The sequence below is a fragment of the Pan troglodytes genome, chromosome X (genome assembly GCF_028858775.2).
Source record: "Pan troglodytes isolate AG18354 chromosome X, NHGRI_mPanTro3-v2.0_pri, whole genome shotgun sequence".
NCBI classification, from domain to species: Eukaryota; Metazoa; Chordata; class Mammalia; order Primates; family Hominidae; genus Pan; species Pan troglodytes.
In genome coordinates, this window is record NC_072421.2 from 132,983,318 (window position 1) to 133,127,496 (window position 144,179).

Here is a 144,179-nt window from a genome sequence, read left to right on the forward strand (position 1 = left end):
TATAAAATATTATGTATGTATATGTCATCATCTCTCCTCAATGAAACTGCAAACTCATTGAAGTCCTGGATTCCACATTGTCAATAGTAATTGCCAGGAATACATAAGTCCAATTTTTAAAATTGTGTAATATGAAGTAGTCAATCAAGTGTGGTTGGCCACTTACTGAGTCTCTTCACAGAGCCAGACCTGAGAGTATCCGTCATTGTTACCCTAACCTCAGGGAGCTGCATTTTCCTCTACTGAAAATTGAATACAATGCCATCTGCCATAATTAATTCAAAGATTAAACAAGGCTACCGTGGGTGCCTGGCTCTTCATAGGCACTCAATAAATGTGAGTTGAGAGCCTGCCCCTGTGGTCCCAGCTACTTGAGAGGCTGAGATGGGAGGATCGCTTAAGCCCAGGAGCTGGACGCTGCAGGCAGCTATGATGGGGCCACTGCACTCCAGCCTGGGCGATCAAGCGAGATCCTCTTTATTTATTTATAAAAATAAATAAATAAATAAATAAGTGAGTTGAATCACAATCTAGGTTTGCAAACCTCCATGTGTAAAGGCTGCGCAGAGGGAACAGTGGTGGAATTATCACAGGCAGGCCAATGTTTCAAAGAGCTTAGTGAAACTGAAGAAGCTTGTGCATACAAAAGGCCAGTTTAGGTAACTGTAACTGTGTTTAAGCTTTAGTTTCCTTTCTAAGTAGATATATGTGGAATGCAAGGCCAGCAACCAACTCACAAATACTGATCAAGACGGGGGAGGGATCTAAAGGAATGTGAGTACGTCCTGCCAGGAAAGAAGTTTGCTGCTTCTGAAATATTTTCGTCTTCGCCACTGGCAGGATTGATCGATTGCAGTTAGCGAAGAATTTTCTGTGCAAACTGTCCAAGCATCTGCTTCTGTACTTCTGTACAACTGTTGCTCAAATTCACTCTTCTTTTCGAATCACCATCTTTGAAGAGCGACAGAAAAATCCATCTAAACCACCCGAACTAATCATTCGAACTGCTTCCAAGTCCTTTAAAGGAGAATCCTAGCAAGGGTCCGTAACACTTCCCCTTACCCTCTGCCTGGGTTCAAACTTCAACTCCCAGGGTTCGCCCAAGTCCCTCCCCTAGTCCTGTCATCTAATGAATATGCAAATACCACATAATTGGCAGCCAATGGCATGGGTTCTGGTCACATGGTGCCGATGGTAGGTGAGCAGACAGAAGTTGTCAGTGAACAGAGACGGCGCTCAGTCTGGGGCGAGCGCTCTAGTGAGCGCGGACGGATGCTTAGGCAGTAGTCCTGGCAGCGGCAGTAGTGGTGGCAGCAGAAGAGAGGAAGGGGGAGGGCCCCGAGGGCTACACACGCTCACACTTTCAAGTTCCCTTGGAGGGAGAGGAGGTGGGGCTGCAGAAAGAGGAGGCCAGGAGCGGTCCCATCCGTCCCGTCCCGTCTCCCCCTCTTCCTCTTGCTCCTTGCCCCCCGGCTCTGCGAGAGTTGAGGGTTCAGGTGGCCGTACGCGGCAGTGAGGGCAAGAGGGCCGGGAGAGTGGGGAGCGGAGGCAGGAGTGCGGGGGAAGATGCCCATCCTGCTGTTCCTCATAGACACGTCCGCCTCTATGAACCAGCGCACTGACCTGGGCACCTCCTATTTGGACATTGCCAAAGGCGCTGTGGAGTTATTCTTGAAGGTAAAGGGAGGGGAGGGGAGAGATGGGGAGAGCTCCCGAGGGATTTCAGGGTGTGGATTGAGGTGCTTCTGTAACGTTTGTATCGCCCTCCCCCCTCCTTTCCTACGCGACCCCCTCCGTCATCCCTTGCCCCGCAGCTGCGCGCCCGGGACCCGGCCAGCCGCGGAGACAGGTACATGCTGGTCACCTACGACGAACCCCCGTACTGCATCAAGGTAAAGGGGCTACGGGTGGGGGGACAGGCGGGAAGCGGGAGCAAGTCGGCGGGGGCTGCTTACCCCCCTGCCCCCGCCCGAGGCGGTCCTGCGTCGCCCGGCGGGGCGGGCGGCGGGGGGGGGGGCGCAGAGGGCGGGCGGAGTGGTGCCGTCGGCGGCTTCGGAGTAGCTGTCGCGCCTGGGGTCGGGGAGAGGGGACCGGGGAGGAGCAGCCCCGGGGAGAAACCGCAGGAGGGCCGAGCTCGTGGCGCGACAACCGCAGCCGCCTCGGAACATGGCGGACATTTTGCTTTTGTATGAGCCTGCGAGAGGGAGACTGAGGGCGCTGCTGAGATGGAAAGGAGGGAGGGGAGGGAGGAGCGGGGAAGGAGGGCCCGAAACCCGGAGGGAGGCTGCGAGGCGGGCCCGCCCCTTCGAGGCGCACCGCGCGAGGGTGCGGCTGCGGCCGGGGGGCCGGGCGGAGCCTGCGACTCCGCCCCGAGGTCCTGCCGGCCGGGCGCGCGGGCTTTCCCGGAGCCTGGGCTCCTCCTCTGGCCCCTCCTTCCTCCCCCGGTCTTCCTCCCCCTCCTTGGGCTCTTGGCTGCATCTCCTCCTTCTCCCCCTCTTCCTCCTGGTCCCCTCCCCTTCCTGCTGAGAGCGTGGCAGAGCCAGCCGCCGGCCTTCAAAGACCAGACAACCGCCTTTGCACTCGTTGGCCTCTCACCACCCCCGCCCAATCGGAAATCTGTCCGCGACGCCAGTCTCCCCACCCCCAGACCCGGAGAAAGTCTTTGCGTTTCTGCTCCGGAATTGGCCAGGTTCAGCCCCGCTCTCAGTTACCTTAGCTACTGTTACTGTTTCATTGGAAATTCCAGCGAAGCAACGACACGGAGGGGGACGTGCCAAGTGCGAACCCACAGGGGCAGAGCTTTTTAGGGATCCGCTCTACCTATTTACATCATAAATTAGGTTTGTGCTAGCCACGTAGGAATTAATCCAGGGACAAGAAAGAAAGGAAGGGGAGGACTCAAATGTGAGCATTTGTAATAGTCAAGTTCGATGATTTGATTCTGACCTACAGGAGAAAAGTAGGGAGGACGGTCTCTGTGGGGTAATTTATGTTCCTATGGTGAGGAGATAAAGAACTGCTGCTTTGCCTGCAGTGGCCAGATAAAATGGAATTTAAACTGTTAAATCAACCTGCATAAGAGTCCTGTTTGCATATTGAAATTTTAAAAATACTACCACAATCCTTGACGTCTTTTGTTAGGCTTTTTCTTTTTTCCTCAGAATAATCGTAATAGTGCTAGGGAGACGCAGTCTGGATGTGTTGTGATCCGTTTCTGTAGAGTGAGGTGTTTTAATGAATGGAACCTACCAAGCTGAATAGTTGGCCGAAGAGTGTTCCTTCAAGCATAAGGAAACCAAAGAGAAACTAATTTTGTAACTCGTAGCTTCGGTTAACTGTTTAATTAGTAGGTTCCCCTTAAAACTGTTCTTTTTTCGATACTTTGTTTTCAGTTTGTGATTCTATCCATTTAGAAAAGTGGAACAAGTAGACATCTTTCAAAATGCCGTAAGCTTTTTAAAAATGTCAGTTTTCCCAAAAGGATGTGATCATTTTTTTCCACATAGAAAAGGAGATGTTTATACATCCTAGGTCTGAATGTCTACACTCTTCGACTGCTAATACAGATAAGAACCGACCATTTGTAGTGTGGCCATTTGAAGACATGCTCCTTAATTCGAAGTAGTAAAAAAGATAAACCACAAAGCAGTGTGCCTTCTTTTCCTTAAAGTAACAACTTATTGGCCGGGTGCGGTGGCTCAGGCCTGTAATCCTAGCACTTTGGGAGGTCGAGATGGGCGGATTGCCTGAGCTCAGGAGTTTGAGACCAGCCTGGGCAACATGGTGAAACCCCGTCTTTACTAAAATACAAAACAAAACAAAACAAAACAAAAACGGCCGGATGTGGTGGCGGGCGCCTGTAATCCCAGCTACGCGGGAGGCTGAGGCGTGAGAATTGCTTGAACCCGGGAGTCGGAGGTTGCAGTGAGCCAAGACCATGCCACTGCACTCCAGCCTGGGCAAGAAAGTGAAACTCTGTCGTCAAAAAAAAAAAAAAAAAAGGAACAACCTATTTATCATTTTTCCATATGCCAAGAAGGATTGTTTAAAGATAGTTTTCCATCTGTAAAACTTATCAAAACAGTATTTACAGAAACTTGGGAAAGGAAATAAGCCTCATTCTTAACAACCATCATTACATCTTTTAACCTAGCATTGTGATTACAGTGCACATATTACTTTGTATTCTGCTTTTTCTACCGATTTTTATCCAATGAATTATTCCAGGTCGCCACATAGCCTTCATACTTAAAATTTTTAATGGCTGTGTAATTTATCCATGCTATTTTAAAGGCTCCAGATAGTTCTATAGAACGGACAGGAAAAGTTGGATTTTGTTTTTAGTGGAAATTTCATCAGATAGCTCTTTTTATCCTGCCATCTTATATACTACATTTTTTTCCTAAAGCAAAAAGCACGTTTCCAAGTTGAGTTTGATTTTTTTTCCTTATGTAGGTCAGATATATGGGAAGATACTTTTTGTAATATGTTTAATTATTAATCGTTGGTTATCTTCTTCTTAGCCTATCTTTCCAAAGTTTTTCATTTTACTCTTAAGTGATAACTACATGTTCTAGAAAAAGGTTAATGATCTTAATGATGTTCTTGTCATTTTGCTTTCTATACCTGAATTAATAATATGCCATATTTTGGTAGCATTTTCTTTTTCCGAGTCTCTCTTCAATCACTCTCCTGCCAGCCTGCCTCCAACCCTCCTCAGCATGTGGTAACTATTTGTTCTTTTGCTTTTAGGATCTAACCAGCTTGGAAGGTCTGAAATTTTAGAACATCTGGTGATTTTTTTTTTCTTAAAATTTAGTCTAGTCTTTCACTTGCTAATAGCTGGGAGCCATAAATGTCTGTTTTCTGTCACACTGATTATCAAATAGGGCTTTCTTTGATTGTCAGCGGGCACCTTAGTTCCTACTTAAAAACTTCACTCTCATTAGGAGTCTGAGGTCTTTTCAGCAAGTGATGTTGGCTAGGATTTTATTGGTAGCTTATATTTTTGCAGAATATGAGTGTTTTTTTTTTTTTATTTCTCTAAGGTTTGAGCGCCATTGTTTCTCTTTTTTCACAGTAACTGCTTATTTCTTAGGTCTTGGTTGTATCCAAGTCTAAACACTGTAAAATGAACTTTATTTTCTACTTGAAGGTTTGTTTCTATTGGTGTTATAACAGACATGAGTTGTGCATTTGGTTGGAAGATTTTTTTCTTAATAGGCATGCAACTCTTCCCAGTATATCCACTTACAAGATCCGACAATAAATCTTGTGAAAAGTTACTGTGACTGAAAATTTTCACTAATGTATACTGTTGAATATGTGAATATAGTATTTCACCAAAGACTTCGGAACGTTTTACTGCATACTCCTTACTATATAGCTGTGTGCTTTTTTAAAATTAGTCATACCTTTTACTTGCAGTCCCGGTTTGCATGGATAGAATTAAGTTTGACTTAAGTACCATATAAAAAGCGTACGAAATGTAAGCATCATGTGCTACATCTGTTATGTTGCTTTCTAGACAAGTTTTATGCATAGTGTTACAAGTGTTGACCCCACCTTTATACCGTGATATCTTCAGTGTACACAGCTAGTATGAAACCCTGTTTAACATTTAAAAATGTCTAATGTATCCTTATAAAACTAGTATGTGGTTTTTAAAAGTGTTAATGTTTTGGGATTTTTTGGTATAATTGTTGTTTTTAGTCTTGGCTGAGGTTCTGCTGTCTTGTATGTTTTGTTTTGCTATGAATCATAATTTCCTTTTATTTAGTGAATAGAAGAGGCAGGCTCGTCACTACTATTACTTTGAAAGAAAGTAAGCCATTAGAGTAGGGTATATATTAACAAAGGTATTCAAAATAGTTTTATGTTGGAAGCTACTTAAAATTATTTCTTTTTTGTTGAAGGAAATTATCTTTTTAAACATAAAATGGAGTTACTTTTCTAGAAATAGTTGAAACACATGTATAAAATACTGGCCAGAAGATTTTTATAAATAGGAAATGATAATGTTTCAAAGAAATATCCTAAGTCTGTAATTTGAAGACATACATTTGAAAAAGTAAAAATTTCCCTGAGTGTTGCCTTTTCCCATCCTGTAGCTAGCTTTGCTTACTGGTGTCTGCATGCCTTTGACAACATGTATCAGAAAATAGCAAAATTTTGGCTTACAGATTTAGGAAGTAATTTAAGCTTTTAAAATGATATGTGTTACAGGCGTTTTTTAGAATTTTAACTAAGACGTAACTTTTTCTTATGCCCATGAATATATTTTATAGATCTTATTTGCAAAAGGAGTGACTTTTATGGGAGCCTTTCATTGTGGTTAAGAAGCTATGGAAGAGCTTATCAGTGAAATAGTAGCAACATGGCCTGTGAGAGCAATCTTAGACAATGAAAGATGCTTTTAAAACTCAAAATGCCACACAGGCAGTGCATTGACTTTTACAACGAATTGCCTCTCCCATGATCTTGCTTTCTTATCCACCTTCCTTTACTGGCCATTTGTGGCATGCAGCAATAATTATTTTGAAATAAGAAAAGGGGAGAGTCAACAGTAGAAGACTAGACCTCTGGGCAATACAATCTTCAGACTAAGGACCAGCTGTAAGATGACTAGGGAAGATGCCTGACAAAACTGTGGAGGTCTGTCTGTTCTGTATCCCCAACCTCTCTCGTATCCATTCATTCTTATTTGCTCCTCGTTTCAACCTTCATCATTTCTCACTTGCAAGCAGCCACTCAGTTGTTCTCCCTACTTCCAGTCTTGCTCTCCACTGATTCCTTCCCATCATTGCCCTCAGATTGATCATTCTTTAAATAAAATAAAGTCATTCCCCTATGAAAAAAAAAATCCTTCAGTGGCACTCCATTACATTTCCCAATAAAAGTAAATTTCTTGGCCTGGCCTCCATGGCCGTTCATGATCTGGCCCTATCTTACCATGTCTCTGCGCCCTCTCTTCTCTTCTCATGGACCTCAGGCTTCACCCACAATGAAAAATTAGGTCCTCCTCTCCAAACACACTATGCCAGTTGCTTCTGTGCCATTGTAAATGTTATTCCCTCTGCCTGGGACACATTGGTTGGCCTGACATACCTCAGTTCTTTATTCTATGTTTTCAAAAGTCATTTTGTCCGTCGGCTTTTTCCCTACTCCAAGCAGTATAACAACTTCCTCTGTGATCCTTTAACATGTTGTCCACACCTTAACTATATAGCATTTAGCATGTTATATGGGGACTATTAGTGTTCATGTTGACTTCCCTAATGTGAGCTCTTGAAGGGCAAATATTTGAACTTCTAGGTATTTGTATCCCTAGTACCTAAGGGGGTGTTTAGATTTTAATATGTACTCAACAAATGGAAAAAAGGTTTCAAGCAATATGTTAAGTGTCAAAGCTACTCATTTCCCTCATGTCAAAGCTTACCTCATTCCCGGTACTCTTCCCCATAGAGTAATCACTATTAACAATTTGATATATTTAATGTTTATTACAGCTAGCATTTTCATATAGGTTCAAGTTTATAATATGGTAGAATCTTATTGTATTTTTTACAAGATAAGTGTATATATTTCTCTTTTTTCTTTTTTATCGAAGTATAATTCATATATAGAAAATACATGAATCCTAATGACTTGATGCATTTTTATATTTATACATTCATGTAACCACCATCCCAGGCCAAGATATATAACGTTTCCATCAACCAGGAAAATGCCTCTTGCATCTTTCTGCAATCCATCTCTCCCCTGCATGTAATTACCGTTCTGACTTTTATCACCATTGTAGTGACATGATCAAAATGGTGTTTCCAAAAGACAAGTGTAACAGTGGGTTGACACTACGGCAGTCTAGGCATTCATTTACCATATACTTCTTGAGCATCTCCTCTGCACCAGGCTCTGTTATAGGGGCCTAAGGTGAAACCAGAAAGATCTGGCCTAAGAAGGGACCAGAATAGTAAAAGACATGGTCCTAGTCATTAAAGGTCTTGAGGATAGTCACTGGCTTAGGATATGGGAAATGTAAAGAGCAGTGGACTCTTAACCAGAGAATTGGAGGTGAGGGAGGAGGATGCACAGGACTCTGAGAATCTGGTGTGTCTCAAGACTATAACTAGTTAAGACTGGACCACAGAAAGGCTTTGAAACTTGTAAGCTAGATTTTGTACATTTCTTCTGGGATGCAGAGCTCTTAGGTAGAATTGAAGAGAAATAGGACAAAGCTTGTTGTCTATATGCTTGTTTGGTTATAATTACCTTTTAAGTGAGCTAAAGGGAGGGGAGAATAAAAGGCTAGGGAGACCCATAAGTTGTAGTTGAAATTGCCTAGTTTTGTTGCTTGCTGCTTGAGAGCTTTTGGCCTTATGGTTGGGATTGGGGTGGGGGTAGGGAGATGGTGAAGGGCAGGGCACAGGTAAGGAAAGGGCAGATATTTTTTCTTTTCAGTTTGCCTTTGCTTTGGGAAGATAATTATAATTTAGAACACAGGGTTCTCAGTTTCACAGAGTGAAAAAATATGACAGTGGTTCCACATCTCAGGAAGAAATGTGTTTTCTAGAGAAGGGTTGGATTGAAGGACCCTCCTTATGGGAGTGAGAAGGGCAGTGAAGAAAGGAAACTACATGTTTCATTTAAGTTCTTAAATGAAAAAGTCTTTGTAAACATGGCCTCCTCCCGGTTGCCTTTTACCGAAAGAGTGTAAATGAGAGACCCAGGCAGTCCCTTTGTAACTGTGTATTGGGAGCTTGGAACACATTATCTCCTGGATACAATGTTGGAAGTGGTGATTATGTTCCCAGACCTTCCTCCCAGGAACCTTTTTAACCCTTCATGTCACTTAGCCATAGACCTATTGTGTTTATAATTGTTTCTAATGGGAAATGGGTTTAAGTTTCCAGCTTGATTTGTTAAAAACATATTCTTTCTCTCTTCTTCCTCACAACTGGGTGTGGACTTTGGTTCCATGAGGGGTGGGGACACTGTAAAGGCTCCAGCAGAGAGGGTGAGGGGCTGAGGTGGCAGTGGAGGTAGGCGTGGCTCTTCACATATGCCAGTTACTCCTATTCATAGATTGGCTACATTTACACGGTTCAGCATAGCGTCCACTTAGCCACGTATGGTTATTGAGCACTTGAAAGGTGGCTAGTCTGTCAGTGGGTGCTTCAACAAGACAGTGTAAAATATAATATTTTGGATATATTAAGTAAATTATTAATCTAACTTGTTTCTTTTTACTTTTTCAATGTGGTGAGTTGAAAATTTGAAATTCCATATGTGGAATTTGCACTATATTTCTATTAGCAGTGTTTGTCTATATTCTTTCTTAAGATATTTTATGATGTTCATATCCTAGGAATTGTTTCTGAAGGAGGATCCTTTCTCTGGAAGTTCCGTTTAAAATGAACACCCCCCCGCCCCACCGCAATAAAAGACTCATTTGTGCATGAAAGGTTATCATACAGTTCAGAGTTGATGGCTTGATAACCCTTGCCTGTGGGGCAAAATATGAAAGCATCCCATTCTTATTTGTATTGAAAGCCAGTTTGGTTGCTTAGTCTTTTGGATGCAGTTGGTGATCCAACTGGTTGGGTTAGAAGTCTTTTCCTGGGCTAAGTATAATGGAATATGTATGTGAATGAATGTAACTGCAGTAATTCAGAATTCTGTTTATAATATGTGCTCACCAGTAGTGCTAAATGTTTCATACTTTCAGTGTTATTAGAAATATGTAACATGTCCCTTGTTTGATTTACATAGCTACTTTGCCCAAGAATTCTCAGGAGCAGCATTCTTTAGGAAGTGTAGGATAAAGGAGAAATACTCTAGTTTGTCATAGTGTAAAACTTAACAAAGGGGAATTTGTATCACTGCTGTTTTTGAGAGCTTTCTTGATGTTCCCCAGCGGAGCCCTTGTCTTATATCATGGCAAGTCATCAGTGGCGTTAAAAGGAGGGAGAGGCCACATGACTGGAGGGCTCCTAGGATTCTTACTTCTGACAGTCGTTAACTTTCTCAAAACTTAATCCTCCTAGTGGAGGTTACAGGAGTGATTAATTGTTATTTTTTGGTAACTATAATGGCTCCCATTTAAGGAATAAGCACCAATGTCTAATTCTGAGGCTGGGTGGATTTATAGATATGCTGATGAATAGCATCTATAAGAGGTAGGACCACTTTATAGCCCTAATTTTGGATCCTCCTAAATCCCATCTTATAGTCGAAGGTGTTATCTAGCTTGTATAACTATCCCTGTATTTCAGATATGATTTGACTTATATTTGCTTCCTTGTAATAATGAACAATCACGAAATAGCCTTCAAATAATAGCAGCTGACATTTATTAAGTAATGCTTAGGTACAGGGCAATGTGCCAATGAATGTAAAATGTTTATTTAGTTTCTCTTCCTAGTCAGTCTGTGTACTGGATTACTAGGTACTATTATTATACTCTTTTTATAAATAAGGGAACCAGGGCCCAGAGAGGTTAAGTAACACAGCCAGTAGTAACCTAGGTCTGTCTCTATTCTAGTCTATTCAGTGATTAACCACTTCACTTCTCCTATCAATTGTGACAGAAAATTCCTTTTGATAACTTCTCACTGGTATTTTCTCATTATGATGCATGTCCTAGAGCCATCATTTTTTAAACATAATTATCATGCTGTTATTTATAGCTGCTTTTAATGTAATAGTGCTTGGTATTGTAGCAAGCACTCAATGAATGAAAATTATTACTGCTAGTGTTATTATTTCTAACATTTCTCTGACTGTTGCTGGGTGAATATTGTGGTGCATATGTTTGTAAAACACTTTTGCCTTTGATGTCCCACAGTTATGCCCCTACTGGTGACAGATATAGAGTTGTTGAGACTCTCAGTTGATGGAGTATGAGATAGTTGAGGACTGGAGGATGTGAACTGGTGGCCTAGGCTGAGGAGGCCCTATAGGAATAGTGGTAGGTTTGTAAAAGCAGCAGGGTAGTCCTTGGCTATTTATTAATAATAGCCACTAAAAACTGATATGCCGTCTTCACTTTACCAATCTCCTGATAAATGCTTTTCTTATGAGGAAAAGAAAGATATTCAGTGTACTCCACAGTAGCCATTTGTTTTTTCTAATCCACAGCCTCTGGAGGAGGTAGGCATGGTTTTTAAAAAGGTCTGGATTACCATCATGCCTTTGCAGAGTTTTGTGTATCAGCCTGAGCCTTATCTGCTGGTGTGGTCCTCATTTCAACTACTTCTCCCATTTTCCTCAAGCCACACACCTGTCATAGCCAGATCATTGGTTTTTTCCCCTCCTGTGTAGTTAGATGGCCTGGGGTAGAAGAGTGGATTTTATAGAAGAAGTAGAGATGTCAGTCAGTGGGGTCTTAACCAGAGAAACATTGCATGAAGACTTTTGGGTGATGTGCCAGATGTTTATAGAAAAAGTAGAATTCTATATCTGAAACCATTTTCCCCTGGTTATACTACTCATTAATGCCAGTTGCTCTTTTATTATCTATATCCTGCCCTGTAGCTCAAATAGTTCAGTGAACTTAGTACCAGGAGCCAAACACAGGATTTGAATGCGATTGAACAAAAGTCTTGAAACATTTTTGTTTGTGCAACTGAAAAATAGTACTGTTAAGAAAACTAAATATGATTTATTAAGGTCTTAAGATTTACTGTCGAGCTACTTGGGCAAAGTTACTAATATTCATCCTCTTTGTCCTTGACTACATTTGAAACTAACTACTTCTTCCTTCCAGAAACTTATCACTTCCTATATTCTGTTTCTCCACTCCTCTCTCTGATAATTCTTTCTCTATCTTCCAAAGTCTTTCCCTTGGGGAGTGTATCCTGCTTCATTCGTGGTTCCAAATATTCCGACACACACTGATGCTTCACCATCTTCAGCTTCTCACTCAGGCATCTCAGCTGAGTGCAGGACATCTCCACACATCTCCACTGACTGTCTGTCCTGCTGTCAGCTCACAGTCAGACCTCTTCTGTCATTATTCAGCTTTGTTTTTTCTTTTTGCCTTCCATCTTCTCTGGCTTATCTGCCATCCCTTTGAAATTTCTCTTACATGTGTTCCTTTGACTCAATTTCTGTTGCCATCACTTTAATCTAGGTCCTCATGTTTTTATGCTTTGACCACTGTACCAGCCTTCTAACTGGACTCCCAAGTGCCTCCAAAATTCCTGTCTCCACTTACATCAATTGCTAACTTTCGAAAAAAGTTGGTTTTATCATATCACCCTCCCCACCAGCCTGCCATTCTGAGCTCTCTAGTATCTCTTCCACGTGTCGGTAAAAACTTATTTCCCATCATTTCCCACAGAAGCCCTGCACTGTCTCTTCTACCCTCTGAGTGTATCTCCCCATTCCTGATGCCAGCCCTTAGAACATCAGTTAACCAAAGGAAGAAGAGATACAGAGCCAGGAGAGCTGAAGGCCTGGGGGAGGAGAGGAAGTAAACTGAAATCATTCCATTAAGGGTGTGACTTGAGGGTGAGGACATGACAGAACATGCTTTAAAATACTATTATAATGATGAGAAGTTGCAGAAGGAAGGAGGGTGGGAGCTGGAGTATGACCTTTAGTGTTTGATTAGTCTGAACTCTAGACCAAAATGGTTTCATTTAAATTGGCCTGAAGTTGCCTGGAGGCACTGCTGTTTAATCAGAAGGGCCAGTCCCTCTTTGAATTTTTGTCTCTGCCAAAGACAGCCCACATAACTAGACAGTGGACAATAGGATTCCAGGGAGAATATCTAGCCTTTAATATAGCCATGGCATTGGAAAGTGGAGACCCCCTCCTGCTTTATTTCTTGAAGGAGGATGTTGGCGATATGCAGAGCAAAGCTCTCCACTTTTCTTAATAGCTTACGTAGGTGCGTAAACATTGTAAACTCCCTTTCATAGTGATGCCTTTGAGTTGTGTGTTAGAAGTAGATTTAGGCTATAGCTAGGTACTTTTATAAAATCAGATTTTAAAAAGTGGACATAGTATATCCAGTCTAGTAGATCATACCATCTACTGTCATGTAATATGGCAAACTGTATCATTGTCACTTCAGTAGCTCTGTCAAAAGTGCTGGACTGGAAGGCAAGAGATCCATGTTCTTAACCTGAGTCTGTTACTAATTACACACATGACCCCAGGCAAGTCACTTAACCTTTTATGGTGTCAGTTTCCTCATCTGTTAAATGAAGGGATTAGACTAGATTATTTCCAGGACTCCTTCCGAAAAAGTACAGGAGAGAGTTGTATAACTGAAAGGCAGAAAGTGGAATAATTGAGGCTTGGAATTCAGGGTGACTTAAAAATTACTTTAGGCCGGACATGGTGGCTCACACCTGTAATCCCAGCACTTTGGGAGGCTGAGGTGGGAGGACCACTTGAGCCCAGGAGTTTGAGACAGCCTAGGAAACACGGCAAGACCTTGTCTCTACAAAAAATAATTTAAAAAAAATTAGCCTGGCATAGTGGCACATGCCTGCAGTCCCAGCTTCTCAGGATGCTGAGGTGAGAAGATCACTTGAGCCCAGGATTACAAGACTGAAGTTAGCTATGTTCACACCACTGCAGTCCAGCCTGTGCCACAAAGTGAGATCCTGTCTCAAAAACAAAAACAAAAACAAAAACAAAAAAAACAACTTTTAAATTTTAGAAAACAGGTCCTGGATGTGTTTAATGTGCTATATCACACACTTAGTGGTTACATTGGTAAATGCCACTCCATCTTATTGATGTCAATTCTGTTTGCTGTAAACAATTTAATAACGTTCATGACAGAGTCCTATCAATACTTTGGAAGAGTGAGAGTGAGGGTTTGGTGAACAGACAGACTAACTTTGTATTTTGTTGGGATTTTTAACAATGAATGCATGTTACTTTTACCATGTAAAAAGTAGCTCATAACAATTTTTTTTGAAATTATTTATTTTCATTAACTGTTATTTTAAGTTCTAGTGTACATGTGCAAAATGTGCAGGTTTGTTAACATGTGCCATGGTGGTTTGCTGCATAGATCATCCCATTACCTATGTGTTAAGCCCAGCATCCATTAGCTATTCTTCCTGATGCTCTCCCTTCCCCCACCCCCATTCACAGGCCCCACCCAGTGTGTGTGGTTCCCCCCATGTGCCCATGTGTTCTCATGGAAGAATTTTTCCTAAAAGAATTAGTCCTGGGGAAAGAGGTGCTGTGTAATCTTCAGAACGTAATAAATGGCCATTCTGCTATCTCATATGTTCAACACTTTCTGCAATGCTTAGGTGGCTTAGTCTCACTCCTGTCCATGTATGTTTTTTCCAAGGCCAAAAATTTTTATTATTTTGTGTATCTGTCCATAAATGAGCCAAAATGTAACCAACTGAATGTGTGATATGCACAATAGCAGTTTTTTTCCCTGATAATAGGTATTAGTTGATATCTGCAGTTGAAATAGTCTGAGACTGGGAAAGGAAACTTTTCACATTTAAGTATGACCAAGTTTAGTAAGTTCTAAGATGTTTCTGCTTCAGTAGCAGTGCAATTGACTTTTGGAGGGAGGAGAAAAGCTTCTAAAATTATTGGTTTCTACGTGTTACCGTCCACTGGTGAAGGTCAGATTTCTTTGGATATTATCATGTTTTCCAGTAAACTTTGAGAAGTGTACTGCTTCACGATTTTATCCTAATTCCCTGGGGTAATAATTGAAAACTTCATAAACATATTTTTAAAACTTTCTAGATCCTTATGATTGTTTATATGCTTAAAAAACTTCATACTAGATATTAATTTAAAGAGGTCAGTAAAACAAAATGGTGAACTATGTGTCAGTGGAATCAAACTGTGAATCATTTCTTTGCCCAGTTTCGTTAAAATATGTGATCATGTGAGTCTTTAACTGTCTGCTGAAGATCAGTGCAGCAGGCCACAGACTGTTAAATACATTTCTGCAATATATCGGGGGAGGTCAATTTCTTAATATCTTTGTTAAAAAGTAGAAGACGCAAGTAAACTAGATTTCATACATGTAGTCTTGGTTGGTAGTATCTCCTGAAGCATGTGGAGGAAAATTGGTAGATCGAAACAGAATGACAGCATTCAGAGTTCTCAGGGAGAGAACCGATTTAATCAAATAAAATGGGCTTTGCACATTTCGGCAAGTTCAAGACACTAAGAAAAGCCCTTGGGGAAGTAACTTTTATAAAACTGAATCCAAGAGAACTGGTTTTTCTTTTTAAAAAAAAAAAAAAAATAGAGTCTTGCTCTGACACCCAGGCTAGGGTGTAGTGGCGTTATCATAGCTCACTGTAGCCTTGAACTCCTGGGTTCAAGCGATTACCACTTGGGGCTACAAACACATGCCACTATGGTTGGCTAATTTGTATGTTAATTTTTTGTAGAGAGAGGAGTCTCGCTATGTTGCCCAGGCTGATCTTGAACTCCTGGGCTCCAGTGATCCTCTCTCCTCAGCCTCCCAAAGTGTTGGGATTACAGGTGTGAGCCACTGCACCCAGCCTGGCTATTCTTTAAAAAGTAATTTTAAAGCTACACTATACATTTAAAACACAGAGCTCTAAAATACCTCCTTTGAGCGTTGAAGTATATTAGTGCCTTGAGTAAAGTGAGAAAAGCACAAAAAAAGTGAAATCTGGCCAAATTTTTGGAGTATCAGGGAAAAAGTTGTGTCAGGGTCAGAAAATATAAGCAAGAAGGAAGTTTTTAGGGGAGGTACAAGAAGGAAGACAGTTCCATTCTTATAATGATATAATGTATTCTTAGTGTGTACTTTATAATTGTAACAACCTCCTTTATAGGTGTGCTAGCTGTAAAAATCATTTTACAAAGATATTTTAACAGTTTAAGGTGATTCAGCTGTCACAGTGTTCTGTTACCTAAGAGAGCAAGTAAACCTTGTCTTTGTTATCAGAATTTGAGTCCATTTTAATTGTGAGAAGAAAATTCCTGAAGTTGAGAAGTTTTAACTTGCCCAAATATTCAGGGCAAAGACCAAGAGAAAAGTCATTTGTCTCCTCGGGAGACAGAGATGATTGGAAAAGCAGGGCTTCTTATTTTTCATGTCATTCCATCTCACTGGTGAGTTTACCAATGCAGGAACAGTTTGTGGTGACAAAGATGACAGAATGCTAAGTTGAAGAAGAAAGTGAGTTGGTTGAAAAATACTGTTGGAATTGATTTATGCAAATTTTCTGGGTTGTTTCAGAGCAAGTTTTCCCCAAACTTATGGAGAGCAGATGGAAAAAGGAAAATAGTTTATCTTTCAACAAGAGAAATGATGGCCCTGCTAAATTTAGACTCTGGCTTTAACTTGTGACATCTGGGAAAATACTCAAATCTGTTAATCATTTAGTTTGTATAACCACCTAGAAGAGCCCAATGTCCAGGATAGACCTCTAACATGGGCTTACAAATGGCAGATATTACCAGGCTGATTTAATTTCCTTTAATAAAAGATAAAAAGTCTTGTCAAGGAGAGGAAAGCAACATGCATTGGCTTTCTGGATGTCAACAAGGTTTTCCTTCATTCATTGTGAAGAGCTTGCTAACAAGCTAGGAAGATTTGGACTGGACTGCACTGCTCCTCAGGGGAATGTCCAGATAGGCTGCAGGATATATGTGCCTAAAACAGGTCAGTGCGGTGGCTCAGCACCAAGTCAGGGGGACACAACAAGTGGAGCCTCCCAGCAAGAAGTTTTGTCACTGCTGTGTGAAGGAGCCTGGCTTGTGAAAATTCATAATGTACAAGGATTCTTTTTACTGTTTGGAAAGATTCATTGCCAGTCCCTTTAAATAGCTACCACCCTAGAGAATATTAATCATTCAACTATTTTTTTTATTTATAAATAGTCAATTCACATACAGTTTGTAAGGGTTACTTTTCTTGTGGAAAGTTAGGTACAGCTGCCCTAAATATCTTTATCGGTTACCTTGGCTGGGGAAATTAACAGCATGTTTATTAAACTTGTACATTATACTGTGTTATAACATTATACCATTTTCCAAATATTAGTAAGGTCGCTAACATTTTGGAAAAGGATTACAAGTGACCTTTAGAGATAGAACAGGAGTTTTTCAGAAAGGCCTCTAACACCACTCCCACATCCCCTTCAAGGACAGTTGATCTGCTTTTATCTCTTTTACTTGTTCTTAGTTCCTGGCAAGATTTCAATGGAGGAAAAGGCTTCTCTATTTAAAAAAAAATAAAAATCAATGAAAATTAATGAATCGGAGAAATGGCCTGGCTAAAATGGGATGAAGTTCAGGAAGGACAAGTATTAGGATACTGAGGGATACTGAAGTTTAGGGGAGCCACTAAATAACACTCCTTCATTTCCCTCCTCCACTTGAAATCTATTGAGAAGTAAGACACAGAAGCCAGCCAGAGTTCCAAATTACAGCTTTATTCCTGATCAAAGCTGGAGGAAAGGATATAGCCTACATGTGTGTTCTGAAAAGCTTCCAAGTAGTTCACATATTGACAGACCTACCCTATGGGTCTGTTGTAGGGGTAGAACCTACCCCTTTAGCACCACATGTCAGAGAACATACCAGAATATTCAAAAGAGCTTCAGCAACAGGCCCGCAGAGAGCATGCCAGTTTCCTGTTTGCAAACCAACCAGTCAGATGAGAAGGTGGAAATGTGGGTGCAGAGGGTAATAGAAAATATTGCTTTTAGGCTTTGCCCTTCTGAGGAGAAAAGTGCAAATTCTCTCCTTCCTGTGGTGATGTAAGTGGAGAATAAATAGCTAGTGGCTAGTCAGATCAAGCTGGGACAAGAACCCAGGTCACTGATAGAAAGGCCCATGTTTTTCTGTTGGTATGAAAAGACATTTTTAGTTGACTATGGAAACTTAAACCCGATCTGAATTAACATATTGAATTAACATTTATTGAGACAGGAGGTGTTCTCTTTCTGTAAGTCAGATTTACATGAAGGATTGTTACAGGGTGTGGAATTATAAGATACATAAGTCTGATTTATATTAAAGGAACGTATAGAATTATAGGATATAAAAACTGCAAGGGACCTTAGAGTTGGTTTTTCAGCCCTTTCATTCCTTGGGTGAGGAAACAGCCACAGTGGGATTAAGTGACTTACTCTAGACCACTTGCCAAGCGAGTTAGTGACAGCTAGGAATAGACTAGGCCCTTCTAATTCTTAATTCACTGTTCCCCACACCTAATTGTTCTGTACTTAGATGTCAGGGAAAGTAGGCTTAAATTAAAATGAAATTTGAAAAATTTATTAAACTTATAAACTAATCTAACAAGACATATTTGTGAAGTGAATATAGGCTTACCATGAAGATAGTGCAGGTTCAATTCCCAGACCACCACAATGAAGTGAGTCACAAGAATTTTTTGCTTTCCCAATTCATGGAAAAATTATGTTTACACTATACTGTAGTCTATTAAGTGTGCAATAGCATTATGTCTAAAAAACAATGTATACACCTTAATTTAAAATACTTTGTTGCTAAAAAAATGTTAATGATCAACTGAGCCTTCAGCCAGTCATAATCTTTTTGCTGGTGGAGAGTCTTGCCTTGATGTTGATGGCTGCTGAGTGATCAGGGCAGTTGTTGCTGAAGGATGGGGGTGGCTGTGGCAATTTCTTAAAATAAGACAACTATGAACTTTACCGCATTGGTGAACGCTTCCTTTCAGGAAAGTTTTCTCTGAAGCATGCAGTGCTTTTTGATAACATTTTACCCACAGTAGAACTTCTTTCTATTTTCTTTTATTGGAGTCCATCCTCAAACTCTGCCACTGATGTATAAACTCAGTTTATATAATATTGTAAATCCTTTGTTGTCATTTCAACAATGTTCACAACATCTTCACCATGAGTAGATTCCATCTCAGGAAACCACTTTATTTGGTTATTCATAAGAAACAACTCATTCATTAAAGTTTTATTATGAGATTGAAGCAATTCAGTCACATCCTTAGCTTCACTTCTAAATCTAGTTCTCATGCTCTTTCTACCACTTATGCAGTTACTTCCTCCACTGGAGTTTTGAACCCCTTAAAGTCATCCATGAAGGTTGGAATCACCTTCTTCCAAACTCCTGCTAATGTTGATATTTTGACCTCCTCCCATGAATCACGAATGTGAATGTTGAATCATTCCCAGAAGGTTTTCAACTTTTCCCAGACGCATCACAGGAATCACTATCTATGGCAGCTATAGCCCTACAAAATGTACTTCTTAATAGCCTTACAAAATGTATTTTTTAAATAATAAGACTTGAAAGTCAAAATGACTCCTTCACCCACGGGCTGCAGAATGGATGTTGTGTTAGCAGGCATGACAACAACATTGATCTCCTTGTACATCTACATCAGGGCTCTTGGGTGGCCAGGTGCATTGTCGATGATCAATAGTATTTTGAAAGGAATCTTTTTTCCTGAGCATTAGGTCTCAAAAGAGGGCTTAAAATATTCGGTAAACCATGCTGTAAACAGATGTGCTGTCATCCAGGTTTTGTTGTTCCATTGCTAAAGCACAGGCAGAGTAGATGTAGCATAATTCTTAAGGGCCCTTGGATTTTCAGGATGGCAAATGAATGTTGGCTTCAGCTTAAAGTCGCCAGCTGCATTAGCCTCTAACCAAAAGTCAGCCTGTCCTTTGAGGCTTTGAAGTCAGGCATTGACTTCTCCTTTCAAATTATGAAAGTCCTAGATTGCATCTTCTTCCTATAGAAGTCCGCTTCATCTACATTGAAAATCTGTTGTTTAGTGTAGCCAATCTCATCAGTGATCTTAGCTAGATCTTCTGGATAACTTGCTACAGCTTCTATATCAGCACCTGCTGCTTCACCTTGCACTTTTATGACATGGAAGTGGCTGCTTCTTCTAGCTTCAAAGTTTTCTTCTGCAGCTTCCTCACCTCTCTCAGCCTTCATAGAGTTGAAGATTCATTCCATCAACTCTAGGAAGAGTTAGGGCCTTGCTCTGGATTAGGCTTTGGTTTAAGGGAATGTTGTAGCTGATTTGATCTTCTATCCAGACCACTAAGTCTTTCTCCATCTCGGCAATGTGGCTGTTTTTCTTCTTACTCCTGTGTTTCCTGAAGTAGCATTTTAAATTTTCTTCAAGAGCTTCCTTTGTATTCACAACGTGGCTAACTGGTGCAAGAGGCCTAGCTATCTCAGCTTTCGACATGCCTTCCTCACTAAGTTTAATCATTTCTAGCGTTTGATTTAAAGCGAGAGAAGTGCAACTGTTCCTTTCACTTGAACGCTTAAGAGTCCATCGTAGGGTCACTAATTGGCCTGATTTCAATATCGTTGTGTCTCAAGGAATAGGGAGGCCTGAAGAGAGGGAGAGAGATAGGGAACAGCTGGTCGATGGAGCAGTTAGGACACATACAACATTTATCGATTAAGTTCACTGCCATCTCATGTGGGTATGGTTCATGGTGCCCCAAAATAATTACAATAGTAACATCAAAGCTCACTGATCATAGATCACCATAAAAGATATAATAATAATGAAAAAGTTAGAAATATTGCAAAAATTACCAAAATGTAACAGAGAAACACAAAGTGAGCACATGCTGTTGGAAAAATGGCACTGATAATACAGGGCTGCCACAAACATTCAATTTGTAAAAAATGCAATATCTGTGTGGTGCAATAAAGCAAAGCACCATAAAATGAGGAATGCCAATATACATAATGTGTGGAAGAGTGGTTTAAATTGGTGGGCTCTGAAGTTAGGCTATCTGGATTCAAATCTTGGCTGTGCCATTTCCTAGTTGTCTGGCCTGGACAAGTTACCTCGCTTTCCCAAGCCTCAGTATCCTCATGTATAAAGTGAAGATAATAACAGCACCTACCCAGAGGGTGGTTGTGAGGTTCATGTAAGAAGGATGTATATTACATGCTATGCTTAGTATAAGTGAGTTCCTAACATATAAGCACTGATAAATATTAGCTATCATTAGTCATCATCATGATTATTTTACCTTGGAGAGACTTAAAATTTGACCTGTGAAGATAATAAACCCTTAGCTTAGGATTCTACCCATCCTAAGTTACTCCTTTGTCCTAAACCTCCATTCTTTAGGCCTCTTGTAATCAACTTTTACTGTCTATCCTTTGGCCTCATGCTCTATCACCAAGTCTGTCCTATTTGTTTCACATGTTTCTCATTTAACTCTTTCATCTGCATTTCCATCCTAATTCAGGTCTTGATTCCCCAGGTGTGGCTTACTATTCAAGCCTCCTAGCTGCTCCTCCTCCTCCTCCTCCTCCTCTTCCTCCCCCTCCTCCTCCCACCCCCTTTTTTTGAGACAGGGCCTGGTTCTGTCACCCAGGCTGGAGTGCAGTGGCATGATGGAGTGCAGTGGCATGGCACACTGCGGCCTCCACCTCCTGGGCTCAAGTGATCTTCCCGCCTCAGCCTTCTGAGTAGCTGGGACCACAGGTGCACATCACCATACCCAGCTATTTTTGTGTGTGTGTATTTTTGGTAGAGACAGGGTCTTGCCATGTTGCCTAGGCTGGTCTCGAACTCCTGAGCTCAAGCAATGTGCCGGCCTTGGCCTCCCAAAGTGTTGGGATTACAGGTGTGAGCCATCGCGCCTGGCCTCAAACCTCCTAGCTTCTTCTGACTACAGCTTCACTTTCCTGCAGGCTGTCCTGTATGTCACTATCAGACTGATTTTCCTGTTTACCCCTGCCTTGGATTCTGTAGTGTGTCTGCTGTCTGCTGCTTTAAGGCCAGGCTCTTATACCTGACCTTCAGGTCTTTTAGGAACGTCAGTGTTCAATAGAAATATAATGTCAGTCATACACATAATTTAAAAATTTCTACTAGCCACATTAAAAAGTAAAAACAGGTAAAATTAATTTTACTAAAATATTTTATGTAACCAAAAATATCCAAGACATTATCATTTCAACATGTAATCAATACAAAAATAATGAGATTTTGGCATTTTTTGTTCTGCATCCTCAAAATGCCAAATGCATTCTATACTTACATCACATCTCGATCCAAACTAGCCACACATCAAGTGTTAAATAACCACATGTAGATAAAAGCCACTGTATCAGATAGTGCAGCTGTAGAATGTGACTTGCCACCACATAAACAAGACATAACTATGTTTCACTTCTTCCTTGTTTGTTAAAATAGGGATGTTAATGCCATGCCTATTTTATAGGGTTGTCCTAAGCCAATGTGAAGTGTGAAAGTGCTTTGTAAGCAGTAAAGTTCTGTAAGAATGTATGGAAGTTATTATCAGGAGTGAAGGTTTTTACTAACATAAGAATACAATATCTTTGGAGTAAAGTAATTTAAAAGAAAAACCCATATTAAGGAGGCAAATTAGCTGTCCTGAATTCATTTGTGAAAAAAATTAACTCTAAGCAATGAATGGAGAGTGTAAATGTATACTCACTATCTCTTTATAATTATCTTTTTGGTAGAAATTTATCACATTAATAAGATTCTCCAAATACTTCAATAAATCTGTGGGCCTTTTTTCCTTCAGCATGTTGAGCAATGGACATAGGGACATTTGGTTCTTCTCTTGATATAGGGAGCTGGACCCCTACCAAAGAGTTCATTGCTCTTGGTAGTAAATGTAGCCTACATACTTTGTAGTACTGAGGTAGGAGTGGCATTAAAAATTTCCCATATCATCCAATTCATTGCAAAGAATAGGAATTAACCTACAAACAATGTCAGAGATTTAGATACAGAAACTATTAATATTTGGGCCGGGCGCAGTGGCTCACACCTGTAATCACAGCACTTTAGGAGGCCAAGGCAGGCAGATCACCTGAGCTCAGGAGTTCAAGACTGCCCTGGGCAACATGGTGAAACCCTGAATATACTAAAATATAAAAAATTAGCCAGGCATGGTGGCACACGCTTGTAGTCCCAGCTACTCGGGAGGCTGAGGCACAAGAATCGCTTGAACCTGGGAGGTGGAGGTTGCAGTGAGCCGAGATCGTGCCACTGCACCCCAGCTTGGGCTACAGAGTGAGACTCCATCTCAAAAAAAAAGGAAAGAAAAAGAGAGAGAGAGAAGGAGAGAAGGGAGGGAGGGGAAGGAAGGAAGGAAGGAAACTATTAATATTTGTAAAATGCTTTCATTTCATATTCTGTATTCTGACAGATTGGTGAATAGCACCACTAACGATAAGGACACATTATTTTAAATAAAGATGAGTCATAAAGTGGTACCCAAATCTTATCCTAGCCCTTTACCAAACCAAATAATCCACTAATTTTTAAAAATTATACCTTGAACTACCACATGGCCCTTCAGGCGTTCAAATTTAATATATAACCTTTGTTACCAGTGTGGAAATAAGATTGCTAAACGAAGTAACTCCAAAAACAAGAATCAATTTTATATAATGGCTTCAGGGTAAAGGACCCCCGCCCACCATTTACAAGTTTGCCAAAGCCAGAAACTTCAACATAATGCATGACCTTTTCTTTCTCACCTGTCCCTCTAATTAGCTACTAAATCCTTGGGACTCCTCCTCTGAAATACTTCCTTAATCTGCAACCTCCTCTCCATCCCCACTGCCCTAACTCAGCCTTTCATCACTTTTCTCATAAGCTCTTTCAGCAGTCTCCAAACCAGTTTCCCTGCCTCAAGCTTCAGCCTCCCCTCCACCCCACAATTTATTCTCCAACTACCAGCAGAGATCTTAGTAAAATAAAGATCTGATCATACCACTCCCCGGATTTAAAACCTTGAGTTCTTCCCAGGGCCAGCAGATAAAATCCAAACTGCTGAGCATGGTGTACAAAGCACTTTATAGTCAGAGCCCAAATTATCTTAATCAGCCTTGCCTCCTGCCATGTGCCCAGAGCAATGATAATCAGATTACTGGTGGTTCTCAAGTAAGTCCTATCCTTTTATCTGTTCTCTTCCCTTGCACAGTCCCCTCCACCCCTCACATCAGTGAGTCTCATGATCTTCACTCCATCCCATCAGTATTTCTCAAATGTCCCACTTTCAGTGAGAAGCCTTCCCTCACTCTTGGTCACTTGTTCTTTCAGTCTCCATAAGTGCATTTCTTATTCCTTTGTGGCAGGAACCCCTCAAGAGCTAATTCCTCTCTATATCCCCAGCACGTAGCATTCTGCCAAGTATAGCATAGTTTGTCAGTAAAAAATCTGTTGAATAAATACATGAAAAAATTGATCCTCTCCTCCACCCAAATGTACACCTTTCTCTTCTACCCCAAAGAAGAAATCTAATTTCCTAATTCAGTGTGATTTATAATCAACTACTGATAGTTCCAGGTATTTGAAAAGATACTTTAAATCATAATGCTTCCTTTTCACTAAAGTTCAGTTTATCTAGTCCAATAAGATTTTCCTTGGGCCATAAAGAGTTATTCTCATTCCCTATATTTCCAGTACTAAAAGTCATATATACAATTTGGCCAAAGGAGCACCTGGAAAGTTTTAACCTTTAAATGCTTCGACCTATAGGATATATTAGGAACATTAAAATAAAAGACAACAAACTAAGCACATCTTTAATTTCACAAGAATTGCCAGCTTATTGGACCTGGAGTGAATCTTAACCAAGATCACCTTCACCTTGTAGGGTTATGCAGGTTGTGTTCTGTTTAACCCTAGGGGGCGCCACTCTCACAGATTATGATGTGAATGACTGCAAGATGGTATCATTTTCAGCCTTATACAGTGTCCCTGCTTATCAGATCATCCTCCTTTTCAGCTTAGGTCCTAAGAAGCCAACTGGTTTGCTCAAGGTCACACAGGTATTTCATAACAGGGTTCATAGCCAATAACCTGCCCCCTTTCTTACTTCTCAGTCATTCTACTAATCCAAATTGCTCTGGAAGACCATGAAACCAGAAAAGAGTGTTTGATGTAGTTGCATGGATAATGGACTATATGCCTTCAGCTAAATGTGAAATTCAAATGGTTTGGTTTATCTCAGTATCATTTGCTCTTGTTTTCCACCTCCAGCTGTACTGGCCTGGTTGGCATAACTTCAGCATTTAGCATATCACACTGCTGCTCTCAGACTCAAGTGGCTGTTCCACTCTGTTGCCACGCTGTGCTGTCTTCTCTCTTTCTTGCTGGCCCATTCCTCTGTGACTTCCTGTTAGCTGCCACCTTCTTCTTTTAGCTTCTCTTCTCAGCATTTTTTGCTGCTTTGTTTTTATACCCATCTCAGACCAGTCAGCACGATCCTTTCCTTCCTTCTATTCTACAAACCAATCAATCACAGCATGTTGGCTGTTGCCCTTGGATCTTTGGTTGTTTGCTGCTGTTCATAGCTGCTGGGCGTGGCTAGGGGATGCTGCTTCTTTGCCAAAACTTTTTGTTTCTTTTTCTTTCTCCCTTTATTCTAGATCTTGGGCTTTCTGAATGCTTGAAGATACCAGAAGGGTTATATCCAAATAAGTGTGGCTCTATTCCTATTACTCCCTCTTTACTCTTGCTTAAAAGTGAAAATATTGCTTCGGTGGAAGAATCTTGGTTAGAAGAATTAATGTAGCTCAGACAGTCAATATAGCTAATTGTCTCTACCAAGGACAATGCATTTAAAAAATAACTACTCCTTCCTCTGCCCCTTACTCCATGCTCACCATCAATGTGAAGCTAGGGTAACAGGTGTGTTGGCAGGTTTGGTTGAGCCTGAACAGAAAACTGGACCTCTTGAGCCACAGTCCTTCAGCCATAATGGACGAAGTATTTTTTGCTTCAGTTCTTTGCACTTGATCATTAGAGCTAGCAGGTCTTTCCGAAACTGCTTGCTTTAGTTCTACCTGATCAGTGAAGATATAGAATAGAATTAGGTTAAAGAGTGGTTAATTTCTTAGAGTTTTGATGCTTGCTGTTTAGTGATTGTTTGTACTTTATATATTGTTCATTGTATAATCAAGAAATTCTTTGTAAATGTTTGGTTTGCAGGCTGGTTGGAAGGAAAATCATGCAACATTCATGAGCGAACTAAAAAATCTTCAGGCTTCTGGACTGACTACTCTCGGTCAGGCTCTAAGATCCTCATTTGATTTGTTAAATCTCAATAGATTAATATCTGGAATAGACAATTATGGACAGGTAAAAATAATTTGAGTGAGTACGGCTAATTTATTTTGGTGGCTTGGGGTAAGAATTTAAAATTGGGCATGGTTACTAAGTTGTCTGCTACTTTTCATAACCTCCAAAAATGAGATTCTTATTACCTTTTAAATATATACTTTTTAAAAATCCCTCTTCTTTTGGTTCTTGTATATGGCTTGATAATAGAATAGCTAAAATTGTCTACCATGAGATAATCAGATGTTTGAGAATGATGTGAATAAACGGCTGAGAAATATCGGAACAAGACAATTGGAAAGAAACTTTCAGTGTCCTTAACTCCTCTGCCCCTCCCAATTTGATGAAAAAGCTCTAGGATAAGAAGGCAGAGTAGCATTTGCTGTTGCTCCCATTGTCCTTTCCTCCTCTAAAGTCTGTGCTCACAGTAACCAGAGTCACTCTCCAGGTTGCAGCACGCAAGTCACTAGTGTCCTATCTGTGCCAGGATTTTGACTTAAGTGAATGGATTCATGAGAGTGGATGATAATGCCAGTAATCTTGTAATATTATTTTGTGATTACTTGGAAAGCAGAGTGAGAGAGGTATTTGAATGTTAATGGTTTGGGGAGTTCCTGAATTATAAGAATTCCTCAGTTTATACTGAATGTTACCTCTTCAGGGGTTGTTATTTTTATTCCTACCCATTTCGTTCCCTGATCATTTCTTCCTTATTTATCCAGACAAATTTTATCATATTCTTGAGAGATCATTGGCAAGGCAAATATAAAAGTTTAAATATACTTTTATTACTTTACATGGCTCTAATGCTTTTTAAATGTATTTTAGGGGAGAAATCCATTTTTTTTAGAACCATCTATTTTAATTACCATCACAGATGGAAACAAGTTAACAAGTACTGCTGGTGTTCAAGAAGAGGTGAGATTTTTTTTTTAATTTTGTTTAAATGGCAGGGAACATGCAGCTATTTCTGTGGGAGGCATTTCCAGTTAACAGTAAGTTTGGTCAAATCATCCATCTTGGTAATCCTTGAAAGACTGCTTAATTTTATTGAGTTACATGAAAGAAAAAGTCAACCCTTTAATTCTTTCTTCATTTTTATATGGTTTGTTATGATGAACCTTTTCACATTTTTGCCTTATCAGCTCCATCTTCCTTTGAATTCCCCTCTGCCTGGAAGTGAACTAACCAAAGAACCTTTTCGTTGGGATCAAAGGTTATTTGCCCTGGTGTTGCGTTTGCCTGGAGTGGCTTCTACCGAACCAGAGCAACTAGGGAGCGTACCAACTGATGAATCTGCCATCACACAGATGTGTGAAGTCACAGGAGGTATTGGCAATATTTAATGTTTCTGAAGGAAAAATTCAGAGCATAGAGTATATTTTTCATTAAATGCCATATCCAGTCTTTACTTGTTTTCCTTCAAAGCCTTTTAACTCTGTTGCTTAAGGTCATCATTGGTATATTTGCTGCCAATGTAGTTATGATTATTTCAAGTTATATTTTAGGATTTTAAAATGCTTATATTATGAAATTATATTTGATCAAACTTGTGCTATTTATTTTTCCTTCTGGGATAGGTCGCTCCTACTGTGTGAGAACACAAAGAATGTTGAATCAATGTTTAGAATCTCTAGTTCAAAAAGTTCAGAGTGGTGTAGTTATTAATTTTGAAAAAACAGGACCAGATCCACTTCCTATTGGAGAAGGTATAGTAGATAACTTTTTTAACCCTAAAGTGTTATATAGGAGAATGAGAAGACATTAAATAAATTACTATAGACACAGTCTTCACTATGCACGTGCATTTGAGTGGTTACAAACATACATCCAAACAACTACCATACATTCACTGCCTATGTATATGTATCAGGTGGCCAAATTCTAACAACTTTAATTTCATGTTGAATGTTCCTAAGAACGTGTTTCCTTTTCCTGGTGCATTTTATATTCCCTGGTCCCAGTCTTTGGATGGCACTGACTCATTCACCTCTCTATTCACAAAATGTCTGGAGATTCACTATGGTGTACACTTAAATAATAATCTTGTTTTGGTTTTGTGAGTGCCAAATATGCTAAGCCATCTTTACGAAATATGTGTTAGTTTCTGCACCTCAGCAAGAAATTATGAATGTTTATCCAGGAACTGCTCATCTTCTCTAAGATCCTACACTAGTATTTTCCCGGTCACTTTTTCACTCTGAAGTTAAGAGTTGAGCAACCTTTTCTCCAAATGAGATTTCACAGAAAGTTCGACATTCAAAAATTGATGAAAGTAGGGTGACTTTTGCATAGGGGAAGTTAAATCATAGTGAATCTCTAGATGGTTTGTGAATGGATGTTTGTAATCACTTGAATGCAAATGAATTTCAAAGGGATCAGGGAACTAAACAAGCACCATGGCAACGCATTGCAAGACTTCCATGGTAATGCACTGCAAGAACAGAGCTCCTAGAAAGTCTATGTGTATATGTATGTAAATGTGTAAGTGTATATATATATATATATACACACACACACACACACTCCATTATTATTACCACAGTGCTTGTCTAGCCTGATTTATATGTTTTAATTGCCTTGACGAAGAACAAAGGGGTCAAATGCATAAGGGCAGAAAGCTACACATTTCTGTCTGAAGCAGTGGATCCTGTGGCTCCTGATCTTTTGTTGTTATTGTTGTTGTTTTGCTCTTTAGTTCCCCATCCTTTTGAGAAGCTGTTGGAAAAAATATAGACCCCTTTCCCTATAAATACAGACATAAGTGACACATTCACAATTTTGTATATAATCTCAGGGGTTTTTTGGACCTCCAAGTTAAGAACATCTGCCATAAAAGACTGAGGCCCCACAGCCTATTTTAAATTAACTGTGTAGGAAGGCCATGTTATACTGCTAGCAATCCAAAATTTCGTGCTCACTATCTTAGCATAAACTGGGAACTTACATATTGAAATCCTAGTGGGATTTGGTGTCATGTAAATGGCACAGATTTTTTTTCTAGCTCCAGTTCTCCTTTGTCCAGAGTTCTTAACCTTTCAGGTTCTGATGAAAGTTAAGAACCCTTTCCTCAGAAAAATACACATTGTCAGAACTGTGAGCTCAACTTTGGGGAGATCCTCCAAAGCCATTACACTTTTTTTCCCTAGTGCACAGTGGACCCATTAAATCTCCTAGTCTAAAGAAATTACTTGTTTAAAGTAATGCTTAAATAAGTTATTCAAATGACTGATAATTTAAGAAAAATGAGACTCAAATCATTAAAGCATATCTTTTACAAATATTATCATTAAAAGTTTATATAACTCTGCCTTGCCCTGATTTGAGGCGGGGGGAGAAGGAGGAAGGAAATGAAATATGCTAGTTTAAATCATTAAAATGCATTCAGGATACATTATTCAGGATTATACAACACCCATTGTCCATGGAATTTTGATGGTGGATGGAGAAACCATAGTGAATTAGTCCACGATAAACTTGATGTGTTTGCTTTGTGCTCCCCTCAACTATATACACATTGTCTGCATTTCTTCTATCTTTAAGTGAATTTGGCTAGTTTTTATTTTGCCTTTGTGGTCATTGGGTCCAATTGTTTGGCAAAGAACACTTTTTTCTTGTATTTGGAAATAGAAAGAATATATAAATGGAATTTATGATCTATTTTTGTCAGACTCCAGAAATGTAAAAACTATACCAGGGAGTGAACAATTTCATTTGCCTAATTTAGTAATTGAATTCTTGAAAAATAACTGTAGTGTTTTGATGTTTTTAATTTATGTGTACGAGTCTCAGAAAATTTAAAACTAGTTTTACCATAGTTTTCTGCATAACTGCATATTCTCTTACTAGGTTAAGAATGGTGGGGTGGGTGTTGGGTTAGAAGAGATGGATTAGACGAAAACAGTTGCTACAGAGAAGATTTAGAAATCCTAGTAGAGTCACTTTTTTTTCTTCTTCCATTTTTCATGAATCATTGTTCTTGTTTTATTTTGGACTTTGCTTTCAGCTGGAAAATTTGTACAAGAAGATCAGCAGCTGTAAAAAGAAACTCACGCCTTAGTTTGTCTTTTGTTTAACTTTTAGATGGACTTATGGATTCATCCAGGCCAAGCAATTCATTTGCTGCTCAGCCATGGCATAGTTGTCATAAACTCATTTATGTACGACCTAACTCTAAAACTGGTGTTCCTGTTGGACATTGGCCAATTCCAGAATCTTTTTGGCCAGATCAGAATTTACCTTCACTAGTAAGTGTCATAAAATAAAAAGGTAAACATCATTCTGGATTTTCAATTTTCTGATTACAGTGAACCTTTTAAAATAGCTTTGAGGCCTTTATGCCGTGCCACAGGCAAGTAAGTCTTCCCTCCTTTGCCTTCTATCTCTTACTGGAAGTCTAGCTTTGTGCCTAAAAGCAAAGGAGGACTTCCTTTATTTTCTGATACTTGTCATTCTTCAGTTGCCTTCGCCACTTGAGCTGCCCTTTTTGGATGTTAAAACATTGCTGTTTTTGATGCTGTTATAATCTGTTACTTGGTTTTCATTTCAGAGCAGCTGACTTGATTTACGTGGCAAACACAACGTCTAAAATGTACTGGCCTTGGTTTTCATGCACAGCCTCAGGAAGTTTGAACATAGTTTACACCTTGGATAGGTTCTGGGAACATATTAAAATCATATTCAAAATTCTACTTCTTCCTACTTTTCATCTTTTTGTAATCAATGGACTTTTGTAGCAATATACCTTTCAATGATGGGTAATTAAGCAATATTTAAAAAATAATCTCTAAGCAAGGACTTGTCTTTTTGGTCACTGCATTTGGTAGGAGAGGCTTTGCTATTACAGTTGCTCCCAGTGCCAGATCAATTGGCTTTTTTTTTTTTTTGGAGGGAGGGCAGTGTCTAGTAATAAAGGAGACCGTATGAAACCCACTCTCTTTTGTCTTCTTTCCCCTTCCCCAAATTGTAAGAGGGCCTGAGTAATCTCCCTTGTGTGGGCTCAGGAGGGGACACAAACAAATCACTACTTCTTCTATTTAACATCTTCCTAGTTCAGTTCATCTATATTCTGTCTCAGTTTTAGAAATTTCTGACAGTGAATTGCATTTTCTCCTGGATTACTGCTTTTAGGCTTCTGCCCTTTTTTCAGAAGTGGCCATGAAAGACCTGAATGTAAGACTGAAGAGCCCTTTTGGCCCCTGCTGTGGGTGAGGGTAAACGTCCCACTCCTCTCCTCACGGCTTCAAGGTGTTACACCTGTGAAACCTCAGCCCTTCCAAACTCGAGTACAGGCTTTATGGCAAATTTACTTCATTTTTGCTAGCAACAAGTCTTCATTCATGTCTTTATGACATTTTTACTTGTTCAAATCTAAGGAGTCAGAAACCTTTCACAAGTTAATTAAAACTAAGTTGGGAAAAAACAAAATAGAATAAGACACTCCAAGTAATTCACACATAGCTCATGTTACCATTCCTCCATCTTTAAAAGTTCATTTAAGAGCTATTTTTCTCAACCCCCAAACATCTTATAATTGTAAACTATAAAGGCAAATGAATATGTTTTCATTTTTTATAAAGGAAGCAGTGATATTTTATCATATTCATATTAGCTTTACAGGTTTCGCAACAAGAATAGGCTGACCCATTTCTTACTTTGTCTCTGGGACTTGTCCTGTGTCCCTCTCTCTCCATATTGCCCTTGCTGTTCGCCTTTCTCTCTCTGGTGCTCTCCAATCACACAAGCTAAACCTGTTACTTAAATGGCTTCTCCGTTAATCTGCTCCAGCACCCCAGATACACAGGCCTTCGAAGCCCAGCGCAAAGCATCCCCAGCTCCAGCTATTCAAGGCAAACACATTGGTGTTAGCAATGCTGCAAAAATCCATCTGGGCCCTGGCATTGTGACTAGCTTATTATCAGTCTCTATCTTGCCCTTTCCATCCCTCTACTATTTTTCATCTTGCTTGTTCATGGCTTTAGCCCTCTCATTACCTTATTAGAAAGTTGCATGGATTTCTTCATTCCCAGCATATCTGGACTATCTGTAACCTCATGGTACAAAGGAATGAAGGGCAGGCAATTCTTGGAGGTCATAAAATAGATCTGAAATTCAACATTCATCCTACAATCATAAGAACTTCTTAAACATATTCAGAACAGTTTTTTTTCAATTCACTGAAATTTTAGTTATGAGTGTTGTAATTTACCTTTCCTCTTCCTAATGTCAAGTAGATAGTAAAGAATCTGAGCCCTCTCTCCCATGGAAGCCATTGGTGGTTCCTAGAGATCTAGTAATCTTCTTTCTCAAAATGCTAGTCTGTATTTCAGTGAAAATGTAACAAAATATAAAAGGACTTGCAGAATTGTCAGAAATATAAGCTTGCTTTGAGACCTAACCATTTTTTCTGCTTTTTTAAAAAAATTTTTTTTAGCCTCCACGAACATCTCATCCTGTTGTGAGGTTCTCCTGTGTAGATTGTGAGCCAATGGTAATAGACAAACTTCCTTTTGACAAATATGAACTTGAACCTTCGCCCTTAACTCAGTATATCTTGGAACGAAAGTCTCCCCATACCTGCTGGCAGGTACTTATCCTTACCTATTAGCTAAATGTCTGTAACCACTCTAGGATCTGGGAATTGTTTTAAGAAGCTTCAAAGGTTATTCTCAAAATAATTGGACTGACTGTGCTAATGATGTTTCTCATGAATGCTGTCAAATAAGCAACAGGGCCAGGCAAATAATTTCAGACTAATATGAATCATTAGTCTACTGTACATTGCCATTTAAAGCAATAGAGTCTGATGAAACCTATATATTTGAAGATTTGGGGGACCCCTTGAAGTCTACCCATGCACCCCAGCTTAAGAATCCCTAATCTAAAGGTTGTACTTCACTTCAGGTATGGCGTCTGCAGCTGAAACAAGGTGTTTAGCCCTTACTTTGTACTTGACAGATTGGAAGTACAGGATAGTTTAGGCAGAGAACCGTAAGTCCTGAAACTAATTTCTGTATTAGTGTAATATAATAAAACTCTTCGTCCTGTGGTACAAATCACACTAAAAAATGTGTGTAATGTGGATTTTGCAACTTGGATGAGACAAATGCATAGAGATATCTATCATACACTGGCTCTTCCAAGTGTTACACTTAAGCCAGAAGGATTTGCTGATTGGTTAATAGAGTCACCTATGGAATTTAATTTGTAAAAATTCAGAGATGGCAGTCACAGCCTTTTTATGTGGATACAACAAAAATGTCCTACACTGTAAAGATGTATGTTCTATTTCTAAACTGTAGAGATGTATGTTCTACTTCTATTAATATATAGGACTCTATAGCAATCGGTAACTGTTAGGCTCTATTTATGCAAGGAACACTTTCAGACTGCCATCTGTTTTATCTTAAAATGTGAGATTATTGCTACAAGTTGTCTGTAAGCTACTTAAATTCTCCCAAGATGCTACAACTAGTTAGAAAAAAAGGAGCAGGATTAAAGCAAGAATGTAAAAGCACAAGAAACAGAATAATCTCACAAACATAATACTGAGCAAAGAAGCCAGACAGAAAAGATTACATATTGTGTGATTCTATGTTATATACTTTCAGAGAGAGGTAAAACTAACTTACTCTGTTAGAAGTCGGGATAGTGGTTTCTCTTGGGGGATGCAAGGTAGTGGACAGAAGAGGACACAAGGAGATGTCTGGTTTTGTTCTCTTTCTTTCTTTCATTCTTTTTGTTTTGTTTTGTTTTGTTTTGAGACAGCATCCAGCCTGTTGCCCAGGGTGGAGTGCAGTAACACAATCTCAGCTCACTGTAGCCTCGACCTCCTTGGCTCAAGCAAAGCGATCCTCCCACCTCAGCCCCCCACAGAGGAGCTAGGACTACAGGCACACACCACAATTCCTGGCTAATTTTTTAAATTTTTTTTTTTTTTTTTTTTTTTTTTAGAGAGACGGAGTCTCACCGTGTTGCCCAGGCTGGTCTCAAACTCCTGGGCTCAAGCAATCCTCCCACCTCGGCTTCCCAGAGTGCCGGGATGATGGCATCAACCATTGTGCCTGGCCATATTCTGTTTTTTGACTCGTGTGCTGTTTACACATGTACATTCACTTTGTGAGCATTCATTGAGCTCTATACTTATAGTTTACCCCAAAAGTGCTAGAAATGTAGAGATATGGATAATAGATTGCTAATTTAAAATAAAGATATGACCTTTGAATTTATGGGTTGAAAAACATTTTTATAATGAAAGCAAATAAAATTACAAATTATAGCTTTTCCCTAAAATAACCCCTCTTTTCTATATAGCACATTTCTTGGAAACCTTCTTCAGAGAAACTTAAGAAATGCTGTCCTTGCTCCTGCACTACCCCTTAAATATGTCATATGCCTCTTTCCTGTACTTTATGTTACTTTGTTTTAGAGTATTCTTAATGTGATGAATTAGTGTTAGTGAAAAAGAATAAAATGAACCAGTAGCCAGGAAATTTGGCAAAACCACAATGGAGACCGGAGCCTAACCCTAGCTCTGTCACCAACTATGTGGCCTTGCACGAGGGACTTACATTGTCTGAACTAGCTCTAAAGATCCTTTGGAACCCTAAAAATCTATGAATCTGTGGCTGATAAGGAATTTGGAAAAACTCAAGGGGCCAAGGAAGGTAGGAAAGAGAAAGAGAGAAAGAAACAAAATTCAGTGCTTTTCCTTTCATGGGAATCATAGATCTGATCCTTGACTGCCTTGTGCATGTGATTTTTTTTATCTTTCTTTGATGAATTTTTCCTCTCTTCTAATATACACACTTAGGAAATAAAATCCAGCATGGTTTATTGCAGTTATCTGTTTCTATTATCATTCAAATTATGACAGAAAATCTAGTAGACTCATGTTTTAGTACAACTCATGTTCTGTGGGGTCATAAATTACATAAATTACATTACATAATTATACCAACTTATTCTTAGTGATAATATTATAAGAAGGTAGTGAATTGGTAGGTGATATTGGTAGTACTGAGAACTAGCAAGGTAAATGGATTCTGTTAAATGTCAAGGTTCGACTTTGTTGTAAATGATTCTGCCAAAGGACTTTGGAAAAGTAAAGGACCAGGTCTCTAAAAGTATATATTGGTGGTTTGGACCAAAGACTCTGAACATGGAACAGAGAAAACATGGCAGCTAGGGGACCCCAGCACAACATATCAACTGTAAGGGGGCTGATGATACAGGAATCACATCAGGAAATCAATAAGGAGTAAGAAAATAGTCATATGGAATTAAGATCAATGTTTTAATCTTCACTGAATGTTTACTCTACCAGCATAACTTTTTTTTTTTTGAGACGGAGTCCTGCTCTGTTGCCCAGGCTGGAGTGCAGTGTCAGCTCACTGCAACCTCCACCTCCTGGGTTCAAGTGATTCTGCTGCCCAGCCTCTTGAGTAGCTGGGATTACAGGCGCACCACCATGCCCGGCTAATTTTTGTATTTTTTAGTAGAGATGGGGTTTCACCATGTTGGCCAGGCTGGTCTGGAACTCCTGACCTCAGGTGATCCGCCTGCCTCGGCCTCCCGAAGTGCTAGGATTATAGGCGTGAGCCACCGCACTCAGCCACTACCAGCATAATTTATAAGAGAAATGCCTTCCAGGTTGACCCAAAGTATCTCCTTGCTGCCTCAAAATAATTAGCACCAGTGCCTGGCTTATTATAACAGGTTACTCAGTAAATATTTATTGAAAAAAAACGGATAAATGGGTAGGGGAAGGAGGCAGCAAAGATGCATAGAGCAAAGACTTAATAATAGTACAATGAAGATGGTTTACATAATCCTTTAAGTAGGCTTTGTTTTTGTAATTTCATGCTTCAGGCATGGGACTGTGTTCTATTTTCTTCACAGTCTGCACTCTGATTACCACTTGTTCTTTTGAGAAGTTAATTTGTTTTAGTGGCTGGTTTCCTCTTAGCAGTATTTCAGCTTTATTTTTCATTTTGCTAAGTAAGTAAATATTTGGGTACTGTTGATGTGGCCTGTGGTCTCTGAATGGTTGTTGCATAGTATAGTTTCATTTCTTAATATAATTTATAGGAGAATTGCGATCTGAACATTCATATTTAGTAGGATTTTTTTTGAGACAGGGTCTCGCTCTGTCACCCAGGGTGGAGCGCAGTGGCACAGTCATGACTCACTGCAGCCTCAAGCTCCCAGGCTCAAGCCATCCTCCTGCTCAGCCTCCCAAGGATCTGGGACCATAGGCACGTGCCACCACACTTGGCTAATTTTTTAAATTTGTTGTAGAGATGAGATCTTCCTTTGTCTCCCAGGCTGGTCTCAAACTCCTGGCCTCAAGCAATCCTTCCACCTCAGTCTCCCAAAGTGTCAGGATTATAAGTGTGAGCCACCTGTAATCCTAGTACATGAGCCTGGCCTAGTATAATATATTTTGACATAACCATAGGCTAAAAACACTATTGCTATTTTAAAATTACAATCAAATTGTGCCATAGATGCTGCTATGGAATGTTACAATGGGTTTGGTTTGACATAAAATCCTTATTGTCATCACTGTGCATTACTTCATGTTATTCTCAGGTATTTGTTACTAGCAGTGGAAAGTACAATGAACTTGGATATCCATTTGGTTACTTAAAAGCCAGTACAACTTTAACTTGTGTAAACCTCTTTGTGATGCCTTACAACTACCCAGTTTTACTTCCTCTTTTAGGTAAGTAAAACATGTGCCACTGAATCATCTTTAAAATACAACAGAAATGAAAAATCGATAATAGACTAAGCATTTTAAATGTAGATGACGGTAAAAAACTGATTTGAAAGGATAGAATTTGCATACTGTTTTCTGTTTTGTTTGTTTTCTTTTTGTTGTTTTTACATCAAACAGAAGAGAAGCTTGACTTTCAGTGTGTGATTCTTATGCTTGTTCTTCAGGTTGCAACTTCCAATGCACACCCCACCCCCAATCCCCAGTTTGAAGTGCACTTGGCTTTTTTGTATAGTTTGGGCCAAAAAATACCAAAACAGAGCTACCATGGGGTGGGAGTAATGGCTTGTGCTTGTTTCCCCTCAGAAGATAAATGCTCTTGAGGCATCTGTTTTAGGCAGAGTAGTGAGTTAAGAAAATAGGTACCAGAGTAAATTCTGCAATGACTGTGGTTGTAGAAGCTGTGATTTCCATAGCAAGGTTCTAAAAGGAACAACTCAAGAAGCTGTTACTCAGATACTAATGAAAATGTGTGTGGAGATATTTTCCTCTTATTGGAAGAGCCACATCTGTTTAGAGTAATGTAGTACTTACTGCACAGTATCCTAGTTGTAAAGTTGTAAATGTTTTTATTTCGTGGAGTTTCTTAATTTTTGCAAAAAGGGTCGAATCTTTACTAAGTTTTCATATGATCATTAAAACTATGAGACTTTTAGTGCTATAAATACAACATACATTGAATATACTGAAATTGCAATACTTTTACATGTCGATTTAAGAAGTTTAAGAATGAGTCATCGTAAATGTATTAGCATGATTATTTTATATAACCTATCTACTTTATTTCTTAGTGCAACCTAAGAGGGATGTTCTCTTTCTAAGAGCTGATTATCATTAACATAAGATATAGGTTATATCTTTCAGATTAATAAGACAGTCAGTAAAAAAGTGTCTGTATTTTGCAGATTTATTTATCCCTTTTCTTAAATATGTCTTTATGACTTCAGTTTCCACAACTATAAAGTGAAGAGATTAGACTATGTAATCTTCACTAACACTGTTAATGATATTATTTTTCTATTTTTAAGTGCACTTTTTTTGATCTACTTTATTGAGTTATGCTTGACGTACAAAAAGCTGTACATATTTAATGTATACAACTTGATGAGTTTGGAGATAAGTATATACGCATTAAACCATCATCTCATTCTATGCCATAAACCTCTCAGTCACCTCCAGAAGTTTCCTCCTGCCCTGGTAAGATCTACCCTCTTACTGATCTTTTAAGTACACAATACAGTATTGTTAACTATAGGTACTATGCTAGAAAACATTATGCTGAGTGAAATAAGGCAGACACAGAAGAACAGATACCACATGATACCACTTACACAGTTTTTATTTTGAGATAATTGCAGATTCACATGTAGTTGTAAGAAATAATATAGAAAGAGATGACCTCAAAAGCACAGGCTGCAAAGACAAAACTAGACACATGGGACTATATCAACCTTAAAAGCTTGTGCATCAAGGGAGACGATTAACAGAGTGAAAAGGCAACCTATGGAATAGGAGAAAACATTTGCAAATCATATATCTTATAAGGGCTTAATTTCCAAAAAATATAAGGAAGTCTTACATTTCAATAGCAAAACAAAAACAAAACCCTAAATAGCCTGCTTAAAAAATGGGCAAAGGACTTGAATAGATATTTCTCCAAGGAAGAGGTACAAATGGTTAACAAGCATATCAAGAGATGCTCAACATCACTAATCATCACAGAAATGCAAATCAAAACTACAGTAAGGCATTACATTACACCCCTCAGGATGGTCACTATCACAAAAACAGAAAATGAGAAGTGTTGGTAAAGATGTGGAGAAATCGGAATTCTTGTGCACTCTTAGGAATGTAAAATGGTGTAACCAGTATGGAAAACAGATAGAAGTACCTCAAAAAATTAAAAATAAAATTAACCATATGATCCAGCAATCCCATTTCTGAGTATATATCCAAAAGAATCGAATCCAGAATCTTGAAGATATATTTGCACACCCATGTTCACTGCAGCATTATTCACAATAGCCAAAAAAAAAATCCATTGATGGATAAATGAATAAAGAAAATGTGGTAGATATACATGCAATGGAATATTATTTAGCCTTAAGAAGGAAATTTTGTGACATGCTACAATATGGATGAACCTAGTGGACTTATGCTAAGTGAAATAAGCCAAATGACAAATATTGTATGATTCCACTTACATGAGGTATTAAAAGTAGTCAAACTCATAGAAACAGGGGCTGGGTGAGGGGAAAATGGGAACTTGTTCTTCAGTGGGTAATAGAGTTTCAGTTTTGTAAGGTGAAAAGCCTCTAGATATCTGTGGCACAGCAATATGCATACAGTTAACACTACTGGACTGTACAGTTAAAAATGGTTAAGATGGTAAGTATTACGTGTTTTTAAACACAATTTCTTCTTTTCTTTTTTCTTTTTTTTTTTTTTTTGAGACAGAGTGTCTCTCTGTCACCCAAGCCAGAGTGTAATGGCATGATCTTGGCTCACCGCAACCTCCACCTCCCAGGTTCAGGTGACTCTCCTGCCTCAGCCTCCCAAGTAGCTTGGATTACAGGTGCACACCACCACGCCCAGCTTTTTGTATTTTTAGTAGAGATGAGGTTTCACCATATTTTCCAGGCTGGTCTCGAACTCCTGACCTCAAGTGATTGGCCCACCTTGGCCTCCTAAAGTGCTGGGATTGCAGGCATGAGCCACTGTGCCCAGCCTAAACACAATTTTTAATAACATTTTTTAAAAAGAAATAACACAGAAAGATCCTATGTACTCTTTATTCAGTTTTCCCAAATGGAAGTCTTGCAAAACTACAGTACAGTATCACAATTGTGATATTAACATTGATGCAGTGAAGATACAGAACATTTTCATCACCACAAAGATCCCTTATGAGGCCCTATTACAGCCACATCTACCTGCCTTCTGTACCCATCCCCTCCTTAACCACTGCCAACCACTAATCGGTTCTACATGTCTACAATTTTATTATACCAAGAATGTTATATAAATGGAACCATTCAGTATGTAACCTTTTGGAATTGGCTTTTTTCACTCAGTGTAATTCTCTAGAGATTCCTTCAGGTTGTTGCAAGTATCAATAGTTTGTTCCTCTTCACTGCTGAGTTTACAAACTATGACATTAATATACCACAGTTTCTCCACCTGTTCACTTGTTGAAGGACATCTGTGTTGTTTATGCTTTTTGGCTATTGTGAATAAAGCTACTGTAAACATTTGCATACAGGTTGTGAACATAAGTCTTCACTTCTATGAGATAAATGCCCAGGAGTGCAATTGCTGGATCCTATGGTAGTTGCATGTTTAGTTATTTAAGAAATAGCCTAAATGTTTTCCAGAGTAGCTATACTATTTTACATTCCCACCATTAGTGTATGAGTGAATCAGTTTCTCTGCATCTTCATCAGCCATTGGTGTTGTCAGTATTTTTAAAATTTTAGCCATTTTGATAGGTGTATGGTGATATAGCACTGTGGTTTTAATTTGTATTTCCCTAATGGCTAACAATATTGATCATCTTTCTATGTGCTGATGTGATGATGTGCCATTGTATATGTTCTTTGGTGAACTGACTTTTCCCTATATTTTAATTAGATTGTTTGCTTTTGTTACTGTTGAGTTTTGAAAGTTCTTTATATATCATAGATACTAGCCCTCTGACAGATAGGTGACTTGCAAATACTTATTTAGATCTTTTTTGATCTTTCATTGGTGTTACGCAGTTTTCCACTTACAAATACGGTGCATATTTTGTTATATTTACACTTACTTCATTTTTTGAGTGATTGCAAATGGTATTGTATTTTTGATGTTGGTATCTACATGTTCACTGCTAGTATATACAAATACAGTTGATTTTTATGTTAATATTGTATCCTGCAACTTTACTGAGCTCACTTATTAGTTGTAGGAGAGTTTTGTAGATTCCCTGGAATTTTCAACATAGACAATTATGTCATCTGCAAATAGAGACAGTTTTACCTTTTCTATTCTTATCTTTATGTTTTTTCTTTTATTTTCTTGCCTTAATGTACTGTAGAGAACTTCCAGCACTGTGTTTAATGGCAGTGGTAAGATGTATGTTCCATCGGTGCTTGACAACTATGCACTATTCATTCTTACATTAAGCATAATGCTTTTGTAGATTTTCTTCATCAAGTTGAAGAGTTCTGGCTGGGTGCGGTGGCTCACGCCTGTAATCTCAGCAATTTGGGAAGCCAAGGCGGGTGGATCACCTGAGGTCAGGAGTTTGAGACCAGCCTGACCAACATGGCAAAACCCTGTCTCTACTAAAAAATACAAAAATTAGCTGGGCGTGGTGGCACGCACCTGTAGTCCCAGCTACTTGGGAGGCTGAGGCGGGAGAATCGCTCAAACCCGGGAGGTGGAGGTTGCAATGAGCTGAGATTGTGCCACTGCACTCCAGCCTGGGAGACAGTGCAAAACTCCATCTCAAAAATAAAAAGTTGAAGAATTCCCCTTCTATTTGTATTTTTCTGAGTTTTAAAAAATCATAAATAGGTGTTAAAGCTTCTCAAATGCTCTTTTTTTTTTTCTTTTCTTTCTTTTTTTTTTTGAGATGGAATCTTGCTGTGTTGCCCAGGCTGGAGTGCAGTGGCACAATCTCAGCTCACTGCAACCTCCACCTCCTGGGTTCAAGCGATTCTCATGCCTCAGCCTCCCAAGTAGCTGGATTACAGGCATGTACCACCCTGCCTGGCTAATTTTCATATTTTTAGTTAGAGACGGGGTTTCACCATGTTGGGCAAGCTGATCTTGAACTCCTGACCTCAGGTGATCCATTCGCCTCGGCCTTCCAAAGTGCTGGGATTATAGGCACAAGCCACTGGGCCAGGCCTCAAATGTTCTTTCTGCATCATTTGATATGACCATATGATTTTTCTTCTTTAGTCTGTTAAGTATGATGGATTACACTGACTAATTTTCAAATATTGAACCAGCTTTCTATCCCTGAAATAAATCTCACTTGGTCATGGCATATAATTCTTTTCATATATATTACTGAGTTCTATGTGCTGATATTTTCTTGAGTAATTTTGTGTCTATATTAATGAAAGATATTGGCCTGTAGTTTTCTTTTTTGTTGTTGTCTTTGGTTTTAGTATCAAGGTAATACAAGCTCTTCATAAAATGAATTGGGAAGTGCTTCTCCTATTCTGTTTTCTGGAAAAGATTGTGTATAATTGGTATTAATTATTCTGTAAACATTTGATAGAATTCCTGAGTGAAACTATCTAGTTCTAAACATTCCTGTTGGGAGTTTTCAAATTATTAATTCAATTTCTTTCATAGTTATAGGGTTATTCAAATTATGTATTTCATTGAGTGAAATGTGGTTATATGTCCTTTTGAGGAATCAGTCCATTTGTCCATTTTATCTAAGTTGTGAAATGTATGTGTGTAGAGTCATTCTTAGCAATCCCTTATGGTCCTTTTGATGTGTACAGAGTCTTTAGTGATATCACCTATATTATTCCTGGTATTGATAATACGGGTCTTATGTCTTCTTTGTCTTTGTCAGCCTTGCTAGATGTTTGTCACTTTTATTAATCTCATCAAAGAACCAGCTGTTTCATTAATCTTATCAATTTTTTTTAAATTTCATTGATTTCTTTATTTCCTTTCTTCTTACTTTAAGTTTGTTTTGCTTTTCTTTTTTGATTCTTGGTATGGGATCTTAGATTATTGGTTTGATACTTTTCCTCTTTTCTATTGTAAGTAGTACTTAGTGCCTTAAATTTCTCTCAGCGCTAATTTAGCTGCTTTCCACAAATTTTACATGTTGTCCTTCATTTTCATTCACTTTACTTTGTCTTTTGATTTCTCCTGAGACTTATTTGACCCATAGATTATTTAGAAGTGTATTGTTTGATTTCCAAGTATTTTGAAATTTACCTATTATCTTTTTGTTACTAGTTTCTAGATTGAATTCCATCGTGGTCAGAGGACACATCTGTATTCGATATCTACTCTTATAAATATGTTGCCATTTGCTTTATGGCAAAGCATATTTTCTATCTTAATATATATTCCAGCAGTGCTTGAGAATAATGTATGGTCTCATGTTGTTTGGTAGGATATTCTACAAGTGTTAAATTGTTCCTGTTGGTTGATGGTGTTCTGCTATATCCTTGTTGATTTTCTGTCTATTTGCTCTATCAGTTTTTGAGAGAGGGTTGTTGAAGTCTCCAACTATAATTGTGGATTTGTCTGTTTCTTTTTCAGTTCCATCAATTTTTGCTTCAACTATTTTGCAGCTTTTACTTGGTTCATACACATTTAGAATCATGGTGTATTCTTCCTTGATTGATCATTATGTAATGTATCTTTGCTAATTTTCTTTGCTTTTAAGTCTGCTTTATCTGATACTAATGTATCCACTTCTGTTTTTCTTTGATGTTTGCATGATATATCTTTTCCCATCATTTTACTTTGAACTTGCCTATAACTGTTTTGTTTAAGTGAGTTTCTTATGGACAGCACATTTTTGGGTCATGTTTTTTAATCCACTCTGCCAATCTTTGTTTTCTAATTGATGTATTTAGATATCTGCATTTAATGTGATTATTGTTATGTTAGGGCTTAAGTATGCCATCTTATAGTATTGTTTTCTCTTTGTTCTATTTTTCTTTTCTCTGTTTTCATTTTACTGGCATCTTTTGGGTTATTTAAATGTTTTTTAGAATTCTATTTTCTTTTACTATAGTACTTTCAAGTATATCTGTTTGGATAGCTTTTTTAGTGATTGCTCCAGGTGTTATATATACACAAATTACCACAGTCTACTCGTTCTCATTATTTTACTAATTTGAGTGGAATATAGAAACTTTATCTCTCATTATATTCCCTTACCCTCCTCTATTTATAATAAAATTATCTGAACTATTTTATGTACAATTAGAAATACATGAGGCAGTGTTATAACTTTCGCTTCAACTGTCAAACATAATTCAGAAAACTCAGGATGAAAGTCCATTGTTTTAAACCATATTTTGGCATATCCTGTTCTTTCTTCCTGATAATTCAAGGTTTGTTCTTTTATGTTTAATTTCTGTTTAAAGAACATCCTTTAGCTGTTTTTTAAGGGTAGGTCTGCTAGTGACAAATTCTCTTAGTTTCTCTTCATCTGAGAATACCTTGATTTCCCCTTCATTCCTGAAATATATATATACATATATATATGTATATACATATGTATATATCCATATGTGTGTGTATGTGTGTGTGTGTGTATATATATATATATAGAGAGAGAGAGAGAGAGAGAGCTAGGTATAGAATTCTCGGTTGGCAGTACTTTTATTTTAGCACTAGAAAAATGCTGTGTAACTGCCTTCTGTTCTTTTGGTTTCTAATGAGAAATCTACTTTAATTCTAATTGTTCTTCCTCTGCAAGTGAGGTATTGTTTTTCTTTGCTTTCAAGATTTATTTCTGCCTGTAGTTTTCAGAAGTTTGATTATGATGTGTCTTGGCATGCACTTCTCTGAGATTATTCTGTTTGAGGTTCATTCAGCTTCTTGAATCTGTAGGTTTATTTCTCCTTCCAAATTTGGCCGGTTTTCAGCCATTTATTACCTTGAGTACTTTTTCAGCCCCACTTTCTTTCTCTTCTCCTTCCAGGATTCTGTTGACATGAATGTTAGATCTTTTCTTATAGTCTCTTAGGTTCCTTAGGCTCCGTTCATTTTTTTCATCCTATTTTCTCTGTTATTCAGATTGGGTAATTTACATTGTTCTATTTTCCAGTTCATTGATTATTTCCTCTGTCCCCTGCATTCTGTTGTTGAGCCTATCTACTGAGCTTTTTATTTTGGTTATTGTATTTTTTTAATTCTAAAATTTCCATTTAGTTATTCTTTATATCTTCTATTCTTATTTTCTGTTTCTTTGCATGTGTTTTCATTTGTTTCAAGCCTGCTCATATTATTTTTTGAAACATGTTTTATGATGGCCGCTTTAAATTGGATATTTTTAACATCTCTATTATCTTGGTGTTGGCATCCCTTAATTGTCTTTTTAAATTAATTTTGAGGCCAGGCATGGTGGCTCACACCTTAATCACAGCACTTTGGGAGGCCAAGGCAGGTGGATCACTTGAGGTTAAGAGTTCCAGACCAGACTAGCCTGGCCAACATGGTGAAACCCCGTCTCTACTAAAAATACAAAAATTAGCCGGGCATGGTGGTGCACGCCTGTAATTCCCACTACTCGGGAGGCTGAGGCACGACACTTACTTGAACTTGGGAGACAAAGGTTGTAGTGAGCCCAGATCACGCCACTGCACTCCAGCCTGGGTGTTGGAGTGATACACTGTCTCAAAAAAAAAAAAAAATTAATTTTGAGATCTTCCTGGTTCTTGGTATGATGAGTGATTTTTTTCCTGTACATTTTCAATATTTTGTTATGAGTCTCTGGATCTTACTTAAACCTTCTGTTTTAACTTACTTCCTCTCACACCCCTCTTGGAGAAACTGGGAGGTGCTGCCTCATTCATGCCAGGTAGAAGTCCAGGCTCGCCACTTGGCCTTCATTGACACCAAAAGGGAGGGATCTCCTTGTTATTGTTGTGTGTGGGTAGGAGTTCTGGATCCTCCCTAGAATGATACCTTCCTGGCTGTAAGAGATAGGAATGCTTCATTATCTTCCACACTTGACCTCCACTGACACCATATGGGTAGAGGTGACCTCATTACTACTGAGCAGTTGTGAAAGTCCTATACAACTATTATGGGCTAAGCTCTAGGGTCCCATCTTTGGTCTAAATCCAGCCTGCCTTCCAAATTATTCCCTGAAAATTCCTTTAACTAGAGTAGCTGGTCTTCCAGTAGCTATCAGGATGTAGAGCACTTTACAATAGCAAGACTCATCCTCTCATCTTTGCCTTTGCTCGTCTTTCAGGTAATGGAGGTCAGATGAAGGCATGACATAATGGTTAAGAGGAATGATTATAGTGTGATCAAGCATTCAGTTCTCTCTTTGCCTAAAACCTTCTGTGCTTAAGTTGCCATGTGGTGCCCTTCCCCAAACTCCTCAGCACTATGCCAAGTCAAATCCTGACACTGTCTTCCTGGTCACCTTTTAGTTTGCATCACTCTGTTCCTCAAATGTCAAGTGTTTCTTCTGTTTGAAGTGTCTTCTGTCACCAGTAAGACATGTGTGGCATCTGTGCCTGGTCCTCCTTAGCCTATAACACTAAGACTCCAACCCTGCCTAGAGCATGATGACCTAAATTATTTTGGTTGCCCAACAGCCTTCTGGATGTTTCAAGAGTGTCTTCAAGCCAAGCTGAACTCTTACCTTACCATGCTCTTCCTCCTCTCTGCACAGTTTAGTTAGTGGCATCACCATGTCTATGCAAACATCCCACACCAGAAACTCTGGAGGCATCTTTGACTCTTCCCCTGTTCCCTAATCCCATACATTCAGCTAGGGTCCATGCCAATCTTGACTCAGTTCCCATTCTGCCCCCTGGCTTCAAATATCCATCTCCAGGCCTTTCTGTAACCTGTGTTTTCTGAGGAGTATAGGGTTTTTAACACCCTTTGAGGCTGGAGGTCCTTGAGCTCCTGAAGTCCAAACTTGGGATTCCTTGTGAGTTTCTGAAATAAACAGAAACTCAACATTTCCATAATTACTTAATTCTCTGGGGAGTTTGACATTTATAGTGGTTAAGAGTTTGGGCTGGAGGGCATAGCTGCCCAGGTATGAATCTGGCTCTGCTACTTGCTAGTTTCATGACCTTGGGCAAGATACCTAATCTCTCTATGCCTCAGTTTCCTCATTAGTGAAATGGGGATAATGATAGTACTTACCTCAAAGGGATTTAGTTGGAATTAAATGAGTTAATATAGTTAAATTGTTTAGAACTTGCCTGGCAAATAGTAAGTGCTCAATAAATGCTGTTGTTATTATTATTGTCATTATTAATACCTACATTATCTTAGTAGCTCTCGAAGGCACTGCTATATTATACTAAGAAGGCTATTGTATAATTTTGCAGTTTTAGTGGACAGGGACAGTTAGTAAAAGGGCAAGTTAAGTTATACAGACTACATAAGTCCAGAACCATCACTATATTACTGCATAGTACAGTAATTGTTCATAACAGTGTCCCTTGTTTTCTTTTTATTAATACCAGATTTCAATCAAATTAAGGTCATGAAAGTTTAATTACTTATGCACTAAAACTTACCAGAAAATATAAAATATCTCATTTTCTGGAATAGATAAACGAAGCTTAATTGTATCAATGAGCTACCAGAATCATTTCATTAAGGAGGTCACCAGATTGTTGTAGTTAGCAAAGGACTCTCTCCCAATTAGGAAATTAGTTTTTCTATTGAGACCTAATAACTGCAGAAATTAGAGCATTTGTAACAACTTTTTTTTTCATTTTCTTAAATATATCACATTCAATCCACCTGTTCTTTTAAATTAAGAACTGAGGACTTGTGTAAAAAATAAACTTTAGTTCCATATTAAAACCAGTTATGATCAGGAGGAAGAAAGGGAGAGGTATGAGAATAGAGAATAGAAGCAGGATACTTTGATGTGTATCAGTCACTATGTATCTGGTGCTTAACAGCTTACACTGGTTTGTTTGTTTTTCATTTTGTACGGGGCTTTTACACATACATTATGTAGTTCCTTAGAATAGTCTTGTGGTAAGGCAATTATCATCTAACCCATTTTATAGATGAAATGGAGGCTTACGAAAGGCAATTTCTCCAAACTCACTGAGCTAAGGATGTGGCTGAGCTTGAACTCAAACCCAGGTCTTCCCTCTCTTTGAAGAAAGAAATGGGGAGAAAGGAACTGGAAGAGAAAATACCGGTCATTTTTGAGGTGTTGGCAGTATCATTTTACTTTCATTCTACACTCTCATCACCTCTTCTTTCAAATGTTGATCAGCTAATTGTTTATGTGACACCTTTACTGTACCATCCTAGAGAGTCCATGTGAATGGGTATTTAATGCCATGGAAATAATTTGCTGAGCTACAGAGGTAGTGACTAAGGCAGTGTCACCCCAGGAGCTCTCTACTCTTAATCTAGACTGCAGAAGATTTTCTTTCTTCTCCTGACTCCCATTTTAAAACTCTGGCAGAAAATAATTAGCCTAAATGAGCTCCTTGGTGGAATCATTGCACTTGGCATTGTTAGAAATGCAAAGAGTATTATTCACTTGATTATCTAATCTATTTATATCTAAAAGTTTCTCCAGTATTTACGTTTGTCCGTTAGTTTCCAAAATCTGCCTAATTCCCAACAGACTCCACATAAAGACATGGTATAACAGGATATATCCATGGTCTCTCATTCCTTTCTGTCAAGATATGAATGGTCTTTAAAGGCCCCACTTGCTGCAATGAACCAGAAATATCTTCAAATCTTTAACAAAAGACCTACATTTTATGACTTTGTAAATTCATTTAAATTTGTTTCAGCAGGAGTGAATAATTTATTATAGCTGTAAAAGGAAGGAAATATGTAGTCGCTTTTCTTAACTAAAGTAATTCAGATTTTCAAAGAATAGCCCTATTTGTAAAGAAATTATGCATGTGGGATAGGGATGGTTTTGTCTCTGTAAGTAAAGCATTTTTTTTTTTAAAATCAAAACTACTAAAACCTTAAGACACAAAATAAAGGATGAATTTATAGTGTCTTTGGTACCTATAGTATGTGTGGCAGATTCATGTTGATGTCTGGGGATTCCAATTTTTATATTTTTATTGTATTAGAAAAATGTTTTTTTCTTACACTTGAAAGGAAATAATGAGATGTGAAGGAAATTTTCATGCGTATATAAAATGTATTTAGATTATTAAAATAATTAAATTAAGTGTGAAAAGATAGGGAATGTCTACTTAGGTAAATATTTTTAGTTCAAATATTTTTAGTACATGGTATTCAAGAAACATGTTTAGTTGTTCTACAGAATTTTAAACTTCAACCTAACATCTGTACTTACTTCTACTAGTGCTTTTACTATCACCCAATGACTTTAGGTCAGTGAGTGACCTAAAGTTTGGCTCAAAATGTGTGATCATGGAAATAAAAAAAAAATGCAGAGGCAGGGAAATATGGCTAAACAAAGCATAGGCTGATTAAAATTTTTATTTTATTATTTTATTTTATTTTATTATGTTTTTTGAGACACGGTCTTGCTCTGTCACCCAGGCTGGAGTGCAGTGGTACAGTCACAGCTCACTGCAGCCTCAACCTCCCAGGCTCAAGCAATCCTCCTGCCTCAACCTCCCCAGCTACAGGCATATGCCATCATACCTGGCTAATTTTTGTTTATTTTTTTATAGAGACAGGGGTCTCATTATGTTGCCCAGGCTGGTCTCAAACTTCTGGGCTCAAGTGATTCATCCATCTGAGCCTCCCAAAGTGTTGGAATTACAGGTGTGAGCCACTGCGCCTGGCCCAAAATATAGTTTTAGAGCTTGCTCATCACTGCCTAGAAATTATAGGCTTAGCTTTTGTTTATATATACTTTGTAAAGTCTCTTACCTTGACCTTTCAGCAAAATGGATAACACCCTCTATGTTTAAATGAAATAAATGTTATTCCATCAACCAGTGACCATGGATTGCCCCTGAGGTGAAAATTACTAGTTACCAATATCTAAGAGGTTGGGAAAATATTTCAAGTGGATCAAAATCATTGTTTTAATATTGTATTTCATGTAGCATTGCAGATGAAAGAGGAATATGTAACTTAAGAATTTATTTCATTTTTTAGAAAAAATACTATATATAATTTTGGTAAATAGTACAACCACTAAAAAAGATAATCAAATAAACGCCAATGAAATTTTCATCTACATTAAAAGCTGAAGTTTCTAGATGTGGGTTGCTTGATTATATCTTAGAGCTCAGGACTAGAATGATGTAATATTTTATTTTTCTATTACAGATGACTTGTTTAAAGTTCACAAGCTTAAGCCAAATCTGAAGTGGCGACAGGCTTTTGACAGCTACTTAAAAACTCTGCCTCCATACTACCTATTAGTATGTATTTGTGTGTATATATGTATTAACTGTATCAATGATAATTCTTGTCACAAGAAATGTTAGTGATCAAAAGCTTTTACTGTTGCAATAAGAGAGATATCTTTTTATTTTACAGATATTTGTGTCGTCACTGTCTTCTCAAATCATGTGTAAGAGTTTGGAGATGTCATGGCGGCACAAAAGAGAGCTATTTTCTCTATTTTATTCCTTTAACTGCCATGGTTATTTTTATAAAACACATCTATGTTTCTCTTATTAAAAGTAACCTTATGAAATTATAACATTGGAATTTAAGAATAAATAGATCTGGATTCATATATTACATCAACTTCCCTTTTTAACTCTAGAAATTCTCAGTATGGGGTTTCCCTCTGGAAAAAGAAAATCTGAAGACATTACAGTTGCCTATTGCCTCTTAAATGTGTCCTAGACACCGCATGAAGTTGGGGCACTGGTGGTGAGAGGCGGAATCCAAAAAAATTCAGAAATGACTTGGCCTCATTTTGGATTTCATAATGTGAAGTATTCATGATTTTGAACTGGTAATATAATCTAAATCAAGATTACCAAAATAATTTCAGAGGTTGATGTGGTAACCTTTAAGCGAAGTTTCTAGAGGTGAAAAGGCAGAATCTTAAATGGTACCATTGGTGTCACTGGGAGGAGAAATTGGGGTGTGTTACTGTTTACCATGGCAGTAATGGGGCAAACAATAAAATGCAATGTGAAATGATTTGATGATTTGGGAAATAAGATTGAACGCAATTTACTTGTTTGAATTTGCTGTTACTTGCTCTTCTTATCCCACTCTCTTCTGATTTTTTTTACTTTCTGCTCCTTACTTCTCTGCTATTTTCATTGCCACTTTTTAATGTTCCATGTTTGGTTTTATGTGCAGCACCTTGACTTCTAAGAAATGAATCATGTCCCTTTGCCCCTTATAACTGAACTTTGAGTATTTTAAGATTTATTCTATTCTTACTGTTGTGTATTTTGTTTCCTTATAGCCATTAAAGAAAGCACTAAGGATGATGGGAGCTCCAAATCTGATATCAGATAATTTAGATTGTGGACTTAGTTACAGTGTTATCTCTTACCTTAAAAAACTCAGCCAACAGGTAGTATTGGTAAAAACAAACAAACAAAAATCCTTTGCCCTCAGAAGTGCATTTCCTTATTCTTTAGTGTAATTGTAATTTTTCAAATTAAATGTGTATATATCTCTACACTTTATGGATTAGTAATAATGTGATTCTCTATGGCTTCTAGCTTCACCATTAAGCTGCAGTTAAGGGTCTGTCAGTATCATTTGATGCTGTGCCATTTCTCCTTTTGCCTGCCAGTTTGTCCTACCCGCAAGCTGGTTGATATGGGGCAGAGGTTTAATAGACTTCTCTCATGGGTCACATTTTGTCTATCTTCAACCTAGTTCCTCCTCAGATCACTCTGGGCTACAGCATCCCTCCTGTTTAGATCAGCACACTGAGGCGTGGTGTGATTAAATGACTTGTCTGAGATTAGTTTTCAGGCATGTGAAGGACTTATACTCACATGCTAGCCCTTGGATAAAGAGCTATATGCTTTTCCCTGGAGAGTGGGGAGATGAGACCAGTGTTCCTCACACTGGAGGGTGATAGACCCCAAGGGGAACTGAAGAGTGGAGCTCAGTTTCCTCTCTTCTCACCCTCCACCTGTTCCTCATTTGCCATTATTCACCTTGTCCCTTGCCTGCCCCTCTCTATTAGTACCTCATCCTCCACTCACCGTTCCTTATCATACTTCTCACCTCTACTTAGCCCATTCTTGTAGGATGGAAATATTTGAGAACTACTGAGTTAGAACTTTACTATCATATGAATGTGTTATGTTATATGACAAATTAATGCAGCAGTTTTACTTACCTTATGCACAAAGGTATTCCCAGGTAGGGGACAATAGTAGCATTCGCAGTGGTGATAATGCTTCAAGGTGGATGTGTTTGGAAGTTTGGCCTTTAGGAAATGGAGAGTAGTGAGCAAAACATCAGATTTCACCAAAGAACCAAAGTGACTCCACAATTGGGATGCCGACACCCCTTGCTAGGAACTGACAACAACTTCAGTATGGTCTGGAGCTTACCAGCTCCTACCAGTCCAGTGTGCTTATAAGTGCAAAAGAAAGTAAAGGCAACCCCAGATTTCTAATCTACCAAGTGTCCCCCTAACCTCCTTTCCTCTCTGCTAATAGATTTTTTGTGGTTGTTGTAAATGTTTTGGTTTGGTTATTTATTTATTTATCTATCTATTGATCTATCGATTTTTTTAAATTTGATGTTTACCTAAGCCTTTAAGGCTGTGTCACCAAGGTATGGCCACAAGGAAGAATAGTGTACAGAGATTTTAATTAATGCAAGTTCTGGGACCTTTTGGGGCACATGTATCATTTTACAAATGAGCTTTCAAGACCATTTAAGGAAACAGATGCTTCATTTGCTCTTATCTCATATTTCATGACTTAAGAATTTTTTAGTGATAATAAATATAGACTTAATTCCAATAATTAGGGAAAATTAATAAATATCTGTCACCAAACCACAAGAAATCCAAAATCATTTTAGGTTTACCAAACATTGGTGGAATTCCATCTTTCTGAGAAAAAGGGAAGATCATAGCTAATTTATAATAGCTCAAATTACTAATTTAATAACTGGGTCACCAGTGTTTCTTGAGCCATTTCAGATGTATGTAAAACACAAAATATGCCAAATATATATTGCTATAATACACTCAAGCAATATTAATCAATATGGTATCACAATGCCTATTAAGAGGCTTTTTACAAATTACTTACTTAGTAATATCTGTTAAATTAAGCATTATCTTCTAAGACCTTTTTTGGATAGTCAAATATAAGAGATAAATAGTTTAATTTTTTCAGACCTTTTTTGGATAGTCCAATATTAGAGATAAATAGTTTAATTTTTTCAGATATAATGCCATTCGATGTGATCTGAATTTTAGTACTAGTTTACATGTATAAATACAGTCTTAAACCTTTATGTCTGAGTCTGAAATGAACCTGTTCACTTAGACTAGATTTTATAGTAACAAAATGTGCTTTTAAATGTCTATGAATGAAATTCTTTTCATGGTTTTTATTCTCTCCATGATTTTATTATAATTTTGACACTAGACAAGAAAAAAAATATTATTTGTCTTTCCTGCCCCCTATCTGTTTGCTGTGGTAGTGCAAAGAAGCACAGGAAAATGTTTAATTATCCATTTTTCTGTGATTTGTAATTGAAAATTGTTCTGTGGGGTTCTGAAAGTATTATCTTTCTTAAGTAGTAAAAATGACAGTGGTAATGTAGATGTTTTTATAACATACTATGTACTTTCATTTTAGACCAAACTAGAGTCAGAACGAATACTAGCATCAGTGGGGAAGAAACCTCCCCAGGAAATTGCAATTAAAGTGAAAAATCATTCTGGAGGTGGCATGTCCTTGACTCACAATAAAAATTTTAGAAAACTATTGAAAGAAATCACAGGGGAAACTGCACTTAGACTGACAGAATTGAACACCAAAGAATTTGCTGGCTTCCAAATTGGGCTCTTAAACAAGGTAAATTGTGACATAAATAGTTTGTATTTGTTTGAACTTGTCTGATACATTTATGTCTTTCATATTCCTTTAGTTTTGAAATAATGGACAATCCTATTTTGGAGTTAGTAGTTAATAATGGACCAGTTTAGGAATTGTCAGCAGATATCAATATGGAATTAAATGGACAAGATATGTTTTGTGGGTAACGCCCATGAAAGATAAAGGGGAGATGAAGCTGGAGTAGGCAGGCAGAGCTTCCAAGCTACAAAGCTGGCCCATCACCTGTGAGAGGAAGGAGGAATGAAGGAGAATTGGGTGTGAAGAAGCTCAGACACTGGTGTAGCTTGGAGAAAGTCTTGGCCAGCACAGTGGGGACCTCTAGCACCAAGATTTCCTACAGAGGAGGGCCACGCTGGGCAGAGCTGGCCAGGCCCTAACACCCTGCCATTGTCTGTTACTGGCTATGGGCAGCCTGGGAAGGGCATGGCCTCAGCTCAGTGCTGCAGCGGATCCCTATGGCACCACAGCAGCGGGAGGCTCTCTGCTAACTGCACTCCTTGCAGGATCAGCCATTGCTTTCCTGAAGGGAGATCCCAGCAGCTCACCTCCCCTCCATGGCTGCCAGAGGAATACATCTAGAGTACGAGCAGTGGTCCTGCAAGGCAGCCACAGGTATCAATCTCGGGATTTGGTGTTTTAAATGACATATTTGAAAAGGGATAGTCCCAGTGGCTTTAATACCCTGTAGGTGTATTACAATGCAGAACAAGGCTAGCAAGTGGAATTTTGCCACTGGGAAAATTCTACTGTAGTCAGTTGTATTGATATAACACTCTTCAGTAACATTTTAAGAGAGATAAGTATGACATTTCTATATTAAAAGCCTTAGGAGTAACTGAAATTATTTGTTTCATTTCAAATAGGATTTGAAACCTCAGACATACAGAAATGCTTATGATATTCCCCGTAGAGGTCTTTTAGACCAGCTGACCAGAATGAGATCCAATCTGCTGAAAACGCACAAGTTTATTGTTGGACAAGATGAAGGTAAAATAACTGTGAAATACTTTTTTTTTTTTTTTTTGTGAAAATGCCAGGCATGACTTACAGGAAGGTGTTTATTGCATAATGAGTAGGCTATTTTATAGTATTTTAATGTTTAAAATGCCTGTTTTCACTGAATCCCTATGTCTGTTTACCAGGCACATTTTTTTTTTCAAGTTTAAGGTCAAGTGTGCATTAATCAGCACGTACACTACACTTGCCATGCTTTAGCTATTGTAAGCTTCAAACAACCCCAGGAAATAGATACTGTTTTTATGTCCAATTCATGGACATGGAAACTGAGAGTGAGGATTTTTAGTAGTTTGCCCAAGTTTAGCCAGTTGGAAAGTGGCAGAACCTAGGTCTGTCAGATTTCCCAATTTGCACACCCAAACACTATAACACTCAGCCTACTGTGATAAATTCAGTAGAGAATACCTCATTTAAATGAAAGTAATCAACCTAATGGTATCCAGGATAATTGTGACTATTTACAAATTCCATTTACTCCATTTTGTTAATTTTAAAAAGGCTCACCTGTTCACTAAAATGAGCAAATCTTATTCTGGTCAATTCCCTGAAATTATACACAAAGTTTTTTGTGTAAGAGGGCTTTTCTAGGAAGAGAACCTACAGATTTAATCAAATTCTCAGTGATTAACACCTACTAACCAAGATTCTCTGGATGATAAGTGAATGCCGTAGAGACTAGACTCTTTGAAATGCAGAAGATATGTGGTGATTTGAGTTGGGATGGTGGTGTAGGGTCAGCCCATTCTCAAACCTGGTTTGAAGGCAAGGGAGTTGTTCTGATCCTAGCGATGTGAGCCTGTAGGCAGTAGTAACGGTAGACTAAGTTATGATTGGGATGAAGAGAGATGATTCTAGATCCTAGAATGCTAGATTCGAGACTTTAAATACCATTTGATGCCAAGACACACACTGCTAAACCAAACTATGATCATGTCTTCTCGAAAGGACCATACGCTTCAGCTATAAGCATCAATTTCTTTTCCTGTGATTTTGCAGATTCCCTTCATAGTGTTCCAGTTGCACAAATGGGTAACTATCAGGAATATCTGAAGACATTGGCTTCTCCACTGCGAGAGATTGATCCAGACCAACCCAAAAGACTGCATACTTTTGGCAATCCGTTTAAACAAGATAAGAAGGTAGGATACCTATGCCTATGTCTGCCTAAATTGGGATATTCTTGCTATATAATTATTTTCTTTTTGGCAAGATAAATACAAATCAGAGGTTCTCCATTTGTTTGTTTAAACAATAAAATATGACACTAAGGCTCTTAGTGGGAGCCTCCTGATGCAAGAGTGTGTTGGTTGAATAAAGTCAGAGCTGCCATGTATTGAGTACTAGTAGGAGCTGGTGTTTTTAATGATCTCACTTAATGCTCACAACTGTTCTGTAAGACAAATGTTACTGTTTGTCCTTTAAAAGGGAGAAATCAAAGGCCACAGTGGTCAAACGCCTTACCTGCGACATAGCACATAAGAGCAAGGATTTGAATCCACATCTTTCTCACTCCAGAATCTATATTCATTCCACCACACACTAATTTCTTTAATATCGAAATCACAGTTTATTTCCTGTTTCCATGATTCATATCTGTAGTGCTTGATCTAGAAAACGATGAATGTGTCCCTGAAATATGAAGTACTAAGTGATGTTGTTTTACTTGAATGGTCCTACTAAAAATCTAAATGTGGGGAGTGTGTGTGTGTGTGTGTGTATGTGTGTGTGTGTGTGTTATACTGACTTGCCCATTAAAGCATGAAAACAAATGGGATTATAGCTGCACTCATGGAGGAGACCATTGGTGTTAATTAAGGCTCAGACCACACAATAATCTCTTTTGTGACAAGACTGATTGAAAGGTATTCCACGTCACCTAAATCCTCAATTTATCTTTCTATGCTTCACTTTCCTCATTTTGTAGCACTGGGGATAATAATTACACCTAACTATGCTGGACGAGGTGGCTCACGCCTGTAATCCCAGCACATTGGGAGGCCGAGGCAGGCAAATCACTTGAGGTTGGGAGTTTGAGACCAGCCTGGCCAACATGGCAAAACCCTGTCTCTACTAAAAATACAAAAATTAGCCAGGCGTGGTGGTGGGTGCCTGTAATCCCAGCTACTCTGGAAGTCTTAGGCAGGAGAATCACTTGAACCTGGGAGGCGGAGATTGCAGTGAACCAAGATCGTACCACTGCGCTCCAGCCTGGGTGACAGAGTGAGACTCCATCTCAAAAAAAAAAAAAAAATTACACCTAATTAACTAATAGAACTCTGCATAATATTAAGTGAGTACATGTACGTTGTTTACAACATGAACAGGCATGTAGTAAATTCTCTGAAAATGTTTTCCCCTTTCTGTATTGTTTATGAGTAAAAAATCTTTTGGAAAAGTCATTTATTATTATTTTATTCAAATAATGAGGGCACATATTCTTGGATTATTCCTGGACAAGAACAGCTCTTGGCTAAATTTCTATACTGCTGCCTCTCATCTTTTATCTATCCCCCCAAGAGTGAAAAGCCTCCTCACTGCCTGCCCAGCACCAAAGTGGGCATATTTGAATCCCTGTGAGGCTGCAGATGGGGAAGTTACATTTTCCACCTGCCTGCCTTTCAACACATACATGTAGCATACTGTACAGTGATAATCAATGTTGTTTAATGATATGAGTTTGAAGCATAAAAAAGGAAATTATTTCCCTTATGAAGAGTTGATGCAAAATAGTTCGTACTTCTCTCCTTTTGGTTGAATAATGCTGCTTATTTGCAAACTTTCTGATTAATCATTATTGTAGTATGTTTTGCTTGGGACAACATCCTGTATGTTAGTTTCCTCCTTGTTCCATTTAAATTGGATTAAAATTGAGTTGCATATTTCTAAGAACAAAGTTGGGGTGGGGTAAGATAAATCTTCGGCCCATGATTAAGGTTTATATTAGTTAATCTGGCATGGGATTTAAAAAAATGAAAGAAAAAAAGACATATTCGTGATATAATGCAAGATTGATTATGTATGCATATTAAGAGTGCTTGCAGTTATATAATAGTGGAATTTTGGTCTTTAATGAAATACGTTCATTTATGTGTTTTTTAGGGAATGATGATTGATGAAGCAGATGAGTTTGTAGCAGGGCCACAAAACAAAGTGAAACGTCCAGGGGAACCCAACAGTCCTATGTCATCTAAGAGAAGGCGGAGTATGTCCCTGCTGTTGAGGAAACCACAAACACCACCTACTGTAACTAACCATGTGGGCGGAAAGGGACCACCCTCAGCCTCGTGGTTCCCATCTTATCCAAACCTCATAAAACCCACCCTTGTACATACAGGTATAGAGTAGTGGTTGTGATTTCCTTATGGCTCCTAGAGGACTAAGACGCTAAACAATTTTATTTCCCTTTTTGTGTTCCTTCCTTTGTGTTCAGTTTGTGTTCATTAAGTAAGCCATTACTAAATCATCTATTTGGTAGGTACAATAAACCCCACAGGGAGCAGAGACCCTGTTTCAAGGATCTCAATCTACATGAGGTGAAAAAAATTATAATTATATAGTAATTAACACACAGTAATTAACAGTAATGAATACATTGCTTAGCAAGTAAATGCCACAGTAATTAATGGAGAAATGGAAAGAGGTGAGCATGTCTGCTGCAACCTTTTGGAGTGGCTGCAAGGGTGAGGAGGATAAAGCAGGTTTCCCTGGCAGTAGGAGCAAGTGGACTCAGCAAGACTGGATCTGCACTTGCTCTTTGTGTTATCACCACCTATGCATGCTCTAATCCGGTGCAGTCTGGTATCTGCCTCCTCGACCCCACTGAAACATTCTCATCAAGGTCACTAGTGTGTGCAGCACATTGCCATTCCTTCTCCACAGCATTTGACACAGTTGTTCACTCCCTCCTCCATGTGTACGTTGGGTTCTCAGACACCATAAGCTTACAGCTTTCTTTTCCCTCTAATAGCAACTCCCTTTCATCCTCTTTTTCTGGTTTTGCCTTTTCTTTCCACCTCTAAATATCATAGGGCCTCAAAACTCAATCCTGGTACCTCTCCTGTCCTTCACTGCGTTCTCTTCCTAGGTGACCCCATGCAGTCTTGGGGCTCTAAATTTGACCTCTAGAATATAAATTGCTCCTCAATTTCAGACTCAGACTTACTTGTGGACATGCATCTCCACTTAGGTGTCTAATAGACAAATAAAACTCAGTAGGTTTCATGAGTTTCAACTGAACTCTCGAACTTGCCCCTCTCCAAAACAGCTCTACTTGTAGCCTTCCACATTGCAGATAATGACACCATCCAGATATGTGCCAGTAAAGCTTTAACATCTGTCAGGGTTGAGGAGGGTAGAGAAGCTCTAGATTGTAGTGTTTGCAGATTTCCTTCATGTAAATAATGCTAATATTTATCAAAGTTAAGCTGTCAACCTGAGATCATTGAACCAGAGTCGGGAAGAATGCTCTGGAGGGCAGTTGTGCCCTGGCTCCTGCCACACTTCAGCACTATTTACCCAGCGGTTCAGCTGACAAACCGTAGAGTCATCATGATTTTTCTCTTATTCTTCCCTCGCTTTGATACCTTTCACAAGTTCAGGAAACTTGATGTTCAACATAATCCCTAAATCCCACTATTTCTCTCTATCCCTCCAGTGCACACTGCTGTGGCCTCTCACCACGCTACTACAATACCTTCTTATCCCAGCTTCATGTTTCTAATCTAGCCCCCATCTATCACATACTCTCTAACCCTGTGGCCAGAAAATTATGTCTGCATGTATATCACATCATGCCATGTTGCTCCTGAAAACCCATCCTCAACTCTCCTGAGCACTCAGAAGGGACCCTGAACCAGCTTTAGTCTGCAAGACGGCACGGCTGGCCTCTGTCACCTTCTCCTAACACGGGAGCCCCTGGGGCTCCCTCTGCTGCTGTCTCCCAAAGGCCTGTAGATGACTTCCCCAACACCAGCCCAATACTGCTTGTTTCATTTGCTCATTGTGCATGTACTGTCTGACTGCCCCATGAGGATGTGAGCTCCACAAGGGCAGGGAACGTTGCTCTGGCTGTTTACTGCTGATCTCCAGCTCCCGACACACTGCCTGCCACAGACGATGAATAAATGAAAGAGGTGTCAGATCTGGAGTGAAAAGAAAGTACTTTTCTGACACAGAAAAGAAGGATTAGGAAGATAATACACTAAGAGGGATTTTTGGTGATGGAGTGTGTATAGAACTTTCAGCACTAATGGCCGCCTCTATTTTCTCAGAATGTATTTGATGTAAAGAGGAGGCAGGTTGTGGTGTATCCAAGTTGTCTGGCTTCCAGCTCAGTAAAGCATGGCAGGTTGTATGTGAATTTGAGAAATCATGAAATAAAGTGAGACTTGCTGTTTTCAACTTGTAAAGCATAACAAGCTGACACTAACGCATGAGTACCAGGGATCTGTGAATGTGTGTTTAGAGTTGTACTGTCTTACTTGGTTTCCATATGTATACATAGGGCCAGAAAATAAGAGGTGGTTTTATTGTATTATGTGTCCTGGCCTCAATTTGAGGGGTTTCAGATCGCCACCTGATATATCATCCTGCTTTATGAGATAATTTCCTAGAAATTGAGCATCAGAGGGATATACCTGTGGGGTTGACATAATACACTTACCTCACAGCTCAACCTCTTCATTTGGTTTCCAGATGCTACTGTCATTCACAATGGCCATGAGGAGAAGATGGAAAATGGTCAGATCACACCTGATGGCTTCCTGTCAAAATCTGCTCCATCAGAGCTTATAAATATGACAGGAGATCTTATGCCACCCAACCAAGTGGATTCTCTGTCTGACGACTTCACAAGTCTCAGCAAAGATGGGCTGATTCAAAAACCTGGTAGTAAGGCATTTGTAGGAGGAGCCAAAAACTGCAGTCTCTCCGTAGATGACCAAAAAGACCCAGTAGCGTCTACTTTGGGAGCTATGCCAAATACATTACAAATCACTCCTGCTATGGCACAAGGAATCAATGCTGATATAAAACATCAATTAATGAAGGAAGTTCGAAAGTTTGGTCGAAGTAAGTAGTGAAAGAACATCTATCAATAATGCACCAGGAGGTTTCTCTCATTCTATGATTCACTATAGATTCAAGCTATCCCTTGAGGTACACTGGGGGCAATATTGGGCTTTCACATAGTTTAAGGCAGTTCCTCTTGTTTTAACTAAAAAGGTACAGTCTATATTTTCCTGTTTTTTCCCCTTATTTCTTGTAATGTTTCCTTTTGCTGCCATAACAAGTTATCAAAAGATTCCTAGCTTAAAACAATACAAATTATTATATTAAGTTCTGGAAGTCAGAATTTTGAAATTATTTTTGCTGGGCCAAAATAGTGTTGGCAGACCAGCATTCCTTCTGCTAGCTCTAGAGAGAATTTCTTTCTTTGCCTTTTCGAGCTTCTAAGGGCCATCTGTATTCCTTGGCCCATGGCCCCTTCCTCCATCTTCATGAAAACACCCTTAGCACTTTTTCTCCTCTCTGACCTCTGCTTCTGTCTTTACATGTTTTCTCTCTGACCTTAACTCTACTGTTTCATCTTATAAGGACACTTGTGCTTACATTGGGCCCACATGCATAAACTTGGATAATCTCCCCATCTCAAGATCCTTAACTTAATTACACCTGCAAAGTAAAGTCTTTTTTGCTATATAAGGTAATGTATTCACAGGTTCCAGGGATTAATATGTGGACAATTTTAAGCAGCTGCTATTCAGCCTGCTACATTTGGTTAGTGTTAACAAGAGTTGCCCTAGTAGATGCATGCAGATATTTTGATAAGAATGTTAAAATACAAACTACATCTAACTTTCCACTCACGAAGAACAATTACTAAGGATGTACAACAATTAAATTTTATTTCCCATTCATCTTTATAAAAATACTGAAGTTTTTTTAAATATCTTCAGAATATGAAAGAATTTTCATTTTGCTTGAAGAAGTGCAAGGACCTCTGGAGATGAAGAAACAGTTTGTTGAATTTACCATCAAGGAAGCCGCAAGGTAGGTATAAACAGGAACTCTTCAATTTTTTGTTTTTGTTTTTAGAGCAGTAGGGCCCAGTGCAGGAAAAAGAGAGGAATAGGCTCTGCCTTGCTTTTTTCTTAAACCCTGGCCCTCACTCATAGTTAAGGCTGTCTCCAGAAGTATTTGGATTTATGTTATCTGAACTCAACTCATTCATCCTTCTACTTTTATCATAGCCTCAGGTAGGCTTGGGCCCTCAATTGCCACTATTGGTACTTGCTCTAAGACATATCTTTCCATGAGGACAATCTTTATATTCCTATGTAGATTGTAAGCTTCGATTTGTATCCCACACAGTGCCTTGAACATCATGAGTACTTTAAGTATCTTTTGGTTCATAAAATTTCTCTTTATTTTCAGGTTTAAAAGACGAGTCCTAATTCAGTACCTTGAGAAGGTACTAGAAAAAATAAATTCCCACCACCTTCACAACAACATTAGTCACATCAACAGCAGATCATCATGTTAGTGCAAAGACCAGTGAGAAAAAAATGACAAGTTTTCTGTGCTGTAGGATGGAACAGGATATTGTTGAAGCCTCCTGGAATGTTCGAGTCAAGGGAATTGCTTTCCAGATGCTAAGAAGAAGCAGTGGGGCTTTTGAATTTTATGATTATCTGGCAGTGAAAGCTGGGCTTTTGCCTTAATAATTTTTTAAAGTATGAATTGTTTTGTTTTGTTTTCCTCAATTGAGGAAGCTGATGTTATTAATTCAGCAGGCTAAATTCGGTAAACACCACTGCCCCTACCACGGGTAATGAGAGGTCACTCACTTGAACTATGCCATTCCAGGCATTCTCAGAGTGGCGAGGGGCCACCTGCAAGTGGAGCACAACTTGGTGCTCTTACTGTGTCCTTCAGAAAGAATAGGTGTACAGAAAGGAGATGGCAATCTTATGTGTGCTGAGCAAAGTTTTCAACAATTCCTAGTTGTGCCTTTTAAACCATGCAATATTCAGGATAGTTTGAATCAAAGAAGTAAGAAGCTGCTATTTGGGTAACTTATTTCTCTGTGGGAAGGGGCAGGGAGAGTCACCAAACAATCTACCTCCAACTCTCTTCTCTTTTGTCTAGAGACATTACAAAGTGCACTTGAGGCTGCCCCCAACCTCTGACATTTGTTCTTGCATGTGATGATAGAAAGTCTTCAGATGGACTTATACATTCTGTGCTTTGGAAGCACAAGAAGAACAAAAAATGTGTATATTTCCTTTAATGTTTATACAAAAGTTTATATGGAGCAGTATTGTTATGTTTGTATGAATTTGCAAAAATTAAAGTGTACAAAGAGATTTTGATTTTGCATATATAAAATAAATCATTTTATTGATTTTCACAAGTTCATTAATGCTGGATAAATTTCTACTTATATGTTTCTTGTGATTTGTTACTCCTTTCAGAAAAAGAGTGTATGCTGTTAAACAAGTTAAGATGTTAACATAAGGATTTAAACTTCAAAACATCACTCACAGAATTGAGTGACGTTAGTGAAAAATCACAGAGTAGAGTACCCAGGGACTAGTCACTTTCAAGAAACATGGAAAACACTGGGGAAAAAAAAACCTGTCAGAATCAAGTTTTATTGGAACTCTAGAATATAGTAAAAGGTTTACAGCAACCAAGCCAATCCTGAATTAGGAGAGAAGTCATTGAAACATGGTAGGGGAGCTTTGTGGCATTTCAACTCACCCTTGGAATGGCTGAGTAAGAAAGAAATTTGAGGCCAGGTGCAGTGGCCCACATCTGTAATCCCAGCACTTTGGGAGGCCAAGGTGGGAAGACCACTTGAGCCCAGGAGTTCAAGAGCAGCTTGGGCAACATGGTGAGACCCCATCTCTCCAAAATATATGTATTTTTAGTTAGCTGGACGTGGTTGCACACAATTGTGGTCCCAGCTACTCAGGAGACTCAGGTGGGAGGACTGCTGGAGCCCAGGAGGTGGAGGCTGCAGTGAACTGTGATCACACCACTGAACTCCAGCCTGAGCAACAGAGCAAGACCCTGTCTCAAATAATAATATATACAAGCTGACTTCTGAAATGGCATGGCTGCTTACTTCCCACCTTCCTACCCCTCTCAAACAAAGAGGGAGTTTTTGCATTTTCTATTCCTGGTTGCAAAACACAAAGGAAAATGGAAAAATAGTTTGTGTGCATTCATGATATGCTTGCTCCTTTGAGACTCTCAAACAGCCAGCACCATCCCTTCCCATAGCCTGCTAGGAGCCAAGATGGCTTCCCAGTGCCTGTTTCTCGACCATTTTAATTTAAAAGCATGGTGAGTAGTATTAGCTGTGCCTTCTCTGCCACAGGAGAGAAAGCCTGGTCAAGAGGTGTGGTTTTGGATGCAATAAGTCCACTGCTTCTTGGAGACGTTCCTGGACATTCAATCGTGTCTTTCCTGGGTCCTTGGAGTAGTTGGTCAGGATGGGCTTCCCACTCAGTCCACGGGCCTGGGGCTGATTCATGGTGGTCCCAGAGACCTCAGCCCTCTGTGTTTGGCTGGAAGCCCAGAATGGTGTACAGTTCCTCAGGCATGAGCCCCAGCAAGTTCTGGACGTCACACAAAAAGCAGCACATATAGCACTTTCCCGACATCTTATGGATGATGTTCTTGTCATGATAGTAGGTAAACCCAGGCTCAGCTTCTTGTAGTTCATCTTGGGCTTATTTTTCCTGATTCCCCACTGGCAGGCAACATTGTCAGGGTTGGCAAGTTTAAACTCCCACCTGTCCCTATTCCAGCTGATGAAATGACTGGCAAGACTGTCTAAAATTCCAGGAAAAACTGCTGTGGGTGAATAGGTCCACTTTCTGTGAAGCCAGACAGCACAGCCACAGGTATAACTGGTTTGCCTTGCTCCACCGGGTTGCTCCTCTCTTGGATGTAATCCTTGAAAGGCATGGTCAACTTTTTGAGGCAGGGGGACTGACTGCAGTTTTCTTTGAAGCTCTCGAAGAAAGGAACCTGCTGCACATCCAGTAAGGATGACTGGTTGTTCCAGGTGCCTGAGCTCTCAAAGCTGTCTGCCTCATGATTTAAATGTTAAAAAAGCAGACAGCTTTAAATGTCTGCACCATTCTCAGGGGATTTGTGGTCTTTAGGCTTCCCAGACTTGTTGGTGAGCAAATTCAAGTTGCCTAGAAAGTCCTGACTGATGGAGCATAGTTGAGGCTGATAGAGCTGAGCTGAGACTTGGAGAACATCTGAAACTCCTGTTCAGAGCTGAGCATGCTGGGTGCAGAAGCTGGACACATGCTGTCCAGGAGGCTGCCTTTGGGGTAATTGTGTGTTTGCATACCATAGGGTACCTGCTTTATGCCAAAACCTAATGTATTGCTGTTAAACCAATGAGGAATTGAGTTCAGGCATGAATTTTCTTTACATTGATCTTTTGTCTTTTCTTGGCTTTCTTCGGTCATCTGGTCCAGATGTTCCCAGAAAATGTCATTCACAAAGTCAAGTACCAGCTCCAGAAAGTACTCCTTGCCAAGGTTATACAATACCTGGCCACTCATGCTAAGCCTCTGGAGATTCACGTTCACCAGACTGAACTTGTTGGTAGTGCAGAGAAGCCCCTGGCATACTTACTGCTCCCTCCACAGCCAGGGTTTCTTTGGAAGGCCAAAGCACTATTTCTCCTTTTTGAAGCCACTGAAGGTAGCTTTTAAAGCTTCATTCATCACAGCCTTGCTATACAGCGTTAACAAGGGCAATGCACAGTTGGCAAGTCATGAGAAATTGAATCCAAGCCTGTTGGCACTTTTTACAGTGTTTGCTCTTTTTTTTTAATTTTTATTTTATTATTATTATACTTTAAGTTTTAGGGTACATGTGCACAACGTGCAGGTTTGTTACATGTTTGCTCTTTAGAGAGTGAAACACAGCAGAGACCCATAAAAAGTGTCAAAGGCTGGCTGGTGCCTGAGTGTCCCTCCGTAACTGTTAGCCACAGGGGCTATGTGGTCCATATTCTTGATTCTAAAATCATTCATTGTGCTGCTGCAGGCAAGTCCAGTGCATGATCGGGGTGGTGGCTACTCAGGGCCCATAGCTGTTCGGTGTGCAATGTGTTAGGGCACACAGGTGCAGGCATGGGGCTAGAAAAGGGACAATCAGGGAGGCTGGATGCAGGCCAGGTGGCTCCCAGCACTCAGGGCTGGGGTGACACCGTGCTCACCTGCCACTGGAGCAAGTAACTAGCCCGTCCCCCATGTGGCATGCTCTTCAAGAGTGGGGGAAGGAGGGAGGATGGATGGCTGAGGGAAAAGGGAAGGAGGAAGAGGAAGGAAGAGGGGAGGAGAGAGAGAGAAGAGGAGAAGGGAGGAAGGCAGGAGGAGGGGCCAATAGCAGCTTTGATCAGGCAAAAGAAACAATCAGTGAACTTGAAGATAAGTTGATTGAAATTATCCAGTCTGAGGAGTAGAAAGAAAGGAGAATTAAGAAGAATGAACATAACTTAAGAGACTTATGGGACATCATCAAGTGTAACAACATATACACAATAGGATACCCAGAAGGAGAGGAGGGAAAGTAGCATAAAGAATATTTAAAGAAACATTGGCCCCAAACTCCCAAATTTAATAACAGACATGAATCTACACATGCAACAAGCTCAAGGAATTCTAAGGGAGATAAACTCAAACAGATCCACACTGAAAAGCATTATGTCAAACTGTTCAAAGACAAAGAGAATCTTGAAAGCACTGAGAGAGAAATTACCTGTCAAAAAAGATCCTTACTAAGATTAACAACCAATTTCTCATTAGAAGCAATGAAAGCCAGAAAGCCATGTAATTACATATTTAATGTTACCAGGAGAAAAAAAAACTGTCAATCAAGAATTCTATATCTGGCCAAACTAACCTTCACAAATGAAGGAGAAATTAAGACATTCTCAGATAAACAAAACTTGAAGGAGTTTGCCACTAGCAGCGTTTTCCTACAAGAAATGGTAAAGAGTTCTTCAGGGTGAAATGAAAGGACACAAGACAGTACTTAGAAGCCTTAGGAAGAAACATAAAGTACCAGTCTCAAGATAACCATATAGGTTACTTTTAGGTTTTAAGTTAGGGCTGGGGGGGGGGTGGGGACGGGATAATGTGGAGTTAATGCTGAATGGTTACAGAGTCTCTGTTTAGGTGATGATAAAGTTTAGAAATAGGTAGTGGTAATGATTGCATAACATTGTGGATGTAATTAAAGCCACTGAATTGAAAAAAATAAATTTAAAAAGGCCAGGTGTAGTGGCTCACATCTATCATCCCAGCACTGTGGGAGACCAAGGCAGGAGGACCACTTGAGGCCATGAGTTTGAGACAGCCTGGGCAATGCGGTGAGACCCCATCTTTATTGAAAAATAATAATAGCCCCTGCAGCCACTGCCACCACTGCCCTGGTGGCTCTCGCCCTTCAGCCTGCTGGTGCCCCCGGCGCCCCAGGACCCCTGCCTGCTGCCTGCCTTCCCTCTGCCCCTGCCACCCCCACCACTGCATTTCTTCCTGTCACCACTCTTCTGACGCGGCCCTCCCAGGGTGAGTGGCCTGAGCTCAGGTAACCATGCGGAAGTCCTATCTCAATGGGGTCTTCTACAGCAGCTCAGGAATCTTATCAGGAAGCCAACCTTGACCTTGGGTGACCTCTTGAGAGCTTGGGACCCACCACCAAGAAGGGCAGTGTATCAGTTTCTTGTGACTGCAGTAACAAATTTACACACACTGAATGGCTTTAAACAACAGAAATTTATTCTCTCACAGTTCTAGAGGCCAGAAGTTAAAAATCAAGTTCTGGGCAGGGCCATGTTCCCTTCACAAGTGCTAGTGGGAGGCACCTTCCAGCTTCTCTCAGCTCCTGGCAGCTCCAGGCCTTCCATGACTTGTGGCCGCATCTCTCCAATCTCTGCCTCCATCTTCACATCTTCTCCTTATGCCTGTCTCAAATCTCCCTCTGTTTTTATCTTGTTAGAGATTGGACTGTCATTGGATATAGGGCCCACCTGAAATCTAGGTTAATCTCATTTTGGGATCCTTAATTTAATTACATTTGCAAAGACCCTTTTATCAAGTAAGGTCACATTTACAGATTACAGGGCTTAGGGATGGGGGTGTCATTTTGCATGCCCCCATCCAATCCATACAGGCAGTGTCCTCTCCCTTGTGGGACTGGCCTACCTCCTCAGCTGTCTTCCCAGAATTTAATGTCTTTTAGGTCCTGTCTCTTGCTGACCTGGAGCCCTGGGTTCCCCAGTGCAGGAACTGATGGCACTAAGTACCTTGATAAAGCCCTTACTGCCACCGAAAGAAAACAGAGTGACCATCTTTCCCCTTCTCTGAGTTAAGGCCAAGTGCCTCTTCCTGTTGGCTTGCTCCTCCCCCAACCCTTTATGTTGTGCAGCCCTCCTCTCTCAGCTAAGAAACAGGAAGGACTCTTAAAGACAGCATTAACCAAGGGGGCCCCCATTTTCAAAGCTTGGGAGCAATAACTGCTGCTGGTTGAAACTGACAATTACCACTGATAATAAATTTAATTTTACCCCCACAAAAATAATAATAATTTTTTAAAGCCACTGAACTGTATATGTCAAATTGGTTAAAATAACAAATTTTATGTTATACATATATTAACATAATTTTAAAAAATTAATAATGTAATATAACAGCCATCTAATTATACACTTTAAATGGATGAATTGCATGGTGTAAAATAAAGCTCTCAGTAAAGCTGTTTGTTAAACATTGACAGAATGATTTACAAAAGTGATCCAACTCTACGTTGTGTATAAGAGATTCACCTTAAAGACAAATTGACAAATAGGTTAAAAGTGAAAGGATGAAAACAGATATTCCATGCAAATTGTAACCAAAAATGAGATGGATATCTATTACTAATATCAGACAAAATAGACTTGAAACCAAAAATTGTTACAAGAGACCAAAAAGGAACTTATATATTGATAAATTGGCCAACCCATCAAAAAGTTATAAAAATTATAAATATATGCACCAGTCAAGACAGCCCCAAAATAAGTGAAGCAAAAATTGACATATTGAAGGGAAAATATACAGTTCTACAATAATAGTTGGAGACTTCAATAATGGATAGAAGTACTAGTCAGAAGAAGGATGAGTAAATAGAAGACTTGAACACTATAAACTGATTAGGTCTAACAGACATAAATAGAACACTTGTCCCAACAACACCAGACTACACATTATTGTCAAATGCACATGGAACAGTCTCCATGATGGAAGGTATGTTAAGCTACAGAACAAGTCTGCATAAAATTAAAAAGACTGAAATCACACAAAGTATATCCTCCAACCAAAATGGAATGGAACTAAACATCAATAACAGAAGGAAAATTGGAAAATGTATAAATATGTGGAAATAAAACAACACACTCTTAAATAACTAATGGATTAAAGAAAAAGTCAAAACAGATGCCTATAGAACACTCCACCAACCATAGCAGATCACACATTCTTCTAAAGTGCTCATGGAGTGTTCTCCAAGATCAACCATATATTAGGCCACAAAACAAATGACAATAAGTTTAAAAAGACTAAGTCATACAAAGTATCTTCTTAGAGCATAATGGACTCAAACCAGAAACTAACAACAGAAGTTGGACCCTTACCTCACAACACATACAAAAATTAACTCAAAATGGATCAACATCAAAATAAAAGAACTACAACCATAAAACTCTTAAAAGGGAACTTTGGAGTAAAGGTTTATGACCTTGGATTTGGCAATGACTTCTTAGATATGACACCAAAGCAAAAGCAAAAAAAAAAATAGATAATTTGATTTTATGAAAGTTAAAAACTGTGTATCAAAAAACTGTATCAAGAGCGTGAAAATGGCCAGGCACGGTGGCTCATGCCTGTAATCCCAACACTTTGGGAGGCAGAGGCAAGCGGATCACCTGAAGTCAGGAGTTCAAGACCAGCCTGGCCAATATGGTGAAACCTCGACTCCACTAAAAATACAAAAATTAGCCGGGTGTGGTGGCACACACTTGTAATCCCAGCTACTTGGGGGACTGAGACAGTACAATCGCTTCAACCCAGGAGATGGAGGATGCAGTGAGCCAAGATTGCGCCACTGCACTCCAACCTGGGCAATAGAGTGAGGCTCTGTCTAAAAACAAAACAAAACAAAACAAAAGAGTGTGAAAAGACAACCACAGCATGGGAGAAAATACTTGCAAAACATACATCTGATAAGGGTCTAGTATCCATAATACAAAAAGAACTCTCAACAACAAAAAGATGAATAATGGGCAGAGGAGTTGAGTAGACTTTTCTCCAGTGAAGACATACAACTGACCAACAAGTACATGAAAAGATGTTCAACATCATTAATTACTAGAGATACACAATCAAAATCACAATAAAAACCACAATTCATACCTACTAGGATGGCCATAATTTTTAAAATGAAAAATGACAAGCATTGTTGGAGATGTGGAGAAATTGAAACCTTCATACACTGCTGTTCAGAAAGTGAAAAGGTACAGCCATTGTGGAAAACATTTCTTCCAAATGGTAAACATTGGACTGTCATATGACTGAGCAATTCCATTCCTATGAATGTACTCAAAAGAACTGAAAAAAAGGTGTTCATCTGCATGTTCTCACTTGTAACTGGGAGCTGAACAATGAGAACACATGGACACATGGGGCAAACAACATACACTGGGGCCTTTTGCGGGGCGGGCAGAGGGAGAGCATTAAGAAGAATAGCTAATGGATGCTGTAGGTGATGGGTTGATCTATGCAAGAAATCACATGACGTACATTTACCTATGTAACGAACCTGCACACCCTGCACTTGTAAACATGGAACTCAAAATAAAAGTTAATGAAAAAAAATAGGTGTTGACTATTCACAACAGCAAAGACATGGAATGTACTAAATGCCCATCAATGATAGACTGCATAAAGAAAATGTGGTACATATACATCACAGAATACTATGCACCCATAGAAAAGAATAAAATCATGTCCTTTGCAGAAACATGGATGGAGCTGAAGGCCATTATCCTTAGCAAACTAATGCGGGAACAGAAAACCAAATACTGAGTGTTCTGACTTGTAAATGGGAGCTAAATGATGAGAAAACATGGACACAAGGAGGGGAACAACAGACACTGGGGCCTATCAGAAGGTGGAAGATGGGAGGAGGGAGAGGAGCAGAAAAAATAACTATTGAGTACTAGGCTTAGCACCTAGGTGATGAAATAATCTGTACAACAAATCTCCATTGCATGAGTTTACCTATATAACAAACCTGTACATGTACCCCTAAACCTAAAACAAAAGTTTAAAATAGGAAGAAAATAGAATGGGTGTTCAAACAAAAACTTGCATGCATTTGTTCATAGCAGCACTATTCACAACAACCAAAAGGTGGAAACAGCCCAAATGTCCACTAATGGGTAAATAAAAAATCAGAATATGATATATACATGCAATGGAGTAATAATCATCATAAAAGAGAAGTACTAATACATGCTATAACATAGATGAACATTGGAAACATTATGCTAAGTGAAAGAAGACAGAAGAGCATATACTATGATTGATTCAATTTATATGAAATATCAAGAATTGGGAAATCTACAGAGACAGAAAGTAGATTACTGGTTGCAAGGGGCCGGGGAGAGGGGAAAATGGGTAGTGACTGCTAATGGATACAGAGTTTCCTTTTGGGATAGTGATGAAAAATTTCTAGAACTAGATAGTTGTGTGATGGTTGCAGAACATTGTGAATGTACTTAATGCCATTGAATTATACACTTTAAAATTGTGAAACTGATAAAGTTTATTTTGTGTGTATTTTATAACAACAATAAAGCTCTCCAGAGCAGCCCAGCTACCATCTGGATATCACTGAGTGGTGCCAGGTGATTCCATGTTAAGCAGAATGATTGCCCATCCCAGCCCTGCTCAAATTCCTGAATAGAAAAATCATGAAATGTAATCATGTTTTTATAAGAAACAGCTTACCATCAATAATGGTATTTGTGTTTATACTTGGTTCAAAAACGTTTTGAATGGGACAAGGAAATTATAAAAGAATTCTAAAAGGTGCCTATCTACAATACATCAGCACAGGGAAAACTACCAAACTTTAGAAGCAAGTGGTATAACGAGGCTTAATAAGGGTTTAGTCATCTTCCTGCCTACAGCAATCAAAGTTCAACTAAAGAAGCAGAAAAAGGCTAGGCAGGGCGGCTCATGCTTATAATCCCAGCACTTTGGGAGATAGAGGCAGGAGGATTGCTTGAGGCCAGGAGTTTGAGACCGGCATGGGCAACATAACAAGACCTCGTGTGTACTAAAAATAAATTAGTCGGGCATGATGGCAGGTGCCTGTAGTTCCAGCTAATCAGGAGGCTGAGGTGGGAGGGTCTCTTGAGCCCAGGAGGTCAAGGCTGCAGTGAGACTATGCACCAATGCACTCCAGCCTGGAAAGCACAGCAAGACCCTAAATCAAAAAGAAAAAAGAAAAGAAAAGAAAAGAAAGAAAGAAAGAAAGTAAAGGAAGGAAGGAAGGAAGAAAGGAAGAAAGAAAGAAGGAAGCAGCAGCAGAAAAAGTATGTGATATGTAAGTTTGTTGTTGCTGCTGCTGTTACAAAAAAAATCGCCTTATGTAGTTACGGAATGTGGTTACCAAGTCTCTATACGAAGAAAGAACAGGCTATTAATAAAATCCACAAACATGATCTGAAAGCCCATAAGGACAGACAAATATGTCTCCATTCTTCTTGCCTCTGACCTTATTCTTGTTGCCTCTGACCTCGGTGACGAGGGTATTCTGTATAATCCAGGACCCTGCCTAAAGGAGCTAAACTCAAAGACCTTATCCTAAAGATAGAGAAACTGAAGGAGAATCCAGTGGAAGGTAGAAGAATTGCAGGCACAGCTGCTGCTTCATGCCAAAAGGTGAATCAGCAGGTCAGCAACAATGGGTATGAGCTACAAAATCAATGCTGTTTCTCCTCGGCCACATTCTCCAATCTTCAAAGTATCTCCCTGTCGTACAATCTAACTGGAAACATACAGGAAAGGGAATTGTCTGTAATGAATTCACCTAGCCAAGCTGACACATTACAAGGGGTACCTCTTGTCATTTTGGTACCCATGCACATCTCCTTAAGCCATATCTATCGCTAAATAAACACAGTAGCAAAGTTATTTTTCTGCCTAACATGAGAAAGTTTTCCTGCTTACAAATAACATATTAACACTTTTCCTAAAGAGGATACAAAGTCTAGTTTTTGTCTCTAGATATTGCACATTTTTCTTCAACCTGATTCACACTCTACCCTTAATATCCTATATCTCAAATACTGAAAATAAAGTTAAATCTTGGTTAATACATTTTAGATTATTAGCTAAGGGGACGAGAACCAAAAATATTTGCTTCATATGTATGTAAACATCCATATCAAGATAAGGAAGTAATACTCATAATTATTACAGTCCTTGTTTCTGCATATGGCCATGTGGTCACTCCTTCCACTACCCATTTCATACTCCCTTTGTCCTCAGCAAGCATCTTCCCTGGTGACAGACCTTTTCCTGATGGGGTGACTCAAACTTGAATTCCTGAGGTTCACGGTTCATGGCCATTAGCAGTCCTGATTGAATTAAGTTGTATTAGTTTCCATTGGCTTTCATCACTGGATACAGGAGTACTAAGAGGTGCTCTATAGGAGCTTCTGCATTTCAGACATATCTCTCATTACTCCCATTTTCATTAAGGGTCCCTGAATCAATCAAATCCCAGACTTGACTTGGTTAAAGACCCAAAAAAGTTTAAGGGTCCCTGAATCAATCAAATCCCAGACTTGACTTGGTTAAAGACCCAAAAAAGTTTATGCATGAAGGGGGGGCTTCTTGAAGAAGGACCCTTCATATGCTGAAATGGTATATACTATTACTTGTTCTCCTGTTCTTACCCAAAGGAGACTGAAGCCCTTTACTAGGGTGATGGTGCATTGGAAAAGGGAAATAATCAGATTTCTCCATTATTACAGGACACCAGCTCTACTGGCACTAATTTCCTAGAGAAATAAATGTCATTCTTGAACTTTCAAGAAACATTTGGCTTACTACTGGGCTTTAGTGGAGGCTGAACCCCTGGCTATGGGACATAATATTACCATGCCAGCTGAGCTGCCTATCCTAACCAGGGTGTTTTCTGACCCCCCAAATCATAGTGATGTGTAGGTACAGAAGCACCCCATTATCAAATTGAAGGGATACATAAAGATCACACTCAGGTCCTGGAGCGATAAGTACTTTGCAAGAGAAAGTGGCCCAAAACTCATGGCTTCAACTCTTGCTATATTTAGCTTCTCTCTCTTTCTTTGGAAGAATTCTGAGATGGTCCCCATGACCTTTACCCTCTGGTGTTAGTCTCATGATTACATTACAGGAAAAAGATAATTTTGCAGATGTAATTAAGCTCACTAGTCACTTGATCTTACAATAAGGAGATTCTCCAAGTGGGTCTGACTTACACATATGAGCCCTTTAAAAGCAGAGCATTCAGTATCATTGATCATTAGAGAAATGCAAATTGCAAATCGAAACCACAATGAGATATCAACTCACAACAGTCAAAATGGCTATTATTAAAAAGTCAGGAAATAACAGATGCTGGTGAGGTTGTGGAGAATAGCAAACACTTAATACACAGTTAGTGGGAGCGTAAATTATTAGGTTGGTGCAAAAGTAATTGCAGTTTTGCCATTACATTTAATGGCAAAAATAGCAATTACTTTTGCACCAAGCTAATAGTTCAACCACTGTGGAAAGCAGCATAGTGATTCCTCAAAGAGCTGAAAGCAGAACTAACATTTGACCCAGCAATGCCATTACTGTGTATATACCCTGAGGAATATAAATCATTCTAACATAAAGACATATGCACGCAAATGTTCACTGCAACACTATTCACAATAGCAAAGACATGCAATCAACCTAAGTGATCATCAATGGCAGACTGAATAAAGAAAATGTGGTACATATATATCATGGAATACTATGCAGCCATAAAAAAGAATGAGATCATGTCCTTTGCAGGGACATGGATGAAGCTGAATGCCGTTACCCTTAGCAAACTAACACAGGAACAAAAAACCAAATACTGCATGTTCTCACTCATAAGTGGGAGCTAAATGATGAGAACACATGGACACAAATATGGGAGCAACAGACACTGGAACCTACCTGGGGATGGAGGGTGAGAGGAGGAAAGTATCAGGAAAAATAACTAATGGGTACTAGGCTTAACACCTGGGTGATGAAATAATGTGTACAACAAACTCCTGTGACACAAGTTTACCCAGGTAACAAACCTGTACTTGTACCCTTGAACTTAAAATAAAAGTTAAAAAAAAAAGTCTGGCATTCATCCAATCAAATTCCCTCACTTTTATGATGAGGAAGTATGAATTGCCCAGGTCTTTTGAGTGGTCAAGGGCAGGACCGGAGCTAAATGTGAGCTCACGTGAAGCTCAGCATTTTTTACCACATACTACCTTCTACACGTTCGTGTATCCTGTGATTTTAATGCAAATAGCAATGTGTTTGGATTAAAATATCAAACATCAAAAAAAGAAAGAAAGATGAGGAAGTTATATTGATATCAGATAAAGGACCAATAAAATGCATTATTTGAGCATAAATAGTCCCTATGTAATGGTCAAAATTTGTTTCTCCAGAAACATTTAACAATTGTACAGTTGTATGCAGGTAATAAAACAGTCTCGAAAATATATAAAGCAATAAGTAGAACTATTGAGGGAAACTGAAAAATCCACCATTATTGTAGAAGATTTTAAATGTAATTATCTCAGTTATTGTTAAGTTGAACAGAAAAAAATAATAAACACATAAATGTGAACAATACAATAAGCAAAGTTAACTTGTGGCCATTTACAGAAACCTGTACCCAATAATTGGAATATAAACTATTCTCAAGCACACACACACACACACACACACACAGCTGTGATGAGCACGTGAGGAAGAGTCCCCTGCAGGGCTGAGATATAGCATCCAAGGAATGGTCCTCCCCTATCCGAGGTGGGAAACAGAGCATCCAAGGAAGCTCCTTCACTTCATGGCCGACATAGAGAAACAAAAGAAGGCATCCCCTAACATAATTATGATGAGAACCCAGGGAAGAGCCTTCCAACTGCAGTTATGAAACAACCAAGGAAAAGTCTCCTTCCCAAGGGCTGAGATACAGCCCCTTAGAGTCACCCATCTGGACTGAGATAGAGCATTATGGAAAATCCTTTCCAGGGCTAAGATACAGCAACTCAGAAACAGCCCCATCCAAAAGGGATGTGACAGAGCCCACAAGGAAGCATTCACCTAGGGTTGAGGTAGGGCACCCAGGGAAGCTAAGAGCTTTCTCCCAGGATTAAGTTAAAACCCAGAGGAAGATTCATCACCCCCATGCTGAGACAGAGGAACCCATGAAAGTCCTCTGCAGGGCTTGAAGAGAGCATATGAGGAAACACTCACAACACCACCACCACAACCAAGGGTTGAAGTCCACATATCGGGTAAGCCCAGCTGTTACTCAGTGTATGCCAGAGAACTTGTTGGGCTGCCACATTGGCAGAACTCATTGGAGATCTACCTTTGGGAATTTGAGGTGTAGTATACAGGAAAGAATCCCTTTAACCCAGAGCTAAGATAGATTAACTTCCAAAAAGTTTATCCTGAAATACTGCTGAGATACAGTGCCTTGGAAAGAGCTCCCCACTACAGATCTTAAATGGAATACTCAAATAACCTCCCCCAACCCCCCAATGTTGAATGAAATTCTATCCTATTCATCTTAGCACCAATGTTGATATTCTGACCTTGCTGGGCGTGGTTGCTCACGCCTATAATGCCAGCACTTTGGAAGGTCGTGGAGGGTGGATTGCTTGAGCCCGAGTTTGAGACCAGCCTGGGCAACATAGTGAGACCCCATCTCTACAAAAAATAGGTATGGTGGTGCATGCCTGTGGTCCCAGCTACTCGGGAGGCTGAGGTGGGAGGATCACTTGAGCCCAGAAGGTCAAGGCTGCAGTGAGCCCTGTTCGCTGCCACTGCACGCCAGCCTGAGAGACAAAGTAAGACTCTGTCTCAAACATAAAAATGAGAAAACAAAAAACAAACAAAAAAAAACCCTGATCTTGCCAGAGGAGTATGGCTGCACCTCACAAAATGGCAATAAAGTTGTTATGGTGCCTCACCACTGCTGGAACTTTCTAGAAACCTGCCCTCTAGGAGTTGTGGGAAATGTGCCCCCTAGGGCGCCCGGGAATGATGCGCATGGGGAGGCGTCTCACCACAAGCACCGATCACTCGTATGGTCCAAGCGCAATGGAAGGAAGGGAAGCTGCAGGCCACCACGTGCCCTGCTCCAACCGAACTCTGGGATCTGTGTGGGGCGCCAGAGTCCCTAGGAGAAGCCTCTCGCTCAGTGGGTGCCAGCCTAGAGAACCAGGAAGCGCAGCCCTCCCCTTCGCTGACTCTGGCGCCCTCTAAAGGCGGCCTTCAGTAACAACTGTACAGCCGACATAGGCGGAGGAACACAGAACCTTCTCACACAGCGGGATAAAAAGGTGAATTTGGATCTGACAGGAAAATATATCTTGTGATATATTTGTCTGGCTTTGATATCGGGGTGATATTGGCTCCATAGAATGAAGTAGTGTTCCTTCGTCCGTTATTTTTTGAAGACATTGCCAAGTATTGGTATTATTTCTTCCGTAAATGTTTGCAGAATTTACACGTGAAGCCACCTTGGCTTGGCTTGTATTTGTGGGGAGATTTTAAACTACTAATTAAATCCCTTTTCTTTCAATAGTCCTATTTCGATTTTCTATTTCTTCTTGAGTCAGTAATTTGTCTTCTAGGATTTTTTTCTATTTTATCTAAGTTGTTTAGTGTGTTGGCATAAAGTTGTTCATAATTTATTCCTCTGAGTTTCTATAAGGTCAGTATTAATTACCCCCCTTTCATTCTTGATTTTGATAATCTGTGTAGTCCTTTATTTTTTTCCTTGGTCAGTCAAGTTAAAAGATTGTTAGGTTTCTTTCACTTTTTCAGTGAACCAACTTTTGATTTCATTGATTTTTCTGTTTTTTTATTTTATTGATTTTCTTCTACTCTAATTTCCATCATTCCTCTCCTACTGCTTGTCTGTGTTAAATACATCAATTTAAAACTTCAGGAATAATGAATTACTTGTTTCATAAAGGAGGACTTACACATACAGAGAAATGCTTATGATATTGCAAGTAGCAGTCATTTAGACAAGTTAACTAGGAGGAAATTTGCTATGCTGAAACCAGACAAGTTTTTGTGTCGGCCTTTATTGATTTTGAAAATATCAAGTCTAGTTTGTAGGAAGGTGTTTATTGTATGAGTAGTTTATTTTTGAATATTTTAAAATTTAGAATGTCCATTTTCACTAAATCCCAGAAGTTTATTTTTTTCAAGCTTAAAGGAAAGTATGTATTAGCCAGCACATACACTATCCTCTTTGTGCTTTATCTCTGGTAATCCTTATGAGAGCGCCATGAATTAGATACTGTTTTATGCCCATTTTATGGAAATAGGATCGTAGAGTGCATATTTAAGCAGCCCTCACAGGTTTATCCAGTTGGAAAAGTGACAGAACCTAGGTCTGTCAGATTTCAGAGATTGCACACGCAAATACTATATGACACTGCCTACCGCTGTGAGTTCAGCAGAGAATTCCTTGTTTATATGGAAATAACAAAGCTGATAGTGTCCAGGATAATTGGCATCAGTTTACAAACCCTCTGTACCCCAATGTTGGTGATTTTAAGTGGGGTCATCTGTCCACTAAATTAATCAGATCTCAGGCTGGTCACACTTCTGAAATTATACACCAAGTTTGTGTGTAAGGGTATTTTTCCAGGGAAAAATATCTATAGATTTCAGCAAGTTATCCAAAGAGGGTTAGGCCCACTATTTAGCGTTCTCTGGATGATAAGAGAATGCCATGGAGCCTACACCCTTTCAATGGGGAGAATAGTGTCGATTTCTTTGCCATTTATGTTCTAGTTTTTAATCAGAGTGTTCTAGTCACACACACATAGTTAGCTATGAGGAATATCTGCAGATGCTGGTTCCTCCACATCAAACGAGTCAGCCAACACCACCTGAAGAAGTTTATACTTTTGGCTGTGTGTTTATAAGTAATGGGCAGGTAGGATAAGTAGGACAGTGTATGTGCTCATTAATACATACTTCTCCTTTAAGCTTTAAAAAATGAACTTGTAGAATTCAGTGAAAATTGGCATTCTAAATATTAAAGTATTAATATTTAGAATTAGATTTTTAGTTGGGATGGTGGTGTAAGGGAGGTCAGGCCATTCTCAAACTAAGCTGGAGGCATAAGGGAATTGTTTAACCTAGTGGTGCGAACCTATAGAAAGTGGTGAGGGTGGACTGAGTCATGACCTAGATAAAGGGAGATGATTCTAGATCATGGAACATGATATAGATTCTAGACATGAGATTCTAAACTCTGTTTGGTACCAAGGCACACATTACTAAGACGGTTTGTGATCGTGTACTCTCAACAGGATCATATATTTCAGCTGTGTAGCGCCGATTCATGTGCCAGTTATGTTCCAGTTATAAATCAAAGTGTTCTAGTAACACACATAGTTAATTATGAGGACTATCTGCAGATGCAGGCTTCTCCACTTCAAACGAGTCAACCAACTCCACCGGAAGAACTTCATACAGTTGGCTGTGTGTCTACAAATGATGGGCAGGTAAGATAACTCTCTATTTCTGCCCTAATTATGACGTTCTTTGTATAATTATTTTCTTATTGAAAAGATAAATATAAACTATATCTGTTAATTCTCTTGATTTAAGAGAAAAAACATGACACGGGAATTCTTATGTGAACATAAAATGGGAACTTTTTGATCCAAGAGTGGATTCATTGTACAAGGAACTGATGTTTTTAATTATCACATGTAATGCTCATAATTGTTCTGCAGATGTGTATTACTATATCCCCTTTAGTAAGAAATAAAGGCTGACAGTGGTCAAATGGCTTGTCCCAACTGACACATGACAGGAGATAGACCCAGGTTTTGAACGCATATCTTTCGGACTCCAGAGTCTATATTCTTTCCCACTCCCCACAATAACTCCTTTCATATCGAGATTACAGTCTACAGTCTCTGTTTCTCTTATCCAAGTCTCTAGTGCTCTATCTAAAAAATGACTAAGTATTCCTCGTGGACTATGAAGCACTAGATGATGTTGCCATAATTGGATTGTCCTAATGGAGATCTTAATATGAGTTTTGTGTTGTGTATGAGATAGACATACTAACTCCACCATTAAAACCTGAAGACAAAAGAGATTGCATCTGCAGTTGTGGAACAGACCATTGGCCTAAGGACACAGATAGGCAATAATCTCTTCTGTAACAAAAACAGACTAAAGTTATTCCACCATATTCCCAAAACTCCTCAATTAATTAAACTTTTCCTTAATTTTCTGTGCCTTTATTTTCTCTTTTTTAACAATAGAGATAAGAATCACACCACATTCATAGAGATTGGCCAAGGATTGCGTTAATACATGTAAAGCATTTAGAACCGTAACTGGATGGTAGTAGATGTTCGGTAAAAATGTTTTCACACATTCTAAGCCCCTATTTTATAGGAAATGAAAATGGTTTGGAAAATTTTAAAATCAACATTATATATAAATATATTTTTATTAAATACTATATTTAATAAAATTTATATAATAAATATAACTATTTTTATTATTATTGATATTTATTAATATAATAAATGTGAATTTTATTAAATATTAATAAATTTGTATAATAAATATAAATATATTTATTTTTAATAATAAAATATAAATTTTATTAAATATGCTCCTACATATTTAATGCAGGAGCATATTCTTTTTTTCAACTTTTATTTTATGTTGTGAGGTACATATGCATGATATGCAGGTTTGTTACATAGGTAAACGTGTGCCATTGTGACTTGCTGGACCTAACAACCCATCACCTTGGTATTAAGCCCAGCATCCATTAGCTATTCTTCCTGATGCTCTCCCTACTCCTCCCCCACCACCTGACAGGACCCAGTGTGTGTTGCTCCCCACCCATGTGTCCATGTGTTCTCATCATTCAGTTCCCACTCATAAGTGAGAACATGCACTGTTTGGTTTTCTGTTCCTGCATTAGTTTTCTGAGGATAACGGCTTCCAGCTCCATCCATGTTTCTACAATGACATGATCTCATGTCTTTTTATGGCTGCATGGTATTCCATGGTGTATATGTACTACATTTTCTTTATCCGGTCTATCATTGCTGGACATTTGGGTTCATTCCACGTCTTTGCTATTGTAAATAGTGCTGCAATGAACATACGCATGCTTGTATATTTATAATAGAATGATTTATATTTCTTTGGGTATATACCCAGGAATGGGATTGCTGGATCAAATGCTATTTCTGCCTGTGGATCTTTGAGGAATCACCACACTGTCTCCCATGTGGATGAAGTAATTTACACTTCCACCAACAGTGTAAAGGCAGTCCTTTTTCTCCACAACCTTGCCAGCATCTGTTGTTTCTTGACGTTTTAATAATCGCCATTCTGACTGACAAGAGATGTTATCTCATTGTGGTTTTGATTTGCATTTCTATAATGATCAATGATGTTGAGCTTTTTTTCATATGCTTGTTGGCCGCGTGAATGTCTTCTTTTGAGAAGTGTCTGTTCACGTCCTTTGCCAACTTTTTAAAGGGTTTGTTTGATTTTCTTTTGTAAATTTGTTTAAGTTTCTTGTAGAGTCTGGATAGTAGACCTTTGTCAGATGGTCAGATTGCAAAAGTTTTCTCCCATTCTGTAGGTTGTCTGTACACTCTGATTATACTTCATTTTGCTATGCATAATTTTTGCTTTTGTTGCCATTGCTTTTGGCATTTTTGTCATGAAATCTTTGCCCGTGCCTATGTCCTGAATAGTATTGCCTATATTTTTTTCTAGGGTTTTTATAGTTTTGGGTTTTACATTTAAGTCTTTAATCCATCTCGAGTTAATTTTTACATAAGGTGTAAGGAAGGGGTCCAGTTTCAATTTTTGCGTATGGCTAGCCAGTTCTCCCCGCACCATTAATTAAATAGGGAATCCTGTCCCCATTGCTTGTTTTTGTCAGGTTTGTTGAAGAACAGATGGTTACCGCTGTGCGATCTTATTTCTGAGTTCTCTATTCTGTTCCATTGGTCTATGTATCTGTTTTTGTACCAGGAAAACGCTGTTTCAGTTACTGTAGCCCCGTAGTATAGTTTGAAGTTAGGTAGCGTGATGCCTCTAGCTTTCTTCTTTTGGCTTAGAATTGTCTTGGCTATTCTGGCTCTTTTTTGGTTCCGTATGAATTTTAAAATAACTTCTTCTCAACTGTGAAGAATGTCAATGGTATTTTAATGGGAATAGCATGGAATCTCTAAATTACTGTGGGCAGTATGGCCATTTTCACAATATTGATTTTTCCTATCCACGAGCATGGAATGTTTTTCCATTTGTTTGTGTCCTCTGATTTCCTTGAGCAGTGGTTTGTAGTTCTATTTGAAGAGGTCCTTCACTTCCCTTGTTAGCTGTATTCCTAGGTACTTTATTCTTTTTCTAGCAATTGTGCATGGGAGTTCATTCATGATTTGTCTCTCTGCTTGCCTGCTTTTGGCGTATAGGAATACTAGCAATTTTTTTTTTTTGAAACGGAGTCTCGCTCTGTCGCCCAGGCTGGAGTGCAGTGGTGCGATCTCGGCTAACTGCAAGCTCCGCCTCCCGGGTTCAGGCCATTCCCCTGCCTCAGCCTCCGAGTAGCTGGGACTACAGGCGCCTGCAACCACGCCCGGCTAATTTTTTGTATTTTTAGTAGAGACGGGGTTTCACCGTGTTAGCCAGGATGGTCTCCATCTCCTGAGCTCATGATCCGCCCGCCTCGGCGCGCTGGGATTACAGGCGTGAGCCACTGTGCTCGGCCAGGAATGCTAGCAATTTTCGCACATGGATTTTATATCCTGAGACTGCTGAAGTTGCTTATCAGCTTAAGAAGCTTTTGGGCTGAGACAATGGGATTTTCTAGATATAGGGTCATGTCATCTGCAAACAAAGATAATTTGACGTCCTCTCTCCCTATTTGAATACACTTTATTTCTTAGTCTTGCGTGATTGCCGTGGCCAGAACATCTGATACTGTGTTAAATAGGAGTGGTGAGGGAGGGCATCCTTGTCTTGTGCAAGTTTCAAGGGGGATGCTTCCACCTTTTTTCCATTCAGTATGATATTGGCTGTGGCTTTGTCATATATGGTTCTTATTATTTTGAGGTATTTTCTTTCAGTACCTGGTTTATTGAGAGCTTTTAATATAAGGGGATGTTGAATTTTATCAAAGGCCTTTTCTGCATCTATTGATATAATCATGTGGTTTTTATTGTTAGTTCTATTTATGTGATGAATTACATTAATTGATTTCCCTATTCTGAAACGACCTTGCATCCTGGGGATGAAGTCAACTTAATCATGGTGGATAAGCTTTTTGATGTGCTGCTGGATTCAGTTTTCCAGAATTTTACTGAGGATTTTTGCATCGATATTCATCAGGAATACCGGCCTGAAATTTTCTTTTTTTGTTGTATCTCTGCCAGGTTTTGGTATCAGGATGATGCTGGCCTCATAAAATGAGTTAGGTAGGAGTCCCTCCTTTTCAATTTTTTTGGAATACTTTCAGTAGAAATAGTACCAGCTCTTCTTGGTACCTCTGGTAGTCAGGAGCATAGTCTTGGGTTATCCTTTGATGAAAATAGCTTTTAGTTAGCCTAGTATACCCTTGAATTTCATGTTTTATCTACCATCAACATTGCAAAGCACGCCCTACCCCTGTCTGTCTCCAAGATCAACATATTGGAATAAAAGATTTGTCATCACTCAACACACATGATGCTCTCATAAAAGGCAAGTTAATTTTAATCTAGTCTCAGTGAAACAAGGGAAGGTAAAATACAAGGTGTTATCCAAAGTCAAACATGGTGCAGTCATGATTAATCAGAATGCTTGGGGAATGAAGCATATAGAAACATATAGATAGTGATACATATAGATATAATGATATCTATATGTATCTATATGACATACATAATGATACATATAGATAGTGAAGGGTAGGATAGATTGAAAAGGTAAATGTTCCCACACCTCCATGGTGGGAACATTTACCTTTTCAATCTATCCTACCCTTCACTATCTATATGTATCATCTAATAAAGTATTTATCAGTGTTTGTTAATACGTAGCTTTAAAGCACTGAAAGATAAGAAAGGTATTTCTTTTTTTTGGTCCCCTAACAAGGGCTGAGACCAAATGATGTGTAATTCATTAGAGATATAACCATATGTTTATTCCTTTGGTTGATGGAAGCCACTCATTCCCCAAACATTCTGATTAATCATGCCTGTACCATGTTTGACTTTGGATAACACCTTGTATTTTACCTTCCCTTGTTTCACTGAGACTAGATTAAAATTAGCTTGCCTTTTCTGAGAGCGTCGTGTGTGTTGAGTGATGAGAAATCTTTGACCTGTGACTAAAACTTTATATTAGCGATATAAATGCATGGCTGTGTATGCATATGAAGACTGTGACTTTGCAATGGTTGGATTTGTCTTTATTTTTTATTTATTTATTTATTTATTTATTGTTTTTTTGAGACGGAGTCTTGCTCTGTCACCCAGGCTGGAGTGCAGTGGCGCGATCTTGGCTCACTGCAAGCTCCGCCTCCCAGGTTCACGCCATTCTCCTGCCTCAGCCTCCAGAGTAGCTGGGACTACAGGCACCTGCCACCACGCCCAGCTAATTTTTTGTATTTTTAGTAGAGACAGGGTTTCCCCATGTTAGCCAGGATGGTCTCGATCTCCTGACCTTGTGATCTGCCCGGATTACAGGCTTAAGCCACCACGCCCGGCCTAGGATTTGTCTTTAAGGGAATATGTTCACTGATGTTTTTCAGCAAATGAGAAGTGATGAAGTAAATCAGGTTGCAACAGGGCATCAAAGCAAACAGAAACGTTCCAGAAAATCCAAGAGACACTCTTCATCTAAGAGAAGGAAGAGTATGTCCCTGCGGTTAGACAAACAGGAAGGTGAGGGGGAATCCAATCTTTGGGCCTCAACCATGTCAAAGGACATTTGTAGTCATGTCCTTGAGGGATGAACAGATATGAGCACATTTGCAAGTGGAAGGGCAAGGTTCTAATTAGGTGCAACAATTTGGAGTTCCTGCAAGTGTTAGATGAATGAAGCAGGTTCCTGAGGCAGAAGGAGATGGTGGGCTCAACAAGAGGATGGGTCTGCTCACTTTCTGCCTGTCCTCACATTCCGCTCTAACCCAGTGCAGTCTGGCTTCTTAGTGTACTCCAATGAAACTACTATCATTAAGGTCACCAGTGTTTGCTGCACTTTGGCGTTAATGTCTCAGCAGCATGCGACACAGTTGTTTACTCCCTCCTGCACGGAAAGCTTCTTGGGTCCCCAGACACCTGGATTTCTTACCCTGTTACTAGAGACTCATTTTCCTTCTCTTTTTTGTTTTTCTCCTCTCCCTTCCCACCTCTAAATATTTCGGAACCCCAAAGCTTAATCCTAGACTCTCTTCTCTTCAGTATACTATCTATTTAGGCGATGCCATGCCATCTTAGAATTTTGAATGATTCACACTATAAGAATTCTCACCATTATACTTCAGCACTACAACTTGCTCCTGAAATCCAGACTCAAATACAACTACACGCGCGGTATCTCTACTGGGTGTCTAATAGGCATGTAAAATTCAACTGGCTCTACGTGTTCAAATTTCTGACCTCCCTCTCTCCAAAAATACTCTACTTTCATCCTTCACTTTTCAATTAAAGATACTGTCCATTAGGTGAAATATCCTCTAAGTTGTAGCAACCAGCTGTTCACAGGTATCGAGGATTGAGAAGTCCTGGTTTTTGGAGTTTGCAGCTATCCATAGAGCAGATAATCCCACCATGGCCTAGTTCAAGCTGTCAACGTAAGGTCACGGAACCAGATTCAAGAAGAGTTGGCAGCACTCAACTCTCACAGTCGATTGCCTAACACCTCCTGAACACCCCTGGTGTACTTTTACTTAGTAGTTCAAGTCAAAATACTTAAAGTCACTTATGAGTTATCTTACGATTCTTTTATTACTCTCTCATTTCCCATCTCTTAGCAAGTCTAGTAGTCGATGCCCAGTATAAATTCTGCATCCAACCGTTTCTCTCTATCCCTCCAGTGCACACTTCCGTGATCTCTCTCCAAGATAGTACAATGCCTTCTTAGCTCAGTGTTTCTAATCTTCGCTCATCTATCACATACTCTCTAACCCTATGGCTAGATAATTGTCAGCGTGTAAATTACATCATGCCATGTCCCTCCTGAAAACCCAACCTCAACTCTCCTAAGCACTCAGAACAGACCCTGAACCGGCTTTGGTCTCCAAGCCTCTGCACAGACTGGCCTCTATCACCCTCTCCTAATGCGGGTCCCGTCCATTTCCTCCTGGCTCTCTCTGCCTCTGTCCTTCACCTCTCTAGTGCCCGGTCCATCCCCACTCCATCCCCTAACCTTGGCCTCACCGCAACCTGGAACTCTCCCTCTGCCTCTGCACAGGAGGTTCTGCTTCTTCCTCCAAGCACTGCCCGATGGCACCTTTTCAGAAGGCCCTGCCAAACAAGCTGCAGCCCCTGGGGCTACCTCTGCTGCTGTCTCCCACATGCCCGTGGACTGCTTCCCCAAAACCAGCCCAGCACTGTTTGTTTCATTTGCTCTTTGTACATGTTTTGTCTGACTGCCCCATAAGGATGTGAGCTCCACAAGGGCAGGGAACGTTGCTCTCTGGGCTGTTTACTGCCGATCCCCAGCTCCTGGCACGCTGCCTGCCACAGATGATGAATAAATGAAAGAGGTGTCAGACCTGGAGTGAAAAGAAAGTCACTTTTTCTAGACAAAAGGGAAGGATCTGTAGAATCATATAAAAACACAGATGTATGATGATGGAGTGGAGATAAGAGTGTTCAACTCCAATAGCCACCTCTAATTTCTCAGAATATTTCAGGTAGAAAGGAGGCAGGTTAAGGACGGCTCACTTAGTCTGGCTTCCTGCTGCACACAGCATGGCATTTATAGGTGAACTACAACAATAATATCAAATGAGAAATGTAAAGGGCAGCAAGATGATACAAAATGATGAGTACTAAAACCTGTGAATATTTATTCTGCTGTCGTACTTCTTTACTGCATGTATTCATTATGCCAAGAGGTAAGAAGGTAGTTTTACTGTGTTATCTAACCTGATCTCTGTTTGCAAGATCTGAGATTCCCACGTGGTAAATCCTTCTGTTTCATGAAATAAATAATTTCCTAGAAACTGATTAATACATAGCTGTCCCTCTGGGGGAGGATTGGACAAAGCACACCTATCTTGCAGCTCAACCTCTTCATTTGGTTTCCAGATGCTAGCATCACTCACAATGTCCATGAAGAGAAGGTAAAAAATGGCCAGCCAGCACCTGGTAATGTCATCACAACTGTTCCACCAGTGCTTATTAATATGGCTGCAGCTGGTATTTCATCCGTGAGTACTAGGGATCAGTGTAAGTTTGCTTACTTGGTATACTGTTCTACTTGATTTCCACTATGCAGTATATGCATAGTCTCATGAGGGAAGAAGGTAATTTTGTTGTATTATCTTTTCTGGCCTCAATTTTAGGGTTCTCAAATTGCTACCTGGTGTATCCTCCTTCTTTATGAGATAATTTCCTAGATACTGAGCATCAGAGGGGTATGCCTGTGTGGTTGACATAATGCACTTACCTCGCAGCTCAACCACTTCATTTGGTTTCCAGATGCTGCAGTCACTCACAGCATTCGTGAAGAGAGGATAAATAACGGCCAACCAGCACCTGATAACACCTTGTCGACTGCTCCAGCATGGCTTGGTAATATGGCAGCAGCTGGAGTTTCATCCACGAGCACGAGAGATCTGTGTATGTCTGCTTATTATTTGGACTTGTCCTATTTGGTTTACATAAGCAGGCATATTTTCATGAATGGTGGAAGGTGGTTTTGTTGTATATTATTTCCTAGCCTCAATTTGAGGGGTATCAGATGGCCACTCGCCATATCCTCCACTGATTTTTTAGATAATCTCCTAGAAACTGAGCATCAGAGGGATAGGCCTGTGGGATTGACAAAATGCACTTACCTCACAACTCAACCTCTTCACTTAGTTTCCACATGCTACCATCAATCCCAATGTCCATGAAGAGAGGAAGGAAAATGGCCAACTGCAAATGGATAACATCTTGTCAAATGTTCTATCAGGGCTGATTTATATGGCAGGAGCTTGTATACCAGCGATGAGTACCAGGGATCTGTGTATGTTTGTTTATTGGTTGTAGTGTTCTCCTTGGTTTCCATATGCAAGCATAGTGTCATGAAGGGAAGAAGATGGTTTTGTTGAATTATTTTTCCTGGCCTCAATTTGAGGGGACTCAGATCATTATATGATGTATTCTCCTGCTTTATCAGATAATTTCTTAGAAACTGAGCATCAGTGGGATATACCGGTGAGGTGGTCATAATGCACTTACCTCACAGCTCAACCTGTTCCACTGGTTTCCAGATGTTACCATCACTCACAATGTCCGTGAAGAGAGGATGGAAAATGACCAACCCCAAACTGATAATGTCTTGTCAACTGCTCCACCACAGCTTGGTTATATGGCTGCAGCTCCATCCACAAGTATCAGGGATCTGTGTATGTCTGCTAATTAGTTGTACTTTCATACTTGTTTTCCATAAGCGTGCATATTTTCACGAAAGGTAGAAGTCGGTTTTATTGTATATTCTTTCTTATCCTCAATTTGAGGGGTCTCAGATGGCCACCTGGCATATCCTCCCTGCTTTCTTAGATAATTTCCTAGAAACAGAACATCAGAAGGTTATACCTGGGGGGTTACCATAATGCACTTACCTCACAACTCAACCTGTTCATTTGGTTTCCAGATGCTATAGTCACCTTCACAGTCCCTGAAGAGAAGATGGAAAATGGCCAACCCCAATCTGAGAACCTCTTGTCAACTGCTCCAACAGGGTTTATTAATATGGCAGGAGCTGTTATTCCATCCATGAGTACCAATGATCTGTGTATGTTCACTTATAAATTGGATTGTCCTGCTTGGTTTCCATATGCATGCATATTGTCATGAAGAGGAGATGGAGGTTTTGTTGCATTATCTTCCGTGAGCTCAATTTGAGGGGTGTCAGATCACCAACTGTCATGTCCTCCTGCTTTATGCAATAATTTCTTAGAAGCTGAGCATCAGAGGGATATACCTGTGGGGTTAACATAATGCACTTACTCACAGTTCACCCTCTTCATTTGTTTTCCAGATTCCACCGTCACTCACAATGTCCGTGAAGAGAAGATGGAAAATGACCAACCCCAACCTAATAACATGTTGTCAACTGTTCAACCAGTGGTTATTTATTTGGCAGCAGCTGGTATTCTGGGCATGAGTACCAGGGATCAGCGTATGTTTGTTTACTAGTTGTAGTGTCCTACTTGGTTTCTATATGAATGCACAGTGTCAAAAAGGGAAGGAGGTTGTTTTGTTAGATTCTCTTTTGTGAGCTCAATTTGAGGTGTCTCAGATCATCACCTGGTGTATCCTCCTGCTTTATGAGATAAATTTCCTAGACACTGATCATCAGAGGGATATACCTTTAGGGTTGACACAATACACTTAGCTCACAGCTCAACCCTTTTATTTGGTTTTCAGATGCTACCGTCACTCACAATGTCTGTGAAGGGAGGGTGGAAAATAACCAACCACTACCTAATAACGGCTTGTCAACTGTTCTACCAGGGCTTACTTATTTGGCAGCAGCTGGTATTCCAGCCATGAGTACCAGGGATCAGTGTAAGTTTGTTTACTAGTTGTAGTGTCCTACTTGGTTTCTATATGAATGCACAGTGTCAAAAAGGGAAGGAGGTTGTTTTGTTAGATTCTCTTTTGTGAGCTCAATTTGAGGTGTCTCAGATCATCACCTGGTGTATCCTCCTGCTTTATGAGATAAATTTCCTAGACACTGATCATCAGAGGGATATACCTTTAGGGTTGACACAATACACTTAGCTCACAGCTCAACCCTTTTATTTGGTTTTCAGATGCTACCGTCACTCACAATGTCTGTGAAGGGAGGGTGGAAAATAACCAACCACTACCTAATAACGGCTTGTCAACTGTTCTACCAGGGCTTACTTATTTGGCAGCAGCTGGTATTCCAGCCATGAGTACCAGGGATCAGTGTAAGTTTGTTTACTAGTTGTAGTGTCCTACTTGGTTTCCATATGCATACATATTGTCATCAAGGGAAGAAGGTGGTATTGTCGTATTATGTTTTCTGGCCTCAATTTGAGGGTTCTCAGAGGGCTCCCTAGTATATCCTAGTTCTTTAAGAGATAAATTCCTAGATAGTGAGCATCAGAGGGGTATCCCTGTGGGATTCATATACTGTACTTACCTCACAGCTCATCCACTACATTTGGTTTCGAGATGCTACCATCACTCACAATGTCCATGAAGAGAAGATAAATAACGGCCAACCAGCCCTGATAATGTCATGTCAACTCTTATACCAGGGCTTATTAATTTGGCAGGAGCTGGTATTCTACCTATGAGTATCAGAGATCAGTGTGTGTTTGTTTACTAGTTGTACTATCCTACTTTGTTTCCATATGCATGCAGTGTCATAAATGGAAGAATGTAGTTTTATTGTATTGTCTTTCGTGAGTTGAATTTGTGGGATCTCAGATCACCACCTGGTATATCCTCCTGCTTTAAGTGATTATTTCCTAGAAACTGAGCATCAGAGGGATATACCTGTGGGGTTGGCATAATGCATTTACCTTACAGCTCGACCTCTTCATTTGGTTTTCAGTTGCTACCATCAATCACAATGTCCATGGAGCGAGGATGGAAAATGGCCAACCGCAACAGGATAATGTCTTGTCAAATTTTCTATTCGGGCTTATTAATATGGCAGGAACTGGTACTCCTTCAGTTAGTACCAGGGATCTGTGTATGTGTTTTATTTTCTTGCACTGTCCTTCTTGGTTTCCATATGCGTGCATAGTGTCATGAAGGGAAGAAGGTTGTTTTGTGAATTATCTTTCCTGGACTCAACTTGAGGAGCCTCAGTTCATCATATGATGTATTATCCTGCTTTATGGGATAATTTCCTAGAAACTTATCATCAGTGGGATATACCGGTGGGATTGACATAATGCACTTACCTCACAGCTCGACCTCTTCCTTTGGTTTCCAGATGCTACCATCACTCACAATGTCCGTGAAGAGACGACGGAAAATGGCCAATGCCAAACTGATAACGTCGTATCAACTGTTCCACCACAGCTTGGTCATATGGCAGCAGCTGGTATTCCATCCATGAGTACCAGGGATCTGTGTATGTCTATTAATTAGTTGTACTGTCATACTTGATTTCCATGTGCATACTTATTTTCATGAATTATAGAAGGTGGTTTCGTAGTATATTCTTTCCTAGCCTCCATTTGAGGGGTCTCAGTTGACCACATGGCATATCCTCCCCTGCTTTCTTAGATAACTTCCTAGAAACTGAGCATCAGAGGGATATACCTGTAGGGCTGACATAATGCACTTACCTCACAGCTCAACCTCTTCATGTGGTTTCCAGATTTTACCATCACTCACAATGTCTGTGAAGAAAAGACAAAAAATGACCAAACAGCACCTGATAAATTCTTGTCAACTGTTACAGCAGGGCTTATGAATTTCGCAGGAGCTGGTATTCCACCCCTGAGTACCAGGGATAAGTGTATGTTTGTTTAATAGTTGTACTGTCCTACTTGGTTTCCATACGCATGCAGTGTCATGCAGGGAAGAAGATGGTTTTGTTATATTATCTTTTCTGGCCTAAATTTGAGGGGTCTCCGATCACCACCTGATATATCTTCCTGCGTTATGGAGCAGTTTCTTAGAAACTGAGCTTCAGAGGGATATACCTGTAAGGTTGACATAATGCACTTACCTCACAGCTCGACCTCTTCCTTTGGCTTCCAGATGCTACCGTCACTCAAAATGTCCGTGAAGAGAGGATGGAAAATAACCAACCATCACCTAATAACGTCTTGTCAACTCTTCTACCAGGACTTACTTATTTGGCAACAGCTGGTATTCTAGCCATGAGTACCAGGGATCAGTGTATGTTTGCTTATTCAGTTGTACTGTCCTACTTGGTTTTTTCAGATTGATACCTGGCATATCCTCCTTCTTTATGAGATAATTTCCTAGATACTGTGCATCAGTGGGGTATGCCTGTGTGGTTGACATAATGCACTTACCTCACAGCTCAACCACTTCATTTGGTTTCCAGATGCTGCAGTCACTCACATCGTCTGTGAGGAGAAGATAAATAACGACCAGCCAGCACCTGATAACATCTTGTCAACTGTTCCACCATGGATTGGTAATATGGCTGCAGCTGGAATTTCATCCACGAGTACCAGGGATCTGTGTATGTCTGCTTATTAGTTGTATTGTCCTACTTGTTTCCTCTAAGCAGGCCTATTTTCATGAATGGTAGAAGGTAAGTTTGCTGTATATTCTTTTCTATCCTCAATTTGGGGGGTGTCACATGGCCACCTGGCATATCCTCCCTTGCTTTCTTTGATAATTTCCTAGAAATTGAGTTTCAGAGGGATATACCTGTGGGGTTGACATAATGCACTTACCTGACAGCTCAACCTCTTCATTTCGTTTACAGATGCTACGGCCAGTCTCAATGTCCATGAAGAGAGGATGGAAAATAGCCAACCGCAACCAGATAACATCTTGTCAAATGTTCTATCGGGGCTTATTAATATGGCAGGAGCTGATATTCCAGCCATGAGTACCAGAGATCTGTGTATGCTCACTTTTTAGTTGGATTTTCCCACTTGGTTTCCATATGCATGCATAGTGTCATGAAGGGGCGAAGGTGGTTTTGTTGTATTATGTTTTTTGCCTCCATTTGAGGGGTCTCAGGACAACGCCTGTCATGTCCTCCTGCTCCATGTAATAATTTCATAGAAGCTGAGCATCAGAGGGATATATTTGTGGGTTGAAATAAGGCACTTACTTCACAGCTCGACCTCAACATTTGGTTTCCAGATGCTACCATCGCTCACAATGTCTGTGACGAGAGGATGGAAAATGACCAACCACAACTTAATAATGTCTTGTTAACTTTTCCACCAGGGCGTATTAATATGGCAGTAGCTGGTTTTCCGGCCATGAGTCCTAGGGATCTGTGTATGTTTGTTTACTGCTTGTACGGTCTTACCTGGTTATTATATGAAGGCATGGTGTCATAAAGGGAAGAAGATGGTTTTATTTTATCTTTCGTGACCTCAATTTGAGGGATTTCAGATCACTACCTGGCGTATCCTCTCCTCCTTTATGAGTTAGCTTCCTAGAAACTGAGCATGACAGGGATATACCTGTGGAGTTGCCAAAATGCACTTACCTCACAGCTCAACATTTTCCTTTGGTTTCTAGATGCTACCGTCAATCACAGTGTCTATGAAGTGAGGATGGAAAATAACCAACCACAATCTAATAACGTCTTGTCAACTGTTAAACCAGGGCATATTAACATGGCAGCAGCTGGTATTCCAGCTTTGAGCACCAAGGATCTGTGTATGTTTGCTTATAAGTTGGATTGTCCTACTTGGTTTTCATATGCATGCATAGTGTTATCAAGGGAAGAAGGTGATTTGGTTGGTTGTACCTTCTTTCATGAGCTCAATTTGAGTGTTCTCAGATCACCACCTGGCATACCCTCTCCTGCTTCATGAAATATTTTCCTAGAAACTGAGCATCAGACGGATATACCTGTGGGGTTACCACAGTACACTTATCTTACAACTCAACCTCTTCATCTGGTTTCCAGATGCTACAGTCACTCACCATGTCCGTGGAGAGAAGATAAATAATGGCCAACCAGCACCTGATAACTTCTTGTCATCCGTTACACCAGGGCTTATTAATGTGTCAGTAGATGGTATTCCACTCATGAGTACCAGGGATCAGTGTATGTTTGTTTACTAGTTGTTTCTACTTGGTTTCCTACTTGGTTTCCATATGCATGCAGTGTCATAAGTCGAAGAAGGTGGTTTTATTGTATTATCTTTCATGAGCTCAATTTCAGGGGTCTCAGGTTGCCACCTGGTATATCCTTCTGCTTTATGAGATAATGTCCTAAAAAGTGAGCATCAGAGGGATATCCTGTGGGGTTGACATAATGCACTTACCTCACAGCTTGATGTATTCTTCTGGTTTCTAGATGTTACTGTCACTCACAATGCCCATGAAGAGAAGATGGAAAATGGCCAACAAGCAGCTGATAACATCTTGTCAGCTGTTCCACTGGGGCTTATTAATACACCAGAAGCTGGTATTCCAGCCATGAGTACCAATGATCTGTGTATGTTAACTTATAAGTTGGATTGTCCTACTTGGTTTCCATATGCGTGCATGGTGTCATGAAAGGGAGAAGGGGATTTTGTTATATTATATTTCATGACCTCAATTTAAGGGATTTCATATCACCACCTGGCATGTCCTCCTGCTTTGTGCAATAATTTCCTAGCAAGTGAGCATCAGAGGAATATACCCTGCAGGGTTGATATAATGTACTTACCTCACAGCTCGACCTCTTCATGTTGTTTCCAGATGCCACCACCACTCACAATGTCCATGAAGAGAAGATGAAAAACAAGCACCTGATAACTCCTTGTTAGTGGTTCCACAGGGGCATATTAATCTGTCAGGAGCTGGTATTTCATCCAGGAGTACCAGGGATCTGTGTATGTTTGTGTATTGCTTGTACTGTCCTACTTGGTTTCCATATGCATACATAGTGTCCTGCAGGGAAGAAGGTGGTTTTGTTGTATCATCTTTCTTGAGCTCAGTTTGAGGGATCTTGGATAGCCACCTGGTGTATCTTCCTGCTTTATGAGATAATATCCTAGAAACTGAGCCTCAGAGGGATATAGATATGGGGGTGACATAATGCACTTATCTCACAGCTCAACTTTTTCATTTGGATTCCAGATGCTACTGTCATTCAAAATATCCAAGAAACTGAGCCTCAGAGAGATATAGATATGGGGGTGACATAATGCACTTATCTCACAGCTCAACTTTTTCATTTGGATTCCAGATGCTACTGTCATTCACAATATCCAAGAGGAGGAGATGGAAAATGGTCAAACGCCTCCTAATGGCTTCCTGTTAAATTCTGCTCCACCAGAGCTTATAAATATGACAGGAGATCATATGCCACCAAACGCATTGGATTCTTTCTCCTACAACTTCACTAGTCTCAGCAGAGATAAGCTGCTTTACAAACCTGATAGTAATGACTTGTGGTAGGCACCAAAAATGGTCTCTGCAGGTGACCCACCAGTCACAGCAATGTCTTCAGTGGAAACTGTGCCAAATATACCACAAATATCTCCTGCCATGGCAAAGAAAATTAATCATGATATAAAATGTCAATTAATGAAAGAAGTTTGAAGGTTTGGGCAAAGTAAGTAGTGCAAGGATGACTGTAAATGAAAGCATGCCAAGTCTCTCATTCTATGATTTAGAACAGAATTAAGCTGCCTCTTGAGCTCATTGTTGGGCTGAATTGGATCTGTATATGATTTAGCATGACTTCTATTTAATTTCACTGAAAATTTCTAACACATCTGCTTAAGTGTTTTGTTTTCCTTTGTTAGTGTTCACAATAGTTTCCTTAGTAATATACAGGTGTTGTGATTTAAGCATTCAAAACACAAACACTATGTAACATTGTAGCCCATGGAAAATGTATACTGTGGTAGTGGATGCACTAAGATTGAGGTATATTTCATTTTCATAATTCTAGAAATACTAATGTTTTTAAATATCTTCAGATTATAAAAGAATTTTCATTTTGCTTGAAGAACTACAAGGATCTATGAAAGTCAAGAGACAATTTGTTGAATTTACCATCAAGGAAGCAGTAAGGTGGGTGCAAAAAGGAACTCTGTTGTTGTTTTAAGCACTTGCGCCCAATTTGGGACAGGGGCAGGAACAAATCGTGCCTTGTTCTTCCTAATCCCTGGCCCTCAATCATAGTTCATACTATTTCCACAGGCAGTTAGGTTGATATTATCTTATTCTAACACTTTCTTCTGATGCCATGGAGCCTTCCAAATTTATCATAATCTGGGAGAGGGCGTGGGTCCTCAGTTGAGGACTTTGTATTTTTCTAGTTTGTATCTTTCCATGAGGATGCATTTTCTATTTGCATGTAGATTGTAAACTCTATTTTGTATCCACTACTACCTCTTACATCTCGTAGATCCTGTAGGTATCCTCTGGTTAATGGAATACCTCTTTAATTTCAGGTTTAAAAAAGTTGCCTTAATTCAGCAACTCGAGAAGGTGCTTAAAGATATAGGTTCCCACTGCCATCTCAGAAAAGTTAAGCACATGAGAAAAAAAATAATTGTGTTAGTGCAAAGACCAAGGAGAAACAAGGATACACGCAGCAGGATGGAACAGGTTATTGCTGAAGCTCCCTATAATTTTGAAGTGAAGAGAATTCCCTTCCAAAAGCTAAGAAAAAAAGAGGTAACTTTTTATATTTAATAAATCTCCCTTAATAAAAGCTGCACTTTTGTTTGTTTGTTTGTTCTTCCGCCTGAGGAGGGGCATGAGTCAATAACTCAGCAAGGTATTTGGTATTACAGTCCTGGTTTCTGCAGCAGCTCACATTGTTGTAGCTGGTATTTATAACTGCCTTCTTTCACTACCCATTTCTCATTCCCTTTGCCCTGAGATATCATGTCAGCTGGTCATGATGCTTGGTCTGGCAGGATGACTCAAACCTTCATTACTGAACAGTCTGGACCAATAGATATCCTGACTGGATTGGGTTGCTGTAATTTTCCATTAAGTGTAATAAACACGAGAGGACTAAGAAGCTGTGTAGACATATCAAACATACTCTTTTTAGCCCCTGGTGTAGTGCAATTAATCCCCCTTTGGTTGTCAGGTTCATCACCCCCAGCCAGTAGATGACCCCCTCCTTTGCCTCTAGATGGAAAGTGATGAAGAGAACAAAATGGCCTGCTGGCAGTATCGATCTCTTTTCAATGGAGTCACTGTTGTGTCCCTTGTCAAAAGCATTTCTTCCTTTGGAACTAAGACTTCTAGTACAGGAGAGCCTAAAATCAGAAGGACAGGAAGCACTTATGCTAGTGGTTCACGGCGGGGAAAGTGAGTAGAGACACTCCCAGTTATACCCCTTCATTCTAAGATGAATGAATCCTGACTATTGGAGAGAAAGCAGACTATGTTGGATGCAGACATACAGCAAACACTGCTTCCTAAAAGTAATTTCTCAGACCTGCAAGGTATTGCCACCTAGCTAGCACTGTAACCGAGTTGTACAAGACCATTCCAGTTTCTGTTCATCCAGTCAGGTTCAGATTATGGGGGACACATTGGGAGGCTGATTTGGAATCAAAAAACAATGAGGCCAAGACAGTATCATGTCTATAAAGAAGATGATGGGGGATAGGGAGATATAAATAATAAGACCAGTGAATTCCTACGAACACGGGCCCATCACTGCACTTTATTTTCTGGGAAGTGAGTGCCTTGCTTGGAGGTGATGCTGTGTGGAATACCATGATGGTAAATAAAGCGTTTTCTAAGTGCACAGATGTTGATTTTCTGAAATTACTGTGGTTGGGAAGGAAGATCCATATTCAGAATAAGTGTCAATTTGAGTAAGAACACAGCCCTGTCCCTTCCATAGTGGAAGTGGTCCAATGTAATCACCTGCCATCTGGTAACTGGCTGATCACGCTGGAGACAGGTGCCATATAAGAGACTCAGTGTTGCTCTCTGTTCTGGCAGATTGTACACTCAGCAATGACTATATTGCAGAATTTTGCTCCTTAGTTCAGTTAAAACCGAGTTCACACGAACGGGGAAGATTAGGTTCACGGACACATTGAAGGGTGAGGAGCTGAATTTATTGGTTAAGAAGGAAAAATAGGGAGGAAAAAAAATCTCTCAGCAAAGCGAGAGGGAGTCCTGCTAAGAGGCCCCCATCTCACAGATTGATTCCGGGCCACCGCACAGGAACCGAAGAGACCAGGCTCCACACCGCCACCCCTGAACAAGGTGCAAACTTCCCGTGGCTCCACACCCTTCCCCCAGTACACATGTTGCTAATATTAAGAAAGAATCAGTTGGGAATGGGCTAGCAAACAGTGCCAGTTCTTCTGGCTGCGGGTTTCATTCGGTAGCAGCAGTCTGGTTTCTCAACCTTCAGGCCATTTTAGGCTTGAAGGCGGGGTTTCACCAGGGACCCCTGGCTGTCTCATGTCTCTATCAACTGTAGCCAGGTTGGCCTTGGTGAGTGGAAGTCCATGCTACTGAAGCAAAATCTCTATCCTTGGTCACCTTGGCCACTCTGTGAGCTCATGAGGTTATGACACCAATGTTGGGGAAAGAGGCTGATTAATATCTAGATAATAGGTACTTTATCCTTCAGATTATTAACATTCTGCTCTACAGAGGTTACCCTTTGCTGAGAACTCTCATGAGACCTAAGTATCTTCACATTGTATATCCATTTGGACTACTCTATCCACATATTTTTTCCCAGACCTCCTTGTCATAAATTTTCAATCATGTGTCCACAAAGTCCTTGATCATACAGCCAATAAACGAGACACGGCCTAAACATGGATACATACTTATAGTCTGGCCATCTCTCCTCCACACAGAAACACTGCTCAAGCATCTTCCCTCTTGGAGGATTTCCCTTCACCACTGTCCTTCAGAGCTATCCCAGTTGGGCCTGTCGTAATGAAGCTGTCCGCTTCTGGCTTTTGTGGTAGACAGGCATTATGAACAGACTGAATATTTGTGTCCTCTGAGAATTCATATGATGAAACCCTAACTCCCAGTGGGATGATATTTGGAGGTGGAGCTTTTGGGAGGTAATTAGGTTTAGATGTGTTCATGATGTTTGGGTCCCTATGATGAGATTAGTGCCCTTATAATTAGAGAAAAGGGAACTTGTTCTTCCATGCCTCTTCAACATGTGAGGATACAGCAAGGTGGCTGACTGCAAGCCAGGAAGAGGCCCCCCCACCAGAATTTGAGCATGTTGGCACCCTGATCTTGGATTTCTAGCTTCCAGAACCTTGAGAAAGAAATGTCTGGTGATGAAGCCACCCAGTCTGTGGTATTCTGTGATAGCAACTCGAGCTGACTGAGACAGCTGTAGTCTGATTCCCCAGACTCCCATCTCCTGTATACTCGATCAAGCAATAATCCAAATACTGCTATGGTGGGATTTTGCTGGATAACTAATATCTCAAGTCAGTTGACCCTGAGACACGAATGTGGTGTGGATGGGCCAGACCTGGCAGGGGAATCCTTGAGAAGCAGAGCATTTTCCTTACCAAGGAGCAGAAGAAGAGGTAAGGGAATCAAAGTGCAAGAAGGATGTGACACAGCAGGCCCGCTTTGAGGATAAAGCAGTGCTCCCAAGAAGGTATAGGATGGCTCTAGGTGTTTAGTGCAGTTTCTGGATGACAGCCAGCAAAAAAATGGGAACCACATTCCTACCACCTTAAGGAACTAGGTCTAAATGAGCAATAACCTGAATAAGCTTAGAAGTGGATTATTCTGCAGTCTCCACATCAGCACCCACCCGGCCTGACATTTTGAGCTGGCCTTGGGAGACACTCAGCGGACAGGCCGGTCGAACCTTCCTGGTCTTGACTTGCAGAAGTGTGGATAATTAATGTGTGTTGTTTTAGGCTGCTCAATTTGGGGTAATTTGTTATGTGGCAATAGAAAATTAACAGCGGTGCTGCCAGCCCATTATAAAGAAAGAAAAGTAAGCCAGGCCTAGGGATTTTTTTATTGTTTGTTTTTCTGACAACTCTGTTCCTAAGGAAGCTGCCCTTGGAGCCATAGGTGTGGGTTCAGAGAGCTTTTTCTTGTACTAGGCCAAACTCAGAAGTAGCAGATTTTCCGGTCATTAGAAGATAAGTCACAGCAGCACACCTCGATGAGGTACATGTTACCACCATCAGAACCTAAGGAGGCCCACTATATTTTGCGTGTCCCCTTTGAATGGTAGGAAGGGTGAGATGTACCAACTTGCTGTTCACCTGATAAGTACTATGTTGATATTTCACTAAGTTAAAAGGCCCCTGATTTTTTGTGCAAATTAATACTTCGGTTGTCATGTCAGTATGTTACCAGTGTGTCTAGAGTAGTTGCTAGGTCCTGCTCAATCAGCATAACGTCCTCAATGCAAAGAAATGGTGTCACATGGTGGGAAGGAAAGGAGATCAAGATCCCTAAGGACTAGTTTGGGACATAAGTTTATGATGCAGGATACTTTCTTGACCCCTTCACAGGACTCGTGACAGGGGTGCCGAGCCACTTTGGCACCAGCAGGAGCAAACTCCTTTTCCTCGGGCCCACCGCACACCACCCCTCATGGGAGGGAATACGTAGACAAGTGAGTGTGGCAACTGGCCAGCTGCTTTGGCGCTGGCAGGAGCAACCTCCATGCAGGCACTGTGGCACCATCCGGGTAGGAGTGCCTGCAACCCCAAGGCCCCAGAGTGCGTGTTACAATGCTCTGTTAGCTCCACCATCCATGGACAGCAGTGTGTTATCAGCTCAGTGAGACCTTTGCCTCATCGCATGGGGTGGCTGCCCTCTATCAGCAAGGGCAAAGGGCCAGTGTGACAGCCTTTTTGGGTACTCATACTTGGTGGGTCCCAAATTCTTGTCTGGTGTCCAAGAAGAATGAGGTCACACAGACTAATTGAAGGATGGTGAGTGCAGAGAATTTTGTTTTGCGATGAAAGCAGCTTTCAGGGGAAAAGGCAGCTGGAAAGGGGACGTGAAGGGCAGGTCACTCTCCCCTGAAGTCAAATCGCCTCTCTGCCTCTCTCCTCCGAAGTCAAATTGCTTCTCCCCGACCTCTAGCTGTCATCTCTGAAGTCAAGTCACTTCTCCTTGATGTCTGGCTGCTTCTCCTCTCTAGTGGCTGAATCTGGGGTCTTTACAAACATGGGGCATGGGGCAGGGTGGGCCATAGGTGGTTTTGGGAAAGGCAAAATTCGATTGGTAAAAAAATATTATTCAGAAAGAACCAATTGGCAGGGAGTGGCCAAGATGGGATAGAAGTCCTCACTTCAGGCTTTTCAGCTTGAAGGTGGGGTTGCACCAAGGACTCACCCTTGTCTGCCTTGAGTTTCTTTGCCTCCTGCCTGTATCACTTAGAGAGTTGATGTAAGACTGAGGTAGGAAGGAAAAGGGTTTTGCTGTCCTTGCCAGCTGAAAGCAAACAGTTCCTCCTGATCTTTAAAAAACATGTATAGAGATAGTTGTAGATATGCGGCATTATTTCTGAGGGCTCTGTTCTGTTCCATTGATCTATATGTCTGTTTTGGTACAAGTACCATGCTGTTTTGGTTACCGTAGCTTTGTAGTATAGTTTGAAGTCAGGCAGCGTGATGCCTCCAGCTTTGTTCTTTTGGCTTAGGATTGCCTTGGCGATGCGGGCTCTTTTTCAGTTCCATATGAACTTTAAAGTCGTTTTTCCAGTTCTGTGAAGAAAGTCATTGGTAGCTTGATAGGGATGGCATTGAATCTATAAATTACCTTGGGCAGTATGGCCATTTTCACGATATTGATTCTTCCTACTAGGTCAACCATTATGGAAGTCAGTGTGGCGATTCCTCAGGGATCTAGAACTAGAAATACCATTTGACCCAGCCATCCCATTACTGGGTATATACCCAAAGGAATATAAATCATGCTGCTATAAAGACACATGCACACGTATGTTTATTGCGGTACTATTCACAATAGCAAAGACTTGGAACCAACCCAAATGTCCAACAATGATAGACTGGATTAAGAAAATGTGGCACATATGCACCATGGAATACTATGCAGCCATAAAAAATGATGAGTTCATGTCCTTTGTAGAGACATGGACGAAATTGGAAATCATCATTCTCAGTAAACTATCGCAAGGACAAAATACCAAACACCGCATGTTCTCACTCATAGATGGGAATTGAACAATGAGAACACATGAACACAGGAAGGGGAACATCACACTCTGGGGACTGTTGTGGGGTGGGGGGAGGGGGGAGGGATAGCATTAGGAGATATACCTAATGCTAAATGACGAGTTAATGGGTGCAGCACACCAGCATGGCACATGTATACATATGTAACTAACCTGCACATTTTGCACATGTACCCTAAAACTTAAAGTATAATAATAATAATAATAATATAATAATAATAATAAACATGTATAGAGAAAAACACAGTCACATGATCTCACACACACACACAAACATATATGTGTGTATATGTGCATACATAATGTTAAATATCTATCTAATGTTAAACATCTGTATAAAAGGGAGCTGTTATGTAAAATTGGTCGGATATTGTATTTTTACAGGACTATGCTGTCTGTATAAGACTGTTATCTCAGTATAATACCGGACAAGGAGTGAAACATTTCTGGACTTGCTAAACCATATTTTGTGCTAGAAGAATAGAGTGGAAGCACCCAGTGAGGGCGCGTTTGCCCAAATGCTGCCCTCAGTAAGCAGAGAGGCTCTCACCCCAAATACCTGAGGCTCCTGGGTCTGGGCAAGGAGAAGCCCTGTGCAGCAGGCAGGCTGGACATTTGGCTTCTTAGACTCTGTTCCAGCCCTAGCTGCCTATGACCTGAGATTTGTCTTTCCCTTCTTGGGGCCTCATTTGTAATATCTCTGGAAAATGGCAATCCCGGGATAACTGATGTCTGACGTTCCTTGTGGCCTTGACAGTCGTGTCTGGGGAGATTGCTTTCCCTGGCCACAGAGCGGTGTGTTTCTGTAATTCCTTAATTCTAAAGATTTTTGAAAGCCACTTTGTTGGAACACCAATCATTTCCCATCAGGAGCTTAAAGCAATCTTCAGACACTCGTTATGATGTTTCCTTCATTCAACAAATGTTCCTCAAGGGTTTTCCAGTGCTGGTTCTCTCCTAGACACTGGGGAGTTGATGGCGAAAAGCCCACATGGTTGGCATTTCACCATCTTATGCATTAGGGTGCCTCTGGTTGCAATGAGCAGAGAATCTCCCTGCCTGTGGGAGTGGCCCAGGGCATCACACAGTGAGAAGTCTGCAGGGAAGCAGGCAGGGTAGGGCCAGGACTTGGTTCAGATGAATGAGGCAAAATTTTGGGAGAAAGCAAGGCACTTGGTAATCAAGATGAGGAGTAGTTTGCCATAATTTTTCAAAAATCAAAATTAATACAAAACATCCACAATGAACAATATATCAAAATTTAAAATAAAGGCAGGATTTGCCCTTGCACCTGCAGAGCCCTGAACGTTGTGCACGTGGAGGGGACACGTGGGTGCCACAGTCCTACTACTTAAAAACGTCTCACTTGCAATTTTCTGTGAAGGCCACTGCTTCCTTCTCAGGGAAGCTGGCAATTGTTCTCTTTCTATGCTCATGCAATCCATATTGCCACAGGGTGGAAAAAAGAAATAGTTTGATTTAATTACAAATATGTCTGTGCAATTTTTGAAAATATTCTAAAGAACCCTCAAGTAGGTCATGCAAATTTTATTCCTTAAAATATTTGACTTTTCAGAAATAGAATTTCATCAAATATGAAACATTTTCTGAAAAAGTATGCTTTCCCAGGAAAATAGCAATTATCAAGAAACTTTTGTACTTTATTCACTGAAGGCAGTTATGAAAATTACACTGGTGTTCACTTCATTTTTAAAAAATTAATTTTTGGCCGGGCGAGGTGGCTCACGCCCTTAATCCCAGCACTTTGCGAGGCTAAGGGCGGATCACAAGGTCAGGAGATCGAGACCATCCTGGCTAACACTGTGAAACCCCATCTCTACTAAAAATACAAAAAATTAGCCGGGCATGGTGGCGGGTGCCTGTAGTCCCAGCTACTCGGGAGGCTGAGGCAGGAGTATGGCGTGAACCTGGGAGGTGGAGCTTGCAGTGAGCCGAGACTGTGCCACTGCACTCCAGCCTGAGCGACAGAGCGAGACTCCGTCTCAAAAAAAGAAAAAAGAAAAAAGAAAATTAATTAATTTTCAAGAGTTTTTTAAAGTCAGATTTGTTCAGAAGCCTGGTGTGAAATTTTTTACTCTTCATAACTATTTATTTTTTATCTTTATATAAATTTCTATGTACATCAGTGTTATGACTAAATATTTCAAAAGAATCCATAATTAATTTAAATTACTTGATTATGTGTTAGCACATTTATTCTACATGGACTATATCAATTAAAAGTAAATATTTTTGTCAATTATGCTACAATTATTTAGAGAGTTAAGGCACCAAAGGTAAGTGATGTAATGTTCAAGAATGAAGTAAAATGCATGTGGAAATTCATCAGAATTACAGGATTCACTCAGTTATGAGAGTGACTAGAAGAAAGTATTGCAGCTACTGAAAATAAATGTTTTCCTGTCATTGACATTATTAGAATAGAGTTACCCTCAAATCCACTGAAAACTAAGGAAACTTTTTGAAATTGTGAGAAGAAATTGAAAGAGAGTGTTAGATATTTCAGAAACATGTTGACGTGAGTTTGAGCTAATGAAACAAAAGGGGTTTACTGGAAAGAATATGGACAAAACCAATAACAACATGCAGATTCTAATGTATTCATATAATGACTGGAGATTTTTTAAAATACGGGTGTGTGGCCGGGCACGATATCTCACACCTGTAATCCCAGCACTTTGGGGAACTGAGGTGGGAGGATCACTTGAGCCCAGGAGTATGCGACCAGCCTGGGCACCATGGCGAGACCACATCTCAGCAAAACATACAAAAATTAGCTGTGTGTGGTGGTGCACACCTGTAGCCCTAGCTACTCAGGAGGTCAGGAGGATTGTTTGAGCTCAGGAGATCGAGGCTGCAGTGAGCTGTGATCCCAATAGTGCACTGACTGGGCAACAAGTGAGGCCCTGTCTAAAAAAAAAAAAAAAAAAAAAAAAAAAGACATTTATTCCAAATAATATATGTCTTTATCTGGTTCTCTGTGAATAATTATTTTTAGCAGTAATATGACAGAATCAGATGCATGAAACTCAAAAAAGGGGGTTCACAGATTGGAAGAATTGAAATAGAATTTGGAAACATGAGAATTTCCTGTTCCAGCATAATGCTTTTCCAAAATGGAGGTGTATTATGGTACGTATATGCAGACTCATAGCTTAATAGATGATGGTTTGCAGAAGGTGATGAAATCAACAAAAGTGGTAGAATATTTTGGAGTGTTGTTGATGGCTGTTCTGAGACATTGGTTCTTGCTTTCTTAGTTTAAATGAATTTAAACAAGAGGCACATAGCAAAGGAAATGCAGCATAGAGTAATTTATTGCAAAGGAAAAAGAATATTTTGAAAGTTAGCTGCAGAATACACACTGAGAAACACAGAGAGGATTCAGGGCTGGCTGCTTGTAAGGATGAGACAGCATTCATTATTACTGGGGAAACTCTCTTTATGGGAGTCTTACATGATTATTCATGAGGAGGTGGGAAGATGTGTTACTAGCAAACATGTTCTGGGTGGTCCTCTGGGTATACATGCCCATCCATGCTCATTCATACATCACATGTCTCATTAGCATTTTAAATCTCCACCCAGGGGTGTGTTTTTTACTATTACAATAAGCAAAGGGTCAGTTTGAGGACAGGTGAAATCAAAGTGCACATGCTCTCTACAGAGGAAATTCCCTACTGAAGATAGCTTTGCTTGAATGAGCTTAACTACAATGTGAATGCTGAGGCTTATTGTGTTGGCTGTATGGTCCCCACGGTTGCTGCATGCCAAGGGCATGGTCACTTCCTTGACTACTTACCCTGCCTCAATTCCGCCTAAGAGATCTTAGGGCCTATAATCATATGGGAGGTTGAGGGGCTAGGTCATTTCTTCTGAAGCTGCTTCCTGCTGAGTGGGGCGCTGTCCCTGCCTAGCCTGGGCCCTAAAGTCTCTTCCTGCCTGATCTAACGCAGTATGAACAATGTTGTTCACGGGACTGGTGCACAAGACCTGAGATAGCTCATCAGGAGACCAAGGTTAAAAGCCTTGCAAAACCATCATGTGGACCTGAAATTGCTGTAAGCAAGAAAGTAAGAAATCAGCATTTTAAACAAAATTGGACCAAAAGTTAAAGCTTAAAATATATTAATGACTGGCAGTGTTAAAGGGAGCAAGGCAGACAATAGCTAATGCTTCCAAATTCCCATTGAATTTACTAATGTGTATTGACTGTTGGGGCTGATATCCCCATTCTGTGGGCCAGTGAGTTTGTCCCTGGAGATGTGTCAGGAGCCAGGCCAGTCTTATAATGGCCCAGATCTGTCATATCCCCAAATTTTGGTATTTATGCAATGTCAACAAGGTTTAGTTAAGTTTTTGTTTGTTTGTTTGTTTGTTTTTGTTTTGAGACAGTGTTTCACTCTTGTAGCCTAGGCTGGAATGCAATGGCACAAACTCGGTGCACTGCAATGTCTACCTCCTGGGTTTAAGCAATTCTCCTGCCTCAGCCTCCCGGGTAGCTGGGATTACAGGCATGCGCCACCACGCTCAGCTAATTTTGTATTTTTAGTAAAGATGGGGTTTCACCATGTTGGTCAGGCTGGTGTCGAACTCCTGACCTCAGGTGACCCACTTGCCTTGGCCTCCCAAAGTGTTGGGATTACAGGTGTGAGCCAAAGCTCCCAGGCCTCAGTTAAGTTTAATAGACTAACAGTATGGTTAATTAGTTCCCCAGCAGATAGGCCAGTCTCTCTAAAAGTCATTAGAGTGCAGCAGGCAAGTACCAAGAAATGAAGATGTTACTTATCTTCCAGATGGGCTTTATCTGGAATTGTGTTCTTGAATAGAAGTTTTAGAGCTCCTATGGGCTGGCAGGTGTAATTAGTAGCTTCCTCTGGTTCCTGTAAAGGTTTATTGCAAAGTTGAATTCTGATCATATGAGCCGGAGTTGCTATGTCTTGAAGCTTGACAGCCATTGGGGTGGTTGGTAGTACTTGCTAAGACCCTTCCATTTAGGAAGAAGCAGATCTGCCAGGGTGGGGGGCTTCCTTCCAAGTTTTTAATAGGTCCCAGTCTCCAGGCAGGACTTGCGGGATGTTTATCATTTGTCCAGGTGAGGGCAGCACTGTATTGCTATATTCCTGGATAGCCTGCTGTGCCAGGCTTAGATTTTTTATATTTATTTACTTATTTATTTATTTGGATAGCAGAGTGTCGCTCTATCACCCAGGATAGAATGCAGTGGTGCAATCTCGGCTCACTGCAATCTCCGCCTCTCAGATTCAAGAGATTCTCCTGCCTCAGCCACCTGAGTAGCTGTGATTACAAACCCACTACCTTGCCTGGCTCATTTTTGTATTTCGGGGGTTTTGCCATGTGGCCCAGGCCAGTTTCGATTTCCTGACCTCAAGTGATCCGCCCCCCGTGGTCTCCCAAAGTGATGACAGTACAGCCAGGAATCACCACGCCTGGTCCCTGGCTTAGATTTTGAATCTATTATATAGTAGACTGGGTTTCCAGTTTGATAAACAGGTCTAAGGTAAGGAAGGGTCTCCCAGAAGTCATCTCAAACGGACTAAGTTTTGTCTTTTCTTTGGGTGCCACTCGTATTCTCATGAGGGCTATAGGCAACAGAGTGTACCAAGACTCAGAAGTTTCCTGGCACAGTTTTGCCAGTGTCTGCCTTAAAGTTTGATTAGTCCTATTAACCTTGCTGGAGGATTGTGGCCTCCATGAGGAGTGGAGATGAAATTTAATTTCCAAAGCTTGGGCTATCTATTAGGTTATAGTTGCAGGAAAACAGGGTCTTTTGTTGCTTTGCAAGGAGCAGAGGAGGCCAAATCCTGGTATGATCACTTTTGGCAGTGCCTTGGCCACTTCTGTAACTTTCTCTGTTCTGGTGGGGAAAGCTTCTACCCATTCCAGAATGGTGTCTACAAAAACTAAAAGGTATTAAAAAACCTGAAAGGTGGGTATTTGGGTGCAGTGAATTTGCCAGTAGTCACCAGGATAGGTTCCTCGCCACTGGACTGAGGTTAATAAAGCAGGAGACCCTTGTTTTTTTGTTGTTGTTGTTTGCTTGTTTATTTTTCCAGAGACGGAGTTTCGCTTTGTCGCCCAGGCTGGAGTGCAATGGCGCGATCTCGGCTCACTGCAATCCCCGCCTCCCTGGGTTCAAGCGATTCTCCTGCCTCAGCTTCCTGAGTAGCTGGGATTACAGGCATGTGCCATCAAGCCCCGCTAACTTTTGTATTTTTAGTAGAGACAGAGTTTCGCCATGTTGGCCAGGCTGGTCTCAAACTCCTGACCTCGTGATCCTCCCTCCTCGGACTCCCAAAGTGTGGGGATTTCAGGCGTAAGCCACCGCACCTGGCCGTTGTTTTTTTGTTGTTCATTTTCCCCCAAGGTAATTTTGACAGCAAAGTTCACAGGCCAGAGTGACCTTTTTTATTGTGGTTGCCAGGCCTTTACCTGTAAAGTCATGGTCCATCCAGGTGGTCATAGCATCCTGCCCATATGGATGGAATTATGTAAATTTTTGACAATTTATCGTGATGGGACTGAGGAAGCAAGAGCTTTTGGCCTATGAGCCACCAACCCTCAGGTGTTAGGCTCCCCTGATTTTCTTTAGCCCATGCTATTTCTTCCATAGTATAGGACGGATTATACCAAGAGAATGGGATGGGCATGGTGTCTCATGCCTGTTATCCAGCATTTTGGGCTGCCAAGGCAGGCAGACCAGTTGAGGCCAGGAGTTCGAGATCAGCCTGGATAACATGGCAAACCCCTTCTCTACTGAAAGTACAAAAATTAGCGGCATGATGGCATGTGCCTGTATTCCCAGCTACTAGTGTGGCTGAGGCAGGAGAATTGCTTGAGCCCAGGAGGGTGCAGTGAGTTGAAATCAGGCCACTGCACTTCAGCCTGGGTGACAGAGTGAGACTCAGTCTCAAAAAAATAAAAAATAAAATAAAATGAAGAGAATGGGCAGAGAGGAATAAGGCCAGCTGGGCTACAGCTTCCATAGTCGCCATCCTGTCTTCCCTGCCAGCCCTTGCATTGTCCGATGAGACTGAGGAGTTTCCTTCTTGATGTCTCTGATCCTTTTTCTTTTTTGATATCTTTGATCCTCTTGCTTAAGATCATGCACAGCCTCTAAAAGCTGCAGTATTTCTGTTCCATGTTCAATGGGGGAATCCCTTGCATTTAAAGACCCCATTCTTTATAGATAGCAGCATGTGTATGAAGGACAATGCAGGCATCCTTGGAGTCAATGTATATGTTAGTGTTTTTCCCTGATCTAGAGCCAGGACCCTGGCCAGGACAATTTTTGTGGCAAGGACAATCTGCTTTTTGTGCTGAGGCACTAGGTGGCAGTGCCTGGGCCTTTGTTATTTGGTGCACACTAACCACAGTGTATCCTGCCCTTCTTTTTCCATTTTCCATAAAATTACTGGCATCAGTGAACCTTTCATTATCAGGATTCTTGAAAGATGTATCTCTGAGATCTATTCTATCTAAATAGACCTGGTCTATGGTTTTAATACAGGAATGAGTTAGGTTCTCTGAGGAATTGACTGGCATGAGCAGAGCTGGATTGAGGGTGCCACAAGTTTTTATAGTAACCTTGGGGAGTCCAGGAGGAGAGCCTGATGTTTGGTGAGTCTTCCTCTTGAGAGCCAACAGTGGCTCTTTATTTCTAAAACTCCCTGCACTTGACGCAGAATGAGGACCTCTAAAGTGTGTCTAAAAGTCAGCTTTAGGGCTTCCTCCACCAGAATGGCAGTGGCTGTGACTGCCCTAAGGCAACCAGGCCATCCACAGGCCACAAAGTCCATGTGCTTTAAATGTAGTCAGCTGGATGAGGTGGTTCTCCCAGTTTTTGGCAGGGACTCCCTGTTTCTCTGCCACATATAAGGTGCATAGATTTTCCAAGTCATGAATTTCCAGGGCAGGAGCCTCAATAAGGGCCTTTTTTTATGTCTTGAAATGCCCTGGTTTGTTCTCTTTGCCATCGCAGGGCTCAGCGTCAGGCCATTTAATGGCCTCATATAGAGGATGAGCCATTAGCCCAAATCTCAGAATCCAGATTCTACAGAACTCAGACGTTTCAAAAAAAGTTTAGAGTTGTCTCCTGGTTTGGGGACCAAGCAGCTCCGTTATGGCTGGTTTTCTTTCCCCTGAGAGCTTCCTTGTTCCAGGGGTTATAATGTCCCCTAAGTAAGTTACTCTCTGTTTGGTTAATTGTGCCCCCTTTTTTTTGAAACCTTATATCTGCTTGCTCCAAGCAAATTTAAGACTGTAATGGTATTCCTGTCAGGTGTTTCCTGGGTTGGATTACATATTCAGTTGTTACCTAAATACTGTAGGAGGCTGCCTTAACTAAGTTGTAATTCTCAAAGATCTTTGCCTGGGGCTAGTGCAAACAGGTGAGGGCTATCTTGAAAGCCCTGGGGCAATACTATTCATGGGCGTTTCCTATATTTGTCCATTCAAAGGCAAATAGAAACTGAAAGGACAAGTGCACTGGGATACAAACAGATGGCATCTTTAAGGTCTAGTACACTACAACATTGGCAATGTCTTGGAATTTGGTTAACAAGGTATAGGTATTAGCTACTAAGGGATGAAGAGGGTTCCTGCCTCGTTTATGATTCTCATGTCTTGTGCCATTTGATATTCTCCATTTTGTTTTATGACTAGCAGAATAGGAGTATTACAAGGTGATTGGAAGGACACTAGTAAGCCACGTTGTAAGAATTTAGAAATTAAGGGCTTCAATCTTTTTTTAGCTTCTAACTTTAGGGGATATTGGTTTTCATTGGGGTACCTATTGGGGTCCTGTATTTTAATGACCACGGGTTCAGCCCAAAGGGCTCTTCTGAGTACCCTGTCATCCCAGATGGCAAGTTTTACTTGTTCTAAGATTGATATAGGGAGGTGATCTGTTGGCCCTGCAGTGAGGACCATTTGGGAGGGACTGGTGCCTTTCAGTGATATGATGCCTTCCATGATATTTAATAAATCGCTCTCTAAGAGCAGGGTAGGACACTCAGGAATAAGCAACAAGAAGTGTTACTTAACTGATCTCTTTAGTGACATGTGAGTAAGGAAGTAAAATATTAAGAACGGGGTTTCCTATTGACCCCAGCTATGGTACAATTTTGAAGGTCACTGACCCAACTGAGAAGTTAATACAGAGTAGGAGTCCCCGGTATTGATTTTAAAAATCAGTATTCTTACCTACCATGTCATGGGTCAGCCAGGGTTCCAGATTGGTGACTGGAATGTCCTTTTCAATGGGGGCTGTCTGGATCCCTTAGCCTCCTCCGTCTTGAGTTAGTGCCATCTTGAAGGAGGATGTCCCCTTTCCCCTTCAGGGCTCAGGAAAATCCATTCCCCAGTGGCTATCCTGTTTACAGACTGGGCATGGCCCAGGGGCAGTTGGGTGCACCCTCTTTCCTGGTGCTCTGATTGTTTGCATTTAAAGCAGGCTCCTTGATTGTTTGTTGACCGGCTTCCAAGCTTCAAGGTTCCTGGGGGTGACTTGAGGTTCCAAGACACTACTGACAGAAACAGCTATCTTTTTAGACTGGGCTGTATCTCACCAGTTCTTGCGCTGGAGTCTGCCTTCCTCTTCAGCCAGATTCCTATTACGAAACACTCCAAAAGCCATTTCTAATAGTTGAGGTATAGGTGTTTATGGCCCTTACTGTAATTTCTATAGTTTTCTCCTGATATCTGGAGTAGACTGGCCAATTAAGTTTTGTCCTGGTAACACTTGGCATTCAGCAGATGTAGGGTCTATGTTGGTATACTTTTGGAAGTCTCCTTTAAGCTCCCCTGAAAGAAGGCAGGGTTTACATGTTTTCTCTGTGGGACTACTTTGACTTTCTCTTAAGAAACAGATTTTTTAACACATTGTCTGATCCCTGCCAGGAGGCATTGCACCATGTAGTCCATCCCTATTCTTTATTCCTCCAGATAAAGGAGGAATTCCAATGTTGTAATTCCAATGTGGGTCCTGGGAGAGATCAGCAGTAGCTGCCACTTCATGGGTGGCAGGCTGGTCAGCTGCCCTGCTATCTATGTATCCCTGACTGGCTAGCCAGATTCTCTATTGTTCCTGTGGAGTACAGCAATAAAAAGGACAACTTGTATACCTTTCCAAGTTAAGTCAAAGGCCAAAGTTAGAGCCTTGCATGCGTTGGTAAATGCACTGGGTTCTTCTGAGAAGTATCTGCGGTTTTGCTTTTACTGGATTAGATCACTCATTAAGAATGGAACATGTATTCTAATGGTCCCTTCTCTATTTGGACTTCCCATAAAGGGAGCAGATTCTCTGGCCCTGTATGGTATGAAATCCCACTGCGAGTTATTCCAGCTAGGCTAGTCTGCAACGCACAAGGCGAAGGAGCATAAAGAGGAGCATAAACAGGAAGTGAAATGGGATTATATTCCACAGAAGACTCTGGTAGTGCAGGGGTGCTGGGGACTCAGAAGGAAGTGAGGGTCCCTGACAGCCACTATCTGGAGCCATCTTTGTGTCATGGGGCCTGGGTTCCCTTCCCTTAATAAAAGAGGATCTTCTAATGCATCTGTGTGGCTTCCTTGCTTACTGGGTTTCAGCCCACAGGTGCCACATAGAGCTGGGTTTTCTTATAAGGCCACAAAAGCCTCCACATAAGGTACTTCAGGGCACTTTCCCTGATTTGTACAGAAAAGATCTAGCTGTAGGATGGTAATAAAGTTCACATTTCCATTTTCTGGCCATTTTTCATTGTTAGCTGACTTTTTCCCAGGCTAAACAGTGTTACAAAAGAAGATAAGGGTTTTTTTTCTTTTTTAGCTCATCTCACCCAAATTATTCCAGTTTTAAAATATACATCCCAGGGGTGTTGCATTGAGAGTATTGGAGATGGCTCCCGTGGTGCCAAGAGAATCCTGCAATGACAGACACATATACAAAAGACCAGGAGGTCATGGCTGTCCCTATTAGCCAAGGGGGACCACGATGCAATACAGGGCATCTGCTTGAATTCCCACAAACCGAGACCCTAGGAGGTCACGGGTGTTTGCCGTGCACCATCCTAGGTCTCACCAGAACTGGATATCTACAGCCTTGACCAAGGTGGCCATCACTGCCAGCTGGGGGGCCCAGATGTCTCACTGACAAGACTTTCCCTACTTCACTGGTTTGCCATTCGTTATGCCCAATTATAATAACTGGAATGCCTGGATGCAATCCCTGGGACCAGGCATCTGCTTGACTGCACATCTTTTTTTCAGCATAGAAAGTTTGTTAAAGGACAATCTGAAGTTGTATGAAAATGAACAAAGTCTGGAGGGATAGGGATTCTTAATGTGGCCCTCAAAACTCTGTTTTGTAAACAGAAAATCAGATTAGAAAATAAATCACAATAGCCACTAAGTGGCAGTCAAGTATTGCCAGAGTGACAACAAACGCGCTGAGTCTGAAATGTGGCCAGAAAGAAGTGAAACTAAGCAGCAAAATAGCCTGAATATTGAATATTGAGAGAAATCCACATGGCTAGTATAATTATGAATAGTACAGAAGTAGCAACAAAAAGGGCAGCTGAGAGAGACAGAGACAAGAGGACTGCTTGAGACCAGGAGTTCAAGATCAGCCTGGGCAAAATAGAAAGACCCCATCTCTACAAAAAATTTAAAAAGTATAATAATAAAATAAAATAAAGGAAAATGGACAAAATGGGAAACAGTTATTTTGGCAGAGGAAAGAGCAACTACAAAGGGCCAGCAGTAGACATATGCCTGTCATGTCTGAGGAACGGCATAGAAGCTGGATTGCCTTCAGCACAGGGATGGATGGGAGGGGGACAGGTGGGTGACAATAAGTGAGGTTGGGAATATGAAGCAGGGGCCTCACCATGCAAAGCTCTTCCAACTGCCCCTTCTGTGATTGCATCCTTAGTCCTTCTTGGTTGAAAAGTCTAAGAATATGGTTTGGGTTTTTGTTTTTTGCCCTCCATCCACAATATCCACCCTGCCCATTGTGGAGTTGGGGCTGGCCAAGGAAGAAGCCCATGATTCCTCCAGTTCCTCCAGCAGCTACAGCCTGGGATTGCTCTTGCTGCCAACTTGCTAGCTGATGCACAGGGGATGAGCCCTCAGCCTGTGTTCACAGAATTCCTTAAAGCCCTTTTCCCTAGACATGGCCCAGCTTCGTGGGACTGCACTGCTACTCAGTTTCCTTGAAAAGCACTCCTGGACCCTGTAAAACCTGGAGTCTACAGAACATTCCATTCCATATATTTTTCCAAATTCTGCAACTTATAAAACCTTGCACATATTTTTCCATAGAAGGCCGAAACCTCCTCTTTATATCTCCTTTTCTTCCCTGTTTCTTAAAGAGATTGCCCAAGGGGCACCAACTGGATTAGATTCTTCCAGTAAGCCTGCTTGTTGGGCTCTAGGCTCTCCCCTTGGAAACTGCAACATCGAGGCTCCAGGACCTGCTAGCAAGCTCTGGCCTTGTAGATGACAGATTCCGGTGTCCCAGGAGCACCAGTCCATCCTAAGTCCTTCCTTCACAGTTCAGAGAAAACCCACAGTGGCTAACCTGAGTTCTGATGCAGGCACTAGTTCTTTGGGTTCAAACGTAGTTTTGTACAACACACTACTGGCTGCACAGCAGACATTGGGAAAAGGCAAATATCTATATTCCCCTTTTTACATTTCCTTGGGCATGACTTTTACTAATCTCTCTCACAAGACTTGCAGAGCACTTGGAACTTTCTCAAATGGAAAGATCTCTGCATACATAATTTTACGTTCTGTAACAACTTATTCAGAAACTTCTTCATTCTGGTTCTGAGACTAACGCATTACATACGTTGGATATCCCACTTGTGAAAGTCAGCTTTAAGCAGAACATCAAGTATATTTGTGGACTGCCTACACATCAGTGGGCAAAACCTTGTGGGAACCATGCTTTTCCACCATCAGAGAAGACCTACTTTAAAGCAAAAGCTCTTTTGAGAATCATCAGGTTGTGTCTGGCATGGCAGCCTGGGCAGGGACATTATACCACAGGTTATTGTCATTCCCCCCTCACCAAGTCTCCTAAAAGCATCTGCTGGCTCTGGTGGCCCTGTCTGGTTGTCCTCAACCGTCAAGATTTGGATTTACCATTTACTGACAGTGCGACTTGGGTCATCACCTCATCTTCTTTGGCCTGAACTTCCTCACCAGTAAAATGGGGTGAGTAACTTCTACTCCATGGAATCCTCAGGAGGAGTGAAAGAGGTATAACATTCCGAGTGTCTGTACCATGGCTGGGCATAGTTGGCACTCAGAAAATTTGTGGGCTAACGATGAGGGCAAAGATGAATGATACTAGCAGGGCTCATCAGTGCTGCGTGACAACTACAGAGAGACAGACTCTGATGACCCCTAACCCCCAGGAGAAACTGAAAAGGTACAGAGATGTCCGCCATGGAGTGCAGCCTGTGGACAGGGCAACAGGCACTTTGGAGGCAGGAAGACAGCCCGATTTAAGATGCTTGACTTGAGCTTTAAGCAGAATCTGCACTGTTTAGTGTGAATTGATTTTTCTGAGTATCTCCGTTGGAAAAGAGACTACTGTTCTAGATGTAGGTTTTCAAAAGTAAGGACATCCCTTTTTATACAGGCTCCCTGTTGCAGTAATATAAAGCATCTGCCAAGGGACACTTAGCCTTCTGTTACAGTCTCTTGAACCTGGTTCAGAGGTGCATCATACTTTAAGGTGAAAGGAGTTTTTGCCATGGACTTCTTCACTTGGCAACACAAAATCTTCACACTTTTCAGTTTGTGGATTTCAGTTTAGTAAGAAATCTAGCCACCCTTTTGTGTAGTAGACTCACATTGCTGTAGAGATCTTAGAGCATGGGCAGTGGAATTAGAAACACCTGGGTTTAAATCTGGGTTCAGCTGCCAGCCAGTTGTCTGACCTTGGGCAAATGACTTAATCTCTCAAGGCTCAATCTCCTCAGGGGTTAAGTAGAAACCATAGCTCCTATCTCAAAAGGTTGTGTGGGGATTGAAGGTGAGCATGAATGTAAGAAGTCATAGGCAATGCCCAGCATGTTTTCATTGCTCATGAGATGTCCTCCCTGGGTTGGTATGGCATATAGGAAATGGTTATGGCCAAGTACCTAATAGTCGTTGCAGCTCTTGGGCAGAGCGAAGTTCAGGATGGGTCATTTGCTGATTTTCAGTGATCTGTTCTGGGGTAAACAGAGTGAAGTCTAGCCCGGAAGGCCAGCAATAAGCTGAGTGAGGGTAATTTGGCCCTGACAGGAGGGAGCTTCCTAGGAGTACTCAGAGCTCAGAGGCTGTGGCAGAGGCAGAAGCAGAAGATGGGAGCCAAGCCTTCCTTCTCCTGAGAGACCCTATAAGAGATGAGTGAGTGGAGAAAGTTCTGGAACCAGGGTCATGTGATGAGTAGAACAGGATGGGAGGCTGTGTGTCAGGAGGAGCCTAAAGCTGGAGTGTATGGTGAGGCTGCACTGGACAAGTGGAAAGTGCTTTGGGTTCAAGACAGAGCTGGAGATGAGGTGCTGCTACAGGTATGCACTTACGTGCCTATGACCTGGCACTAGTTACTTAACCTCTCTGAGTTTCCATATCCTCTTCTGTAAACAGAGGATGATAACAGCAGCTATTCTCTAGGATTGTGGTGAATAGTAAAAAAAAAAATCTGTAATTCATTTATTCAATATTGACTAAAAACTCTCTGAGTGCCAGGTACTTATCTAGGCATGAAAAAAAACAGTGAACTAAACTGTTCTCATGAATCTTACATTCCAGCTGAGGGCAAATGCACTAAAGAAAGAGAGCAACTATGGAATATGTTATTGGCCAAAAGCAGAAATCAGGTGGAGAGATGGAACATGAGTGGATGGTACTTTGAACCTGGTAGTCAAGGAAGGTCTCTCTGAGGAAGAGACATCTAACTTTAGTCAAGTGTAAAGGGCCTTGTGCATTTAGATTTGCTCTGAAGGGCTCAGCTTCTGCAGAGTTCCCTCTCCTCCAAGGTCAGAGAAAAAGGAGGGACACGGATTTTAGTAAGTCTTCCTTCAAAACCCTGTAAGACTAAAGTTTCCACCAGCCCCAAACTAGAGGGTACATGGGTGTGACCCATTAGTAGGCGTAAAATTTACCTTAACAACTACTGATTTTTTTAATGCTGATAGGCAGAAACCTAGAGACTTTGTGTGCAAATAGTTCTTGAGGGTGGGGTATGAGGTGGAAGAAAAATTAATTTGATTCACACCAAACTTATTGCTATATAGTCATTAAGCCAAGGGTCATTAAGCCAAGGCTCTGGATTCAGTGTTTCTCTTTGAGAGGATAAGGATGGCTCTAGCAGTTTGCTTGGTTGGTTAGCTAAAATGAGAAACCGAATGTTGACTATCGTCAATTAAGGAGAAGTTCAAGAACTTCCTTGATATACTCCAAAGGCTTAAGGACATTGGAATGTGAGAGTGACTTTATCCTGGAAGAACTGCTCAGCCACGCTGGATGTCCAGATGATGTGACTTTCACCAAGGCTGCAAGAAATTACTTGGTAAGGGGAGCCCAAAAATCTGTGAGGAGATTGTGGTGGCTCTCTTCTTTAATCAGACATTACTGCAGGCTTGCCCTTGAGGAAAGATCATGCTGCACTACCAAATAACAATGCTGTTAATCGTTGTCCCCACCTTCCCCAACAGACCTGTGGCCAATTATTAGTGTGGCAGGTCATGGTGGAGAAGTAAATAATCAGAATTCTCAGGAATTACTTGATAATGGCTCTGAACTGGTGCTAATTCCAGGATACCCAAAATGTCACTATGCTCTTCTAATAAGAGTTGTGGTTTCTGGTAATCATGTGATTTTACATCAGGTAATCCATGTGGTTTTACATCAGGTCCAACGTACAGTGGACTAAGTTGGTCCATGAATCCACCCTCTGGTTGTTTCCCAGTTTCAGAATGCATAGTTGGGATCATGCTCAGTGACTGGCAGAATCCCCACATTGGTTCTATGACCCGCAAAGTGAGGGCTACTATGATGGAAAGGCCAAGTAGAAGCCACTAGAACTGCCACAATTATAAAAACTATAATCCACAAGCAACACTACTTTCCTGGAGGGACTGCAATAATTGGTGGTAACACCAAGCATTTGAAGGACACAGGTTGGTGTGATTCTTCAGCCATCCCTTTCAACTGAGCTATATGTCCTGTGCAGAAATATATGGATTTTTGGCCAGGCACAGTGGCTCATGCCTGTAATCCCACGACTTTGGGAAGCCGAGGCGGGCGGATCACTTGAGGTCAGGAGTTCGAGACCAGCCTGCAGTTTTCTAGAAATTATTTCCTGAAGCAGGAGAGGGTATCAGGTGGCGATCTGAAAACACTCAAATTGAGCTCACGAAAGAAGGTACAACCAAACCACCTTCTTCCCTTGATGACACTATGCATGCATATGAAAATCAAGTAGGACAATCCAACTTATAAGCAAACATACACAGATCCCTGGTACTCATGGCTGGAATGCCACGTGCTGCCATGTTAATGTGCCCTGGTGGAAAAGCTAACAAGACGTTATTAAGTTATGGTTGGTCATTTTCCATCCTCTCGTCACAGACATTATCAGTGACGGTGGCATCTGGAAACCAAATGTAGAGGTGGAGCTGTGAAGTAAGTGCATTATTTCAACCCCACAGGTATATTCGTCTGATACTCAGCTTCTAAGAAATTATTGCACGAAGCAGGAGGACATGACAGGTGGCGATCTGAGACTCCTCAAATTGATCTCAAGAAAGATAATACAACAAAACTACCTTCTCCCCTTCATGACACTATGCACACATATGGAAACCAAGTAGGACAATCCAACTAAAAAGCAAACATACACAGATCTCTGGTATTCATGGCCAGAATACCAGCTCATGGTGCAACAGTTGAGAAGACGTTATCTAGTTGGCATTGGCCATTTTCCATCTCCTCTTTATGGACATTGTGAGTGATGGTAGCATCTGAAAACCAAGTGAAGAGGTCGAGCTGTGAGATAAGTGTATTATGGTAACCCCATAGGTATATCTCTCTAATGCTCAATTTCTAGGAAATTCTCTCATAAAGCAGGAGGATATACCAAGTGGTGATCTGAGACCCCTCAAATTGAGGCCAGGAAAGATAATACACCAAAACCACCTTCTTCCTCACTTGTCCTTCTTCCCTATGAATGCATATGGAAACCAAGTGGAACAGTACAAATAATAAATAAACATACACAGATCCCTGGTACTCATGGATGGAATACCAGTTGCTTCCATATTAATGAGCCCTGGTAGAACATTTGATAAGATGTTTTGAGGTGCTGGTTGGCCGTTTTCCATCTTCTCTTCATGGACATTGTGAGTGAAGGTAGCATCTAGAAACCAAATGAACAGGTTGGGCTGTGAGAAAAGTGCATTATGTCAACCTCACAGGTATATCCCTCTCATGCTCAGTTTCTAGGAAATTATCACATAAAGCAGGAGGAAATACCAGGTGATGATCAGAGACCACACAAATTGAGCTCGCGAAAGACAATACAATGAAATCACATTCTTTTATTTATGACACTGCATGCATATGAAAACCAAATAGGATAGTAGAACTAGAAAAGAAACATTAGGATAGTACAACTAGTAAACCAACATACGCCTATCCCTGGTACTCATGGGTGGAATACCACCTCCTGCCAAATTAACAAGCCCTGATGTAACAGTTGACAAGACATTATCAGGTTCTGGTTAGCCATTATTTATATTCTCTTCATGGACTTTGTGAGTGACTGCAGTATCTGGAAAGAAAATGAAGTGGTTGGGCTATGAGGTAATCGCATTATGTCAACCACACAGGCTTACCCTTCTGATGCTCAGTATCTAGGAAATTATCTCATAAAGAAGGAGGATACAACAAGTGTCAATCTGAGAACCCTAAAATTGAGGCCAGAAAAGGTAATACAACAAAACTGCCTTCTCTCATGACCCTATGCATGCATATGGAAACCAAGTAGGACAGTACAAGTGAACGAACTTACACTGATCCCTGGTACTCATGAATGAAACACCAGCTGCTGCCATATTAGTAAGTGCTGGTGGAACAGTTGCGATGACATTATCGGGTGCTGGTTGGCCATTTTTTGTCTTCTCTTCATGGACATTGTGAGTGACAGTAGCATCTGGAAACAAAATGAAGAGGTTAATTTTTAGTTAAGAACATTATGTGAAGCCCACAGGTATATCCCTTTTATGCTCAGTTTCTAGAAAACTATTTCATAAATCTGGAGAGGATATGTCAGGTGGTGATCTGAGAACACTAAAATTGAGCTCATGAAAGATAACAACGTGTCTCCCATGCAAGACATGAGGCATGCATATGAAAATCAAGTAGGACAGTTCAAATTACAAGCAAACATACACTGATCCCTGGTACTCATGGCTGGAATACCAGCTGTTGCCAAATAACTAAGCCGTAGTGGAAGAGTTGACATGACATTATTAGGTTGTGGTTGGTTATTTTCCATCCTCTCTTCACAGACATTGTGAGTGACAGTAGCATCTGGAAACTAAATGAAAAGGTTGAGCTGTGAGGTAAGTATATTACGTCAACCTTACAGGTATATCCCTCTGATGCTCAGGGTCTAGGAAATTATCCCATAAAGTAGGAGGATACACCAGTTGATGATCTGAGACACCTCAAATTGAGCTCACAAAAAAGAATACCACAAAACCACCTCCTTCCCTTTATGACACTATGCATTCATATGGAAATCAACTAGGACAGAACAACTAGTAAACAAAATACACTGATATCTGGTACTCATGCCCGGAATACTGACTGCTGCCAAATAAATAACCACTGGTCGAACAATTGACAGTACGTATTAGGTTGCAGTTTGTCATTTTCCATCTTCTATTCACAGACATTGTAAGTGACAGTAGAACCTGGAAACCAAATGAAGAGGTTGAGCTGTGAGGAAGCACATTATGTCAGTCCCACAGGTATATCCCTCTGGTGCTCAGCTTCTATTATATTATTGCAAAAAGCAGAAGGACATGACAGGAGGTGATCTCAGATGCATCAAATTGAGCTCAAGAAAGATTATACAACAAAACTTCCTTTCCCCTTCATGACAATATGCAGGCATATGGAAACCAAGCAGGACAATTCGACTTATAAGCGAACACACACAGATCATTGGTGCTCATGGCTGGAATACCAGCTCCTGTCATATTAAGACCTGTTGGAGCAGTTGAAAAAACGTTATCAGATTGGGGTTGGCCATTTTCCATCTTCTCCTCAGGGACGTAGTAAGTGATGGTAGCATCTGGAAACCAAATGAAGAGGCTGAGCTGTGAGGTAAGTGTATTATGGTAACCCCACAGGTATATCTCTCTGATGCTCAGTTTCTAGGAAATTATGTCATAAAGCGGGAGCATAGAGCAGGTTGCCATCTGAGATCCCTGAAATTGACACCAGGAAATATACAACAAAACCACCTCCCACCCTTTTTGACACTATGCATGCATATGGAAACCAAGTAGGATGGTAATACTAATAAGCAAACTTATTTGTACACGGATCCCTGGTACTCATGGATGAAATATCAGTGGCTGTCATATTAATAAGCCCTGGTGGAAGAGTCAACAACACGTTATCAGGTGCTGGTTGGCCATTTTCTATCTTCTGTTCATAGACATTGTGAGTGACGGTAGCATCTGGAAACCAAAGGAAGAGGTTGAGCTGTGAGGTAAGTGCACTATGCCAACTCACAAGTATATCCCTCTGATGCTCAGTTTCTATGAAATTGTTTCATAAAGCAGGAGGATATATCACATGGTGATCTGAGATGCCTTAGATTTAGGCCAGAAATGATAATACAACAAAACCACCTTACTCCCTTCATGGCACTATGCATGCATATGAAAACCAAGTAGGACAGTACAACTTATAAGCAAACATACAAAGATCCCTGGTACTCATGGCCGGAATATCAGCCGCTGCCATATTAATAAGTGCTGTCAGACCAGTTGACAAGTCGTGATCAGTTGGGGTTGGCCATTTTCCATTCTCTCTTTGTGGACATTGTGAGTGACGGTAGCATCTGGAAACCAAATAAAGAATTTGAGCTGTGAGGTAAGTGCATTATGTCAATGCCATAGGTATGTCCTTCTCATGTTCAGTTTCTAGGAAATCATCCCATAAAGCAGGAGGATATATCAAGTGGTGGTCTGAGATCCCTCAAATTTAGGCCAGAAAAGATAATACAATAAAACCACCTTCTTCCCTGCATTACAGTGCATGCGTATGGAAACCATGTAGGACAGTACAGCTGGTGAACAAACATACACTGATAAATGGTACTCATGGATGGAATACCAGCTGCTGCCATATGACGAACCTGTGGTGGAATAGTTGACAAGACGTCATCAGTTTGGGGTTGGCTGTTTTCCATCCTCTCTTCACCAACATTGTGAGTGATGGTAGCATCTGGAAACCAAAGAAGGAGGTTGAGCCGTGAGGTAAGTGCATTATGTCAACCCCACTTGTATATCCCACTGATGCTCAGTTTCTAGGAAACTATCCCATAAAGCAGGAGAATACATCAAATAATGATCTACATCCCCTCAAATTGAGGCCGGGAAAGATAATTCAACAAAACCATCTTTTTCCCCTCATGACACTACGGATGCATATGGAAACTGAAGAGGACAGTACAACTAATAAATAAACATACACAGATGCCTGGTACTCATCAATGGAATACCAGCTCCTGCCATATTAATAAGCCCTGATAGAACATGTGACAAGATGTTGTGTGGTTGTGTTTGGCCATTCTCCATCTGCTCTTCATGGACATTGGGATTGACGGTAGCATCTGGAAACCAATTGAAGAAGTTGAACTGTGAGGTAAGTGCATTATGTCAACCCCACAGGTATACCCCTCTGATGCTCAGTTTCTAGGAAATCATATAAGAAAGCAGGGGAGGATATGCCAGGTGGCTATTTGATGCCCCTCAAATTGAGGCTAGGAAAAAATATACAACAAACCATCTTCTACCATTCATGAAAATGTGCCTGCTTATGGAAACTAAGTAAGACAGTACAACTAATAAGCAGACATACACAGATCCCTGGTACTCGTGGATGAAACTCCAGTTGCTGCCATATCACCAAGCCATGGTGGAGCAGTTGACAAGATGTTATCAGTTTGGAGTTGGCCGTTTTCCATCCTCTGTTCGAAGGAAGAGGTTGAGCTGTGAGGTAAGTGCATTATGACAACGCCACCGCTATATCCCACTGATACTCAGTTTCTAGGAAATTATCCCATAAAACTGAAGAATATGCCAGGTGGCCATCTGAGCCCCCTCAAATTGAGCTCACAATAGATAATACAACAAAAGCACCTTTTCCCCTTCATTACGGCATGCATGCATATGGAAACCAAGTAGGACAGTACAACTAATAAACATACACAGATCCCTGGTACTCATGGATGACATACCAGCTTCTGGCCTATTAAATAGTCCTGGTGGAACAGTTGACAAGATGTTGTCAGGTTGTGTTTGGCCATTTTCCATCTTCTCTTAATGGACATTGTGAGTAACACTAGCATCTGGAAACCAAGTAAAGAGGTTGAGCTGCAAGATAGGTGTATTTTTTCCCACCCTCCCCCCAGAGGGACAGCTATGTATGAATCAGTTTCTAGGGAATTATTTATATCATGAAACAGAAGGATATACCGTGTGGAAATCCCAGATCTTGCAATCAGAGATCAGGTGAGATAATAAAATAAAACTACCTTTTTACCTCTTGGCATAATGAATACATGCAGTAAACAAGTACGACAGCAGAATAAACATTCACAGGTTTCTTGTACTCATCATTTTATATCATCTTGCTGCCCTTTACAATTCTCACTTGATATTATTTTTATAGTTCACCTATAAATGCCATGCTGTACACAGCAGGAAGCCAGACTAAGTGAGCCCTCCTTAACCTGCTTCCTATCTATCTCAAATATTCTGAGAAAATAGAGATGGCTATTAGAACCGAGCACTCTATCTCCACTCTATCATCAAACATCCCTGTTTTTATACGATTCTACAGATCCTTCCCTTTTGTCTAGAAAAAAGTGACTTTATTTTCACTCCGTGTCTGACACCTCTTTCATTTATTCATCATCTGTGGCAGCCTGCATGCCAGAAGCTGGGGATCAGCAGTAAATAGCCTATAGAGCAGCGTTCCCTGCCCTTGTGGAGCCCAGCCAGTATCATTCATCTTTGCCCTCATCATTAGCCCACAAATTTTCTGAGTGCCAACTATGCCCAGGCATGGTACAGACACTTGGAATGTCTCATCTCTTTTACTACTGCTGAGGAACCTGTGCAGTAGAAATTCCCCACCCCACCTTACTGGTGAGGAAGTGCAGGCCAAAGAAGATGAGGTGATGACCTGTGTCCCACTGTCAGTAAATGGTAAAGCCAAATCTTGATGGTTGAGGACAAACAGACAGGGCCACCGGAGCCAGCCGATGCTTTTAGGAGCCTTGGTGAGGGGGGATGACACTAGCCTGTGTTCTAATCTCCCTGTCCCTGCTGCCATACCAAACACAATCTGATGATTCTCAAAAAAGCTTTTGCTTTAAAGTAGGTCTCCTCTGAAGGTGGAAAAGCATGGTTGCCACATTGCCCACAGATGTGTAGCATGTCCACAAATATACTTGATGTTCTGCTTAAAGGTGGGATATCCAATGTATGTAATACATTAGTCTCAGAACCAGAATGAAGAAGTTTCTGAACAAGTTACAGAACATAAAATTATATATACAGAGATCTTTGTATTTGAGAAAGTTCCAATTGCTCTGCAAGACCTGTGAGGGAGAATAGTAAATGTGATGCCCTATGAAATGTAAAAAGGGGTATATAGATATTTGCGTTTTCACAATGTCTTCTACGTAGCCAGCAGTGGGCTGTACTAACCTATGTTTGAACCCAAAGGGGCAGCGCCTACATCAGAAGTCAGCATAGCCACTGTGGGTTTTTTCTGAACTGGGAAGGAAAGATTTAGGATGGATCGGTGCCCAGGGGACACCAGAATCTGTCATCTACGATGCCAGAGTGTGCTAGCAGGTCCTAGGGCCTCAACATTGTGTTCCCTAAGTGGACAGCTGAGAGCCCAACAAGCAGGCTTACTGGAAGAGTCCAATCCAGGTGGTTCCCCCTGGCCAATCTCTTTAAGAAAGAGGGAAGAAAAAGAGATACAAAGAGCAGATTTGGGTCTCTTATGGAATAATATTTGCAAGGTTATGTAAATTCCAGAATTTAGAAAAATACATGAAAGTTTTGGTAGATTCCAGATTTTACAAGTTCCAGAAGTGCTGGTCAAGGAAACTGAGCAGAAGTGCAGTCCCACAAAGCTGGGACAAATCTAGGGAAAAGGGCTTTAGGGAATGCTGTGAACACAGGCTGAGGGCTCATCCCCTGTACATCAGCTAGCAGGTTGGCAGCAAGACCAATCCCAGGCTGTGGCTGCTGGAGGAACAGGAGAAATCATGGGTTTCTGCCTTGGCCAGCCCCAACTCCACGATGGGCAGGGTAGATATTGTGGATGGAGGCCCAAAAAACAAAAACAAAAACCCAAATCATAATCTTAGACCTTTCAGCCAAGAAGGACTGATGATGCAATCACAGAAGGGATAGTTGAAAGAGCTCTGCATGGTGAGGACCCTGCTTCATATTCCTAACCATGCTTGGTGCCACCTACCTGCCCCTGTCTTGTCCATCCCTGTGCTGAAGCCACTCTACCTCTTTGATGTTCCTCAAACATGACACGCATGTGTTTGCTGCTGGGCCTTAGTAGTTGTTCTTTCCTCTGCCCAAATCACTGTTTCTCATTTTGTCCATTTTTCTTTATTTTTTAAAAAATTTTTTGTAGAGATGTGGTCTTGCTATGTTGCTTAGTCTGGTCTTGAACTCCTCGTCTCAAGCAGTCCACCTGCCATGGGCTCCCAAAGTGCTGGGATTACAGGCGTGAGCTGCTGTGCCTGGTCATCTATTCTATCTCTTTAAATATCACTTCCTCAGAGAGACCTTTTTGTCATACCATCTGAAGTAAGACCCTTAGTGATTTCAGCCCCTTGTTTTCATCATAGCACTACAACTTGCAGACTATCTATCCGTGTCGTGGTTCAGTGTCTCATTTGTGGGCAGGCATTGCTACCTGACTACCTTAGCATTGCTACCTGACTACTTACTATCTATTCCCCTTTCTCCCTCTCTATTGGAACCCTGATTTTGTTTTGGGCAGACTTTTAAAAAATATTTTCCATCTCAGACTCCTTTGCAGCAAGGGTGGTCCTCTGAACCCAGTTGTTGAAAGTGCGATGTCAGCTGAGATGGTGTGGGAAAACCTCTGCTTTCAGAGCCACCCCTACCTTCTTCCACTTCTCTCCTTTTTCTATTCCAGGAAGAGTCACTCACGATGCTGAATGTGGGGAGCCCTAATCCCCTGCCCTTACTTAGTGCTATGTGGAGTCACACTGGAGCCCAAGGCATGGGGAAAATGTGCACCTTGATAAAAATAATTTCATACATTTAAACAATTAGTGTTTCCAGAACATTAAAGTTGTCACAAAGATACTGAAAATTTGGAAAGTAGGTGAACAAACCTTACAATATTATTTTATTTTTTTATTATTTACTCTCTCTCTCCATATATATATATATATCCATATATATATCTCCACATATATATCCATATATATATATCCGTATATATATATCTCTCCACATATATATCCGTATATATATACCTCCATATATATATATCTGTGTATATATATATATATCTCCATATATATATATGGAGAGAGATATATATCTATATCTCTGTGTATGTATATATATATATATCCATATATATATACACTCTGTCAGCCAGGCTGGAGTGTAGTAGCACAATACAGCTCATTGCAGCCTCAACCTCACAGGTTCAAACAATCCTCCTACCTCAGCCTCCCAAGTAGCTGAGATTACAGGCCCACACCACCATGCATGGCTACTTTTTGTATATTTTGTAGAGACGGGTTTTGCCATGTTGCCCAGGCTGGTCTTGAACTCCTGGGCTCAAGGAATCCACCTGCCTCGGCCTCTCATAGTGCTGAGATTATAAGCGTGAGACACTCAGCCCACTTGCAATATTATTTTAAATTGAAATATTTTATTTAAGCTCCAAATAGAATTTATTGACATCTCACTTTCTGGCTCTAATGGAAGCAAGCTCATATTTTGAAAATATAGTACTTTTTAATCTCATTTTCAATTAGAAGAATTGCCATGTGTGTCCATTTCTGTTGACAAAGTGATAATCTGAAGTAATTTTTTTTCAACTTCAGCTTACTGAAAGATCTTCTGCAGGATGCCACTGTGACCTGGTATTGTTCAATAAAAATCTTAAGGCTAAAGTTGGATAAGACAGTGCAAAGGGAGATGAGTGACTCAGTTTTACAAGATCCAAACATGATGCTGATGTTTTTCAAAGTATTGATACTGTGTTCTGCTTCAAACTAGTTATTGCAGATGAAAATCTACAAGACATATCAACCGAATATTTATAAGTTACGTCAGTGGTTTCTTTCATAGATCAGATGTACTCATAAGAAGTTATATTTCTCCAACTAAAAGATTCCAAACACTTTGTTTACTTTGTCATATCTCCATTATTAATATGAAATTAGGGCAATTATAAATGTTTTACTTTCTATCTGAATTGTACTTTTCCCAAAATATTTTATATTGTTATCTAGTGATTTGAACATTTCTAATTTCTCTACTTTTCTTTTCCCTACATTTTCAAATTAAGGAAATGCATTCATTTATCTTGTTAAACTTTTACGTCCATCAAACATACTTTCAGAGATGCTTTATTCCACTTGCTGTAAGCAAAGGTAGCTTTGCTTTTCTGTATGTATACTTATGGGATTTTTTTTTGAGACAGGGTCTTGCTCTGTTGCCCAGACTGGAGTGCAGAGGCACTATCATGGCCCACTGCAGCCTTGACCTCTTGGGCTCCAGTGATCCTCCCATCTCAGTCTCTCTATTAGCTGGGACTACATGTGTGCACCGGCTAATCTTTATATATTTTTTAGAGACAGTGTTTCACCATGTCGTCCAGGCTGGTATGGAACTCCTGGGCTCAAGTGGTCAACCCACTTCACCCCCTCAAAGTGCTCGGATTACAGGCATGAGCCATGGCACCTGGCCAAGATATGTTCTTTTTAAAAAAATTATAGAGTTTTATTAACTTTTTCTACTTGGTAGAAAATATTATTAAATCAAAAACTTACACAAAAGTTTGTAATCTACATGTGACAAGACACTTGGTGCTTGGCATAATGTTTTATGTCATTTCATGTTATGTGTTTTAATATTTGATAACCATCTTTAATTAGTTTCTAGTGTCTCGATTGCATGTTATCTTGATGTCCAGTATGTTCCATATAAATATATACTTTCCAGATATATTTTGATGTATTATTTCAAACAGACACAAGAACTTCCCTATACTCACTGAAATCATGCGAAAAATGAGCCCAGTGAGTCTTGTGTTTGGCATAATTACTTTTGCATAAATTCTGGCAAGTATGTACCCTTGTATACACCTGCCATAGATGCTCTGTTATATCCCTGGCCTTCAGTACTTTCATGCCCATATTACCTTCTAATTTGTTGAACATTTTGTAAACGAGACTCTATCCAGCTTTCTTCTTTTAATTTCAATGAAGTTAAAAAAAAACCTTTGTTCTATTGTTATAATGTTATTGTTAGTGCAAATATACTTAATCATCTGAAACGTTTATTCAGAATTGATCACATCTGTGGTACAACTGAATAGTGAGAATACACGGTTTGTTTGTTTGGTTCTCAAAAGATTTAACATGATTTCCCAGAAGCATTAAATATTTGTTTTGAATTTTTAAAACGAATAAGACCCATGATGGTCTATGGTTAGCTATAACATTATAAACACCTGTAAGTTCACCTAAATTTAGAAATATTTAAGCATTTGGACTTTCAATAATTTCTTGTGATCTTTTATGAGTTAAATTCTTTTATATACAAAATGTATCGATATCTAATCACACTGAGGCAGGATAGGAAGTCAAGGAAGTGACCATGTCCTTGGGACAGAGCAATCATGGTGACCATACAATCAACACCAATAAGGCTCAGCATTCCCATTGTACTTAAGCTCATTCAAGCATAGCTATCTTCATTCGGGAATTTCCTCTGTAGACAGCATGCGTACTTTGAGTTTACCTGTCCTCACACTGACCCTTTGTTCTTTATAATAGTCGAAAACACATCCCTGGGCGGAGATTTAAGATACTAATGAGACATGTGATGCATGAACAAGCATGGACAGCTACTGCAAATATGCACCCAGAGGACCACCCTGAACATGCTTGCTAGCTACACTTTTTCCCACCTCCTTATGAATATTCATATAAGACTCCCATAAAGGGAGTTTCCCCAGTAATAATCAGTGCTGTCTCGTGCTTTCAAACACTCCACCCTAAATTCTCTCTCTGTCTCAGGGTATACTCTCTATTCTGCACTTAGATTTGAAAATATTCTTTTTCCTTTGCAAAAAAAATTGCTCTATGCTGCATCTCCTTTGCTGTGTGTCTCTTGCTTAAATTGTTAAACTAGGAAAACAAGAACCGAGGTCTCACAGCAGCTGTCAACATTTCTGGTGCCGTGACACAGATAGAAGTTTGTCTGCTTCATTGACTTCAGTTTCCCTGCACCCGTGATGTGTCCTACGGCAGTCCCAAACTACCTGGTTGAGTATGACTGCTTTTTCTAGGGCTTTTTCTTTGAAGTTGTGGGGAAAAAGTTTTTAAGTCACCTATATTCTTTATGTGAATATATGTGCTGCTCTACTTTTGGCTGCGACTTCTGCACTATTCATAATTATACTAACCATGCGGGTTGCCCTCAATATTCAATATTCAGGCTATTTTGCTGCTTAGTGTCACATGTTTCTGGCCACATTTCAGACTCAGCACGTTTGTTGTCCCTCTGGCGATACTTGACTGCCACTTTGTGGCTATTATGATTTATATTCTAATCTTTTTTTCTACTGACAAAGCTTTCTGTTTTGAGGGACACATTAAGAGTCCCTATCCTGCCAGGCTTTATGCATTTTCATACTCCTTCAGATTGTCCTTCCACAAACTTTCTATGCTGAAAAAAAATATGTGCAGTCATGTAGATGCCTGGTACCAGGGATTGCATCCAGGCATTTTTGGTATTATAACTATTGGAATGCCTGGATTGCATTCCAATAAACGGCAAACCAGTGAGGTAGGGAACTTCTTGTCAGCGAGACACCTGGGCCCCCCAGCCAGCAGCAGGGGCTGCCTTGGTTGAGCCTGGAGATGTCCAGTGCTGGTGAGACCTAGGATGGTGCATAGCAAACTCTGGTGACATCCTAGGGCCTCGGTCTTATGGGGATTCAAGCAAATACCCTGTACCACTTCATGGTCTAGCCCGGCTCATGGGGACACCAACAACCTCCTGGATTTTGGTATATGTGTCCATCATTGCAGGATTCTCTTGGCACTATTGGACTCATCTCCTCTACTCTCACTGAAACACCCATGGGATTTATATTTTAAAAACTGGCATATCATTTGGTTAGATGAGCTAAAAAAGGAAAAAAAACCTCATCTTCTTTTGTCACACTGTTTGCCCTGGGTACAATTAAGCAAACAATGAAAAATGGCCACAGAATGGAAATGTGAACTTTAACACCACAGATCTTTTCTGTACAAATCAGGGTAAGTGGTCTCAAGCACCCTGTGTGCAGGCCTTTATGGCCTTACAACAGAACCCAGCTCTATGCAGCACCTGTGGGCTAAAATCCAGTATGAAAGAAATCCATGCAGAAGCATTAGAATATTTTCTTTCATTAAGGGGAAAGGACCCCAGGCCCCACAGTCCAACACCAGTTCCACATAGGGGCTCTCAGGGACTCACACCTCCTTCCGAGTCCCGAGCACCCCCCACACTATCGGAGTCTTCTGGAGAATCTAATCCCATTTCAACTCCTGCTTATGCTCCTCTTTATCCTCCTTGCTTTGTACACTAGGGACTAGCCCAGCTGGAATAACTCGCAGTGGGACTTCATAGCAACCAGGGCCAGTAAAACTGCTCCCTTTAGGGGAAGTCCAAATGGAGAAGGGACCATTAGAGTACATGTTCCATTCCCAATAAATGATCGAATCCAGTGCAAGCAAAACCTCAGACTGTTCTCAGAGGAAGCCAGTGCATTTACCGACACATTCCAGGCTCTAACTTTGGCCTTCGACTTAACTTGGAAAGGTATACAAGTTGTCCTTTTTCTTGCTGTACTCCACAGGAACAACAAAGAATCTGGTTAGCCGGTCAGAGATACATAGATAGCAAGGAAGCTGACCAGCCTGCCACCCATGAATTGGCAGCTATTGCTGATCTCTCCCTGGACCTACATTGGAGTTACAACAGGTCTGGAGGAATAAAGAAAAGGGATGGACTACATGGTCCAATGCCTCCTGGCAGAAATCAGACAACATATTAAAAAACCTGTTAACTAAGAGAAAGTCAAAGTAGTCAAACAGGGAAAAGATGTAAATCCTGCTTTCTTTCAGGGGTGCTTAATGGAGGCCTTCCAAAAGTACACCAACATAGACCCTACGTCTGCTAAAGGCCAAGTGTCACCAGGACAAAACTTTATTAGCCAGTCTACCCCAGATATCAGGAGAAAACCACAGAAATTACAATTAGGGCCACAAACACCTGTCCCTCAATTTTTAGAAATGGCTTTTGGAGTATTTCATAATAGGAATCTGGCTGAGGAGGAAGGCAGAGTCCAGATCAAGAACTGGTGAGATAAGGCCCAGGATAAAATGACAGCTGTCTCTGACAATAGTGTCCTGCCACCTTAAAGTCACCCCCAGGAACCTTGAAGCTTGGAAACCGGTCAACAGCAAGGTAACAACAATTAAGGAGCCTCCTTTCAATGCAAACAATCAGAGCACCAGGCCAGAGGGTTCACCCAGCTGCCCCTGGGCTATGGCCAGTCTGTAAACAAGATAGCCATCAGGAAATGGATTTTCCTCAGTCCTGAAGGAGAAAGGGGACATCCTCCCTCGAGATGGCACTAATTCAAGACTGAGGAGGCCCAGGGATCCAGACGGCCCCCATTGAAAAGGACATTCCAGTCACCAATCTGGAACCCTGGCTGACCCTTGACATGGTAGGTAAGAATATTGATTTTTTAATCAATACTGGGGCCTCCTACTCTGTGTTAACTCCCCAGTTGGGCCAGTGACCTTCGAAAGTTGTACTATAACTGGAGTCAATGGGAAACCCCATTCTTACTATTTTACTTCCCGACTCACATGTCACTAAAGAGATCAGTTTAAGTCACACTTCTTGTTGCTTGTTTATGAGTGTCCTACCCTACTCTTAGAGAGCGATTTATTAAATATAATGGGAGCCATCATATCACCCAAAGGCACCAGTCCCTCCCAAATGGTCCTCTCTGCAGGGCCAACAGATCACCTCCCTATATCAATCTTAGAACAAGTAAAACTTGCCATCTGGGATGACGGTGCTCAGAAGGGCTCTTTGAGCTCAACCCATGCTCATTAAATGAAAGGACCCCAATAGGTACCCCAGTGAAAATTGATATCCCCTAAAGTTAGAAGCTAAGAAAGGATTGGAGCCCTTAATTTCTAAATTCTTATAGCATGGTTACTAGTGTCCTTCCAATCACCTTGTAATACCCCTCTTCTACCAGTCTTAAAACCAAATGGGGAATATCAACTGGCACAACACTTGAGAATCATAAACGAGGCAGAACCCTCTTTACTTCTTACTAGCTAATACTTATACCTTGTTAACCAAATTCCATGACATTGTGAATGGTTTAGTGTACCAGACCTTAAAGATGCTGTCTTTTTGCATCACAGTGCACTTGTCCTTTCAGTTTCTATTTGCCTTTGAATGGACAAATATAGGAAACACCCATGCATAGTATTGCCCCAGGGCTTTCAAGATAGCCCTCACCTGTTTGCACCAGCCCCAGGCAAAGATCTTTGAGAGTTACAACTTAGTTAAGGCAGCCTCCTACAGTATGTAGATAACATCTGAATACGTAACCCAACCAAGGAAACACCTGACAGGAACACCATTACAGTCTTAAATTTGCTTGGCGCAAGCAGATATAAGGTTTCAAAAAAAGGGGCACAGAGAGTAACTTGCTTGGGGTAACAAACAGAGAGTAACTTGCTTAGGGTACATTATAACCCCTGGAACAAGGAAGCTCTCAGGGGAAAGAAAACAGGCCATACCAGAGTTGCCTGGTCCCCAAACCAGGAGACAACTCTTAACATTTCTCGGAATGTCTGCATTCTGTAGAATTTGGATTCTGGGATTTGGACTAATGGCTCATCCTCTATATGATGCCATTAAAGGGCCTGACACTGAGCCCTACGATGGCAAAGAGAACAAACCAGGGCATTTCAAGACATAAAAAAGGTCCTTATTGAGGCTCCTGCCCTGGAAATTCCCGACTTGAAAAGCCATTCATTTTATATGTGGTAGAAAAACATGAAGTTACCTTAGAAGTTCTCACCCAAAAACTGGGAGAACCACCTTGTCCAGTTGGCTACTTTTCAAGGCACATGGACTTTGTGGCCTGTGGATGGCCTGGTTGCCTTAGGGCAGTCACAGCCACTGCCATTCTGGTGGAGGAAGCCCTAAAGCTGACTTTTAGACAGACCTTAGAGGTCCTCATTCCCCATCAAGTGCAGGGAGTTTTAGAAATAAAGAGCCACTGTTGGCTCTCAAGAGGAAGACTCACCAAACATCAGACTCTCCTCCTGGACTCACCCAAGGTTACTATAAAAACTTGTGGCACCCTTAATCCAGCTTAACTCATGCCAGTCAATTCCTCAGAGAACCTAACTCATTCCTGTATTAAAACCATAGACCAGGTCTACTTAGATAGAAGAGAGCTCAGAGATACATCTCTCAAGAATCCTGATGATGAATGGTTCACTGATGGCAGTAGTTTTATGGAAAATGGAAAAAGAAGGGCAGGATACACTGTGGTTAGTGTGAACCAAACAACAAATGCCCAGGCACTGCCACCTAATGCCTCAGCACAAAAAACAGAGCTAATTGTCCTTGCTAGGGCCCTGGCTCTAGATCAGGGAAAAACACTAACATATACATTGACTCCAAGGATGCCTGCTTTGTCCTTTATGGCACATGCTGCTATCTATAAAGAACGGAATCTTTAAATGCAAGGGATTCCCCCATTGAACATGGAACAGAAATATTGCAGCTTTTACAGGCTCTGCATGATCCCAAGCAAGTGGCAGTCCTTCACTGTCACAGACATCAAAAACGAAACTACTCAGTCTCATTGGACAGTGCAAGCGCTGGCAGGGAAGATAGGATGGCAACTATGGGAGCTGTAGTCCAGCTGGCCTTATTCCTCTCTGCCCATTCTCTTTATTTTATTTCATTCTTTTTTTTTTTTTTTTTTTTTTTTTTTTTTTTTTTAGATAGAGTCTCACACTGTCACCCAGGCTAAGTGCAGTGGCATGATCTCGACTCATTGCACTCTCCTGGGCTCAAGCAATTCTCCTGCTTCAGCCTGACAAGTAGCTGGGACTACAGGCATGTGCCATCATGCCGCCAAGTTTTGTACTTTCAGTAGAGAAGGGGCTTGCCGTGTTTCCCAGGCTGGTCCTGAACTCCTGGCCTCAACTGATCCTCCTGCCTTGGTATCCCAAAGTGCTGGATAACAGGCATGAGCCATCATGCCTGTCCCATTCTCTTGGTATAAATCCATCATATATTATAGAAGAAAGAGCATGGGCTAAAGAAAATCAGGAGACTCTAACACATGAGTGTTGGTGGCTCATAGGACAAAAACTTTTGCTTCCCCAGTCCCACCGTGGCAAATTGTTAAAAATTTACATAATTCCCTCCACATGGGCAGGATGCTACGAGCACCTGGATGGACCATGATTTTACAGGTAAAGGCCTGGCAATTACAATAAAAAGGGTCACTCGGGTCTGTGAACTTTGCTCTCAAAATTACCTTTGGGGCAAATAAAACAAAGAAACAAACAAAACAAGGGTCCCTCCTTTATTAACCTCAGTCCAGTGGTGAGGAACATATCCTGGTGCGGACTGGCAAATTCACTGCACCCAAATTCCCTCCTTTTGAGTTTTTAAATACCTCTTAGTTTTTGTACACACCTTTATAGAATGGGTAGAAGCTTTCCCCACCAGAACAGAGAAAGCTGCAAAAGTGGCCAAGACACTGCCAAAAGAGATCATACCAGGATTTGGCCTCCCTTGCTCTTTGCAGAGCGACAAAGGACCCTGTTTTCTTGCAACTATAACCAAATAGATAGCCCGAGCTTTGGAAATTAAATATCATCTCTACTGCTCATGGAAGCCACAATCCTCCTACAAGGTTAATAAGGCTAATCAAAATTTAAGGCAGACCCTGGCAAAACTGTCCCAGGGAACTTGTGAGTCTTGGAACACTGTGTTGCCTATAGCCCTCATGAGAATACAAGTGGCACCCAAAGAAATAATAAAACTTAGTCCATTTGAGATGACTTCTGGGAGACCCTTCCTTACCTTAGACCTGTTTATCAAACTGGAAACCCAGTCTACTATACAGTATAATCAAAATCTAAGCCAGGGACCAGGCATGGTGATTCATGGCTGTACTGTCATCACTTTGGGAGACTGCAGGGGGTGGATCACTGGAGGTCAGGAGTTCGAGATCGTCCTGGGCCGCATGGCAAAATGCCTGAAATACAAAAATGAGCCAGGCGAGGTGGTGGGCCCGTAATGCCAGCTACTTAGCTGGCTGAGGCAGGAGAATCTCTTGAACCCGGGAGGCTGAGATTACAGTGAGCTGAGATCGCACCATTGCACTCCAGCCTGGGTGATAGGGCAACCCTCTGCTATGCAAACAAACAAACAAACACACCAACAAATAATTTAAGCCCAGTACATCAGGCTATCCAGGAATATAGCAATACAGTGCTGCTCTCACCTGGACAAGTGAAAAACATCCCCCAAATCCTACCTGGAGACAGGGCCCTATTAAAAACTTGGAAGGAAGGCCCCCTGGCAGATCCACTTCTTTCTAAATGGAAGGGACCTTAGCAAGTACTACTCACCACCCCAATGGCTGTCAAGCTGCAACAAATGGCCAGTCGGGTTCACATGATCAGAATTCAACTTTGCAATAAACCTTTACAGGAACCAGAGGAAGCTACTAATTACACCTGCAAGCCCATAGGGGCTCTAAAGCTTCTATTCAAGAACACAATTCCAGATAAAGCCCATCTGGAAGATAAGTAACATCTTCATTTTCTTGGTACTTGCCTGCTGTACTCTAATGACTTTTAGAGAGACTGGCCTATCTGCTGGGGAACTAATTAACCATACTGTTAGTCTATTAAACTTAACTGAGGCCTGGGAGCTTTGGCTCACACCTGTAATCCCAACACTTTGGGAGGCCGAGGCGAGTGGGTTACTTGAGGTCAGGAGTTCGACACCAGCCTGACCAACGTGGTGAAACCCTGTGTCTACTAAAAATACAAAATTAGCCGAGCATGGTGTCACATGCCTGTAATCCCAGCTACTTGGGAGGCTGAGGCAGGAGAATCGCTTGAACCCAGGAGGTGAAGGTTGCAGTGAGCCGAGTTTGCACCATTGCACTCCAGCCTGGGCAACAAGAGTGAAACACTGTCTCAAAACAAAAAGAAACAAAAAAACAAAAAAATTAACCTTATTGACTTTGCGTAACTACCAAAATTTGGGGAAATGCCAGACCTGGGCCCTTAGAAGACTGGCCAGGCATCCTAGCACATCTCCAGGGACAAAATCACTGGCCCACAGAATAGGGATATCAGGCCCAACAGTCAACACAAAGGGATTTTATTGGGTCAGGTCATGGGTTCCTGAAGTTCCTCCTCTTAACTATCAACAGTAGTTCAAATGTCCCTAAAGGAAAAATAGTTTCTTACAAACCTTTTATCCAGAGCAATTCTCATTCTGGCTTTACAGTAATCATGGCAGTTCTGCCACTTTGGTAGAACTCCAACAGAGTCAGTGCAGCTGGACTTTGCCACTGGGTAACCAATCTTAGTCAATACCTCTGCAAGAATTAAACTAATAAGTGGACTCCTCACCCAGGCAACCAATTTTTTGCTCTCTATGCCCCCGGACTGGCACCACCTCTATTTCCTATCAAGACAACTAGATCCTGTAGTTTTTGTTGAGGCCATCCTCCCACTGGAAGCCCTTGTTCACCCTATCTCAATATGTCCCCCAGGGACTCTCAACATATCCCATCGAAAGATGACTATGCCTCGTGGTGGAACCCTAAAGGGGGAACATTATTTAAAGATCTTATTAATGCCACCATCAAACTCTACCATTCATTAATGGACCCAGTAACCACTGCCAACTTAGTTGCACATATCTTTCACTTACAGGCCAGAAAATAGGAGACCCCTTTTATAGAGCCTCCACTGCATTCACCACTTTAATGCAAAATAGTTTTGCAGCAGAAATTTCACCATCATAAGGAAGTTTTGGGGTTTGTTGATTGTCAGCATATCTACAATTTCCTCCACTATGGTAGGGATGATGCTCCATTGCTTACATCTCCCCTTATCTAACTTTCGAATGGTCTAACACATCTCTCCCTTTCCCCATGTAGCAACATAGCAAGATTCACCTCCAAGCAAGACCCCATATTCCCTTAAATTCAGTACTGCCCTCTCTATTGGGATTATCAGGGTCAGCTACGGGAGGTGGAGGTTTGGGAATCCAGCATAAACTGTTTTAGGAGATCACAGTGGCCCTTCCACAAATGGAAATGGACCTCACTGGACTTCAACAACAGCTGGATTCCCTGGCCAGTATAGTCCTACAAAACTGAAAAGCCAGAATCTTCTCACAGCTGGACAACGAGAAACATATTTGTATCTGAAAGAAGAATGCTCTTTTTACATCAATCAGTCTGGTTTAGTCCAAGAAAATATTAAAAATATCTTTACTCAGGCAAACAAAATTAAAACTTTAGGAACTTCCATGGGAAATTGGAAGCATTAGCTATTGTCTGCCTTGCTCCCCTTAATACTGCCAGTCATTAAAATATTTTAAGATTTAACTTTTGGTCCAATTTTGTTTAAAGTCCTGATTTCTTACTTTCTTGCTTACAGCAATTTCAGGTCCACATGATGGTTTTGCAAGGCTTTTAACCTTGGTCTCCTAATGAGCTATCTCAGGTCTTATGCACCAGTCCCGTGAACAACAAGGTTTACACCGCATTAGATCAGGCAGGAAGAGACTTTAGGGCCCAGGCTAGGTAGGGACAGCGCCCCACTCAGCAGGAAGCAGCTTCAGAAGAAATGACCTAGCCCCTCAACCTCCCATATGATTATAGGCCCTAAGATCTCTTAGGGGGGAATTGAGGCAGGGTAAGTAGTCAGGGAAGTGACCATGACCTTGGCATGCAGCAACCGTGGGGACTGTACAGCCAACACAATAAGCCTCAGCATTCACATTGCAGTTAAGCTCATTCAAGCAAAGCTATCTTCAGTAGGGAATTTCCTCTGTAGAGAGCACGTGCACTTTGATTTTACCTCAAACTTTGATTTTACCTCAAACTGACCCTTTGCTCATTGTAATAGTAAAAAACACATCCCTGCGTGGAGATTTAAAGTGCTAATGAGACATGTGATGTATGAATGAGCATGGATGGGCATGTATACCCAGAGGACCACCCAGAACATGTTTGCTAGTAACACATCTTCCCACCTCCTCATGAATAATCATGTAAGACTCCCATAAAGAGAGTTTCCCCAGTAATAATGAATGCTGTCTCATCCTTACAAGCAGCCAGCCCTGAATCCTCTCTGTGTTTCTCAGTGTGTATTCTGCAGCTAACTTTCAAAATATTCTTTTTCCTTTGCAATAAATTACTCTATGCTGCATCTCCTTTGCTATGTGCCTCTTGTTTAAATTCATTTAAACTAAGAAAGCAAGAACCAATGTCTCAGAACAGCCGTCAACAACACTCCAAAATATTCTGCCACTTTTGTTGATTTCATCACCTTCTGCAAACCATCATCTATTAAGCTATGAGTCTGCATATACGTACCATAATACACCTCCATTTTGGAAAAGCATTATGCTGGAACAGGAAATTCTCATGTTTCCAAATTCTATTTCAATTCTTCCAATCTGTGAACCCCCTTTTTTGAGTTTCATACATCTGATTCTGTCACATTACTGCTAAAAATTATTCACAGAGAACTAGATAAAGACAAACATTATTTTGAATAAACGTCTTCTTTTTGTTTGTTTGTTTGTTTGTTTTTTAGACAGGGCCTCGCTTGTTGTCCAGTCTGGAGTGCACTGTTGGGATCACAGCTCACTGCAGCCTCAATCTCCTGAGCTCAAACGATCCTCCTACCTCAGCCTCCTGAGTAGCTGGGACAACAGGTGTGCAACACCACACCCAGCTAATTTTTTATGTTTTGCAGAGATGTAGTCTCGCCATGGTGCCCAGGCTGGTCTCATATTCCCGGGCTCAAGTGATCCTCCCGACTCAGCTCCCCAAAATGCTGGGATTACAGGTGTGAGACACTGTGCCTGACCATACACCTGTCTTTTTAAAAAACTCCAGTCATTATATGAATACAATAGAATCTGCATGTTGTTCTTGGTCTTGTCCATTTTCTTTTTTTACTATTATTATACTTTAAGTTCTAGGGTACATGTGCACAATGTGCAGGTTTATTACATATGTATACTTACACCATGTTGGTTTGCTGCACCCATTAACTCCTCATTTACATTAGGTATTCCTACTAATGCTATCCCTCCCCCCTCCCCCCACCCCAAGACAGGCTCCGGTGTGAGAGGTTACCCACCCTGTTTCCAAATGTTCTCATTGTTCAGTTCCCACCTATGAGTGAGAACGTGCGGTGTTTTGTTTTCTGTCCTTGCTATAGCTTGCTGAGAATGATGGTTTCCAGCTTCATCCATGTCCCTACAAAGGACATGAACTCATCCCTTTTTATGGCTGCATAGTATTCCATGGTGTATATGTGCCACATTTTCTTAATCCAGTCTATCATCGATGGACATTTGGGTTGGTTCCAAGTCTTTGCTATTGTGAATAGTGCTGCAATAAACATATGTGTCCATGTGTCTTCATAGTAGCATGATTTATAATCCTTTGGGTATATAACCAGTAATGGGATGGCTGGGTCAAATGGTATTTCTAGTTCTAGATCCTTGAGGAATTGCCACACTGTCTTCCACAATGGTTGAACTAGTTTACAGTCCCACCAACAGTGTAAAAGTGTTCCTATTTCTCCACATCCTCTCCAGCACCTGTTGTTTCCTGACTTTTTAATGATCACCATTCTGACTGGTGTGAGATGGCATCTCATTGTGGTTTTGATTTGCATTTCTCTGATGGCCAGTGATGATGAGCGTTTTTTCATGTGCTGTTGGCTGCATAAATGTCTTCTTTTGAGAAGCATCTGTTCATATCCTTTGCCCAATTTTTATGGGGTTCTTTGATTTTTTCTTGTAAATTTGTTTAAGTTCTCTGTAGATTATGGATATTAGCCCTTTGTCAGATGAGTAGATTGCAAAATTTTTCTCCCATTCTGTAGGTTGCCTGTTCACTCTGCTGGTAGTTTCTTGCTGTGCAGAGCTCTTTAGTTTAATTAGATCCCATTTGTCAATTTTGGCTTTTGTTGCCATTGCTTTTGGTGTTTCAGTCATGAAGTCCTTGCCCATGTCTATGTCCTGAATGGTATTGCCTAGGTTTTCTTCTAGGGTTTTTATGGTTTTAGGTCTAACATTTAAGTCTTTAATCCATCTTGAATTTATGTTTATATAAGGTGTAAGGAAGGGATCCGGTTTCAGCTTTCTGCATATGGCTAGCCAGTTTTCCCAGCACCATTTATTAAATAGGGAATCTTTTCCCCATTTCTTGTTTTTGTCAGGTTTGTCAAAGATCAGATGGTTGTAGATGTGTGGTATTATTTCTGAGGGCTCTGTTCTGTTCCATTGGTCCATATCTCTGTTTTGGTACCAGTACCATGCTGTTTTGGTTACTGTAGCCTTGTAGTATAGTTTGAAGTCAGGTAATGTGATGCCTCCAGCTTTGTTCTTTTTGCTTAGGCTTGTCTCGGCAATGTGGGCTCTTTTTTCCTTCCATATGAACTTTAAAGTAGCTTTTTCCAATTCTGTGAAGAAAGTCATTGGTAGCTCGATGGGGATGGCATTCAATCTACAAATTACCTTGAGCAATATGGCCATTTTCACGATATTGATTCTTCCTGTCGATGAGCAGGGAATGTTCTTCCATTTGTTTGTGTCCTCTTTTATTTCGATGAGCAGTGGTTTGTAGTTCTCCTTGAAGAGATCCTTCACATCCCTTGTAAGTTGGATTCCTAGGTATTTTATTCTCTTTGAAGCAATTGTGAATGGGAGTTCACTCATGATTTGGCTCTCTGTTTGGCTGTTATTGGTGTATAGGAATGCGTGTGATTTTTGCACATTGATTTTGTATCCTGAGACTTTCCTGAAGTTGCTTATCAGCTTAAGGAGATTTTGGGCTGAGGCGATGGGGTTTTCTAGATATACAATCATGTCATCTGCAAACAGGGACAATTTGACTTCCTCTTTTCCTAATTGAATACCCTTTATTTCCTTCTCCTGCCTGATGGCCCTGGCCAGAACTTCCAACACTATGTTGAAGAGGAGTGGGGAGAGAGGGCATCCCTGTCTTGCGCCAGTTTTCAAAGGGAATGCTTCCAGTTTTTGCCCATTCAGTATGATATTGGCTGTGGGTTTGTCATAAATAGCTCTTATTATTTTGAGATACGTCCCATCAATACATAGTTTATTGAGAGTTTTTAGCATGAAGTGGTGTTGAATTTTGTCAAAGGCCTTTTCTGCATCTATTGAGATAATCATGTGGTTTTTGTCTTTGGTTCTGTTTATATGATGGATTATGTTTATTGATTTGCGTATGTTGAACCAGCCTTGCATCCCAGGGATGAAGCCAACTTGATCATGGTGGATAAGCTTTTTGATGTGCTGCTGGATTCGGTTTGCCAGTAATTTATTGAGGATATTTGCATCGATGTTCATCAGGGATATTGTTCTAAAATTCTCTTTTTTTGTTGTGTCTCTGCCAGGCTTTGCTATCAGGATGATGCTGGCCTCATGAAACGAGTTAGGGAGGATTCCCTCTTTTTCTATTGATTGGAATAGTTTCAGAAGGAATGGTACCTGTTCCTCTTTGTACCTCTCGTAGAATTTGGCTGTGAATCCCTCTGGTCCTGGACTTTTTTTGGTTGGTAGGCTATTAATTATTGCCTCAATTTCAGAGCCTGTTGTTGGTCTGTTCAGAGATTCATCTTCTTCCTGGTTTAGTCTTGGGAGGGTGTATGTGTCAAGGAATTTATGCATTTCTTCTAGATTTTCTAGTTTATTTTCATAGAGGTGTTTATAGCATTCTCTGATGGTAGTTTGTATTTCTGTGGGATTGGTGGTGATATCCCCTTTATCATTTTTTATTGTGTCTATTTGATTCTTCTCTCTTTTCTTCTTTATTAGTCTTGCTAGTGGTCTATCAATTTTGTTGATCTTTTCAAAAAACCAGCTGCTGGATTCATCGATTTTATGAAGGGTTTTTTGTGTCTCTATCTCCTTCAGTTTTGCTCTGATCTTAGTTATTTCTTGCCTTCTGCTAGCTTTTGAATGTGTTTGCTCTTACTTCTCTAGTTCTTTTAATTGTGCTGTTAGGGTGTCAATTTTAGATCTTTCCTGCTTTCTCTTGTGGGCATTTAGTGCTATAAATTTCCCTCTATGCACTACTTTAAATATGTCCCAGAGATTCTGGTATGTTGTATCTTTGTTCTCATTGGTTTTAAAGAGCATCTTTATTTCTGCCTTCATTTTGCTATTTACCCAGTAGTCATTCAGGAGCAGGTTGTTCAGTTTCCATGTAGTTGTGCTGTTTTGAGTGAGTTTCTGAATCCTGAGTTCTAATTTGATTGCCCTGTGGTCTGAGAGACAGTTATTGATAATTTCTGTTCTTTTCCATTTGCTGAGGAGTGCTTTACTTCCAACTATGTGGTTAATTTTGGAATAAGTGTGACGTGGTGCTGAGAAGAATGTATATTCTGTTGATTGGGGGTGGAGAGTTCTGTAGATGTCTATTAGGTCTGCTTGTTGTAGAGCTGAGTTCAAGTCCTGGATATCCTTGTTAACTTTCTGTGTTGTTGATCTGTCTAATGTAGACAGTGGGATGTTAAAGTCTCCCATTATTATTGTGCAGGAGTCTAAGTCTCTTTGTAGGTCTCTAAGGACTTGCTTTATGAATCTGGGTGCTGCTGTATTGGATGCATATATATTTAGGATAGTTAGCTCTTCTTGTTGAATTCATCCCTTTACCATTATGTAATGGCCTTCTTTGTTTCTGTTGATCTTTGTTGGTTTATAGTCTGTTTTATCAGAGACTAGGATTGCAACCCCTGCTTTTTTGTTTGTTTGTTTTCCATTTGCTTGGTAGATCTTCCTCCATCCCTTTATTTTGAGCCTATGTTTGTCTTTGCATGTGAGATGTGTCTCCTGAATACAGCACACTGATGGGTCTTGACTATTTATCCAATTTGCCAGTCTGTGTCTTTTAATTGGGGCATTTAGCCCGTTTACATTTAAGGTTAATATTGTTGATCCTGTCATTACGATGTTAGCTGGTTATTTTGCTTGTTAGTTGATGCAGTTTCTTCCTAGTATCGATGGTCTTTACAATTTGGCATGTTTTTGCAGTGGCTGGTACCGGTTGATCCTTTCCATGTTTAGTGCTTCCTTCAGGAGCTCTTGTAAGGCAGGCCTGGTGGTGACAAAATCTCTCAGCATTTTTTCGTATGTAAAGAA

At 40.6% G+C, this 144,179-nt stretch overlaps 2 protein-coding genes and 1 pseudogene across 17 annotated transcripts; 2 read left to right on the forward strand and 1 right to left on the reverse strand.

The window, feature by feature from the left end:
• Positions 1-1,157: 1,157 nt before the first annotated feature.
• Positions 1,158-63,010, forward strand: INTS6L (integrator complex subunit 6 like). 16 transcript variants are annotated; one of them, XM_054676968.1, is made up of 19 exons: positions 1,158-1,677; positions 1,815-1,892; positions 25,946-26,095; positions 26,903-26,992; positions 27,220-27,403; positions 27,655-27,783; positions 30,158-30,321; positions 32,508-32,660; positions 36,668-36,800; positions 49,833-49,927; positions 50,938-51,048; positions 53,315-53,533; positions 54,439-54,562; positions 55,589-55,731; positions 57,692-57,794; positions 60,287-60,661; positions 61,549-61,642; positions 62,027-62,063; positions 62,741-63,010. In XM_054676968.1, the coding sequence occupies exons 1-19, from the start codon at positions 1,567-1,569 to the stop codon at positions 62,798-62,800; spliced, it is 2,553 nt and encodes an 850-aa protein (XP_054532943.1). In that variant the 5' UTR covers positions 1,158-1,566; the 3' UTR covers positions 62,801-63,010. The 16 variants fall into 16 exon arrangements, 10 of the variants coding, with proteins under 10 accessions (XP_054532943.1, XP_016799687.1, XP_016799686.1 ...); XM_016944198.4 differs by having other exon boundaries at positions 1,183-1,677; positions 57,692-57,926; XM_016944197.4 differs by having other exon boundaries at positions 1,183-1,677; positions 57,692-57,926; positions 62,027-63,010.
• A 1,139-nt stretch (positions 63,011-64,149) lies between these two features.
• On the reverse strand, positions 64,150-67,574 carry LOC107971015 (protein C-ets-2-like; annotated as a pseudogene).
• A 9,482-nt stretch (positions 67,575-77,056) lies between these two features.
• On the forward strand, positions 77,057-99,189 carry LOC100608305 (sarcoma antigen 1-like). The gene is given in 23 exon segments (XM_063804240.1): positions 77,057-77,247; positions 78,312-78,534; positions 79,308-79,502; positions 84,782-84,914; positions 87,288-87,428; positions 87,681-87,821; positions 88,460-88,594; positions 88,843-88,983; positions 89,230-89,370; positions 89,619-89,759; positions 90,008-90,148; positions 90,781-90,921; positions 91,168-91,308; positions 91,944-92,084; positions 92,257-92,397; positions 93,814-93,954; positions 94,207-94,271; positions 94,654-94,729; positions 95,086-95,454; positions 95,825-95,918; positions 96,302-96,527; positions 96,997-97,175; positions 99,111-99,189. Coding segments are annotated over 23 exon segments (3,516 nt in total).
• Positions 99,190-144,179: the final 44,990 nt, after the last annotated feature.

Coding starts and splice junctions, on each gene's coding strand:
- INTS6L (XM_016944197.4), top strand. CDS start 1,567: ATGCCCATCCTGCTGTTCCTCATAGACACGTCCGCCTCTATGAACCAG. Junction 57,927..60,286: donor ACCCACCCTTGTACATACAG/GTATAGAGTAGT, acceptor TTTGGTTTCCAG/ATGCTACTGTCATTCACAAT. Junction 61,643..62,026: donor ACCATCAAGGAAGCCGCAAG/GTAGGTATAAAC, acceptor CTTTATTTTCAG/GTTTAAAAGACGAGTCCTAA.